Genomic DNA, 143,819 nt, shown 5'->3' with positions numbered 1-143,819 from the left:
TTTTTTTTTGCTTCTACTTTCCTCTCTTGTTTAACATTCAGGACAATTTTAAAAATTATTTTTTATATTATTGCACCATATGCAATATATTATTGCATAAAATAAAGATTCTTTTCGATAGAAGCTGTTAAGTGATCCTATTATTCTTATGTTTTTCAGATCTATTGTTTTTCTTTCTTTTTTTGGATGCTGAGGCAATTGGGGTTAAGTGACTTGCCCAGGGTCACACAGCCAGGAAGTGTTAAGTGTCTGAGGTCACATTTGAACTCAGGTCCTCTTGACTTCAGGGCTGGTGCTCTATGTATTGTGCCACCCCGATGCCCTGATCTGTTGTTTTTCTTATACGATGTTTCACCTTCTCTTCTATTTTTAAATTCTTCATATTTTATTTTAACTATTTCTTCGTCTAACTTCATTGGCTTCCCCTTTCCCAATTCTACTTTTCAAAGAGTCATTTTCTTCCTTAAGAATCTGGGTTTTCTTTTCCAGTTGGCTGAATTTTTTTTCATAGTCTTGTTTTTCTTGGATTGTTTTTATTTTATTTTTTTTAATTGTCAAGCTTTTAAATTCAATTTTTATTCAATTCAATTTTATTTAATATTTCTGAGTTCATAAAACTCATAGAACTTGGGGCGGATAACCATTTAACATTACTCTTTGGGACAGGAGTGGGTTTTTTTTTTTTTGCTTCAATATACTTCTCTGTAGATGAATCTGTTTTCTTTATAATTAAAGTAACTTTCAATGATTGGGTTCCTTCTGCTTTGCCTTCTTGTTGAAGTTTAGAAGGGACCCTAAAAGGTTGGGGGTTACAGATCAGTATCATGAAGTGCCTCAAAAGAATTTGAAGGCTTGAACCCATATCCAAATCAAGGGGCAAAGTTTATTGTAATTGTAATGCCAATTGAAGAGGATAAAATTCCAAAGGAATTTAGCAAAGAAACAATAGTAAAAAAAAATAGATATAGGACAATTAGACCAGAGCTTCATGTTACTTATTTGCTAATTTTATGGCTCTCAGATAGGTCTGAGAGGTGATCTAGTCACTATTGTCTCAGGAACTTGGTTATCCCTGACCAACAAATTATCTCTCTGTCAATTAGTAATGTTTGTAGGACTGTTCTAAGGCTAGAAGACTTTAGAATCATTGACAGACAGATTGTCAGAACACTAACACTCTAAAGTCAGAGGATCTCAGGATCACTAATATATCTTCCCTAAAGTCTAAGGTAAGAAATATTATTATATTCCTAGGCCAGAAGACTTTACAATCATTGATAGATTATTAAAACAATAGCACTCTTAAGGTTGGGGAGACCTCAGAATCACTGATTCTAAAGCCAGAACACTCTAGAGTCATTGACAGATTGTTAGAACAGAAACACTCTAAAGTATGGGGAGGGAGGAAACATCCTTACTACTGTTTCCCTTAGAAGATATGTATAAAAGTCCCATTATTCTTATTTAAAATTATTATTTTTTAAATAGTTTTTATTTACCAGATATATACATGGATAATTTTACAATACTGACTATTGCCAAACCTTTTGTTCTAATTTTTCCCCTCCTTCCCCCCCCCCCCCCGATGGCAAGTTGACCAATACAAGTTAAATATGTTAAAGTATACATTATTATTTAAAATTATTTATAATATCTTGTTATTGTAACCACCTCTAGTTCTGGAGTATGGAGGATGCTCTTTTGTTTTAGGTCCTCCTTCAGTTCTCTCCTCTGGCTTAGAACTGAAACCAAGAACTCTGTCTTTCTGTATGTAAGAAACAAAATATCTTACTAAGAACTCCAGCGGTTCACTGATGAATGCAGGAAAGATTTATTTACAATTTTTGCAAGAACGGGAGCTCAGGTGAGTTGATACAACTTGGAAACTCCAAAGTTTTATTTTATTTCCTATCCTAAAGTACAAGTCCCTTCCGGACTTCCCATTCATTTGATGTTGTAGGCGTTACACATGAATCTCTACCCTTCATCACATAGTCAGTCCCTACTCCAAAGGAGCTTATACTCTAGAAGGGGAAAACTAACAGAGGAGGGCTAGGGGCAAATTACAAATGATTCTTTTCAAATCTCAGGCCATCATACCTGTTTATAAAAGTCAGGCCCTGTCCTCAAGGGGTTTACTTTCTTTTGGGAGATTACATCCACCCTTGATTATTCGTTGATGTTCTTGTGGGTTTCAGTTTTCTAATTTAAGTTTCATTTCTCCAATTTAATTTTCTGTGGAAACTAAATAAATGTCCATCCATTTTCCACATGTAGGTGCTTACATCCAGGAGCATCCCTGCCCCACTGCTTTTGCCCTCACTGGGAGTGTGCTGCTGATGCGGTTAGTGACAGTGCAGAATTGTGGGAGCCCCCTCTGGTTGAACAAAGGTCCAACATGAAAGTTTTCAGGAACCCGAAAAGTTTGAATGGCAAAAGGAAAGTTTATCCTGTTGGCATTGAGAAGCCAGCTTTACTAGGAAGGCAGACTTCTTAATGATAAGGTCCTGGTGGAGAAATAATAAAAGGTTATCACTGAGAAGAAGGTCTCTTCACAGAGGACTTGCAGGAGTCCTGGTAGGCAGTTGTGCCAAAGGGAGAGGTCTCTTGGCAAAGCATCCTGCTTAGGACTTCTGCAAATATATGAGTTTAAAATTGTCCTTTTTATAAGAGACCTAAGATTGGAGTTTCTATTGAATGAGATTCCTTCAATGTTGTCACTGCCCCCAGGCCCAGATCTTCAGCTGAATGAGACCCCTTAAGTTATATCAGGCCCAGATCTCCAGCTGAATGAGACCACTTAAGTTATATCAGGCCCAGATCTCCAGCTGGATGAGACCACTTAAGTTATATCAGGCCCAGATCTCCAGCTGGATGAGACCACTTAAGTTATATCAGGCCCAGATCTCCAGATGAATGAGACCATTTAAGTTATATCAGGCCCAGATCTCCAGCTGAATGAGACCACTTAAGTTATATCAGGCCCAGATCTCCAGCTGGATGAGACCACTTAAGTTATATCAGGCCCAGATCTCCAGCTGAATGAGATCACTTAAGTTATATCAGGCCCAGATCTCCAGATGAATGAGTTCACTTAAGTTATATCAGGCCCAGATCTCCAGCTGAATGAGACCACTTAAGTTATATCAGGCCCAGATCTCCAGCTGAATGAGATCACTTAAGTTATATCAGGCCCAGATCTCCAGCTGAATGAGACCACTTAAGTTATATCAGGCCCAGATCTCCAGCTGAATGAGACCACTTAAGTTATATCAGGCCCAGATCTCCAGCTGAATGAGATCACTTAAGTTATATCAGGCCCAGATCTCCAGCTGAATGATATCACTTAAGTTATATCAGGCCCAGATCTCCAGATGAATGAGACCACTTAAGTTATATCAGGCCCAGATCTCCAGCTGGATGAGACCACTTAAGTTATATCAGGCCCAGATCTCCAGCTGAATGAGATCACTTAAGTTATATCAGGCCCAGATCTCCAGATGAATGAGTTCACTTAAGTTATATCAGGCCCAGATCTCCAGCTGAATGAGACCACTTAAGTTATATCAGGCCCAGATCTCCAGCTGAATGAGACCACTTAAGTTATATCAGGCCCAGATCTCCAGCTGAATGAGATCACTTAAGTTATATCAGGCCCAGATCTCCAGCTGAATGAGACCCCTTAAGTTATATCAGGCCCAGATCTCCAGATGAATGAGACCACTTAAGTTATATCAGGCCCAGATCTCCAGCTGAATGAGACCACTTAAGTTAAATAAGAGTGATCCTGTGACCTGAACCTCCTGGGGGAGAGTTGAGACGCCTTTGTGTCAGGACCCACCCGAACCCGGATCTGTCACTGTGGCAACTGACGTGGTAGGATCTGGGTGGGTGCAGGGGAGGCACAGTAAGGACTGGCTCCACCTTTGGGGAGGAATCGGGGAGGAGTCCAAATTCAAATGGGGAAATTATGCAAAAAAGACAAATGGGCTATAAAAGAGGGAGCACGGAAGGGCTGAGTGAGACACTGCTGACTTGTAACTTCAATAAACATCACTGTGTTCTATCCACCTCGGCTCTCTGTCTGGTGATTCCCTCCTCCCGTCTCAACGAGGAGGGCCGGAGACGTCCGAAGCCCCGTCGGGTCGGGGAAGCTGGAAGAGGCAGTCACCATTGAGGTTTCCTGTGACCGGTCTTGGCCCTTAACAATCCTGGACTAATTTTCAACTGGGATAGAGGGTGCAGCTAGTCCAAGATAATAGAATGAAGCCGCTTACTTTAATTCCCTGAGACGGGTCTCTCCCAGAGGAGAGTTTCTCAGAGTTCACCCCCATGGCTTCTCCCCCAAAGTCAGGGAGGACAGTTTCAGAGTTCCCCCATCACTGCTTCCGTCTTGCCTACTTCTGCATTTCAGCAGTTGTAGCTGAACCTGACATCTATCAGCAGAGATTTCCTCACACTTTCCCCCCAGTGGACACTGGATTGAATTGTAAGAGTATTACCTCTGGGGATTATAAAGAGCACATAAATGCCTGGTCTATGCAAATAACAAGTTCTGTTATATCATTTACAAAAGTAACACAAAGCATTTTACCAAATTAAATTTGACTTTCAAGTTGCTGCCTTAAATTTGCTTCTTTTTCTTTGGGAAAGAAGGAAAACAGTTCTTAAAAATTCAAATTGTAAACTGGCTGAAATTTAGCCCAAACTTACTTCCCTTTCTCTAACATGTGTTTTGTTTTGTTTTGTTTTTTTCTTTCTTTTTTTTTTTTTTCCCCTGAGGCTGGGGTTAAGTGACTTGCCCTGGGTCACACAGCTAGGAAGTGTTAAGTGTCTGAGTCATATTTGAACTCGGGTCCTCCTGAATTCAAGGCTAGTGCTCTATCCACTGCACCACCTAGCTGCCCCTAACATGAGGTTTTGAGATGTAAAACAACGAGAAGAAGACCTCTTAGCAGTATAACTCTGCTGTGAAGTGGGGTGGAAATGGCTTAGATTTTTTTCTTTCCTTTATTCTTTCCCTCATATACATACATAGTGATTCTCCGATTCCCTTTTCGTGCTACCTTGGGCAGAAAACATAGAAATGCCATTTTAAACTGAAAACTTCAAACCTGATTTTTGTTTTTTTTTCCACTTTGGAATTACTAATACCACTTTCAAATTAGCTTCAGTTCCCTATTCTCTAATCAGTAAAATTACCTTGCACTAGAAATCAAACTATCACTTTCTGGAACTAGAGTGATTAAAAAAAAATCTAAGTGTTGTTTCCCTGAAACTTTCACAGTTTTATTCTAATTTATTCTTAAAACATTCTACAGAGAGTTATTTCAAAACTAACTAAAACATTTCAGCCTTTATAAAAACATTCAAACCACATTTTGGTTGGAAAAAGCAGAGAAGTTACATTTAAGTCATAAATTTGGACTCTAATTAGTTTCTGTAAACTGGGGATAAATATTCTTTTTCTTTGTATTTGTGTCTTGTTTGCCTTCTAATTTGGTCAGAGAAAAACTGAATTTATTTTTGAAGACAAAAGTTGTCAGTTGACTAAACTCCAAAGATAATGTGATGCCGGAGAAACTGAGCCAAGATAGAGATTAGAGAGTATTTAATAATTTATTTGAAAGGAGAGATTTATGGGGTCCAAATGGATCCATGGTTTGGTCCCAGGACTGAATGAGACTGTGGTCTCCAAGAATCCAGCAAACAATCTGAGTTCTTAATGACATATATACACATGACTCAGACACAGTGGGTAGACTGAGGCAGAGGCGGAGTCAGGGTGCTGAGAGCTGGAATGGGACTCTGACAGGATGGGGTGAGCCACTAGAGATGGGGATGACCTAATGGGGGGAGGCACCCCACAGATGGGGAGAGGTATCTTGATAAGATGGTATCTGATATTCTGATAGCTTGGGATGGGGAGAGGCATTTTGATATTCTAAAATATAAGATCTTTTATCCTTATCAAATATTCTGATTAAGAGGGAGGGGTGGTTTTGTAGGATTGAGTAGAACAACTATAAACTAAGGCAGAATAATTAGGGAAACTGAGTCAGGATAATACGAGAACAGTGGCACAACATTACAAAACACAGAAAATATGATGAGACAAACATAAGAACACTTAAAAATCAATGTGTACAAATAGAAGTCTCTTTTCAGGCCAAATTTTAAACTTCTGAAATATCTTGAACTAATTTCTGCTCTTTATATTTTGGTTACTCCTTTATATGATTGGGAATGGCTTCATTTACCACTTCTTGAATGGGAAGTCTCTCTCCTAGCTATCTCTGCTTGTGGTATTTGTTTCCCTAGTACTTGGCAAATAATAATTGTTTGGTTAATATTTCTTCATTTAATTATAATCTTATGGTTTCTATACATACCCAATTAGAAGTCAGCTCTTGATCCCTAGATGGCTCAGTGGATAGAATATTGAGCTTGAAGTCGGGAAAATCTGAGTTCATATCTGGCCTTAGATACTTAATAGTTGTTTGATTCTAGGCAAATCACTTAGCCTTTGTTTGCATTAATCCACTGGAAAAGGAAATGGCAAAACCATTCCAGGAAGAAAACTCCATAGACAGGATGGTCCATGGGATGGGGAAGAGTTGGATATGACTGAATAACTAAACAATGACAACTTGAGTCCCTATCTACTGGCAAAATCCTGCCTCCTTCATTAACTTATTGTTTTCATGAATACACATGAAGACAAGCATGGTTAGATATGGTACACTGCTCTATTTATTCTTAGTAGAGACTCAATAAATAGACGACAGAATAAGAAAAAATCTCAAGAAATAATAAAACATTTCCCAAAGGACTAAGAGCTCACTGGTCTCCTAGATTACAGACTAGGAATGGAATTGATCTAAACACAATTTTGAGAAATATACCTAGTAGATAAAACCTGGGCCCTGGAATCAGGAGGACCTCAGACACTTACTAATTGTGTGATCCTGGCCAAGTCACTTAACTCTGATTGCTTTAAAAAAAAAAAAAGAAAAGAAAAGAAAAAAGAAAAAAAAAAGAATTATGAAATCTAAATACTTTACTAATCTGATCAAGGGATATAAGCAACTGCTTTTCACAGAATATTCCTCTCCTGAGCTGCGGGCTGACCATCAGTATAGGTAATTGGATAGTTGATCTTGGTTTGGTCAGTGGCATAGAACTTCCCCACCAGTATCGACAGGAACTCTTGAGCGTGGTGCTTCCCTTGTTTCCACTATCTGGTACAGCCTTGGAGAGCACAGAGCAAGCTGACTCAGCAGTTAGCCAGTACTTTGTGGGAACTTGTGTGGGACGGGAGAGCATTCCATTGTAGAGTAGTACCACCTGAAGCAAGGGACCTTTTCCCTTACTTCTTGGCTCAGCTCACTTTCTAAGTCACATGGTATTGCCTCCAGACATAAAGAGACAATTGAGGTAGAAAAGCTTGGATCAGGGAGATAAAGGTTACATATACCACTTGCATGCCAACTGTTGCAACTTCCAAGTGCTCAGTTCTACTTCGATTTGACGTGGCCCAGCTCCTTGGGTATCACACACATGCCTTCCTGAGGTTTCACCATTTCTACTCTATATATTTTGGCCTTAGGGGCATAGTATTAATCTTCTTTATTCCTTTTCGTGTGTTGCTAAATGTACCAGGAGAAAGTACTGAAATGGTATTGAATAGATTTAATATAAATTTATGTTATTCACGAATCCTATCTGACTTTGCCCACCACTTCTTTCTTTCTCATTTTCTCATCAGAAGACCTCTTTTCTTATTTTATTGAGACAATACAGGTCCACAAACAATACCTGTGTCAGTAAAGGCTGCTTTGCAACTCTTTCAGAGTGGAAGCTGTGGAGGCTCTCGGAGAATTGATCTGCCCTTTCACTTAGGCATGATCCTTAACAATTCATTGTGAGCTCTTTCTTCCCCCCTTTCCCCAACTTCAAAACTTTTTGCTATCTCCCAACCCCCACCACTCTCTCTTATTTTGCTCCATAATAAGAAATGCTTATTGTTTGAAGAAGACCTTGGTTATCCTATTGAGATCCCATAAACTCAACAATCATCTCCATGAAAGTGACTTCCAAATCTGGTTATCCATTCCTAATCTCTCTCTTGGATTTCATTCTCTGAGTTATGAATTACTTGATCAACATCTCCACTTGGATGTCCCTTTGGAATCTCATAGGGACATCCTTAAGGATGTTAAAAATTCCACAAAGTCTTATTTCAGTTCTTAAATTCAAATTTCTTGGTTCAACATGTCTAAAATAGATGTGATTTCTGTCGAATCCCATCCCGACATCTAACTTCGCTATTTCTGCTGAGGACATCCCCAGGCTTCTAATCATTCAGCCTCCCAGCCTAGGAGAAATTTTTGACTCTTCTCACTTATTCAACACACAGAGATATTCAGTAACCAAATGCTGTTGGTTCAATCCCTATCGTCTTTCTTAAATGTGTCCTTTATTTGCCACTCACGGCAACTTTGTCCTAGTCCAGTGCTTTATCACCTCTTATCTGAACTATTTTTGTTGCCTCCTGGATGGTCTGTCTTCCAATCCCTTTCCCCTTCAGACCACCTGCCTTACAGATGCTAAATAGATATTCCCCCCATCAAATGTGTGGTGATGTTATCTGCCACTCACAACTCTCCAATGACTCTCTTTTGCTTCTAGGATAAAAAACAGATTCTTAGCTTACCAGGTGCCATAATCTGAATCCCGCTTGCTTCCCGGTCTCATTACCTCTTATTGCTTCAGTGAAAATGATCTGCTGAAATAACTGTATGGACATGTATACATATATTGTATTTAATTTATACTTCAACATATGTAACATGTATTGGTCAATTTGCCAAGGAAGGGGGAAGGAGGGGAAAAATTGGAACAAAAGGTTTGGCAATTGTCAATGCTGTAAAATTACCCATGCATATATCTTGTAAATAAAAAGCTATTAAAGAAAAGTAAAGAAAATGATCTGCTGGTAACTGTCTATCTATAACAGCCGTGGCAGGAAGGTACCTCTTCAACTCTACCTCCTTGAAATCCAACCTAGAGGGGCAAAGTCTGGGGAAAGGCTGGGGTGAGATCATGCGTCCATGAGGTGTCCACAGCCTTGGCCGCCCACCTGCCAAATGGCCAGTTGCTCTCTGGAGCAGCTTGCCCTCCACACCTTTCAAAAAGAAAAGTATATGCATTATTTCGCCCAATATATGTATACATGTTCATACAGTTATTTCAGCAGATCATTTTCACTGAAGCAATAAGAGGTAATGAGACCGGGAAGCAAGCGGGATTCGGATTATGACACCTGGTAGGCTAAGAATCTTTTTTTTATGATAAAGGCAAAAGAGAGTCATTGGAGAGTTGTGAGTGGCAGATAGCATCACCACACATCTGATGGGGGGATATCTATTTAGCATCCTGGGCTGAGTTGCTTTTCACCTACTTTAAAGACTTGAGAGAAGAGAAGGTCTCTGGGGATGCAGAGAGACTTCATAGTTGATACACAGAAATGGATGTTTAGGAGGGCTTTGTTCACCTCGTGGACTGATGTTCAAGGAGATCAGGCATTCCATTGGCTCAAACAGAATGTGAAAACCCAGCATGAATTGCTATAAGGACCCGTTTGTGCCTTTCTTTTTTCCTTCCACCCCACCACTAGGACTTCATGGGACTAGGGTATATAGAGAAAATATTGCTCTGACCCAGTCTAGAGAAGTACTGCAGGGCTGAGTTATATTCCTGAGCCAGATATCAAAGAGTGACCATTTCAAGTCTCCCCTGCTTTTGTGTGTCATGGGGGTTACTTGACCCTGAAATCAGGAGTGTGTCACTGCTGGGGTACCCAGAGACTGATCTATCTGAAGGGAAACTAGTATAAAGGAAATTCTGTTCTACCCCAGGACTAAATTTTCTGCTTCCAGGCCCATTGTTCCCTCATGGCCCTATCCTATTTCCAGCCTTTAACTTGTTTTCTGAGTGTGCGGTCCCTGCCATCTATGATAGGAATAGGGGATATGTTCAGTTATGGAGAAAAGTGTCCTTGGGCATCCACTGCAGAGTCGGACAATGGCCCTCTTGCCCCTCCACTACAGTGCTTGATGAGGGCAACAGAGTACTCCTAACTTTGGAAGAAATGCGTACAGGTCAAGTACCTGGAATCATGACTGTGTGGTTTCTCTCCATGGTTCTGAGCACACACGGTCAGCATCTGGGGCAGAAACATGTAGCTACCAGTGTTCCTGAGTTCCTCTTGCCACCTGAAGTGTTGACCCATTGCCTGGCAACAGCAAGCAGCTATATGAAGAACCCAGCAGCTCCAAGGTGGGGGTAATGGGCAGGAACGGAACGGAACACAAGGAGGAAAATAGCAGAACACAAGCAACAGAAACAAACATTCTCCCACAATAATATTGGAGCAAGCTGGCTTTCTGGTCATTGTCTCCTTTCTCTGACGTTCACCTTTCTTCCTCTTCCTCTCTGAGAACAAAGGATGAACTACAACAATGATCAGTATGATCAGGCACCGGAAGGTACCTGGCTGTAAAACCTCCGGTTCCTCTGACGTTTCTCCTAGTGATTCTCATCTGAATTTATACTATGGAACCAAAAATCAATTTTTGCTCATAATATTAAAATATAAAATCTATGACTCTACCCTCATTCCAAATCTGGAATTTCAGCTCTCAGTCCAAATGACTTTTTACATTTATAGAACATGGAGCCTCAATTCACTGTGGACATGAAAATAGAAAGGAAGTAGTCTTGTACTCCTACATAGAACATCTGCCTAGTTTTCTTCAGAAACTTCTTCTTGTCCTACAGCTCATGGAAAGGGGAAATTTTTATGCCTGTGTATCTGGGACCCAGATGTGGGACCCTCTGTTCCCTAGGCCCTTCCCCAAAAGGTAGGCAGAAATTTCCCTTGCAAATGATAAGGAAATAAGGAAACTAGAAATCTGTATGCTGGGTACATACCTGGATGCTTGCCAATGTCTCCAAATTTGTTCCACTTGTGAGGACTCCTGAGACCTCTCTTTGCTTTCTACCGAGTGAAATGTTATTGTAGAAGCATCTGTTATATACTTCCTCTCAGTCGGGGATTTTATTGTCCCTAAAAATTGCATATCATAAACATAACATAAACATAAATTATATTCATTCCATATAACCTGGACCACTAGTCAAAGGTAGGCAGTTAATAAATGGTCTTAATTCACTTATGTTTTTTTATTCACAACCACATGGACAATAATTCAACAAACAATACACTGACAGTGTGTCACTATCTGGGATGCAGGCGAGTTGCCTTAACTCTCAAGTAACTTTATGGATCATCTTTCCATTGGTTCACTTTCATGTGCTCCCTAGACACCAAAGTTTCTCAGCAAGACCCCCATCGTGGTGCATTGTTGACAATGAACTCAATCCATTTGTTTGCATCAGCTTTCTTAATAGTTGGGGCCCATTGGAAATTTTCTTTTAGCCAACCCTTTGGCTGAGAGATGTGTTGATTGTCAGTCTTTATATCTCCTCCATCTCATGAGCCTTCCAAGGATAAATCAGCGGGTTGCCATGGTGCCTGCTCAAACACCAGTAAATGTAAAACCTGGGGCATCAGAATTGTACAACTCACAAGTGGAGTCAAGGTAGTTCCACTCCTAGGAGTAAATTCTTTTGAGTAGTTGTTGTTCGGCATTATTGTTGAGCTAGGAAAAGGGGAGACAGCAGAAGCAATGAGACATTAATGAAGTGTTTAACTAATGGTAAATGTGTGTCTATGACCTGTGATTTGGAATGGGTAGTGTAGGATGGAAAGCTGGCCATGTCCTTGGAGGCCTTTAATTCTGCTAGGTCTGAAGTCACTCAACACTTTGTGAGTTTGAAAAAACTCAAGCTGGGAGTAGGTTTGCTGTATGTCATGACCCTTGTCTTAGAGGTCAGCAGGAAGGAAAGGAAAAGGATGTTCTTTCTTCTTTTTTATAAGTCATGATGTCCGGAACTGGAGCTACTGATCCAAGAATTAGAAAGAATTAGAGTTAGAGAGGATTAAAGTCATTTGGTACAAATTTAGGAGGGAACAGAGGTGTTCACATACTGTCCAGTCAGTCATAGGCATAGAGAAGCAGTCACTAGAGGGAGGAAGCATTTCCATGGAAAGAAAAGGGAATAAAATGTGGATCCAAGAGAGAATTTAGTTGAGCTGTGGAAAGGAGAAGCTGTATGGGAGTCAAGGTGTTGGACACAAGATACCTGTCAGCAGCATCCTACTCACAAATCCGATAGGAATGGCTTAGCTCCAAGCAACAGAGATGGCTAATGGGTCTGGGTCTAATGGCTAATGGGTCTGGGTCTAATGGCTAATGGGTCTGGAAATTCCAGAGGTATCAATTTTCCTGTTGATACCAACATCTTCCTTAGAAAACTTGAGACTTACGCCGATGGGTCCCAAATCTGAAATCCTTTTCATTGAGTCCTTCCCCTTTTATAGACTTTTGGAAGAATCAGAATATTAAAATCTCAATGATGATCAAAATTACTAGTCCTATTGTAATGATGATTGGCTGTGAAACACTTGACTGCTCTGATTAATACAGTGATCCGAGACAATTCCAAAGAACTCATAGTGAAAAATGCTTCCATCTCCAGAGAGAGAATGGATGCAAATTGAAGTGTAATTTTCCAACTTTATTTTTCTTGCTTTTAAAAAATAGGTCTAGTATGGAAATATGTTTTGTATGACTTCATATGTATAATTGATGTCATATTGCTTGCCTTCCCAGAGTATGTAGGAGGAGGGAGAGATTTTTGGAACCTGAAATTTAAAAAACATGTTGAAAATAAAAAATAAATTAAGATGGTAAAAAAAAGGAAAAAATAAGAATATTTTCTTCTAAAGAAAAAAAAAAACTAGGCCTAAAACTTAAGCTATTAGCTGTTAATCAAGACAAATTCCCTATATTTCAGTGCTAGCATTCACTATAAAATGCCAATCATTTTTATAATAATAGCAGTAGTAGCTAATATTTACATAGCACTTTAAGTTTTGTGAAGCACTTAACAAATGTCACCTCATTTTTCTTCATAAACCTGTGAGCTAAGTGCTGCTGACTTGTGAACTAAGTACTTGTTGACTAAATAGCAATCAACAAGTGCTGCTAAAATCCATATTTTACAGATAAAGAAACTGAGGCTGACAGAGGTTTAGTGATTTGCCCAGGTTCATACACCTAAGAAGCATCTAACTTCAAATCTGAACTCAGGTTTTCTTTTTTTTTTATTTTATTAATTTTTATAATTATAAATTTTTTGACAGTATATATGTATGAGTAATTTTTTTAAATAACATTATCCCTTGTATTCATTTTTCCAAATTTTCCCCTCCCTCCCCTAGATGACAGGCAATCCCATACATTTTACATGTGTTACAGTATAACCTAGATACAATATATGTGTGTAAATTCAATTTTCTTGTTGCACATTAAGAATTGGATTCCAAAGGTATAAGTAACCTGGGTAGATAGACAGTAGTGCTAACAGTTTACATTCAATTCCCAGTGTTCATTCTCTGAGTGTAGTTGTTTCTGTCCATCATTGATCAGCTGGAAGTGAGTTGGATCTTCTTTATGTTGAAGATATCCACTTCCATCAGCATACATCCTCATACAGTATCATTGTTGAAGTGTATAGTGATCCCCTAGTTCTGCTCGTTTCACTCAGCATCAGTTGATGTAAGTCTCTCCAGGCCTCTCTGTATTCCTCCTGCTGGTCATTTCTTACAGAACAATAATATTCCATAACCTTCATATACCACAAGTTACTCAGCCATTCTCCAATTGATGGGCATCCATTCATCTTCCAGTTTCTAGCCACTATGAAAAGGGCTGCCACAAACATTTTGGCACAAATAGGTCCCTTTCCCTTCTTTAGTATTTCCTTGGGATATAAGCCCAGGAGTAGCACTGCTGGATCAAAGGGTATGCGCAGTTTGTAACTTTTTGGGCATAATTCCAGATTGCTCTCCAGAATGGCCGGATTCTTTCACAACTCCACCAACAATGTATCAGTGTCCCAGTTTTCCCACATCCCCTCCAACATTCATCATTATTTGTTCCTGTCATCTTAGCCAATCTGACAGGTGTGTAGTGGTATCTCAGAGTTGTCTTAATTTGCATTTCTCTGATCAGTAGTGATTTGGAACACTCTTTCATATGAGTGGAAATAGTGTCAATTTCATCATCTGAAAATTGTCTGTTTATATCCTTTGACCATTTATCAATTGGAGAATGGTTTGATTTTTTTTATAAATTAAGGTCAGTTTTCTATATATTTTGGAAATGAGACCTTTATCAAAACCTTTAACTGTAAAAATATTTTCCCAATTTGTTACTTCCCTTCTAATCTTGTTTGCATTAGTTTTGTTTGTACAGAAACTTTTTAGTTTGATTGAACTCAGGTTTTCTAAATTTCAGGTTCAATCTATCTAGCAGATAAGATTATACATTAGTTTTTTTTTAATTTATTAATTTATTTTTTTATTTACAAAGCATATGCATGGGTAATTTTTCCAACATTGACCCTTATGCATTCATTTTTACAGAATGGTTTATTTTGAATCTTTGTCATTTGCAATGCCCTTATCCTAGAGTCCTTGAAGTACTGAGTTGTCATGATTGTATAATTGAAATGTATCTTTGTTTTGCTTTTCCTTTTTGTGAGACAAACACACTTTGACTTGTTACAAGATTTGTAGCCTGGGATCATTGCTTAGCATTTTCTTGGAGCTTCTAAATAAGGTATATAAGTTCCAGACTTTCTGCGTCACACTGATACATTTGGCTGACAGAAATTTGTATATCAGACAGCCATCCTCCAAAGAACTCCCTAAATATAAGATTTTGATAGAAACCTGATACAATAAATAAATAAGAAATAGAAATATATTTCAAATAGATCTGATCTCTAAATACAGCACTGAATGATTGAGTTTATTTGCTTCAACAGAATGGTATCTTGGATTCTGATCAATTCTAGGAGAGATTGATGCTAACTGAGACTTCCTTATTCAGCTTCCCACAAGTCTGCTGATCAGAAGTAAGAGACCAGATTTAAATCTTTATGAGGTTTTTTTTTTTATTTTTATTGGAAAGATTGCCTATGTCTCACAGAATTTGCTGTTTGTGCCAAGCCAATTAAGAAACCATCAGATTTGTCAGAAGCACTGTTTAGCTAAGAGTTATCTTGATGTACCAAAGCTTTGAAATTGGTGTGATGTTTTAAAGGTCTCTCAGAGTAGCCCTAGTCATGGAAAGAATTGTCAATAAATGTTTCCCTGAGTGTACTGAATTTTGATCTTGTGGGGTAATGCAGAGCCTTTATGGAATCTAGGAATTTCCCTCCTCTGTGTCCTAATTTATTTCTTACCCTGAATGGCAATTCCTGGGTGTTCTCTACCTCCAGACGAATTGCATTTCTCTTGTATGAATTGAGAGATATTGATTCAGATTGTGGAAGATTTTTCTTTTTGCATTGTGGGAGTACATCTCAGCAAGACTCACTGGGATAGTCTTTCTTCTAGCAATATGATTAATTGATCAAGGTATAAGCCATACACAAATGCTAGCCGATATAAGTTTTACCACTATTCTCAGTATAATCAAAGACAAAGAGCATAATCAGTGTCTGGTGAGTCAACAAATGGGGTATCTTTCATTTTCCCTATTGAGAAGAACACCTGTCTAGTTTAGGAATGAATATTTCTGACTTAATTTTAGGTTCCTTTCCAACACTGAACTTTGTGATCTTCCTTAGCCTGGGCACTTTATTCTTGTCTTTTCTGTGTGAACTTAGCACAAGGGTACCAAACGTGCAATATAAAAGGTTTGAGAAACATAATTTCTGGGTAGCTAATCATTTTATTAATCATTGCTAATGGATAATTAATAAAAAGTAGCATTCTTGAATGCCAAAGATAACTTGTGAATTGGTATTCCTGAGGGTAGCAATCAACTCTGATTAATAAGTAATGAGATGAATGACTTATAATAAGAGATGAGCTTATTTTAATGAGGGCCTGGGAAATTAGACCCTGACCATTTAAAGAGACTTATCTATCATCTAGACCAAAGATTCTTTTTCTATTCAATAGTATTTTATTTTTCCATATACAGGTAAAGATAGTTTTCAACATTCATTTTTGTAAGACTTTGTGTTCCAAATTTTTCTCCTTCCCTCCCTTCCCTTCCCCTTCCCAAGACAGCAAGCAATCTGATATGGGTTAAATATGTGCAATCCTTTTAGACATGTTTCCAACATTTGATATGTTTGCAGGAAAAATCAGACCAAAAGTGAAAAAAAAACCCACCATGGGAAAGAAAAAAAAATGAACAAACAAAGAAATTACTATGTTTTGATCTATATTCAGTCTCATTGTTCTTTCTATGTATGTGATTGGATTTTCTAGCGTTGAAACACCTTGAAATACCACATTGTTAAGGAGAACCACGTCGATCACAGTTGATCATCACATAGTCTTGTGATTATTTACAATGTTCTCCTGGTTCTACTCACTTTTCTCAGCATCAATTCACGTAGATCTTTCCAAGCTCTTCTGAAACCAGCTTGCTCATTTCTTATAGAACAATAATATTCCATTACAGTCATGTAATGTCCTTTGAGCTCTCCAGAGCAAATTTGATCATTTCACCTCTCCTCCAACATTTGTCATTATCTTTTTCTGTCATCTTAGCCAATCTTAGAGGTTCTCCTCCCCCCCACACACACCTTTTTTCTTGTCTTCTGGTTATACATGTACATTAATTCCTTTTTTTTAAATACATATTTCTTTATGAATCATGTTGGGGAAGAAAAATCAGAACAAAAGTGAAAAACAATGATAAAGAAAAAAAAACAGAAGAAAAAAGGGAATATAGCATGTGTAGATTTACAGTCAATCTCCATAATTCTCTTTTTGGATGTAGATGGTGTTTTCTATCCAAAGTATATTGTAATTACCTTGCATCATTGAACTGTTGAGAAGGATCAATTCTTTCATAGTTGATCATTGCACAATCTTGCCATTACTGTGTACAATATATTGCATCTATGGCCGTCATGAAATGATGATTTATTACCAATAAATGTTTGATTTTTTAAACTATTTTATATTTTTATATACCCAGGGTTGTGTAAAAATTTCTTGGTCGAATAGCAAAAATTTAAGAAGTCCTAACTTAGAGTACCTGCCTAAGGCAAGCTAGAGAAAAAGGGGGTTCAACACAATGGGCCAGAATTCACTTTCAGTTAAATTCTTTGTAAGGGTTCCCACCCAGGATCAAAAAGCAAGTACCCCTGTAATTTGGCCAATTTCATCCATTAACAATATCTTTCAGAAATCTACAGATTTCTGAAAAAAAATCTAGTTCTAATTCAATGATTAATTATTTATAAAAGAAATTATCATTTGTCTCACAAAGGTTCTAAGATCTTTCCAATCCCTATCCTGACTTCAGTTTGTATACTGTAACCCAAAGACATGCAGCTTTATGATTGAATGGAATAATCTCATTAGCAAAAATCCTTTGAAACAGGGACCACTACGTGGTCATTACAGATCTAGAGAAAATGACTAAGTAAAGTTAAGTTTATGATCAGAATTCTAAAGTTCAATGGAGAGCTTATTTCTCCCAGCATGAGGAAATGTCTAAAAGGCAAGAGTCCTGACTTCATTATTTTGGAGACTCCAGGGATAAATTAAAGATCAGCTATAGGCAAGCAACATAGTCACATAAATTAAGACTCCATCAGTTCCTTCTTTGGAGGTGAAATGCATTTCTCATCATGAGTCCTTTGGAATTGTCTTGAATTATTGTATTGCTGAGGATATCTAAGGTATTCACAGTTGATCAATGTACAATATTGCTATTACTGTCTATAATGTTCTCTTGGTTCTACTTCATTTTGCATCAGTTCATACAAGTCTTTCCAGGTTTTTCTGAAATTGTCCTAATAATCCTTTCTTATACCACAATAGTATTCCATTACAATCATGTAACACAGTTTGATCAACTATTCCTCAATTGATAGACATCCTCTAAATTTCCAATTTTTTGCCATTATAAAAAAAAAAAAAAACCAACAAACTGCTATAAATGTTTTTGGACAAATCGGTCCTTTTTCTTCTTTTTAAAAAAATCTCTTTGGGATACAGACCCAATAGTGAGACTACTATATCAAAAAGGGTATGACCAGTTTTATAGCCCCTTAGGCATAGTTACAAATTGTTCTTCAGAATGGTTGGATCTGTTCACAATTTCACCAATAGTGCATTAATGTCTCAATTTTTCCACATTCTCTCCAATATTTGTCCCTTTCCTTTTCTGTCATTTCAGCAATCTGATAGATGTGAGGTAATATTTTAATTTGCATTTCTCTAATCAATAGTCATGTAGAACACTTTTTCATATGACTAGAGAGAGCTTTGATTTCTTCTTCCAAAAACTGCCTGTTCATATCCTTTGACTATTTATCAATTGGAGAATGACTTGTATTCTTATAAATTTGATTCAGTTCTCCATATGTTTGAGAAATAAGATTTTTATCAGAGACATTTGCAATAAAATTGTTTCCCAGCTTTCTGCTTCCCTTTTAATCTTGGTTGCATTGGGTTTGTTTGTATAAAATATTTTTATTTTAATATAATCAAAATTGTCCATTTTGCATTTTGTAATGTTCCTCTATCTCTTGGACAGAAATTCTTCTGTTCTCCATAGACCTGACAGGTAAACTATTTCTTGCTCTTCTAATTTGTTAATGGTATCACCCTTTATGCCTAAAACATGTACCCATTTTGACCTTTTCTTGGTATACGGTGTAATATGTTGGTCTAAACTTAGTTTCTGCCATACTGTTTCCTGCTTTTTCCAGGGTTTTTTGTCAAATAGTGAGTTTTTGTCCCCAAAGTTTAGACTCACCTAAGATGTATTTTTCATAAATATACACCATGCCAGTGGGAAGAATGTAAGGACATAGAGTTCATTAGCAGAAAGTTGTAGAGGGCCAGAAGATGAGAGTCTATAGGTTTTGAAACTTACAGTAACTTGGCTCATTGAATTCCCTTCCAATAAACAATAGTAGAGACAGACTTATTTGAGAAATTAATAAAGATCTTTTCAACTGAAGCAAAATGCAAACTCAGCTATATAATAGATCAAAGACAAAGCTTTGAACTTAGGACAGGAAAAGCAGCCCAAGATGGAGACTAAAGACATTTGGGGGAAATGTACTTGCACACATTGGTATGATAATTTTGCTCTGATGTGTGTCACTATTATTTACATTTCTTTTGAAGTGGCCAAAATCCCAGTCTAATCATTTGCATCTCAGAGGACTGGGAGGCTATAGGAATATCAAAGAGTGTATTGGCTTTATAAGCATTGGAATCATATATATATATATATACATATATATGTGTGTGTGTGTGTGTGTGTATGTCTTTCTGACTAATAAATTTGAAGATTTCATAAGGAATTCTTTCGCCTAACCCTCTGTTTACACACCCTTTTATCACTACTGGAGCAGGGCTTCAACAGAGAGGCAAACCTAGAGGGAACCTACATGTTCCCTATACCATATTCTGGAGAAGAAACTCACTGAACTTTATTTTGGAGTCTGTTGGAAGTTGCTTCATTGGCTGTCCTTCCTCATCTCTCCACCTTCTGGCTCTGATATGTTGACCTAGGTTACTGCCAAGCCTTTGGAAAGAGCCAGACCCTAGAAGCAACAGGAGTCCCTCTGATTCTTCTCTCTTAAAGTCTCAGCCCTGAGGCTGCCTGTCTACTAAGCAGCACCTTCCCTAGCCCAGATGCCAAGTTCTTTCTTCTCTTATCAGCAACTGGTAACGATGTAGCTTCCTACTTCTTTGCTTTTAAACTTTCATTCTTGCCACTTGGTTACCAGTGAGATTAGAAAAGGCACCAAAGCAAACCTATTGTCCTTGTCAACCCTCATCACTTGATGACCTTTTAATATGTATGAACATAAATGGACCACTCAGGATGGCCACTGAAGATCTGAAAAATTCAGTCTGCAAGAGGCTTTTTACTCATACTCTTATGTCCTCCTGTTAGGATTACTAAGTGAGAACTCGGGTTGTCTGGATAGTGACAAGGTGAGAATTCAGGTTGGACAATTACAAGGTGAGAACTCAGGTTGACTTGATGGAAGGAGCAGGCTCATTGGCTGAGGTGGTTCTTCCCAGAAGCCCTTGCATTATCCCACGCCCATTCTCTGGGAGGATAAAAAGCAACAGTGGGCCTGGAAAGTGAGTCTACATGGAGAAGGATAAGAGCTGGAGGAGATTCAAGGAGGGGACTCTGCATTACATCAGGCCTGACGGGGCTCTCTGCAGGAAGGGAAGTCACTTCTAAGGACAAGAGTTAACAGCAACTGCCTGGAGACAACGGTTCACTACAGGAAGAAGAATCTGTCAGAGAGATTTGAGTTGACACAGCAGATTTCTTCCCAGAGAGTGATCCAGCAGCTTCTAGAGACAACAGCTCGTTACAATTGGCGTCCTCCCATTAGGGAAAAATTTCTAGTCCCTTCAAATCACTTGGAGTAAGGCATTATTGGACATAAATATTCAAAAATCACGTTTCATATAAGTTACAGTGGGAATATAGTTAGCAAAGTTAACACTGGTTCACAGTGATTTCCTAATTGATATACGACATCCACCGAATGTAGACCAAACCAAATGACAAATTTTGTGCAGTGTATAACAACATACATAATAGAAAATCTTTGCCAAGTGCATGGGTCATGTGTAGAAAAAGCACATGCGTAGATAGTAATAATACTCAAGATATACACTACACCAGATTTCATGCCTCTACATCTTCCATACTAGGAAAGTTTTAGGGATTGCCACATCATTAATTCTCCTCTAATCCAATGAGATAAATCTCATCCTTATCTTAATTGTATAGTAAACAGAAAGGAGTCCAAATTTGGAGCTCATATAGGAGCTCACCTTTCTACTTTTAGAAATCAAGAAATTTTCTGGAATTTCCACATCAGCTGAAATTGTAAATGCAATGGGTATTTCAAATCAACTCATTTTGCATTCTATTTCACAACCAGTGACAATTTTAATTTGTTCTATATCAGATCATCATGTTTTTCTACTGAGTGCCTGTGATTCTTCTGATATTATAGGTTGAGTGCAGGTTAACTTGTAGCATTTATTACTCCTTTAATAGAATTCCTTTTTTTTTTTTTTCTTTTTTCTTTTTCTGAGGCTGTGTTAAGTGACTTGCCCAGGGTCACACAGTCAGGAAGTGTTAAGTGTCTGAGACCAGATTTGAACCTCCTGAATTCTATCCACTGTACCACCTGGCTGCCACCTAGCTGCCCCCTCTAATTGGATGTCCCTACTGAAAATGAAAACATGGTCTTTGTAACTCAAAGTCATAACTTTTCTTCCATTACTTTGGCTCAGTTATAAGAAGAGATTATTAAGGGCATATCTGCTGGTCACTAGTCAAAATTTGCAAATGAAGTTCGATAAATAATAATAGAATTATCTGTCAAGATTAAATTGGATCTATATAAAACTGTCTCAAGTTCCTTAGTACCACTTTATTCCCAAAGCTGAGGTAAATCTCTCTGATATTACTGGGCATCTGCTCAGTGATAATTGCTTTAGTGAAACAGTTGTGATCATGCTTCTTTCCTTGAATGTAGGGAAAGTTAATTTATATCCCAGTCCTAACATAGAATCTGCCATATAATAGGGGTTAAATAAATACTTGTTCATAGACTCATTACCAAAAGTCCTTGTATCCCTCCAATTCTTCCTATTAAAAAACCAGAAAAACGACTTTTATTACAATCTTCCCAGCTTGAAATCTGTCATCCTTTGAACATATAAAAATACACCCTTAAGTTTAATCTTTCTCTTGAAGGATTAGCAAATCCTTTAGGTTAACTAAAGATCATCCTTAGGAATATTTAGTGTGCAGTATACTGCTGGGATTATGAAATAGACTCCAAGTTCATAGAAGCCCTTTAACATAGTACTTAGTGGAACTAAAATGATTGAGCAATATTGCTTTCCTAATCATTTGAGACGGGGACAAACACATTTCAAAATTAATAAAGACAAATTGATTGTTTTGCTTCTTCAACTTACCACTTTCTCATTCCTCAGTCCCTTGCAGGATAACTTCCCACCTTCCATGATGCTGCTGAAAGTCCTTCTCTCTGTCAAGTTGTTAATGGCCTCCTTCTAGCTGAATCTAGGAGTCCTTGTCAACCTAATCTTTTGTTTGACATTTTGACATCCATGTCATTGCCTCACACACACACACACACACACTCTCTCTCTCTCTCTCTCTCTCTCTCTCTCTCTCTCTCTCTCTCTCTCTCTCTCTCTCTCTCTCTGTGTCTCTCTGTCTCTCTCTCACTCTCTCTCTGTCTCTTTCTCTCTGTCTGTCTGTCTGTCTGTCTCTCTCTCTCTCTGTCTCTGTCTCTCTGTCTCTGTCTCTCTCTTTCTCTGTCTCTCTGTCTCTCTCTGTCTCTCTGTCTCTCTCTCTCTCTCTGTCTCTCTCTCTCTCTCTCTGTCTCTCTGTCTCTCTCTCTCTCTCTCTCTCTCTCTCTCTCTCTCTCTCTCTCTCTCTCTCTCTATGTATATATGTATGTATGTATATATTCACCCTCCTCCCCCCAGTGGATTCTGGTTCATTTTCTGCCCAATAAATGGAGTTGTCCTTGAAGGTTTTGTCCTCGGCTCTCTTTTCTTTCTCTTTTTGGAAAAAAAATTAGCTTTTAAAATAAGCTTTATTGATGTCTTTTGTCTTGACATTACAACCTATTTCTGAATCCTCCCTTGTAAGCAATAACTGTTCTAAAAATTGAATTTAGAGTTAATGAGCTTTGCTCTGTGTCTTGACTCCAGTATTTATTCCCTGTGTGACTTTGGGCACTTCACCTCTGGGAAGGAGTGGGGTACTCAGTTTTTCCCACTATAAAATTAGAAGATTGGGCTAGATGACTTCTGAGATCCCACCTAGTGCTAAATTTATGCTGCTGCTATTACTGTTGAATTGTTTAAGTTGTGTCTGACTCTTCATGACCCTGTTTGGTTTTTTGGTTTTTTTTTGGGGGGGGGGCAAACATGGAGTGTTTTGTCATTTCTTACTCTAGCTCACATGATGCTACAATCCTAAATTTTGCTGTCATCCTCACTTTTCCTATTGTCCCGAATTAACTATGATCCTGTTTTGAGTCCCATCAGATGTCTGTTTCTTTAATGGTTGTGGATCTATTTTCAATTTCCCCCCCATTTCCATATGCCCAAAAGTAAATTTTTGTTTGCTTTTATCATCAAGAACTGAAATATGTCAGGACTAGATTACCAAAGGAATACATCCAACTTCCTTCTCTTTTTCTCCATATCCTTAAAACAAAATTTGGATGATAGTGAATTTTGAGAGAATTCCACAATTGTCTAATATATGAATCACGTTTCACTTTTCTCTGCTGCTTTAGAAGCTTTTGAAAACTTTAAACAGTTCTGCTTACTTCCCTGTACTATGGAAAAAGACTACAGATTGAAATTTCGTTTGAAGTCAAGAAGATACTTTATTCAGAAAACAACTACATTGTTATTATAAGCCACAGTAGACATGAGACATGAGCTGTCACGGAGCTTCTTCTGTCAGGTAAGTGGGCTATGATTATAAGTGATTTCTCACTAGTATAAAATCCAGAGACAAAATCAATGGCACTGAGGAAAGAATATAAGTTATTAAGTTCAAGAAAGCTATGTTCCATACATGGAGATGTAAGGACAGAGAAGCAGTTCTCAGATATAATTTTGGAATATTTTACAACAGTTAGCACTATTGTCTTTCTACCCAGGTTACTTATACCTTCGGAATCCAATTCTTAATGTGCAACAAGAAAATTGGATTTACACACATATAATATATCTAGGTTATACTGTAACACATGTAAAATGTATGGAATTGCCTGTCATCTAGGGGAGAGAGTAGAGGGAGGGAGGGGACAATTTGGAAAAAATGAATACAAGGGATAATATTATAAAAATTATTCATGCATATGTGCTGTCAAAAAAATTTATAATTATAAAATTAATAATAAAAAATAGAATATTTTACAACAGTCATCCATCAGAGTGAAAAGAGATCTATTAGTGATGACAAGAATATTTAAACAGCTTGGACTGAAGCTTGGATTCCCAGGGGAGCCAAGATGCAATTATTCATAATAATAAGCTTTGTAGTCAATGATTTTTTGTAGAGGCTCCCTACATCTTTGGGGTTCCACATTTCCCCTTTTAATGCTTTCAAGCAAAGTCTGTTAAATTATGAGCTAAAGAAAGATCAGATCTGCTTTCCTTGTCTTAAGAGTAAGAGAGTAAGAAGCAATTAAAGCTATATAGGTATGGGAATAATAAATTAATATAAATATGTTTTTCTACGGACTTTTGGCTTTAACTGGACTGACCATTGTCAAATTAGACTTCTGAGAAATTTGTCCCAGTGAAGGTAGCCATAAGTTCATACAAAAAAACACCGAGGATGAAATCTGTCAATACCCTGAATTTCTCATTTGTCTGAACAAAAATCTAGTATTTCTGAGATTGGACAGGGCCACCACTGACTCTATGGGGAAGCTAAAATAAAGTGGGTTCTAGAAACAGTGCCAGGGTTTGAAGTCTTCCAAGGCAGATCAAATATTGAACTTCATCTGCTGTCTTCCTTTTCTGCACCTGATACCCTCTCCCAGCTTCTTCAAGCTTAGGGGATGATTTATATTTTTTGCATCCAACAATTAGGAAATGAGAAGGTAACATCTCTTTCCTTGTATCATTATCATTGTGGATTCATGGATACATAGTGAAGTTAAAACTATCATAAGACATTTTACTGTAGTAGAAGAAATTGCTTCATGAGGAAAAAATGATATCATAAAAACAAATGAACCTCCTTTGTTAGATCCGGGGCTGAGGGAGCTGAAGAACGTACTTTCATAGTATGTTGAGACAAGACTCCCTCAGTCCTGTTCCTGGGTAATGAGCAGAGATCTTTTTTTGGAATGGTCAGTTTTCGTACCATGAATTTACTTTATCTTAGGGCTTTATAGGTCAGCCTAGAGTATAATAGGTGAGCAACTTTTCTAAGATAAGAAACAGACCAATGAGAAAATGGATTATTTCCTTCCTGTTTTAGTAAGAACTGTTACCTTAAACCCTCCACCCCCTTTTACCTGGAACTGATAAAACATTGGAGGCTGCCAGGAAGTGCCCCTTGTTGTTGTTCTCCTCCTTTTGTGATTGATCGCTAAGGTCAGCACAAAACATCTCTCATGTACAAGTCCCATCACCCGTCATTTTGTTGTTCTTAATTCTAGTTATGTGCGATTCTGTGATTCCCATTCCTTTCATCACTTCACTCTCAGACCAATGCCATGACTTTCTGACTGATCTTTCTGCCTCAAGTTTGCCCAATCCAGTCCATCTTCTGGGCAACCGTCAAGATAATCTTCTTGAAGTGCAGATCAGACCATGTCAACTCCCCCTTCCCAAATGCATTCACTAATAGGCTCCTTTCTTGGGCATTTGGCTTTCCAACTTGGTCTCTTTCAACTTTCCAGTCTTCCTATATTTTAATTCCTGCCAAGCACTCCACAATCCAGATTTACTGCTCTCCTCTTAGTGGTAGGTATGGAGGGAATAGCCAAAAAGTACCAGATATCTTCAAGTACAGGCCTTGCATAAATACATCCCCCTTTTCAATTAAAGCAAAATCAAGTGAGGTGAAGATACATGTACTCAATGCAGCCTCCGAGGCTGAGCTGTACGGCTCTGCCCACTGTGCTAATTTTAACCTAACAATTAACCCCAAGAAAATGGAGATTCTCTCCCAGCCATCACAACACCATCTTTATGTAACCGTTGGTTATTGAAAATGGAGAAATGTTGAATTTTGTAGACGCGTTCATCACCCTGGCAGGGCACTTTCCAGGGATGTACACAGAGATGATGAGGTTGATACACACATTGCTAGAGCTAGCCCAGTATTTGGAAAGTGTGAGAAAAGCGGTATTGGGCTGGTTCCTAAACTGCACTGAGCTACTGTGCTGACCTGTGAGCACCATTCCAGGAAAATGAATCACTTCCATTTGAATTGGCTTTGATTTTTTTTTTTTTTTTTTGGCTGAGGCAATTGGGGTTAAGTGACTTGCCCAGGGTCACACAGCCAGGAAGTGTGAAGTGTCTGAGGCCAGGTTTGAACTTCAGAGCCAGTGCTCTACCCCCTGCACCACCTAGCTGCCCCAAAGATTCTGAAGATCACCCAGCCAGATAAAAATATGGGACACTGAGTTCCTTTCCTTGCTGAACTGCCACGTACTCAAACTTTACTCCAGAGACCCAGTTCTGACGGGCTGGACACATTGTTTGAATACCAAATGTACATTTATCTGAAAATCTATTTTGTGGAGAACTCACTCGGGGCAAGTGCTCACACGGAGGGGGGAAGTGAGACAAGAACATTCTCAACTCTTTCTGAAGTGCTTGTCTCAAAGAAGGTGCTGTGCTCTAGGAACAAAGTGCAACTGCAGTAGCTCCAAAGAACAGGGAGACAGAGATTAAGAGGCATCTCTGCTCCAGATGTTCAGGTAGACTAGTTGTCCTGTGGGAGAGCCCTGAGCTTGTCCTGGTTTGATCAGCAGTGGTCAGATCCCTTGTACCTTAGTCCTGCCATCATGGTATCATTTTGGTCCTTTGATTATGAAGGAAAACAACAAATAAATGAACATAAATAATTTACTTCAATCGACAACAACAAGGGCAGATCAATAATGATTCTATATTATATATACAGATGACACCAAATTGTTAGCTCTAGTTGAATATTCACATGGAATCAATCTGTTTCTGTCACAGTCAGTATAGACACATGATACAGGTTTCTCCCCCCCCCCCCAGGCAATTGGGGTTAAGGGACTTGCCCAGGGTCACACAGCTAGGAAGTGTTAAGTGTCTGAGGCAGGATTTGAACTCAGGTCCTCCTGACTTCAGGGTTGGTGCTCTATCCACTGCACCACCCAGCTGCCCCAGATATAGGGTTTTTTTTTTTTGTTGTTGTTTGTTTGTTTGTTTGTTGTTTTTTTTATCAGCTGCTCGCTGAATTTGAGTTCGAATGTCTAAACTAAAAGCAAAATATTTGTGTGGAAGTTAAAAAATTGCTGTATTGGGGCAGCTAAGTGGTGCAATGAATAGAGCTGACCTGAGTTCAAGTGTGACCTCAGACACTTAATACTTCCTGGCTGGGTGACCCTGGGCAAGTCACTTAACTTCAATTGCCTCAGAAAAAAAAAGGAATGCTCCAGAAATTAGCACAGTGCTTGGCATATGGTGGGCTCTTAATGTTAGTAGACTGTTAATCCTTTTTAAAAGAGACTTTAGATGTCAGCCATCCTGTTTTTGTTTTGTTTTTTTTAAGAGATATTCCCAGAATTCTTCTCAGGGATAGGGACATAAAAAAACAGAGTTTGGGAAAATTATTTCAGAGTTAGACTTCTCTGTGGCTCAGTCTGGAATAATTTGACCTGAGATGGAGATCTTTGTGGGAGCCCTTCCTCCTCCCCATAGGTTACAAGAGACGTACACATTCTCTAGCAAGTAATATCAATTCATTTCATTCCCTGAGGAGGGCTGGCGCCCATGGTTACAGAAATTCTAGGTAGTTCCACTCCTCCTTATTAGGTTTGTGAGGGTCCTGACCCCAGATTCCCACTCCCAAAGATGAATCTCGAGGTTTCACTCTATCAGGGTTCTCATTAAGAAGTTTGAGCTCTCACCATCACGTTCCTCCCCTCAATTCCCAAGATTCAGTTGAAAATCAGCCAGCCATGTCACTTTTAGGATGAGGTATTTCACTAGGTAGTAATAAAGAAAAAATGGGTATAAAGCATCTTTCCTCCCTTCTTTATTTCCCTTGATTTATGGATGACGCTCAGAATGTGGCCAGACAACATCACTTCAGTGTTTGCAGAAATGAACTTATTGCACTTAGTCTGGTGCTTGTGGTTGATTGAGCCCACCCTAAAGCTAAAAAGAGTCAAAGTCCCACCCACCCCAGGACAGGGGGACAGGGATGATCAGAGACTGGAGAAGCTTCATTTGCCAGAGTAAGACAGGGCCTTTAACCCAAGCTCTAATAAGGGTTCAGTGCAAGCCTCTTCACCTGCAGTGTCTCCCTGGAGATTGTGGTATTGCCCCATTAAAGCAAGTTTTTTGTTCACAAGTTTTTCTTTTGAAAACCAGGTGGCCATAGAGAGGAATACCAGCTAAAAGTTGGCTCACAGGGATGTGTTTGTGTGTGTGTGTGTGTGTGTGTGTGTGTGTGTGTGTGTGTGTGTGTGTGTATGTGTGTGTGTGGAGAGAGGCTGGCAGGAAAGATCCCAGAGTTAGATCTAGTTTAAAGTGGAATAGAACTAGAAGAAGGTCAGGAATGGGCCCCAGGGGCTCTACCAGGAAGGGCCAAACCCTTTGCTTGGTTCACCCCAGTTTCAGGAAAGTCTCTTACCAGTCTAGTCTATGTAGGGGTCAGTTCCAACTCCCTCAAGCTTTTCTCCATTTAGAGAAGGCTTTCCAAAGAAGGTCTCCAGTGAGAGACCTATCTGCCCCTATGTTTACCTCTTTCTATACTGAACATATCCCCCCATAAGTCGGTCCTGCTTCCTGCCTGGTGAGCCCTGCCAGCTGATGAGGGGTAGATGACATAGATCTCCCAAATTTCCAACTCCTCTTTTTTTTTTTTTTTTTTTTTTTTAACCTCTGCAGCATTTGTTATTTTATTTATTTGTTTGTTTGTTTATTGCTGAGGCAATTAGGATTAAGTGACTTGCCCAGGGTCACACAGCTAGGAAGTAATAAGTGTGAGTTCCATTTGAACTCAGGTCCTCCTAATTTCAGGGCTGGTGCTCTGTTGCTTCCTAGGCATTTGACATTTTAAACAAGATTGAATGGGCCTTAGAGCTGGGGTTCTGACCTCTTCCCCTTTTCAGCTCACTTTTGTATAATGTTTTTCCCCATTAGTACATAAGCTTCCTATATTTTTGGAAAAAGGCCAAGAAGGTTAATAAGTTTTTGAGACTTCAATACAAATTAATTCAATAAGCATTTAGCAAACATCTATCTACTGTGCGCCAAGCGCATACTAAGTGTGGGCTGTACACAAGCAAAAGAAAGTTACCATGAATTGAAGGGACATAGTAGGGATCATTGACAAGCTGGCAGAAGAGCCTGAGCTGTTGCAGACAAAGAAAGAAAACTGAGGGAGAGAAGGTCGCATGGTGTGTGGGAGGGATGCTCTCAGCAGGAGACGGCTACCAGTTTTGTGTCAGGGTGCCCACCGGCTTGGCTTTATGTCACCAACCCACGCAAAGCTTCTGCTTTTCCTTTTCCCTTCCTCCTAGTAGAAACTTGGCAGCTGGACAACAGGTGTATCCGAAGCAGAGGGAGGGAGGCAGCCCTTTTGCAAAGCTACCCTTCAGGCCTCATCTTGGTTCTGCCATTGGTGCCAGGCAAAGCCCTATGGCACCAGAGTCAGCCAAGGTGAGAAACCTCTACTTGGCAGCTAGTTGGCACAGCGGAGAGAGCTTTATTGGAGCTGGATAGTGATGGAAAAATAGAAGGAAAGAAAGATACAAATATCCCTGAAACACACAGACATAGCCAGAAGAGAGCAGAAGGATGTTCAGAAGGGGACAGAAGATCTGCATTGGCTCTCCACTGTGAAAAAAAAATCACTGACTTAAAATAACCATAGCTAGCATTTAGACAGTGCTAACTCACTATATTCCAGGTGCTTTATACATGTTAAGTCTTTTGATCCTCACAATGATGATTCCCATTTTACAGCTGAGGAATTGAGGCTAAATAAGGCTAGAAACCAGATTGAACTCCAGGTCTGACGATCTATCCACTGTACAACCCAGCAGTCTTATTATTACTCATTGTTGATGTTGTTTTTGTTATTAATGTGGGAAATGGAAGCCCTCAAATGCTCCATTCTGCTCATATTCAAGAGTGTTCAGTTGCAGGCATCGCATTTTATTTTATTTTTCAAAACATATCTATAGATAATTCTGTAACCGTAACCCTTGCAAAACCTTGTGTTCCAATTTCTCCCCCTTTCCCCCACCCTCTCCCCTGGATAGCAAGTATTCCAATATATGTCAAACATGATAGAAATATATGTTAAATCCAACATACACATACATATTTATACAATTCTCTTGCTGTACAAGAAAGATCAAATCAAACAGAAAAGAAAATGATGAAGAAACTAAAATGCAAGCAAACAACAAAAAGAGTGAGGATGCTAGCTTGTGAATCACTCAATTCCCACAGTCCTCTTTCTCTGGGTGTGGATGGCTCTTTTCATCACAAGATCATTGGAACTGCTGACACCACAATTTAGAAAAGATATTAAGCCAGAGAAAATCCTGGGAAAGGGGAAAAGCCTTAAGTAAAAAGGAGGCATTTTTATCTGTCAAGTTCATAATAAAAATATTGTTTTCTAAAAAAGGAAAAAATGGAAAGTATTTAAAAAACACAGGGCAGAGATCAGAAAGCTGTTTGGTGGGAGCTGAAGACAAGCAAGATAAGTTTGTGATTTTATCATGTGATGAAAAACAACCTAAGCTTTTCAAAACAGAAATTCACAATTTTTACAATTCTCTTTTTTTTCTCTCTTATTCTTTGCCCACTGAGATGTTTGTATTTATTGTTGTGTGTTCAGTTCTGAATTTTAAAAAGTTTTTTTTTTGTTTTGTTTTTTTTTAAAGAAAGATTCCAAGTGAAGGAAGAGTCTGTGGTTCTCTGAGTGTTTGGAAGTTGTAAATGGAGTATGAGGAGAAGGGACATCTTCTAGGACAGGAAACTTAGGATATTGCTCATGAACTCGTGGGGCTTCTTAATATGGGTGATGTGGCCAGAATCAGGGATGTTCTGGAACTGGACTTCAGGGAACAGGAGCTTGATCTTGGGGTAATGACTTGGCCTGTCAAAGAGAGGAAAAAAAAATGAAAGCGTTGAAGAGAGGGAAAGAGGAAAGGAGAGGGTGGTAGAGAGGGGGAAAGGGGAAGAGAGAGAGGGAGAGTGGGAGAGGACCAGAAGGAAAAGGAAAGGGACAAAGGGAAAGAGGAGAGACAGAGACATACATACAGACAGAGATAACGAGACACTGAGAAGGCAGAGGGAACAGAGAAGGAAAAAATGAGGGGAAGAGTCAGAAATAGGCAGTCACAAGGAAGGAAGATGAGCAATGGGTATGGGAAGGGATAGGATGAAAAGCAGTTAGACAGATAGAAAGACATGAGAATCGTGAAGAAATCTAGGGGAGATTCTGGCAGAAGCCTCTCCTCCTGAGCCCAAGCACAGTTAAGCCCCCAATTGCCCTCTTCCTTGAGAGTGAAGAGTCCAACTGGGGCTCAAGAAGAAAGATGGAGGACTGGGAGTTTGGAGCCCGCCTTACGGGAGGAAGGGCGAATGGGAGTCTGTGAGGAAGAGTGTGCGGCCGCGATAAACTCCCTGGATCTGAAGAGTGTCCAGAAGTAGCTGTTTTTGCTGCTGCAGGTTTTCACTATTGACGTTCCATACATACTTCCCATTGGTCCGATCCAGGCTGTTGAACAGATACTGCCGAATACTAGAATCCTAGAGGGTACAAGGATCTAGCTGACCCAGCCTCGGGGGCTTCCACCTTCCCCTGAGACCCTTCTCAGCCCAAGCCCAGACCAGAGTCCAACTCCAGATTGTGCCCTTTCTCCCTTCATGTCTACAAACATTTAGGAAATGCCTCTTGGGAGGAAGATAAGATGCTGGGAATACAAAGGAAAGGGAAGATAAGGTCGGCCTTCAAAGAATTTATGCTTGATTCCCCCAGAGGCCTCCTGGGCTGCCCCCTCCAGCCCCTGCCCTCCCCCTCCCTCTCTCCGGAGGACTCCAAACTGCACGGTTTGCTTTGTGGCTTCTGGAGTCCATCTCCACACCCCCAGCCCTAGCAGTCCCGAAAATCACCGTAACGAATGGCTTCAGATACTCATTGAGTAATTCAAAGGCTTGGGAGTCGGAAAGATCTTCAGGGATGTTTAGAGACTCCATGAGAGGTATGATTTTAAAGACATCCGGTAAGTCCGGGATCACCAAGGGGCTGATGTCCACTGAGACCAAGCGTTCCACCAGCTCTGGCTGAAGGAGAAAGCCCATCACATAACGACCTCCGACCCCCTCCCTCCTGTCCCCCGTTCCCAGCAATGGGAGCCCAGATCCCCAGAGGGGAAGGATGCCCATTTCACAGACTGGTACCATCCTTTGCATATTCTGGGTTAACCATGGAGAAGGGGTAACATTTATGAGGAAAGGTTTTAAGAACTTCACTCTGAATCCTGAAATCCCCCAACACTGGGGAGAGGCCCCCTCAACTTCCCTTCAGTCCATTAGGATTTAGAATGTGTGAAGAAAACCTGGTGTTCCTCGGGGAATTCTCTGCTTCTAGCCCCAGTGTTCACTCGCAGCCTCACTCTACCCACAACTCCACAGGTAACTTCTTGGGAGGAACCTTGGGGGGGATTACAAGCTATGGACAAGTTGGGTGTTCTCCCCCTTCAGCCTTGGGGCCCCCTCACCTTCTGTAGGGCTAAGGTCATGGCTGTCTTGCCTCCCATGCTGTGCCCAATGAGGACGCAGGGGCCGAGTCCTAGCTTTTGTAGGAGAGCCTGGAGGTCAGCGCTCATGGCCTCATAACTGCAGTCAGGACAATGGGGACTCTCTCCGTGGTTCCGAGCGTCCACTATCAATACCTGTGGGGCAGACACCGAGAATTATAAATTTCCCAGATTCCTTTCTCTCCCCTCTCCACCCTGGGGGGCTGACTTACAGCAGGAGTCCCTCTGAGGACTACCCGAGTGTCCGGGAAGCAAGAGTGATCCTTGGCAAGAGAAAGAAGGGGGAAAGATGGGACCACAGGAGGACAAGTGCATCAGAAGGAAAAATATCCCTCCCCCTCCCATCTTTGTCCCCCTTCCCCAGCCAGAGCTGGCCCTTCAGCAGCCTGGTTCTTGGGTCCCCATTCCCTCTTTTCCACTTTCTTCCTATTCCTTTTACTTTCTTATATTAGGGAAGAATGTAACTTCATTACCCACAAAGACATTACCTTTATTCACTAGTAGGGATTTCTGCCATTTATTTTATACATTTTATTTATAAAATTTATCATTATAAATAAAATATAAATTGTATTTATAAAATAAATTTCTCCTGGGCCATGGTGAAATCTCTCAAACGATATAGTTTCAGCATTCTAGAATCCCAGGTGTCAGTACCGGAGATATTTAGGGATTCGATGAATCTCGGAGTTGGAATAAACCATCTGGTCCAACCCACTGCTGAGCAAAAATGCCCAGCAAGTCATCGTCTGGCCTGGCACGAAAGCCTCAGGAGGAATGACCACGCTGCATCTGGTGGTTTGTGAGTGGACTTCTGATGCCCTCAAACCTCACCTACTGACTGGAGATGGAGGCCCTCCTGCCAGCCCATCTTGGGCGCCCCATCCCCCTCCATCTTCTCTTTCCCCCCTTGCTCCCTCCGGACAGACTGTTCCCTCTCCCAGCTCATCTGCCATTCAGGAGTATTACCTTCCTGCCTGTCTGCTGTGCCAGGGTTTTGGCTTCAGTCTGGAAGATCTTTTTGTTGCTAAACATCCCGTGCAAGAAGACGACAGGGGGGAGGGCGTCCTGACCATCCAGCAGCTTGTAGGAGAGGGGCACTGGCCTGGCCAGGGAGGGAGAGAGGAAGAGGAGGGATGGAGCACATTAGAGGCATGGAGGATCATGGGATGCTAAGGGAGGGCAGGGTCTCCTCTCCCCTATGCAGGGGGCTCTGATGGAGAAGTGGGTATGTCCATCCATGGGGGGGAACATGTGGGGTAAAACGTCCAGAGAGAAGCAGCCCCAGGGGCAAGCGGATGTGGGGGGAAGCAAAGGGAGGAGGGAGCCAGCCACAAGAAGGGGGACAGGAGGGAGGGGAGGAGCAAACACAGGAGAAGGGACAGAAAAAGGAGAGCTGGGATTGTACCTGTAGGAGGAGGGGAAAGGAAAGAAGAAAGGCAAGGAAGGGTAAAGGGGAGAGAGATGAAATGAAGGGGTGTGGGGAGGAGGAAGTGGAGGGAGGGAAGGAGAGAAGGTAGGGGAAAGAAAAGCCCGATAAGGAGGAGAGTGTAAAGATGAAGGGCTAAGAGAGGACCCCAGGGAGAAGTTTGGAGAAAGAGGGGGCAGTGGGGAAAGAAAAGGTATTAGTGCAGGCAGAGGGAAGGGAGAAGGACTTGGAGGACGGGAGGATAGGGGAGCAGGAGAAGGTTCAGGGAGCAGGAGAGGGCAGAGCTGGCCCCGGAGACTCTGGACTGACCTGGGTCCACTGCTCCCCATGGTGGCCAGGGAGCGCCTCACGCCTTGGATGGGTGAGATCCAGAGGCGCGAGGATCCCCAGAGGAGGGATCTCCAGTTTCTAGCCCACATGCTGAATGAGCACAGCTGCCTTCTGCTCCCACACTTTGTACTCCACCTCTGCTGCTCGGGCCGGCCCCGGCCCCGGTTTTGTCCCACCCCTTGGCTGTTGGGCCGCCTTAAAATCCTCCCCCTCCTTCCAATCAGCTAATCCACTGTTCCTTCCATTGAACCACATTGTCCCAGGTGCTGGAGCCTGATAGTGGGTTTAGCTGACACCTTGCTCCAGACTTTCCCCTTCTGCCTTTTGTGGGATCAGAGTGTGGTAGAAATGGGGGGACCCTTGGAAATCATCTGGGGCACTGTTCTAGGATGAGCTGTGTGACTTTGGACAATGGAAAACATTCTGGAAAATGAGGAGGATCTCTTTATCTTCATAGGAGAAGTGAGGGACTATGGATGTGGAACATCCCTATCCTTTCAGACTTGGTTGATGTTTTGATTCATGTTTTACAGAATGGACCCCCCCTCCCTTCTTTGTTATTCTTGGAGTAATTCTTTGGGGAAGAAAGGGAGAATAAATTTGGAAATGAAAAAAATTTGTAAGAAGTGATGCAAAAATCCCAGGATGCCATGGCTGCCCCAGGGAGCCTGAGGTGCTCTCTTCCATTAAGGGACCCCCAACTTTGGCATTTCCTGGCCCTGGTTCAGTCCTAAGAAACCTAGCCTCTCAAGGGAAGAGATAGGCTCCCTCCCCCGCTCCATTGTCTCTGGCCTTCCTGCCTTCACCCCAAATCTGGTGTGATTCATATACCATGAAAGTCCCTTTCAGAAAGGCACTCACTTTACAGAGTTAATCAGGTATAGGACAGCTATTTATGTCTTTTGTCACAAAAGGATTATTTTTTTAAAATAGTTTTTATTTACCAGATCTATGCATGGGTAATTTTACAACGTTGACAATTGCCAAACCTTTTGTTCTAATTTTTCCCCTCCTTCCCTGCCCCCCCCCCCAGATGGCAGGTCAACCAATAGATGTTAAATATGTTAGAGTATAAATTAAATACAATATATGTATACATGACCAAACAGTTGTTTTGCTGAACAAAAAGAATCGGACTTTGAAATCGTGTACAATTAGCCTGTGAAGGAAATCCAAAATCCAGGTGGACAAAAACAGAGGAATTGGGAATTCTATGTAGTGGTCCATAGTCATCTCCCATAATTCTTTCGCTGGGTGTAGCTGGTTCAGTAGCTGGTTCAGTTCATTACTGCTCTATTGGAGCTGATTTGGTTCATCTCATTGTTGGAGAGGGCCGGGTCCATCAGAATTGGTCATCATACACAAAAGGATTATTAAAACAAAAGTGTTTTGACAGAGTCTTAAACCATCAACCAGAAACCAGAGGCTCCTAGCAGGAGGTTGATACTTAAAAGGTTAAAAACTTTTTGTGAGGGTCCTGAACATCCCTTTCTCTTTCACCTTGGCTCTGAGCTGTCTAAGCAGCTTCCTCCAAGTCCCGATTTTCCTGACTATCCAGAGCATGGCATAGGCTGTGAGTGAGAAGCCAGGAGGCAAACCTGCTGCTTGGTCCCAGGAGCTCTCACTGGCTCTAGATCTCTCAATTTCACAGGGCAGCTATCAAGGTTAGTGACAATCAGAACCATAGAGATGGAGAAGTGAAGGGGGTCTGCAGGGCCATCTAATTCATCCTGTTCAGTGAGGAAATCTTTACTGTGCATCCCTGACAAGTGATTATCCAGCTTATGCTTTGAGCAGATCCCAGCATTCAGCAGGCAGCTCATTCTACCTTGGACAGATCTATTAGCAAAATTTTCTTTTTTAATGCAAAAAAGAGATTTGATTCCTTGGTTAGTTAAGAACTCTAGTTCTTGGTCATTGCTATGACCAAGATTTCCCTAAGATTTCCCTTGGATGCTCTAGCTATTTAAATTGTTTTTTTATTTTTGTTTAAATGTTTTTTTACATCCTGTGAAAATGGAATGGCTAATGACTTTACTGATCACCTCAATTTGCCCAAGCTCCTTTTCTATCCAGAAGAGGCCAGACTGACCCATCCAGTAAGAGAAAAAACTGAGCATTCCTTCAGCTGCGTGTATCAGAACTCCTTGCAGTACTTTCAAATTGGTAGTTTTGTGGTATTGACATATTGACCCAAGAACTCTCCCAGCTAAAGCAGATAATCAACTAGAGTGAAAAAAAAAAGATCCCTGGATTAATTATAGGGCGAGAGCCTGAATTATTGTAAACAGTCAGGTAGCCCAGCCATTCCCTGAGGCAAGCATTGATAATCCTTAAATGAGTAGGCTTTTTGTTGTCCTTAAGTGAGCCTTTAAGAGTGAGCCCTGGTTTAATTCCTTATGAACTCCTTGCCTGGATGAAATTATCTTACTGTGTTACTGTGTCCAGTCTGTAGGCCAATTTATGATACCAACCCCTGAGGTTATTTTGGTCCTATAAAAGAATCTGCCTGTACCCCACTTCCTTGCTAACTTCTTTAGGAATTTAGCCGGGCTCATTAGGAACTGCCTGCCTTATGACAGCAAGTTCTCTAGGATCTTTGCCTTCCTTCTGCCATCATTTCCAGATTCATTCCAGTCCAAGAGGACTTGTTCCTGGTTCCTAATTCAAGAGGAACTTACCCCACTTTAGGGCTTGAATCTTCCCCCTTATTAATGACTAAACTCCCATTTGGAAATCAGTCTGCTGCCAGCAGCATACTAAGATCTTGTTTTGGAGGTGGTCAAAGCCTTCTGAGACCCCTCAACACCAGCTCAAAACCTCAATATATTTTTGGGGTTTAACTCCTGTACCCCAAGAAATTCATGTCAACCCCCAGTTTTAAAAACAGCCCAATCCAGAAGTGACTTGATAAGACCACTATTGGATTGCATTCTTTCTCCCACCCATTTTTGTCTTTATTAACTCTGCTGCCTATGGCTGCCTTGAGCTCATTTCTAATGACATAAGCTGAGATCTTTTGGGGGATTCCCAGAAGCCTGCAAACTCCCAGTTAAGGTTCAAATGCCCACTTAAGTGATTTTATTCAATTGGAGATCTTTGTATGATGGTCTTCTATTGAGTAGCCCAGACAGCTCCCAGCCCCAGGCCAAGATTTATCCCATATAACCCAGATTTTGTTAATCCATCTCTGCCAAATTCCTAACCAGGAGTTATGCAGGCTAAGAAAGCTTTCTTCTTAGTGAACAATAAAAATCCCTTTTGCCACACAGATTTCGTGTTTTCGAATTCTTTCACATAGGACCTATGCCTCCGACTAGAGGGCATCTCTCCCTCCTATTCCCACACCTCATCAGTAATTTACTCCCATATATACATATCTGCCTACTTAGGAAGAATAAATCCATGGATAACTGTTTTGTCTTTCTTAGATTGAACTCTGGGGAAAAAAAGGTTGACAATCACCTATGTTTCCATCTGTATCTTTCTCCTCTCCCATCGCCCTTTCTAATACAGAATTTTTTAAGAATCAGGTTTACATTTCTGGTTTCCACACTAAGTCTGTTATTTCTATAAAATTCTATAATTTATAATTTCCATATTCTATATATTTCTATAACTTTCTATAATTTATAATTTAAAATTCTATAAATTTCTATAAAATTTTCTATTAAAAAATTGCTTTCTATGGTTCATTTCCAATTCAAATGAAAATTGGTCATACCATGTCTGACTCTCACTCCCCCCTCTATCCCTGTCTCCATGCTTGTATAGTCTTCTCTTCATTATTTCCCCCTTATTATATTTCATTTCCTCTCATCTCCTAATAGCCAACAAAACAAGAACAAGTATCAAACAACAGCATAAATTCTCAGTGCCAATTCCTCTTGGCCCCTGGTTTTGTCTTTCTTTTCTGTGACCCTTGAAGGTGTTAGGATCCTGAAAGGTCATTCTCTCTTTTTTTTTTTTTTTTCAATGGGAATGTAGGCTTTTCATTTCCATTTAGTTACTTCAATTGTTCAAGTGTATTTACCTTTCTAGGTTTGTCTTGACTCCTGACACCTTCTATTCTATTAACGATTGACGTCTTCCCTTATAGAATAATCTTGTTTTTTGGAATAAGTTACCTGTAATTATAAATTTTTATCTTTTGGAATATCATAGTTCAATACTTAAAGTAGCTTAGTTTCTTGTGATACTTGCATCTGTTATACAGATTTGAACAGCTTTCTTTTATGATTTCTTGAAATATAATTTCCAGGATCTTTAGTCATGGTCTTCAGTTAACTGGACAATTTTTAAATTCTCTCATTTTGACCTATTTTTCAGGTCAGTTTTCATATTCATTTCTGTCCCTTTCCCCTTTTCCCCCATTTTGGACTTTGTTTTAGCATATCTTGCCATTGAATTTTCCTCCATTGTTTTGTTGGGACTCTCCCACTTCAATTATTCTTTCCATTTCTTGTTAATAAGTGAAATTCCTTTCCATGTACTTGTCTGAGTTATCCTTATCTCTTATTGTGGCTTCCAATGTTTTGAGGTGTACACTGCAAGTCACTTTTCCTGTACAATAATGGATATCTGTTTTGATATGTAAGGTTCATATACTGCTAGCTTCAGGTCTCCAATTATTAGAGGTCCCAAAATGGCCTACTCTTCCTCTGGTATGTCTTCACAAAGGACATATACAGGCTCCAGGCACTGACACAGAAGGTCATGTTGATTCCCTTGGTCAACTTCTCTTTCTAATGTTCTAGCCACATTTTCGTAGAGGTATAACCAAGAAGGATAACATTGCAACTATTTCTCAATCATTTTCTCAACTGATTTTTCTCAATCATTCCATCTGGTGCCATTTAAAAATCACTGCTGCAATATAAGTAGGAGAGCTAGATTCTTTTGCTATCTTTTACATGATCATCTTAAGATTTTGTCCCCTAGAGTTCAATCTAACAAAGACAAAGAGGTTATATCTGTGGATTTATTTCTCCTAAGTAGCTATGAAGAGGGTGAATGAAGAGGGTAATAAACTAAGGCAGAGATGGGTCAGTGGTTCTTTTCTGGCTGTCTGTTTCTCTCTCTCTCTTCTCCCTCCAAAGTACCAAGACTGGATTCTTAGCAAATGAATTCGCCTACTCAATTGCTGTGTTAAAACAAAATTTTTTGATTAGAAAAGGGGTAGGCAGGAAATTGGCCTCCAGGGAGAAAAGCCAAATTGCCAAGAAAGAGATGCTGTAGAGTCAGGCAAAAGGTTTCAAGGTAGAAAGCTTATTTGCAAAGAATAGGATTTTGGAGCTTCATTTTATACACAAACAGGATCATAAAACAGAGTTTGTATTTGCAAAGGACTTTTCTGCTTCCTTTGGATATAGAGAAGTGTGTATATCAAAGAAGTTCCTCAGGAGGTTGTAAATTCTTTGAAGTTTATATAAGACAAGAATTTCTCTTGAGGATGTAAGATTCTGTTAATCATTTGCATGTTGGGCTATCTACCTCTTCAGGTAGGCATGTATAAATGGAAGCATAGTTGTTGGGATATGTAGGTTGAAGCCCAAAAATATAATGGGATTGTGGGCTGGTGTCATGAGATATCTATCTCAAAAGAATTTGTAGGGTTAGATCATTTCCAGAGATTTTTATTATTACACCAATTTTCTTGTGAGATGCTTTTCTTTTTTATCCTGAGGCAATTGGGATTAAATGACTTGTCTAGGGTCTCATGGCTAGGATGTGTTAAGTATCTGAGGCTGGATTTGAATTCAGGTCCTCCTGACTTCAGGGCCAGTGCTCTATCCATTGTGCCATCAACTACTACTTAAAGGGAGTTAATAATTAACAAAGGAAAAGGCACAGACTAAAGTTCCCTAGTGGAACTCACTATTAACAAGGGGGAAGATACCATTAAAGCAGGCTAAATTCCCAATGAATTAGTCTCTGTGATGCTTAATAAGTGGGCTAGTTTCTAAAGTTACTAAGCATTGTGATGCTTAGTAAGTGGGAATTAGTTATGACCAGAGAACTTGCTGCCATAAGATGGACAGTTCCTACTGAACATGCTAGCTTTATGCCATGATATGGAGGCGAGTAGATAATTACTAATTTAAATGGAGAATTTATTGAAGCTAATCACATAGGGTTCTTATCCAAAGCACGTGGTGCTGAACAAGAGTCATTGGGCCTTTTATGGGCTTCAGGGTGGACAGAAACTAAACAAGCAATTGGTCTGCTTCCTTATCTAAACTTTTTGCAGTTGTTATTATCTTTAAGGAAATACTTCAAAGACAAGGGCAGGGAGACAGGGGTCTTGCATGAGGTTTCCATCTCTATTCTTTTGCCAAGGAGGGTTTTGACAGAGAAGGAGACAAGGATCTGCAAAAAGGGTTGGGATGCTGGGTCATCTTAAGTTTAGGATTTTTTCAAATCCAGTTTCCCAAACCCAGTTTTTCTGGGGGATTGGGGCTATGGAATATAATTCAGGTTTTAACATTTCTTACTTCTTTTTAGGAGAATTCAAATCCTTGAATCACCATTTTCCAAATAATTAAAAGATTACAATACCATAATTTTCATTAACTCACCCTAAGACCGGATAAATGGAACTAGACTAGAAAAGATGCAGAGCTCTATGTGTGAGGATGAGGAGGAGTAACATTGGTCCCACAATGGGTGAAAAAAGAGTGTTTAAGCATGGGGAAGAATTAAACAGGGCCCGGAACCAGTTCTTCCTATGACACTGCTCCATTCACCTTGACTCAAAGTTCTTAGAGTGTCCCTGATAACCCCAGAGTTGTTAGCATGAAAACAACAGGCCTCTTCACAGAGCAGAACAGAGGCCATCCTGTTTAAGGAACAATAGGTCCAGGCCCAAGGGAGTTTTACCTGCCTCTTAAGCTCAAGAAAGTAGAGTGTTTTGGCTCATAACCTAACTTATTCTACTGATCAACTAATCTATTTCTTAGCCAATACCAAATGGTTTTGGTGACTGCTGCTTTATAAGAAAGTTTTAGATCAGGTACAGCTAGGCTACCTTCATTTGATTTTTTTTTTTTTATTAATTCCCTTGAAATTCTCGACCTTTTGTTCTTTCGTATGAATTTGGTTGTTATTTTTTTTTCTAGGTCATTAAAATAGTTTCTTGGGAGTCTGATTGATATAGCACTAAATAAATAGATTAGTTTAGGGAGTATTGTCATCTTTATTATATTCCCTCAGTCTACTCAAGAACACTTAATATTTTTCCAATTATTTAAATCTGACTTTATTTTTGTGGAAAAGTGTTTTGTAATTTTGCTCATATAATTCCTGACTTTCCTTTGGTAGATAGATTCCCAACTATTTTATGCTATTGACAGTTATTTTGAATAGAATTTCTCTTTGTATCTCTTGCTGTTGGATTTTGTTGGTCATGTGTAAAAATGCTGAGGATTTATGTGGATTTATTTTGTATCCTGCAACTTTGCTAAAGTTATGAATTATTTCTAATAGCTTTTTAGTAGAATCTCTGGCATTCTCTAAGTATACCATTATATCATCTGCAAAGAGTGATGATTTGTTTTCCTCATTACCTACTGTAATTCCTTTAATCTCTTTCTCGGCTCTTATTGCTGAGGCTAGCATTTCTAATACAATATTGAATAATAATGGTGATAGTGGGCAACCTTGTTGCACTCCTGATTTTACTGGGAAAGGTTCCAGTTTATCCCCATTACATATGATGCTTACTGATAGTTTTAAATATATGCTCCTGACTATTTTAAGGAAAAGTCCATTTATTCCTATTTTTTATTAGGAATGGATGTTGGATTTTATCAAATGCTTTTTCTGCATTTGTATAGCATAGTAGATTCTACTCCAACCTTTTACCTTTACTCTGTATATATTGCCCTGCTTCAAGTGTGTTTCCTGTAAGCAACATATTGTAGGATTCTGGCTTTTAATCCAGTTTGCTAACCGCTTCCTCTTTATGGGGGAGTTTACCCCATTCACATTTATGGTTAAAATGACCAATTCTGTATTACTTGCCATCTTTAGACAAGGACTTTCAGGATGAAACCAATATTTTGGATCACAAAACTTCCAAGAAAATGTTTAAGAGAAGAGGCTTAATGTTTTCAAGTCGTAAAAGTTCCAGTGTTTTCTAATGCTTTATTAGTTTATTATCATTTGTATGTAGAATATTTTGTTTTTAATCAACAGCAGATTTAAAATACAAAAACAGTTTAAATTTAATTTAAATCATATGCAGCACTTAATTTCAGTATTTATAATGTAAGGCTACTGTTTTGCTTTTAAAGTTGGCTTTGTTCAATTTGCAATGAATACATTTGATGATGTTTCATCAAATCTGTAATAAAACAAACTGAGGTGGGATATCTAAGACATGGATGGCAGAATCAGGAACCACAAAGGCCTTGCAAGGATAGAACATTTAGGTTATATTTCCTAAAATGTGATTAAAACAAAGTAAATGTTAAGTCTTATATTTAGATTAAAAAAAACTATTTCTCAAAATAAAATGGAGAAGGCGTGGTTAAAGAGAAGTTTATTTTAAAAAGGGCTTGGAAATTTGAATAAACTATAAGCTCAAAATGATTAAGTAGTGTTATTTAGAAGTTGTAAAGGCTGATCTTGAATCTCTTTAAGAGAAACAGCTCAGAGAAATAAGAGATTAGTAGTCTTGTACTCAAGTCCCAGTTAAGCCACATGGGGAATATTCAGTTCAGATCTCAGTGCCATAGCTTCAAAAGGGCACCCAGAGGAGATAAAATTATGAAGGTGAAGAAACTTTAGCCAATATTAATGCAGAAGGCTTGAAACAATTTAGGATTATCATCTCGATGAAGATTCTGGATTGGCCTACTGTTTCTGCTAAAGTATTTGAAGTTTGTATTGTGGATACAAGTTGATTACTTGTTCTGCCCTGCAAAGACTGATTCAGGGACAATGGGCTAATTTTATAGAAATGCCTTATTCCAGGAAAGGTCGATTTTACAACAATCCAAAAGTGGAATGGTAAACCACTACAGGTCACTAACATGCTCTATAACTGGAAGTTACCAAGGAAACCAAACAACCATTTGTCAGGAATGTCACGGGGAGAGTTCTTTTAGATAACTGGATGAAATCCCTTACAAATGCAAAATTTTATAACTCTGAATTCTGACTTATTTAACCTTCTTATGCCTTAACTTAATAAATTTTTTCTCCAACATGAATTTTCTGATGTAATATAAGTTGAATTTTCTTATTAAAGCCAGACCTTCACATGTTTATTACATTTCTAATATTTTCTTCCAGTAAGATTTTATAATTCTGAAAAAGGATTATACTTTGGTCAAAAGCCTTGCCATATTCATCGCACCTACAAGGTTTTTCTCTAGCATTAATTCTCTGATGTTCTAACTTAAGAACTTCATATATTCATTAGATTCATAAGACTTTTCTCCCTGATATGAATTTTCTGATGTTAACTCCTGATTTCTGATAGATCTTCCCATCTTCATTGCATTCATAAGGTTTTTCGTTAGTATGAATTCTCTGATACTGAGTAAGTAGTCTTTTGTAACAGAAGGCATTGGGACATTCACTGAATTCAAAAGGTCTTTCTCCAGTATGAATTCTCTGATGTTCTGTCAGGTATATGCTCTGTAGAATCTTCCACATTCATTACATTCATATGAATTATCTGATGTTGAGCAAGTTATACTCCATAGGGAAAGGATTTCCCACATTCGTTACATTCAAAAGGTTTTCCTCCAGTATGAATTACCAGATGTCAAGTGTAAGAACAACTTAGATGTCAAGTAAGTTGTTCTCCTTTGCAAAAGACCTTCCCCCATTCATTACATTCATAAAGTTTCTTTCCTGTATGAAATCTTTGATGTGGAACAAAGTGTATTTTTTATTGAGCTTCTCATATTTATCATATTCATAAGGTTTTTCTTCAGTATGAATTTTCCAATGTTGAGTAAAGAGAATTCTTTGGTTGATAACCTTCCTATAGTCATTGTGTTCATGAGATTTTTCTCCAATATGATTCATTGATGTAAAGCAAGTCTGAATTCCAAGTGGGGATCTTCCCACATTCAATACATTCATAAAATGTCTCTTCAGAATGAGTACTCTGATTTTGTGTATGTTCTGTTCCCTAGTGGAAGGCTTTCTCATATTTTTTACATTCATGAGTTTTCGTTCCAAAATGAGTCTTCTAATGTTCATTAAGTCCTGAAACATATTCATTATGTTTATGAATTTTTTCTCTCATAAATTGTCTGAGGCATAGAAAGAGATGAGCTCTGGTGGAAAGCTCATTCACATTTCTTGTATGCATAAGATTTCTCATTAGTATGCTTTCTATTGATCTCATTAAGGCCAGACTCATTTTCTCACATTTATTAGGCTTTCAAAATGTCTTCCTTGAGTAAATTTTATTACACTTATTTGAGTCTGAACATACTCTGAAGATTTTTCTTTGAGTTTCACATTGATGAGAATACTCTCCCAGTGAAACTCATTGTTATTGAAAAATGATGGATGACAGACTTAAGCTTCTGTCACATTTGTAACATTCAGAATGACTCACAGTACTAGAAGTTTTGCTCTTACAGATTTTTTATTGGCTTGACATATTTGTCCTTGTTGTTCTCTTGTTTCCTTAATTAGAAAGAACATCATCAAACTCCTCTGAACTTGGAGACAAAGGAAGAATGCTTTGTGATTCCTTCCAGGGATGATTCTCTTAGAAAATACCCAGTTTTATGGTTGATTCCTTGTTTTCAGTCCCAGTTTCTTAATCTGGTCATGTGCCTGCTTCCATGTCCCTTCTTGTCACCCAAGGGGGCTTCCCTTTGCTTCAAATGGGACATCAGGTCTGGTCTGGAGGCTGCAAATCCCAAACACATAAGATTACTACAGTTCTTGAGCATCACCTCCCTATCACCTCTGGGAAGAGTCCAGGTGTTCCCACTCCCTTTGAGTAAAGTCTGTGGCCATATACTTGAAGGTCACTGACTCCTGGTAGACCTTCACTGTCAGAAGAATCGGGACCATTCCGAGCTCTTCTAATCTCCTTCTTGATGAAGAGATAAGCCCTTAAAATATAGACTCCAGGGATGTAGGGCTTGAACAATTGGTGGCGGCAGCTGAGGGCAAATTGTGTCCCAAGAGTCACCTATAGAACACATAAGATGCTCACAAATGATGCCTAAGATTTTAACAATTTAAACCTCCCTCCCTCCCCAATCTCATTTTTACATGTTATTCTTTCCTCTAGTTCCAAACAGAGCAAATGCAATACTTCTCTACTTAATAGCATGATACTTGAACACAATTTTCACACTTCTGAGTTTATTCTCTCCTCTCCAGGAGCCCTATTTAATCACCTGTGCTCAAGAAAAGAAATTCAAAGCAGAAGAGACAGTGAAAGCTTTGAACTTCTCAGCCTCAGGCTCACCTGGATGGCCACATGTTCTAGCAGCCATGAGCTGCTGAAGAGAGGAAAGGAACAGCACTTTTCCTCACCACCTTTCTCCCACCCTCACCTCCTCCCAAAACTCCAAGAGACATTGTTTTCAAGCCGAACATTTAGAAAAGAGACATGAGAGGGCGAGAAAGAAGGTTGTTTCTCCCCTCAAAGTCATTCTTAATGTGAGCTCTTTGTCCAGTGAGCAACAAATTTGTGTGTTACTGGAGAAACTGGATTGTAACAGTCTTGATATTCCCTAAATCTTGATCATGTCTATAAATGAAGCCAGAAGGAAGTTGTGGATCCAAATGGAATGATTACTCACAGATTCTTCTTGGTGAAGGAAAATAAGAGTTTTATTCTGTGCCCAACCAAAGGCAAACAAGAAACTTGTATTGAAGAGTTCATGATAAGGATTTTCAAGAAGACCACCATGAAAACAATTAATTGCAGTTTATTTGACAAGCAGCCAAAGGCAATACCAGTTTAGAAGCAACCTCATGGAGAAGTATGGAAGGAAATGATGAATGCAATCATTTCACAAAGCAGAGAGAAGCAGTGGATGGCCAAGCCAGTTTAAGGAAAGCCTGGGAAAAGTAAAAGCAAACAAATAATCCCAAGGTCCTTTTAGGTGAAATGGGAATGAAAACAACAAAAAGAAGAAATATGGAAAAGCTCTGCAAAGAATTGCAACAAGCTCTTTCTCTCAAAAAAGACAAATGAAGACTCTAACATTGGATTTGCATATCTGAGATGTGTTTATAGATGAGACAGAAATAGTGATAAAGAGAAAAAAGTCAGGCAAAGTGGCTGGATTGGACCAAATGAATACAGAAGAAATGCATTCTGGAGATTACCCAATTATGAAGGCTGAAGGATCATTTCCCAAAGTATATTAGATATCAAACACATGGAAAAGGCTTAGTGATAATAGCTAGCACTTATGTAATCTGTACTATGAAGCAGACTCTGTGCTAACTGCTTTATAAATACTATTTCATGGGATCTTCACAACAACCCTGGGAGGTAAGTACTATTATGATGTCCATATTACAGATGAGGAAACTGAGGCAAATAGAAAGTAAGTGATATGTCCAAGTAGGTATGTAAAGCTATATTCCAACTTAGGTCTTCCTTTCTGTGTATCCAGCTCTCTACCACCTACCTACCTCTGAATCTCCTATGAATAAAACGTCCAGTAGAAATCTTAAACTCAATATATACAAAAGGGAACTCATTTTGTTTCCCTCTCATCCTCCTCCAACCCTTCCTCTTCTATTATTATAGAGGGGCACACCATTCTCCCAGTTCCTAGGTCTGAAGTTTTGGGGTTACCCTTAACTCCTCAGTATCTCTCATTCCCTCCTTCCTTCTCATATTCAATATATTGCCAAGGCCCATCAATTTCACCCTTATAACATCTCTCCTCTAATATTCCCTTTTCTCTTCTAATATTCCCCCCACTTTGACTTAGGCCATCATCACTTAGGCGAGGACTAGGGCAATAACTACTGGGGGCTCTGCCTGACTCAAGCTTCTCCCCATTTCATTCTATTCTCCATTTACCCACCAAAGTGATTTTCCTAAAGCTCAGGTTCAACCATGTCATCCCCCTTCAAAACAAATTCCAGTGGCTCCCAGTTGCCTCTAGGATCAAATATAAAATGCTCTCTTTGACATTGAAAGATCATTCTAACTTGGCCCTTCTTACTTTTCTAATCTTCTTACCTCTTATTCTCTTAGGTGTACTCTTCAATCCAGTGTCAACTGGCCTCCGGACTGTTCCACAAACAAAACTCTCCATCTCTGTGCTCCAGACAAGTTTTCCTGTTTCCCATGCCTTGAATACTCTCTCTTCTCAATTCTGCCTGCTGATTTCCCTGGTTTTGAGTCTCAACTAAAATCCCATATTTTACAGCAAATCTTTCTTGAATCCTTGACATTCTCGTGCCTTTCTTCTGTTATTTCCTATTTATCTTGTATATAGCTTGTTTGGTATATATTTGCTTGCATGTTATTTTCCCATGAGATTGTGAGTCCCTTGAGAGTAGGAACTATCTTTTACCCTTTTTCCCCCCCTCAATAATATTTTATTTTCCCAAATACATCTAAAGATAGTTTTTAACATTCATTTCTTTTTTTTCTTCTCAGCAGAATCTTATTTTTACAAATACATGTAAAGATAGTTTTAATATTAATTTTGTAAGACTTTTTCTCCTCCCCTCCATTACTTTTCTCCTCTTCAGAAAGCGAGCAATATGATATAGGTTAAATATATTTAATTCTCTTAAATATATTTCCATATTTGTCATGTTGTACAAGAAAAATCAGACCAAAAAGATAAAAAAGACCATGAGAAAGAAACAAACAAAAATGAAAATACTATGCGTCGATTCATATTCGGTCTCCATAGTTCTCTGGATATGATTAGAATTTTCCATCCCAAGTCTACCGAACTTACCTTGAATCACCTAATAAGGTGATTCATAGTTGATCATAGGTGATTGCATAGTTGATCATCACATAATCTGGTCATTTGAATATGATAGTCTCCTGATTTTATTCACTTCCTTCAGCATCGGTTTATGTAAGTCTTTCCAGGCTTTCCTGAAATCAGCCTGCTCATTATTCCTTATAAAACAACATATTCCTTTTACACTCATATACCGTAACTTATTTGGCCATTTCCCAATTGATGGGCATTCACTCCCTTTCCAGTTCCTTGCTGCTGCTACAAACATTTGTGAACATGTAGGTCCTTTTCCTTCTTTTATGACTTCTTTTATCTTTGTTTAGTTATTTTTTGGGTATTTCTAACATTTAGCACAGTATCTGGTTCATAGTAGGCACTTAATAAATGTTTATTGACTGATTTATTGATAGGAAAAAAACAAGTAGAGAATGAAGCAAGTCTATTGTCCAGATTATGGTGTGTAATTAGATGGACACTGTCTATGTGTAAGTGTGCACACATATATACAGTTATATATGCGTTATATACACATATATGTGTTATATATACAGTATATATGTTATATATCTGTTATATACAATCATGTATGTGTTATATATACATTATATGTGTTATATACAGATATACATGTTATATACATATATTATATATGTTATATATACATATACAGTATGTATGTGTTATGTACAGTTATATATGTGTTATATATACAGTATATATATGCTGTATATATTGTATATATATACAGTATATATGTTATATACATTTTTTATATATACAGTATATGTGTTATATATAGAGTATATATACAGTTATATATGTGTTATGTACAATTATATATGTGTGTAATATATACAGTATCTATGTGTTATATATGCTGTATATATAGCTATATATACAGCATAAATGTGTTATATACAATTATATATGTGTGTAATATATACAGTATATATGTTATATACAGTCATATATATGCTATATATATATACGCAGTATATGTGTTATATAGAGAGTATATATACAGTTATATATGTGTTATATATACAGTTATATATCTGTTATATACAATCATGTGTGTTATATATACAGTATATAAGTGTTATATACAAATATACATGTTATATACATACATTATATGTTATATATGCATATATAGTATGTATGTGTTATGTACAGTTATATATGTGTTATACATACAGTATATATATTATATACAGTTATATATATGTTTTATATACAGAGTATATATAGTTATATACAATTATATATGTGTGTAATATATACAGTATATATATGTTATATATATAGTTATATATACAGCATAAATGTGTTATATACAGATATATATGTGTTATATACAATTATATATGTGTGTAATATATGCAGTATATATGTTATATACAGTTATATATGTTATATATACAGTATATGTGTTATATACAGAGTATATATAGTTATATACAATTATATATGTGTGTAATATATACAGTATATATGTTATATACAGAGTATATATAGTTATATATATGTTATATACAATTATATATGTGTGTAATATATACAGTATATATGTTATATATGCTGTATATATATACAGTTATATATACAGCATAAATGTGTTATATATAGTTATATATGTGTTAGATGTACTATATATATATACAGTTATATATGTTATATATACAGTATATGTGTTATATACAGAGTATATATAGTTATATATATGTTATATACAATTATATATGTGTGTAATATATACAGTATATATGTTATATATGCTGTATATATATATACAGTTATATATACAGCATAAATGTGTTATATACAGTTATATATGTGTTAGATGTACTATATATATACAGTATATATGTTATATATACAGTATATATGTACTATATATAGTTATATGTGTGCACACATATATACAATTATCATGGACACATACATTTGTGTATCTTAGCCAGAAACAGCCTCTGGCCAGTAGTTCTGACTAGATTTAAGCAAGAGGAGGGGAAGAGGCTGGATTTCCTTTGGGAAATTTCATGGTTCCTTTAATGATTTCTAATTTCTTAGAACAAAGGACCATCCGTAGAGGACGCAGTTCAAGCATTTGTAGTCTCGAGTTCCCCCCAGTGGCCAATGGGAAGATTACTGCCTGCTAAAAAGTGGTTAACCTGTTGTGGAGGATGCTGAGCGCCTCTAAGAATTCTGGGTTTATAACTTAAGCAGAGTGCTCTTGAATTCTTGAATTCCGAATTTAATTCTCTTGGATTTTTTCTCAAAGGACAGCTTACCTAAGCTGAGCATTACATCACTGGTTAAAAAAAAACATCCAAAATTGCACAAATTTGTGAACGGAGGACAGTTAAATGGCAAGAGTGAGATGGACAGCCAGGTGTTCCACCTGCATTCTTACCACATCAAGAGAAATGTACCAAGGCCTTCTGCATGGAACTCAGTCATCTCGGTGCTGACACTTCCTCCAGAAACCGTTCTGCACCTTGAGAAGGTGGGATGACCCAGAGTCGGGGATGGGGAAGGATAAGGGGAGAAGGCAATCTAAAGCCCTGACATAAAGAAAGGCAAACTGTCCGAGGTAAGAGAGGACACAGAACTCATTTAGCCTAATCCAGAGCCAACAAAATTCTGCCCATAACATAGAGCCTCTGCTCCAGGACTTCTAGTTTGGAGTTGCCAACTAACTCCTTTGGAAGTGGCTTTCCATTTATTATCCATCTCAAAATCAAAGACTAAAAAAAAGAGGGAAACTGAGGAAGATGCTTCCACCACCCAACTCAGACTCCCAAAGTAACTTTATCAGCTCACCAGTTTGGTGGGTCCTGAGAGCCTTGCAGTCTCAGAACCTCTGCTTTTTTCTCTTTGAGACTATACTGGCTTCTCCTAGTTGTTCATCTTCAAGTTCTTTTACTGTGTCTTTTGGGCATGTATATATATACAGTTATCATGTACTTGACTTTTTTACCTTTTTATGAAGTCACCAGTTATCAACCAGTGGTTAGCTGGACAACTGCCCAGCAGAGGCAAGAGCTGATACTTGCCCTTGAGGTTTCCCCTGGGATTATTAGACTCCAGGTGTTTTCTCTTAGGGGAATTAGGGATCCCAGGGCTTCATTCCCCTCCCATTTCAGACTCTTGAGCAACAAATTCCACTTTGGCTCTAGTCTAGTACTCTTTCCGCCCTCCTCCCCAGTCCCCCAAAAAGTAAAAAAAGTATCCAGTATGTAACATAAAGCTGGTAGGTGCTGGAAGTTTATTCCCACATAGAAAAGGGAAAGCTGAGCAAGAATCAGAGTGCTTAGGAAAAAAAATCCAATGACTTATCATTACTGGTGTAATTCAAGTGTTTCTGCCTCTCAAATCTATCACTTCTCTGTCAGGAGGAGATGATATTGTTCACCCTTGGTCCTTTGGAATTATAGCAAGTCACTACAAAAGTCTTTTAAAATTGTTTGTTTGTAGCACATTGTTATTGTATAATTGTTTTCCTGGGTCTGCCCATTTCACTCTGCATCAATTCAGAAATATTCCTAGGTTTCTCTGAAATCATTCCCTTCATCTTTTATTAGAGCACAATGATAGTCCGTCCCGTGTGTATGGCTTAATTTGTTCAGCCATTTCCCCAGGTGAAGACTACAGTTGAGTTTCCAGTTCTTTGGCAACCCCAAAAAAGAGCTGCCATAAATATCGTTGTATACATGAGTCCTTTTCTCCTTCTTTTTAAAAATTTCTTCAGGGCACAAGCCTTGTAGTGGTATCTCTAGGTCCAAAGGATGTGGAAAGAATCCTTGAACAATTTAATAACTTTTGGGGAATAGTTCCAAAGTGTTTTCCAGAATGGTTCACCGCTCCACAGCATACTGGTGTCCAGCCTTGCTCTGTGTTACATTATATATCCTGCACCTTTGCTGAAATTGTTGATTGTTTCAATAAATATTTTAGCTGATTCTCTGGGGTTCTTTAAGGGGGTGGGGGTGGGCTGGATGAGCGGTGAGGTAGCTACTGCAGGTGGATGACAGTGGGTGGAGGGGATCGATGGCTGGTTGAGGTTCGGTGAAGGTGGATAGAGTCCATCTTCCAATTTACTGATCTTCCCTCCATGGATCTCCCAGATTGACACTTTCTTTGGAGCTGGAGAGCCCATCTCAAACACTTAGTCCTCTTGTCTTATTGCTGTTGGGGACCCAGCTCTTCAGTGGGAGGGGAAGTTGGGGTAGGGATTCCCAGAACTCACCTGGGCTCCCATGCTTCTTCTACCCTATCATCTGCAAAAAGGACAAGTTTTGTGGGTTTTTTTTTTTTTTTTTGTCTGTTCTTAGTCTCTCAATGTTGTTGTGGGTGCTTCTAGCCTTCTATCTGCTCCATACCTCTCATGTCACTTCATTTCTTACTCTGGCAACTTCAGGGGGATAATTAAAGAAACTCACGTGCATGTTCCTTCCTTCCCCTTTTGGCAAGAAAATCTTTCCAACAGGTGGACAATTTCCTTCCCAGAGCTGCCCTGGAGGATCTTTCCATCAAGACAGAGGACACTGGATGTGGAGTTGAAGGGATTGGGTTGCAATTTCAATGTTAGTAAACATTATTTGGTAGAAAGTCAAGAACCTGCTTCTGGATTTAGGGGACCCGAGTTCAATCTGGCTTTTGAAGCTTCCTGCCTCTGGGAGAAAAGGCAGAAAGCCGCTTCCAGGAGTTCTGTCCTTCTTCGCTGCTTTTCCATGGAGAGACAGAAAACTGCCCTTGACTTTGCTTGATTTCACTAGTGATTTAATGTTCTATCAATACATAGTTTGAATCCTTAATTAGTGAACAGGGGTCAGTTCTTTCTCCCAGAATGCCAAGTATAAAGGTGAACGTCCTGCCCCGAGAGCCCTCCGTGCCTCTGGAGACTTCCTCACAGTTATCGGGCTGCTTTTGGAAGGGCCCATGGAACAATAGAGCCTTCCATTCTGCACAAGCCAAGGCAACAATCTCTCCCGGGCAGGCCGCAGCCTCTCTGGACCTCTTGCATCAGCCTTGTGGCCCTTGAAGGCTCTATAGGTGGGACCTTGGGCAAGCCATCCCTCTCTGAGATAACCAGGAACGAAAAGGGTCTGTCTTTTATCTGTGTAATACAGAGCCTAAGTTAGAGTCATCCTATGTTATGGGGGTTAGTTTTGACCCCCCATCTGGAAAATCTGTGCAAAATATTTTGGTTCCCCCCTGCTCGTACCGGAGAAATCTGAATTTGTTCTCTTTCATGGAATGTTTACAGGCCCTTATTGTAAAATGTGGATGATGATACAGCTCTACTAAACTTAGCTGGCCAACAGGTGGATTTCAGTTCCCAGCCCAAATGGAGCCCAGGAAGGCTGGATTCTTACTCTTCCTGGGTCTGTCAGGGAGGAGGTGGGCTGGATGAGGGGTGAGGTAGCTACTGTAGCGGCTACAGGGGTGGATGACAGTGGGTGGAGGGGGTCGATGGCTGGTTGAGGTTCGGTGAAGGTGGATAGAGTCCATCTTCCAATTTACTGATCTTCCCTCCATGGATCTCCCAGATTGACACTTTCTTTGGAGCTGGAGAGCCCATCTCAAACACTTTGTCCTCTTGTCTTATTGCTGTTGGGGACCCAGCTCTTCAGTGGGAGGGGAAGTTGGGGTAGGGATTCCCAGAACTCACCTGGGCTCCCATGCTCTTCCCCAATCCTCCCTCCCCCTTCATTCCTGTACCTGAGCTAGGTCCACTAAAATTCGGAGTTATCTAATCTCAGGTGAGCCTTCCCATACACCAGACAATCCTCCTCCCTAAACAATCCGCTCTCTACTCTTTAAGGCAGAAGCTTCTCTAGTCTGCAACTTCCCATGGTTCCCTCCAGGGTTGTCAGGGGAAGACTTCTAGCCAAGGGCTTCCTCTCACTTGCACCATTCGGCATCTCCCCCCACTTCCACCTGGCAGAGGGGGCCCTATTCCCGGGCTTGCTTCTGAGCCATTCCCTCCCGACACCTCCGGCAGATTTCCGCCCCACGCTCCCGTCTGTTTACCAGGGCTACAAATACACTCGGGTCTCCTCCAACCTTGCATCAGGTCCTCCGTGGCTCTTCCACTGAACTCCTGCTGTCTCCCCTCTTCCTCCCCGGGGTACCAAAAGCTCTCTTGAACCCCCCCCTCTGGAGGTTTCTCTCCCCACTCACCCTTCTCAGCCTCTGCAGCACTTGGGACTCCCATTCCCTCTTCCTCCCGGGGGAGGAAGGAATTTCTTCCTAGGTTTTGGGGGATCTCCCCTGCTTCTTCCTCCACATCACATGCACGCTTGTGTGTTCTCCAGATTCTGTCCTGAGGCTTCTGCTCTTCCCTGGCTCTACCTCGTATAATGATCTCATCGTTCCCATGGGCTCAGTCCCGGCTGGATTACATGGAATTCCCAGATCCTGCAAATCTGGCCCCACCTCTGACCCTACTGACCCCCATCACCCCCTGCTAACCAGATAGCCTGCAAGCAATCCAAACTCTATGTCCAAAGAGTCCCCCAAACCTCAACCATTTCCCAATTACTGTGAGGGCCTCGAGGTTAATCAAAAACCTGGACTTCCAGCCGTGTCTTGTGGCGGGCCATATTCTCCGGGGAGGGTTTCAGGGGCCACTAATTCTGTATGATAAAATATGACTACCCCCCAACTCTGTGTGGGCACATAAAGTGGGAAACCCCCCTCTGCCTTAGAAATAGGGTCACAGCGGTCCCGGGCAGGCCCAACGTCAGATGCAGAGAAGGGTCTCTCGACCACCCGCTTGTCCAGTAGCGCTGAGAATAAGAGAGGGGAGACTGCTCGAACAGCTTTATTGGTTAAACTCTGAAACACGGGTTGGGGGGCCACTGGGGATGGGCGGGAGTCGGGGTACAGGGCTTCCTTCTCCGCTGGTGGGAGGCACTGCCCGGTCTCCCAGGCCCTCGTGGTGCTTGGGAGCCGGTGCAGATGGGGGGGGGGGGGAGGGCTTCTAGCACAGGAAGCGTTTAATACTGCTCATGAAGTCTTGGGGCTGGTCGGCGTGGATCCAGTGGCCGGCGCCCGGGACGGAGAGGATCTTGGCTTGAGGGAACAGACGCTTGATCTCGGGGTGGTGGCTGGGCCTGCGGGGACAGAGGCAGAGGTTGAGAAGCGGAAGGCGAGGCGTAAAGGGAGCCCCCCCACCCCCTCCCCCGCCCCGCCCCCCAGCGGCCTTACTGGATGAATTCCGAGTTGGCGCCACTGAGGAAGAGGGTGGGGCCAGAGTAGCATTTCTGGAGCCGGGGGAAGTCCATGATCTTGTCCAGCTGCTGGGCCAGGGCTTCAATGTTGACCCTCCACTTGAAGTGCCCATCGCTGGCTTTCACGAGGTTGGTGAGGATGAACTGCCGGACGCTGAGGTCCTGGGGGCAAGCGGGCTGGGTGGGCGGCCTCCCCTGGACCCGCCTTCCTGCCTCCCTGTGCCCCCAGCCCCGTGGGGAGGTCCGGGGCGATCTGGACGGAAGCGGGAGGGCGTTCCCCTGCAGCCCCTGCCTCTCCGGGGGTCCTCACCCCCAGCTTGGCGGCCGTGCCCCACGGACGGGCGGGATTACCTGGATAACGGGACTGAGCTGCTCTTCCGCCACTTTGCGGGCCTGAGAGAGGGGCAGCTCCGGGGGGACGCGCACGTTCTTCATGGCCGCCAGGTAGGAAGGGAAATCGGAGACGGCCGTGGTCGGCGTGGGGCTGATGTCCACCAGGACCAGTCGTTCCACCAGCTCCGGCTGCGGGGAGAAGGAGGGTGGCCCGCGGTGCCCCCCAGGCCGTCAGAGCCAGAGCGGAGGAAGGGGAGTCACCAGCGGCGCCCCTCCCTCCACTGAGCCAAGCTTACAACTGGGACCTGGAGCCCGCCCCTCCCGGGCCGGAAGCACCCCCTCCTCCCGCCGGAAGCACCCCCTCCTCCTTCGGGGAGCAGCAGGGAGCAACCCCGCCCCGCCCCCGCCCCGCTCTGACTGCGCCACCTTTTATCTCCACCAGAGCGGACCCTCCTCACGCAGGGACCGCAGGACCCTGGAGCTCTAATGCTCCGTCTCTGGCCCTGGGTCCTCCGGGTCCTGACTTGTGGCTGCTCCAGCCATGAAATAAGCACTGATGGAGCGCCACTGTATACCCGGCCCAGGCCTCGGCCCTGGCTGCCTCTGCTTCCTCCCCATGTCCGCAAGTGAAGGACCGTCCCTGGTCGGGCACCGCCGCCATCCCTGTCGTCCCTGGTCGGGCACCGCCGCCATCCCTGTCGTCCCTGGTCGGGCACCGCCGCCATCTCTGTGCCCTCCCTGGGCGCTGCCCCTCCCATGCCCTAAAATTGGGGCGGGCCGTTTTGGCGCAAAGCGAGCGCCCGGCAGCCCCTCCCCCCGCTCTCCTACCCTCTGCAGCGCCAATAACATGGCGGTCTTGCCCCCCATGCTGTGGCCGATGAGGACGCAGGGGACCAGGCCCAGCTGCGGGAGCAGGGCCTGCAGATCGGCGCTCATGGCCTCGTAGCTGGCATCGGCATTGTGCGGGCTCTCCCCGTGGTTCCGGGCATCCACGATCAGCACCTGCCGCAGAGGCCGCGTCAGCGCCCCCGCCCTTCCCCCCCACTGCGCACTGCCCCCCACTCTCCCCTCGCCCCCCGGGGCTTTACCTTCCTGCCCGTTTGCTGCCCCAGGATCTTGGCGATGGACTGGAAGTTAGTTTTGCTGCCAAACAAACCGTGCAGGAAGACCAGGGGCGGGCGGGAGTCCGAGGAGCCCAGCAGCTTGTAGGAGAGGGGCACCGGCCTGGGGGGGGACACGGATTAGGGGCCGCAGGGATGGAGGGGCAGGTGACAGACACGGGGGAGGAGGGTGCTGATGCGGGAGGAGCATTTAGGAGTATAAAGGCAGGGGGTGCAGAATGGGAGGGGGGGAGAGCCCGGGAGGGAGAGACCTGGGGGAGGTGAGGAGGAGGGAGAGGAGGATGGGGAGGAAGAAGAGAGCCTGGAAAGGAGAGGTCCACTCGGGCCGTGGGAGGGGGCGTGATGGCGAGGAGGGGCCGTGACCCAGGGGGGCGCCCCTCCCCCTCCCCGTGTCCTCCGCTGACCTGGGGCCGCTGCTCCCGAGAGCGGCAGGGGCCGTAGAGAAGCCAGGCCCCAGGGAAGGCAGTGAAGGCTTCAGGGCCGACCCCCCGAAACTCCAGGACCGGACCCAGTGCCCCATGCTCCCAGCTGCCACAGGTCCTGCCTCTCCACAGCAAAGCGTCCCGGCGCAGCCACAGAGACGGCCCTCGCGCGTGCGCCCTGCAGTCCCTCCTTCGGACCCGCCCACTTCCTCCCCCACGCCGGGCCCGCCCCTTGTCACTTTCTTTTCTTTCTTCCAATCCGCGCCCTAGTTCTGCGGGAGCCCCGCCCTCCGCCCCGCCTTCCTCTCCCTCACTTCTGTCACCCTAATCCCTTAAGGCTGGGCCTGCCTCGAGCTGTCTGGGCCTACCTCCAGCAGGCCTGGGCCTACAGCGAGTCCCCCCAAGCCTCCCCTCTGCTCCTCCTCCCCCTCCTTTTCTTCCTCCTCCTGCCCTTTCTCCTTTCCCTCTCCTCCTTTCTCTTTCTCATCCCCTCTCTTCCTTTTCCTCTTTCTGCCCCTCTTTCCCTCTCCTCCTCTTCCTCCCTTTTCTCCTTCCCTCTCCCCCTCCTCCCCTGTCCTCTTCTCTTTTCTCGTCCTCCTTCTGTCCTTCCTCTTTGTCCTCCCCTCCCCCTTCCTCCCCCCACTTTGTATGGGGCTGCAGAGTGCAGGCCTGGGTCAGAAAGCCAGGAGTTAAATCTGGCTGTGGATGCCTCCCAAAAGACAAATTTTTGTGCCCAAAAGACAAATCTTTTCATATCCTCCTTATCTAGAGGGGTAGAACTTAGCTGAGCTTATAAAAGATATGAATGGACAGTTTTGCCACAAGGAATGAAAAACAGCCCTACTATGTGTCAAATGTATGTTGCTGCTGCTCTTACTCCAGTAAGAAAAGCATTTCCAAAAGTAATGTTATTACATTACATGGATGTTATGTTGGGATGTGCACCTGAGGAGCAAATGTTAAAAGCATGTGTATAAAAGACCATGGAAACTCTAAGGAATTGTAAATTGCACATAGCTCCAGAAAAAATTCAAAGACATGCTCCTTTTCAATATTTGGCATATGAAGTATATCCTAAGACACTCACAGTACAAAAACTTTCCTTAAGAACAGAGAAGTTAAACACCTTAAATGATTTCCAGAAATTGATAGGAGATATCCAATGGATGTGTCCAGTGTTATTAGGCTTGGCTACCTATCAGTTGCAACCATTATATGACATTTTAAGAGGAGACAGTGCTTTAAATTCACCACGCCAGCTTACAAAAGAAGCTCAAGGGGCTTTGAGAGAAGTTGAACTGGCTTTATCCAATGTGGTTAAAAGAGTCACTCAAAAACCTTTGGAAATATAAGTTTTTGCTACACAAGAGGTACCTACAGCAGTCCTTCATCAAGGAGACAGTGTGATAGTGGGTGAATCTCCCAGTACAACCAGGACAAAGCCTTACTCCTTACCCAATACTTGTGGCTAGAATTTTATTAAAGGCCATTAAGCAAGCAGTACAATTATCTGGGATAAGACCTGACAAGATATACACCTTTTATACTAATGCACAAATTAATGTATGCTGTGAAACCATACCAGAGTGACAAATTTTATTGGCCACAACTCCAAATTTTACACATGGGTCTCCGTTAAAGATAATCAGACTATTACATAATTGGCGATGGATTCTTGAAGAAAGGGTTTCTAAAGTTCCTCTTAAAGGACGAACTATCTTTACAGATGCATCCAAACATAATATTTGCACTATATACTATTGTGACTTAACTATAAAGAGAATAGTCAGAACTCCTTTCCAGTCCACTCAGCAGAATGAATTGTCCAGGAGATATGAATATAATATCTGATTTGGCCTATTCAGTAGGTGTGGTACAAAGAATTGCCACAGCCCAAATAAAATTTGTAGCCTCCAATATATATCAGCTCTTTAAGGAACTTCAAAAGCAAGTGAGAAAGCATCCAGGTAAGATTTATATCTTGCATGTCCACTCTCATAGCAGACTTCCAGGTCCTATTTTTGATGGTAATTCAAAGGCAGATAGCTTTCTAACCATGTTGGCCAATACTCCTTTATTTCAAGAAGCCCAAGAATCTCATTTTAAATATCATCAGGCTGTTTGAGCTTTACATTTACAATTTGGAATAATAAGAGAGGAAGCTAGGAGCATAGTAAAAGCCTGTCCAGCTTGCCTTCCTTTCCATGCGCCTACACTCCCTCCAAGGAAGAACCCTCGTGGTTTGAGACGTAATGAAATTTGGCAAGTGGATATGATCCATTATAAATCTTTTGGTCATCTGTCTTTTATCCATTTTGTGGTAGACACCTTTTCAGGATTCACTTTTGCAATACCAGCAGCAAAACAGACAGCTTGAGTGGTCACTGAATTCCTTATACAAGCTTTTGCAATTATAGGTGTGCCACAAACAATAAAAACAGACAATGGACCTGCGTATACTTGTGAACATTTTGCACACTTTTGTGCACAGTATAAGATTTTACACACTACTGGCATACCCTTTAATCCTCAAGGACAGGCAATAGTAGAGAGGAGAAACAGAGACATTAAGACGCTCCTCCAAAAACAAAAGAAAGGGGGAGCCATAGGTAACCCTAGAGAACTTCTAAATCTAGCCCTTTATATTATTAACTTCTTGATCTTTGACAAAGATGCACTGGCTCCAGCAGACAGGTTTTATAACCCACTGGAAGGGCAGTGTTCAGTGTGAGCAGCTCCATTCTCTTTAGATAATCACCAGTTAATGTGGAGAGACCCAGAAAGTGATGAATGGAAGGGACCAGATAGGTTAACTGCTTGGGGGAGAAGGTTTGCTTGTATCTCTACAGATGGAGAAGGAATCAGATGAGTGCCAATGAGCCCTATTTGCCTTGTCCATCAGAGAGAGACAGAGAAGACCCTTGAAATGAAGGAGAAGACCCAAGAAACATCGGGTGGTTCCATCATTGATTGTGCCCACCACTGAAAGAGCCTGGTAGATATGGCATTTGACTCATGGACATAAAAAATTATTGGACTTCAAAATCCTCAGGAATCATTGGAATCCCTGAGACATGAAAAGATTTTTGTAAGACTTGAAAACCCTCAGGAATCATTGGATTCTCTGAGACTTGATAAGACTGTTGTTGAAATTCAAAATCCTCAGGAATCACTAGATTCTCTGAGTCATGATAAGACTATTATAGGACTTCTAAACCCTCAGGAATCATTGGATTTTCTGAGAAATGACAAAATTGTTGCAGGACTTCACAATCTGCAGGAATCCTTGGATTCCTTAACACATAAAAAAGACTGTTGCAGGACTTCAAAAACTTGCAGGGATCATTGGATTCCCTGACATGTGAAGCAATGGACAATAGATTGGTTTTGGACTATCTCTTGGTTGCTGAAGAAGGCATATGTGTGACTGTTGTTTACATACCCTCCTTCTAGGACTTCTGGAAATCTTTTACAAGACCGTGTTGATTTATATTGTTTGATATATCACTACTTGCATGTACAATTCATGTTTGTTACACCACATCGAGCCTGCACTGACTATGGGGAGAGTCATCACTAATAGCCTTTGCGTTATTGCTACCTGTGTGTGTAATACCTCCCATGCTGATGGGTTTATGCATACCTGTTTCTAAAAAGACCCTTCAGCCTAGAAACCCTCCAGCAATCCCCACTTCCTTTTGGTACTTTTCATCTCCCTTCCGAGATGTCAGGGAGGGAGTGATCACCTCCTTTTTGGGGTTCTCACCTCCCTGAGAAGTCAGGGATGTTGTAACCACCTGTGTTCTAAAACAAAAGAAAGCAGGAGATGTAAAGGGCTGAAACTCCTGAGTTAATGCACTGAGGTTAGACAATCGAGCACTTAAAGCTAATTACCAATTAGACAATACTCTATAAGAATATGCTCAGAAAATGGCCCTTCCCACTATCCTGTGCTGGTCCAATCATTTGGTGTATACAGAGAATTGTGGGAGGGACTACGAGGTGGAGTGAGTCTAGCCAGGGTCACTTCTGAGAGGGAGACTAAGAGGTGACATCGTGGAGATCCTATGCATCCATTCCCTTGACTTCTACTACTAAAGACCAGGAACAATGACTTTTGCTTATCCTGACTCCGGCTGATTCTAAGGTATCCAGGGTGCTAACACGGTCATCAAATTTTACAGTTAAGGAAACTGAGGCAAACAGGTTAAGTGACTTGCCCAGGGACACATAGCTGAGAGGCATCTAAAACTAGATTTTGAGCTTGTATATTCTTGGCTCTAGGCCCTGCAGAGACAGGATAAACTTTTGATGCAGAAGATGGGATTTTATCTGAGATTAAAAGAAGTTAGGGCTTCCTCTCACTCTGAGGAAGCCTGGAGAACCTAGAGTTAATTAAATCCTTCCTGAAGTATGGAACAGAGGACTTCTAGTTTTGGAAGAACTTTGTTGGAGAGAAAGATTCTTGAGCCCAAGAAGTGATCGGGGCTTCCTTTGTAACAAATCTGCCCTGCTCACCAGCATCAGCCCCATTTACTTAAGCCAGAACCATATGTAGGATTAGGGCCATCATTGGGGGAGAGATGAGACCTCAGCCAGCCAGGGCAACCCCTCATTTTCAGATTGCTTCAGGGAAATTCAGGGGACTGGCTCCAGATCACACCAGAAATCAGGGACCCAAGACCTTATGGGCAATCTGGTTCTCTCTACATGACCTTTGTGTTTGGGGAACTTCTTAAGTTTCTGATATTGTTAGTTTATTCTTTGACCAAACATATAGCTTGGGGCTCAGAGTTAGTCTTGAATTGGGCTTGGAGATCTCAGACCAGGGTAGAATGCTAAGGATGCAGTCTGTGGTCTGGGCCTAGGGGTGTAGTCTGGACTACAGTGAGGCTATGTTCTGAGGCTTGGGGTTAGGGGTGTAGCCACTGGCCCCTCAGTGGAACAGAATTCTCTCTCAAGTCCAGTGGTTAGCATTCAGAGGAAACCCTGCACCTTGATTAGCACTGGGCCTCAGAACGCTAATACAGCAGGACCTTTGATCTGGGGCAGAATGCTTCCTGACTCCATCTCCATACCTGTAAAACCTGGCTTGCTTTCTGTGGAGAAGCCATCAGGAATTTTGTTTTTAATCTTGGGAGGGCTTTGAGGTCCCTGGAGAGAGACTCTCTTTAAACACGCCAGGTAGTGTTTTAATGAATCTTTGTTAACCTCATTAGGAAAGGAGATCTGCACATCTGAGCCCAAACCCTGGGAGCAAGGGGACTGGGGGTGAAAAGGTCAAACTAAATGGTTTATTGTAGCTTGGGAGATGAAGGAAAATGAATTGTCATGTAGGCAGATGATCCCTGGTAGGCTGGGACAGCCAACCTCTCCCTCCTCATCCTCAGACTTTTAAAAACCCGACCTGCCTTCCAAATTCTAGCCTTACAACTGAATGGAATCTGCTTATAAGGTGATTGATTCTCTGACCTTTAACTTTCATGGGTTACACCTGGGGGGAAGTGGAAAAAAGGCTGGCTGTGGAATCAGTGACTCTGAACCCCAAAAAAAGCCTCTGATATGTATCATCTGTGGGACCCTGAGAGCTCAATCAAAATACTTTAAATATTTCATTTTATCCTCATAACAGGCCCGGGAAGTGTTTACAGATGAGGAAACTGAGGCATTCAGAGATTAAGTGACTTGCTAGTAAGTGACTTTTGGGGGATTTGAAATCAAGTGTTCCCAAGCTCATGTTCAGGGCTCTATCCCCCTAGAGTAGCTAGGGACAGCAAGATTTGACAGCTGATCGACTATGTTAGGTGAGGGAGAAGTTGAAGATAACTAACCCCCAGGTTATGAGTCTGGGTGACAGAAAATTCTGGTACTCTCAATAACAATTACTTTTAAATTTAGGAAGAAGGGAAAGTTTGGTGAGAAAGATAATGAACTCCATTTTGGACAAATTGAATTTTGAGAGACTGCTCTGAGCCTCAGTTTCTCCACCTGTAAGATGAAGAGGTTGGACTAGACGGCCTCCGAGGTCCCCTCTACTTGTCCCATGGCTTCATGAAGTGGGATCTAATCCGAGGCTATCCCTTGTAGTTGCTCTAGAGTAGGGCTTCATTGTACCCCAGGATGTGTGATATGGGAACAGCCCGGTCACTGTTGGTCTACCTTAGCAAGGAATTTGTATGGCAACTGGCATCAGACTTTCCTGCTCAGGATTTTCTTTTTCTTTTTTGCAGAAATATATGTGTGGGTTTGAGAGTGAGGTAATCGTGGGTAACTGAACCAAATCAAGGCCTAGAAAGACACACAAAACTGAGTGTTAATAACCTATTGTTATAACAAAAGTCAACAGCCAAGCTGATGGTAAGGAAACCAAGAGCCAAGGGCAGAGCTGAGCTGGAGTGTGCCACGCTCCATACACAAAGCAAACACAAGGAGGGCAACAGCTGCCTCCGCTCTTATGTTGACCTTGTGTGATCCTGGGAGTGGGGAGGACTCGGGTTATGTCACCAACTTTTCAAAGAAGAGGTTCTTAGCTCTGGAAGAATTTCAAGGACATAGAACAAACACGGGGAGTTCTGAAATCAACCCTTGGATTCTTTAAGGGGAATGGGATGAAGAGGAATAATCTACTGGCTAGCCTGGCACCTGTAAGAAGGAGTAAAAGCATCATAGCAACAGGGCCTCCATAGACAGGGCCATTGGCCTTCTTCTCCTGACTTCTCCTGGACCCACATCAAGACAGGCCTGTACGTCACATCAAGAAAGGTTTTACATCCTGAAGTTTATCAGAGACCAGAGAGGGTGATCAGGCACAGGGCACAGCCTTGTGTTGCCCGAAGTTTATTGGGAGAGGTGAGGTTTCTGTTTACTCTGGCCCTGGTTGAGAGACAGATGGACCTTGGAATTTTCTTGCAAGGCAGATCATCTCCAAGCATGTGCCTCCAATATTAACAGGCCTATTGCTCTGTTTGGTAAACAAACCCTAAAACAAAACCCTAAACCTCTGTTTAATGTTGCTAAGGGAAAAATGTATGACCTTTGCTTGGGAATTCTAGTTGCCAGAGGAAGTTCTCTGTCTCTGTCTCCCCTGAACATATTCTGCCTGTCTCTCTGTCTCCGTATCTCTTTTTCTCTCTGTCTCTGTCTGTCTTCTCTTGCCCTATCCCTTCTCCCCCTCCATTTCTCTCTCTTATTCTGTGTTTCTTCTCTTCCCTCGTTCTCCCTCCCCATCTCTATTTCTCTCTCTCCTTTCCCTCTCCTCTCCATTTTTGTCTCCCCACTTTTTTCTCCCTCTACTTCTTTCTCTCTTCTCTCCCTTTCCTCTCTCCTCTTTCTCTCTCTTCTCTGCCATCTCTCTTTATCTCTCCCTTCTTCCCTGAGCCTATCAGTCTATCTCCCTCTCTCCCTCTTTCTCTGGGTCTATCTACCTCTCTCTTTCCCTTCCTCTCTCCCTGCCTCCCAATGGGAATGTTTCTTGCTTCTTGTCTCTGACAAACTGGCTAAACACAGAGTGCAGCATTTTCCTTTCATGTAAGTGATATAGTGGGCCTGGGTTCCAGTCCCACTTTTGACTTTTGACCTACTGGCAAACTTGATAACTTACCAGTATTTCAGGAAACTCTTTAAGGCTCTAGAAATTATAGAGAAAATACTGATTGGCATTAAGAGAGGGAACTGATGTGAGGGCAATGGAAGGTTCAGTCCCTATTTCTATAGAAACATGAAAATGAAAATCATGGCCTATCATTTCATCACTGTTGATGAGAATTAAATACCAGGGCCTCCACTAAGTTGGGGATAGATAGAAATACAAGAGTAACATGTTCTCTATTCAAGAAATTTCATTTTAACTAGGAGAGATACCATTTATTAATTTTATGCAAAATAAATACATATTTGTGGGGCTTAGGGTGAGGATCAGGAAAGGCTTTACATGGGAATTGTGCCCTTAAGTAGAGGTTTGGAGGAATTTGGGTATCCTAAGGAATGGAGGATGGACTGTATTCTACATATAGGGGATAACCTGGGCAAAGGTTCGGAGAAGGAGATGGATTATACTTGGTTAGGTGGAAGAAGGGATGAGAAGGGGAGAATGAGTCCTCACCACTAGAGGGCATTCCTACATAGAAAAGAAAATGGATCTTATTGAAGTGTTCCAAGTGTTTCTAGCTAACCAGCATCTCCATGATCTTGGCTCCTTTGCCAACCAAGCTCTTCTGGCTCCATGGTCCCCCTCAAGGCACAATTACTGAATCTGTATAATGTTGGGCCAGTCACTTAATGCATTTTGCCTCAGTTTCCTCCTCTGTAAAATGAGTTGAGGAAGGAAATGGCCAACCATTCCAGTACCTTTGCCAAGATGGGAGGGAGCTCAGTGGCCATCTAGTCCAAGCCACACTTGAACAGTCAGTCAATAAACATTTATTACATACTTACTGTGTTCTAGGAACTATACTGAGGGTGGACTAATGCCTTTTCTCTCTTGATTACTGCCAAAACATATGACATTTGAACTATGACTTCACCCTCTGGAGTAAGTCTTTTTCCCCCCTCTATTCTGTGCCCTGTGATCTGCATGGGCAGAGGGGGAGTAGCGAAGCACAACAATTCCTTGAAGTATTAAGCTGGTAAAACACTTCTTTTAAATTGAGAGAAAAACATGCTGGCTAAAACGCTAGATTTGAAGTTTAGAAGATCTCTGTTACAATTTCACCTTAACTTCTTACTATCTGTGTGAGCCTGCAAGGTTGGTTAGCACTTACCTTGTACTAAAGCTTTGGATAAAAAGCAAAAAAACGTATTCTCGGCCCTCAAGAAGCCCACATTTTAATGGCAGAGACACCATGTAAACAATTATATACCTCCAAGGTCAATGCAGAATAAATAGAAGATACACTCAGAAGGGATTAAGAGTTCTGGAAAGGCCTTTGGCAGCAAGTGGGATGTATCCAGTTAGGTCTGACTCTCTGGGCCTCTTTGGGGGTTTTCTTGGCAAAGGTGTGGCGTGGTTGGCCATTTCTCTCTTCAACTCATTATACAGATGAGAAATCCAAGGCAAAATGCGTTAAGTGACTTGCTTAAGGTCACACAGCTAGGAAGTGTCTGAGGCTTTCAAAGTTAGGTCTTCCTGATTCCAGGCCCTTCCTACTACATCGTAAAATGTAAACTGAGTCTCACAAAGGACAGAAGGAGGGCAGAGATGAGGAGGGGGAGTACCGGGGAGTACAAAGGAACATCGTGTGAGAGAACCAGCAAGTCGCCTGGTATTTCCGGATCCTAGAGTATGGGAAGAAAACTAGAAACTAGGAAGAGCTTCAGTCTGTTTTCTCATCTGTAAAACAACAACAACAAAAAGGCAGATTCATAACCCTACTTCCCAAGGTTATTGTGACGATCAAGAAAGACAATCCCATCTCCTCCCATTTCTGTAGCTACGCATTTGAAAGCGTGGAAAGGGTTCTGTTGATCCTCACAATAACTCCCATTTTACACGTTTTCACAAAGCCTTTACCCCCAGTTGTATGATATCTTTTTGAAATGAACATAATCAGATCTGAACTGAATTAACTTGTTGGAAAATTTTCTTTGGTGCTTCATGGATTTTGCGCATTGACACATGGTGCTATTCTATTTTATTTTATTTATTTATTTATTTATTTAACTATTTATTTATTTATTTATTTATCTATTAAAATTAAGATGAGACCGGAAACGGGAGGCAGCACGGCAAAGATTGGGGGATGGGGGGTTGTTTTAGTGGCTTTGCAGAGGGGGGTCCTACAGTACACACACGCACGTACGTGTGGTCTGGGTGGGGATCTGCTATTGCTACTGTCCCTTCAGGTGACTTGGAAGGCGGGCTCAGTTGCCCTGGTAACAGACTCTGTGCTGTGACTGGCTGGCCCGGGATCAGGAAGGCGGGCAAAGGGGGGGAGGGAGCCGAGAGGAGGTAAGTGTCAAGTATCTTGCACCTGTCCCAGTATCGGTCACGTGGGCCTGGGTTTCACCTGCCCGGCTGAGCCGGGACAATCGGCCTGCTTGTTCTGCCGCAGACAGACTGGCCCCTGGGGCTCTGGGGCCCTGGTTGCCACGGAGACAGCCCGGGGAGGTCACTTGGGTAAATTCCTAGGGGAGGGGGAGGTTGGTGGCTGAGGGAGGCCTCTCCCCTCCCCCATCTCTCCCCTCCCCCTCCTGGGGTGACAGTGGGCATTCAGCATGGCCCGGTGGTTAGGGGCCAGGAGGTGCGACCCCCCTGGGCCGGACTGCAGGGGGCACTGCTGGACAGTGGGGAGATCTCCCTGCCCCCAGGCTCTGCCCGGCCAGCCCGGCTTAGTTTAGGCAAATTGTGGGTTGATCCAGTGCCCTCTGGGCAGCTTTTCACTAAGATTTAATCGCCTAGACCTGGGAAGAGGTTGGCAAGATTGCCGCCGTGCCCGCTGCCGGGAACCCCCCTGATTCTCCTAAATGGGTACATGCCCTTCTCGCACAGAGTCAGGCTGTCTATTCTCTGCTCGCAACAGGAGGCCGCCCCTTTTCTTTCTGAAGTCCCCGAGCGTTGTCTGGGGGCGCCTGGGGAGGAAAGCGGCCAAAGGAAGCCACAAAATAGTAACTAACACTGAAATGAGCCCCGCTTTTACAGACCTCTTATTGTCACATCTTTTCCATTTTACAGATGAGGAAACTGAGGCCCAGAGAAGGTGACAGAGGGCTGGATTCGGAGTCAAAATCCTGTCTTTGACATCTGGGTCACTCCCGGCTTTGGGCAAGCCCTGGAACCACTCTTGGCCTCAGTTTCCCTCTTTGTAAAGTGGTTTGGACTGAAGCTCTGAAGTCTTTCCTGATCTAGGTGTCGCCACAAGTTTTGGAGGTCGTTTTTGTGAAAGAAAGTCGCCTTCTGACTCTAAAGTCAGCTTTTCTGAGGAATGGACACTCCCTCCTTCCATCTTTCCTTCCTCCCTCCCTCTCTTTCCCCTCTCTTTCCTTCCTTCCTTCCTTCCTTCCTTCCTTCCTTCCTTCCTTCCTTCCTTCCTTCCTTCCTTCCTTCCTTCCTTCCTTCCTTCCTTTCTTCCTTTCTTCCTTCTTCCTTCCTTCCTTCCTTCTTTCCTCCTTCCCTCCCTCCCTCTCTCTCTCCCTTCCCTCCCTTCCTTCCTTCCTTCCTTCCTTCCTTCCTTCCTTCCTTCCTTCCTTCCTTCCTTCCTTCCTTCCTTCCTTCCTTCCTTCCTCCCTCCCTCCCTCCCTCCCTCCCTTCCTTCCTTCCTTCCTTCCTTCCTTCCTTCCTTCCTTCCTTCCTTCCTTCCTTCCTTCCTTCCTTCCTTCCTTCCTTCCTTCCTTCCTTCCTTCCTTCCTTCCTTCCTTCCTTCCTTCCTTCCTCCTCCTCATTCTTCTTCTTCTTATTGGATAGGGAAGGAAGGAGAGATAGATTTGGAAATGATGTGATATAAAAACATGTTTTTTTCACACACGTGTGAAGGTTTTACAAGAGTGAATGTTGAAAACTTTGTATGTGTTTTGGAGATAAGAAGCTATTATTAAAATAGCGTGTATATTCACAAGTGTTTTTAGTCTGGACCTGTGATCTCCCTGATGCAGGCTGCTTCCATTGAGGAAAATCTCTTTCCTAATCCAAGTCAGCCACTATTGCACAAGGAATCATCTCTGAGAGCTGCCAGAGCCTTGCGAGGTCACCGGAGACTGGACTTGAAGGCAGGTCTTCCGAGCTCGCTCTCTGCTACATCAGACACACTCCTAATAGCATTTAACTTCTGTGTGCCGGTTGGTTTCTCTATAAAACTGATGGTTGAATTGATGACACGAGGGCCCTTCTGACTCTCCTCAAGGACCTCCTCATGGCATCCCCTGCAGGTTCTCTGGCTTGGGGAACCTTTGCCAGCCACATCATTGCACAGCGCACTATCGGCCCCCATTCTGGCTTAGGTGGTTTGGAGGGGTAGAGGAAGCCCTAATTCTCCAAGATTGAGCACAAACTGCCACATCCTGGGAAGTGCTAGAAAGCCTCTCTAGTCCAGGGTTACAGGATTTCTAGCTGAAAAGGATCTCTGGTGCCAGCTTAGGTGGCTAATAAGAATGGTCATTTTACAGATGAGGAAACTGAGGCCCAGAAATGTTAATCCACTTGCCCAGAGTCAGGTTGAGAATCTAGGTTCTCTGACTCCAAATCCTAGGCTCTTCTCCATGGCGCACCTGTCTTCCCAGACCTGGTCATGCTCAGCAGGAGCTAGCAGTGTCAAGTGGTGATTTTTTTTCCCCCCACACACCATTGTCACAGGCACCCACTGAGGCATGGAGGGGTTTCGGTCTGTAGGAACAATGGAGGAAGGAGCAGGCATGCCTGCTGGATCCACCCAGAGAGTCTTGAGGGAGGTGTGGACGTCACACTGACCAGCTCTCCTGTCCTCAGCTCTTGTTGATACCAGCAAGAACAAGGCTTTGACCAGCCATCCCCAGCTTGCTCTCCCGGCCCGCCCCCTTTCCCTGAGCCCACAGTCTCTGTCCAGCTCCCCCTCCCTATGTTTCTTAAGCAGTTTCTGTTCCTGGCTTTTGGTGCTTGTATTTGAAACCTCCCCACCCCCTTCCTGTTCTAAAAGCTCCCCATGCTTTCTGACTCATAGTTTCTCCAAGGCAGCTGGGATTTTCCTTCTTACCATTAATACCCCCTCCCCAGCTTTTTATCATCTTTCCCTTGAAGAGATTTCCCCTCCTTCTCCTACCTCCCAATTCCCTTCTCAAGACATCCATCCCCATTTGTATTATATCTTTTTGAAAGGAACATCAGATTTAAACCGAAAACTTATCACAAAACTTTATTTGGTGTTTAATCAACTTTGCAATGACAAAACATCACTCCAAATGCTTGGGCATAAAACAACATCTCAGCAAATATATGTCAGAAAACATTTTAAAAATATATACAAATATATTAAATAAAACAAAACATTTTAGCTGCAAATACATTACATGTAATGTAATAACACATACAAATGCATTATGTAAAACAATAAAATATAGTTCATTTATAAACATACCATATCAAATATTTTATATAAATAATGTAAATATTTTAAATATAAATGTCCTGTAAAATAAGATATAAAATAATTTCTAAAATATCGTTTATCTGTATATTTACAGATAAATATAAACATTTTGCATATAGATAATATATAAATTTTATGGAAACATGTACAGTTTTGTGTTCAGTATATTATATAAAATATGAATAAAATATAAAGTAATATACCCAATTTTAATATGCAAGTATGTGAATAAAATAAATACAAATATTTTATTTGTAAATATATCATGTAAACTATATTACACAAAATATGAACTATAATAAATATATTGTATAAATTTTTGTACAGAAATTATATTTGAATATATATATACAAATAAATATAAACTGTTTTAATGTAATGATATCTAAAATAGTATATATGTATATATATACACTAAAAATAGTATATATACACATAAGATTGTATTAAAATGACAAATATCTTTATCTACAAAAACTGAAATTGACACATCAGAATACTGAGCTCTATAGTAAAGTCAGAAGCAAACAAGAGAGACACAGTTCAGGCTACTTTGTAATTCAGTTCATTTCTGCAGATACCACATACTTGGTGCTGGTGATACAAAGATAAAAATGCCGTAGCCCCGGCCCTTCAGGATGGGGGGTGCTGTGTGTCCATCAATATGTACAAGTCTGAGAGTGAGGGAGGAGCCTGCACTGTTAGGGGAAGGAGTGGATCAGAAAAGGCTTCTTAAAAAATAGCATCTGATGGAAGTGGATATCTTCAACATAAAGAAGATCCAACTCACTTCCAGTTGATCAATGATGGACAGAAACAACTACCCCAGAGAAGGAACACTAGGAAGTGAATGTAAATTGTTAGCACTACTGTCTATCTACCCAGGTTACTTATACCTTCGGAATCTAATACTTAATGTGCAACAAGAAAATGGGATTTACACACATATATTGTATCTGGGTTATACTGTAACACATGTAAAATGTATGAGATTGCTGTCATCAAGGGGAGGGAGTAGAGGGAGGGAGAGGATAATTTGGAAAAATGAATACAAGGGATAATATTATTAAAAAATTACTCATGCATATATACTGTGAAAAAATTATAAATAAATAAAATTTAAAAAAAGAAAAAAGAAAAAATAGCATCTGAGTTAAATCTTGAAGGAAATCAAGGGTTCTAGGACATGAAGATGAGGAAAAGCATTCTAGGGGACACAGGCAAGCCCAGTTTGGCAGGAGTATAGAATGTAAAAGACGGGGGAAGAGGAAAGGAAGGAGATTAGACTGTAATTTCATGTCACAGAACTTCTGGTAAGGATAGTCCCACTGCCAAAGCAGGTTGGCATCTTCTCTGAAGCACTATAATATTAGAAAGTGTCTCAGAACACTGAGAGGTTCAGTGACTTGTCCAGGGTCACATAACCAAGAGGGGAGGTTTGAACCTGGATACTTCTTACCCCAAGGCTATCTCTCTACATGTTATACTATCCTGTTTTTTATGAAGAGGATTAATAAAGACAAATAAGTCTAAAAAGATGGGCTGTAGCTGGAATGGGCCCCAGCAGGGCCTTTGTTAATTTCTGCATGAGCAATTGATTACGGAAGATGCTGTTGCTCACAGCCAGGTGTAGGAAGTTTGGGTCTGAGCTCCAGCAGGAAAGATAAAGGGTTATCTCTCTTCAGAGGAGACGATCATTGTTTTAGAAATATCCAGCAAGCTTGTTAGACCAAAGGGTAGGAAGCAGAGGGAGGCAGAGGGAGACCGAAGACAGAGTCAGTGACAGAGATGCTGCTGGGTTATTTTTAATAAAGCCCTCTTTTCTCATATTCATCTGGGAAGTAATTGGGAGTCCCTGAAGGTGGTTGAGCAGAGGAGTGATGTAATTGGATCCTTGTCTTAGAGAGATGATGTTGGCAACTGAGTTGATGAAAAGTTTGAAAAAGGGAGGAAATAGAATCAACTCACTAAGGAGGTTTAAATTTGTGGTGGCCAAGTGAGTAGAGAGAAGCCCAGAGGGGTCTTGGCATTCAGCAATACTCAACACTGACCAATTCAATGGAAATATATAAATATGGAAATAAGAGTCCTGGAAAAATGTAGCAAAAGACAACTTTGGCCTCTCAAGATAGACATAAAAAAGGGAAAGCTGTTCACAGTCACATTCAGTGTCTATGGCAGAGGAAGGGGAATTTCTTTACCTTAACAGATATTTCTTTTTATAAATGGCATTCTACTGACTGCATCAAGATCCAAAACATTATGGAACCTCTTATATAAAATCCATACTCAAAAATTTCAGTTTAAATATACAACCACAAAAACCAAGTATATTAATATTTTTAAAAATGCACATTGTCCATTTCAAAAATCCCAGTTCTGCTTCATTCTGTTTGTGACCTTGGGCTAGTCACTTCTCTCGGCCTCAGTTAATTAGGAGAGCTGGATTAGAGGGCCTCTGTGGCATTTTTTTTTAACTCAGTCTAGAATCTTTTGGTCCCTGTGATTAGAAGTAGAGAGTGAGAAGGCAAGATTAAAGATGAGTCTGAGGTTATGAAGGTGTGAGAAGGAGGATATGGGGACTTTATTAGAAACATAGGATTCAGGGGAAAGCAGATGAATTTAATTTGGGACTTTTGGGCTTTGAGATGCTGATGGGACATCTCAGGGGAGCTGTCCAACTGTTGGTGTCTGGCATTTGGCAGAGGGCTGGTGTTCAGAGTTGGGAGTCGTGGGTGTGGAGATAATTGAACCCATGAGAGCTGACGAAAATGTAAAAACAATCTCTAAATAACAGCTGAGCCAGGGAGAACATCTGCACCATCCTTATCTGAGTAGTGGAAACCCAACCAAAATATTAACATCATATTTCAAAGGATTTGAGGCTTGTCTTCAGAAGAAAATGAAGAGAAAGAGAAACAGAGACTTGTGAGTTCAGGCTGGAGTTCAGGCTGTAGAATATGAACCAATGACTTTCTCCAAGAGGAGGCGGGAAGGGAAAATCCAGAGAAGCAGAAGGAAATGAAATGGAAAAAGAAAATTACACTTGAAGTCATAAAGGGAACTAAGCTAGTTTCTCTCTCCCTCCCTCCCTCTTTCTCCCTCTCTGGATCTCTTCTCTCTCTCTCTCTCTCTCTCTCTCTCTCTCTCTCTCTCTCTCTCTCTCTCTCTCTCTCTCTCTCTCTCTCTCTCTCTTTCTTTCTCCTCCCTCTCCTTTTCTCTTTCCCCCTTTATCCCCTTCTTTCTTCACCCCCTTTTCCCTATTTCTGTTTCCCCCCCTTCCATTTTGAACTTAGATAACTCCAAATAACATTTCTATGCCCAAAGCAGAGTAGAAAAAGAGAATTTAGGATCATGAATCTGTCTCATGGATGGCTTCCCTTTTCTCTTCAGAAGCATAATAAAATTGGCACACCACTGTAAAGCTGTCTTGCTTGTCTGTTTGCTTCCACCGATCTTTGTTTTGTTCTGTTCTCTGCTTTTTAAAACAATTAATTCTCTGACTCTTTCCTTTTGTTTTGTTTTCAGTGTGGTAATCTGATTCTGTCACTTCTTAACAGTGTGATTTGAGCAAATCCCTTTATTTTTTCAGGAGCCCTCAATTTCTTCGACCTTAAATGGGATGGAACTGTTAGTCTCGTGAGGTCACTTCCTGGGATTTGACCTACAATTCCCCTGATTAATCTGGAAATCTCTTTCCTGAAACTCACCTGTGAAAAATCAAGCTGGGAGGCTTATGTTTGCCTGCTGATTTCATCACTGGACAAGTCATTCTTTCTCTGTTTTCTCCTCTGTAAAGTGAGAGAATTGGATTGGCTCTTTATTATGACCTCCATATTTCTCCTGTACATAATAACATCATGGCTCATTTCCTCCATTGTATTTTATAATGGTAATAAATGTTTAATGCTTTAAGATGTGCAAAGCACTTTAATACATAATCTTATTTGTGTTGTGACATAGATACTATATTTGTCCCCATTTTACAGATGGGATAACTGAGGCTGAGAGCGGTTAAATAACCTGCCTTGGGTCAGAGATGGAATTTCAACTCGGGTCTTCCTGATTCTTGGTACAACATCCTATCCTTTGTGCCACCTACTTATGAAGGCAAGGACCCACAAATAATCAAGGAGGAAAATGAGAAAAACTAAAGATTCCAAATATGAAAATTCATCAGAGAATTCAGCGCATCCAGATGTTGGCTCAAAGACAACGGTGAAATAATGTCTGCAGTAATCACCTCCTGATGTGTAGAGTCGGGAAACGGTTACGATTGAAGAGAGAAGTGAAGGGATGACTTGAAACAGCTTTGGCGGCTTAAGAGTACAGTGGGCTTGTTCCTTCTGGAAGGAAGTTAAAATGGAAAATGGATCAGATATGAAATGAAGCCCATTTTCCATATATGTACACTTAATTCTCCATGGAAGCTGGCTTCAGAAACTTTAGAGGTAATTGCAACTTCTTTTTCTCATTCTCCAAAATGACCAAGGCATCAGGGAAGTGACACCTTGACATGCAAGTCAATTGGATTAAAGTGAGGGAAGGCTGGGTAAGGTCACCTGTCTCACCCTCTCCTCTGGAGCCATCTGGGTCCAGTGGCAAGATATAAATTAAGGATAATGTTAAAATGTGTTTAAATAGCTCTACCTTTTATCTCTTAATACCCTTGCTAGCCATTTTCTTGTGTTTACTTATTCATCATCTCCATTCCTCTTTCCACTCTTTGTATGTATCCTTTTAAAACGTGAGCTCCATTTACAGCCATAACTATGTGGTTTTCTTGCCTCTCAGTCTTTTCTTTCATCCGTCTTCTTTGCAATTAGATTGCCAGTATTTTGTTTTTGAAAGCCTTCCATCCTTCTCAGGCCATTTTCCTTATTCACAGTCACAGAAACTTAGAGAAGAAGGATGTTCAAAGTCTTTTGGTTCAAGCTGTACCTGGTCTGTCATCCATCAGCCTTCCTCCCATCCCAATGCATCATTGGTCATATATTTGGGGCTGGAAGGAAACTCTGAGGCAATTTGAGTCTGACCCTTTCATTATACAGATGAGGAAACCGAGGAAAACTTATAGCTACAGAAGTTAGTGGCAGGGCCTGCAGCTTGACCTCAGATACTTGAAAACAGTTATCCTATTTCCCATCTGAGTTTTATATCTTCTAGGCTCAAAACCGTCTGTTAGTTAATCAATGATAATAATGTGCATTCTGGGAACTGTGCTAAGCACTTTACAAATATTGTCTCATTGGACATAACAATAATCCTGGGAGGTGGGAATTTTTATCATCCCCATTTTACAGATGAAGAAACTGAGATCCAGGGAGACCAAAAGACTTTCTTATAGTCATACAAGAAGTTAGGATATAATAAAGATTAGGATATAGGTCTATCATTATCTCCAATTTATAGATGAAGAAGCTTAGTTTCAGTGACTTGACCAGGGCTTCTGAAGTCAGATTTGAATTTAGGAAGATGAGACTCTAATCCAGGTACTCTATGCACTGTGCCATCTTGCTGCCTCAAGTATGTCTAAAGGAGTCAAACTGGCTACTTTGGCTGCTTCCATTCCTCTTCTCTTCCCTCCCATGTTCAATTCAGCCTTCTACCCCTTTGGTCCCCAACATTCCTTTCCACTTCTCCCTTTTGACCCTTCCCTCTACATATAATGAAAAGGCCACTAGTTTCAGAGTCAGAACATCCGAGTTGGAATCTCAGCTCTTTGTTATAATTGTGCAACCCTAGGCAAGGACTCAGTTTCCTCATCTTTAAAATAAAGGGTTTGCCTAGATGATTTCCCGGGGGGGGGGGGGGCCTTTCTACCACTGAATCTGATCTCTTTCTCCTCTATTCTTTCCAACTTCTTGTGATCATTGAACCCAACTCGCTAAAGATATCACATCCCTTCCAAAGCTGGCTGTTCCTCTCACAACACTGGATGCCCAGTGCCAGGGGGAGAGTCAGACAATACCTTGCTTCCTGGATCCACTTCCAGACCTTGATCTCCGTCATTCTGCAAACATCCCTTTTCCCTTAAAGTTTGTTCCCTTTGGGCCAGATCTTTGTTGCCGTCCCCTGTACACCTTCAGGTCCTTCCTCATCTCGAATTCATTCAGTAACTGACTCATAATCTTCATCCTTATCCCATTAGGAGACTCTAATCTCTTTCTCAATCTCTTCAATTCAATCTCATCCGTCTCCAGTCTATCTAGACAATGACCCAGAGTTGGCAACCTTAGAACCTCCTACCCGCCCCCCCAGTTGTCTGAATTCCTAACTGGGTCTCTGCCATCTCTGTGCATATCTTTCATGACCTGAAGCTTTTGAGCCTGGTTAGACTGAAGAATGATCTTTCCATTGGATTGAATAAAAAACTACTCTGGTATCTATCAATGGATTCTCCCACTTAACCCAATAATGGGTGCTAGGGAGTTAATAGTAATTTTCTGTTGAGACTTGTCACTTTGCAGTAGGGATCAGATGAAATTATTTCCACCAGTTGTTTAAGGAATTATTCTGAGTATTGGTATGCCCTTGGAGAAACTGTGGTACTGTGGAAAGAATACAAGTTAGGCTTTCAAAGCCCTAGGTTCAAATCCCCTCTCTGATGCTTGCTAAAGGTAAACTCATTTAATGAATCTGTGTCACTTTTTTCAGCTGACAAAGGAGAGCGTTGGATTCAATGAATTCTGAGGTCTTCTTCAGCTCTAAGCATATGATGCTTTCCAGGCCTCAGTTTTTCTCATCTGTAAAATGAATAGGTTGGATGAAATACCTTCTGAAATTCCTTCTAGCCTAGATCCAATAATAACTATAATTTTATATAGGACTTGAAGGTTTACAGAGCACTCTATGAATATGCTCTGGTTTATCCTTAGAGTGACCCATTATCCAGATAAGGAAACTGAGACTGAGATTAAATACCTCGCCCAAGGTCACACAGTAAGCATCTGAGGTAGGATTTAAATTCAGATCTTTTTAACTTCAGGTTTAGCATGTTGTTTGATATACCACCTAGATGCCTCCGATAGCAGAATCTGGAATCTTTTCACCATTTCTTTCTTTCTCCACACCATTCAGTACTTTTCTGGGCATGTCTTGCTTTGAACTTTTGCTGATTTCCCCAATCTGGGGACTCGGAGGTAGTTAGGTACTCTCCATCACCTCTGTTATGCTTGGATCTGTCCTTCCTCTTCCTGTCGGCCTCTCTAAACTCCATCTATTGCCCAAGATTCATCTCATATATAGGAAGGATTTTCTGATCACTTCAAGTGAATTGATTCTTCCTTTATTTTTATTTATTTTTATTGGATTGGCTTTATTGGAATCTTATGGTATTTAACAGCCATAATTTGCTCTATTTGGAATCTTTTGCTATTCTTTATTTCCTGCCCCTCCCTCCCCGAACTCTCCAGGGTAACAAAAAAGAGCAGCTTAAAAAACCCCCGAAAGAACCACAATGGCCACATCAGACAAGAAATGACTCATTCTTCTCCCATAGCCGGTCACCCTTTCTGTAAAAAGGTGAAAGCTTCACTTCATTTCCAGCCTGGCTAAAGTCATGGTTACTCACTGCATTCACTGGTCAGGTTCTTGTCCCTCCGAGTTGTTTTCTTGATATTACCCTATTTATCATGCTAATTGTTCTCCCAGTTCTTTGCTGCAGCCCCTATTAATGGATCCAGATCTTTCCCAGTTTCTCCACTGCTTGGGAAAAACTGAGCTTGGGCATTTCCTGGAGAAAGCAGGAGTCTGAATGAGGAAGAAACTGGATGGTTAATTGTTAGGATTACTAAGTGAGAACTGAGGTTGTCTGGACAGTGACAAGGTGAGAATTCAGGTTTTCTGGACAATTACAAGGTGAGAACTCAGGTTGACTTGATAGAGGGGGCAAGCTCATTGGCTGGGGTGGTTCTTCCCAGAAGCCCTTGCATTATCCCACGCCCATTCCTGGGAGAATAAAAGAGAGGACTCTCAGAGAAAGAAGAAGACTCTCTGCATTACATCAGGCCTGACGGGGCTCTCTGCAGGAAGGGAAGTCACTTCTAAGGACAAGAGTTAACAGCAACTGCCTGGAGACAACAGTTCACTACAGGAAGAAGAATCTGTCTTAAAGATTTGAGTAGACACAGCAGATCTCTTCCCAGAGAGCGATCCGGCAGCTTCTAGAGACGACAGCTCGCTACAGTTAATTTCCCTTGTGTGAATGTCAATGAAATTAATACTGTAGAATAAGCAAGAAAATTTATCCATATATCATAGATATATTTTAAATATAATAATATATTAAAATTATAATATACATACATTTTACATGTACACGTATATTTTTCATCAGAATTTAATGTGTTGGATTTTTTTTTTTTTTTTTTTTGGAGATGGACGGTATTGAGATAGGATGGGAATGAAAGATTAAATTATTTAGGGGACAAAATTCCAAGGACAGATAATGAACTTACAAGAAATTTAAAATATCTAAGGAAATTGAAGTCATCTAAAAAGCCAGTGTTCTTGATAAACAATTCTGAGAAAAGGAGTCATAAAATGCTAGTAATATTTAATAAGAAAACTTGATGACAGGTGGATACAGAGATATTGAAAGGAATTTTTATTATGTGAGAGTAAAAGTATGGGCAATGACTCAGAAATCAGTCTGTTGTGTCTGCCTTATTGGCCCTTGGGCTCTCAAGGTGACCACTTAACCAAGATGAACACAGGTTGACAATTGAAGATGATGATACAGTAAATACACGGAATGTTGACTCATTCAGGGCCTACTATCATTGTAGGTGTAGAGAGACAGCATCCTGGCTGTCAGGAAGGCCATATTCCACTTGGCTGGGGCCTAGTCATGGTTTCTCAGTCCCTCCCATCCCTCTAATCTCTCTCAAACTCTAAGTCTATTAGTTACAGAGAAATTTTTCATTTGTCTTGCTAGAGGAAGTGTGAGATCTCTTAATACTGACAATCACGGGACTGGTCAGAGTGACTTGAATATGTTCGAGCTCCCCTTATCTAAATCCTTCATCTTAATTTCTGAATCTCATGTGCTCCTTAATCTCACTTCCTTCTATTGTTGCTTTCACTTGTACCTGTCATACCTCCCTAGCTCCCTGATGTAAAATGTAAATCTATTCAAAACCAGCCCTGAGAGCAGAATTCGAGATGGGATAAATGCTGAGATTTCAGTGAGAAGAGGCTCTGCTGAAAGATGAGACATGGAGAGCATCCTGCACAGGGAAAAAAATCAAACAAATAAAGTTTATGGGACTTGGTCATTGAAGAGCGCCAGATCATAAATCAGCTTCCCCTACTGGATCAGAAAACATGAACCCAGATATGAAATTAGTTATGGACAGTTAAATTCACTGAGAGTGATCATAGAAATCAATAATCTAATTTAAAATTCGAGTTAAAAGATAGTTGGGACCCATTTTTTTTACTAAAACATTTTTAATTGATCAAAATATTGCTTGGAGAGTTTTTGTAATCATGTGTATGATAGATTGAGCCACTACGAGAGCATGATAGTATACAGAGCTCTGGGGCTTCATTTTCCTGAATTCAAATCTGGTTTCAGACACTTACAAGCTATATGACCTTAAGTCACTTTATCCTACTTGTTTCATTTTCCTTATCTATAAGATGAGTCGGAGAAGGAAATGGCTAACTACTCAGTATCTCTGCCACGAAAACCTCAAATAGGTTTTTGGGTCACAAACAGTCAAACATTGACTGGGATAAGCAAACAACAATAATCACATAATAGATTAGATTAGTTCAGCCAGGGTGCTAGAGCAATTCTGTGATATTTATCAGATTGTTTTAGGACACAAACATTTTTATGAACAATAAATTGAAAATCAGCTTTGAGATGTTTGTTGGAGATTTTTATTTATTTTTATTTTTATGGGTTTTTTTTTTTTTTTTTTTTTTTGGAACTTTTGATGATGAGCAAGTTTGATATTTTAAAAACTTGAGATGTTTTATTAAAAAAAAAAAAAAAACTAATTGAGAAGTAATGTAGTATAGTGGATAGAGAACTGGCCTTACAGTCAGGAAGTTCTGGGTTTGGAGGTGACCACTGTCATGTACTGACTCTGCAAGCCTGGGCAGATCACTTAATCTTTCAGTGTTTTAGGCAATTCTCTAAAGTTATCAGCTGCAGAGAGTATGCTGACCTGCATTGCTGGATGGAATTTCTTCTCTAGGAACACTTCATATAGACCTGTAACTTGTGTTCTCTTGGAGTGAAATAGAAGTTGTGGTTGTGGTCCTTGGAGGATGTAGCTTACTTCTTCTCATAAGGTTTTAGAGGTAATTCTAAGGGGCTGAGATTTATGGTACTATTATAATACTATATTTCTCATGAGCCCCTGTTAGGATTACCAGGTGAGAACTCAGGTTGTCTGGACAGTGACTAGGTGAGAATTCAGGTTGACTTGACAGTTCTCTGGCTCAGACCTTTGGTTCAGGCCTTTAAAGGGAGTTTACACCTTAGGAATTCTAGGAGGAGCAAGCTCATTGGTTGAAGTAATGTTTCCCAGAAGCCCTTGCATTATCCCACGCCCATTCTCTGGGAGGATAAAAGAAGGGCAGCATTGGGTCTGAGAGGATGGACTCTGGGATAAAGTCTTGACGCCAGGCAGGCTGAAAGGAGACCAGTCTGATTTGAGAAAGGACAAGAGTTGGAGAAGATTCAGAGTTCCCAAGAAACCTGCGCACAGAGGAAAAGATTTTACAGATCTTCTCCCAGAGAAGGATTATAATTGAGCAGACGACCAGATCCTCACAATTCAAGAACATTACAAGCCCCCATCAGTGTGCTCCCCATTCTCAATCAACCTGTTGAACTTTATTAAAGGAAAGCAAAAATAATTGGCTAAAAACATCCCCTCACCCCAAATTGGGAGACACACATATTGTAGGAGCTAAATCTTTGGTAAATTATTTAGAAAGCTTAAGGATAATTCTTCTACCTTTCTCACTTTATTGTTAGTATTGAATCCCATTAAATTTCAGAGATTTGGGAATCATTGTTTAGTTCTGTTAGAACCAGAAGAGAATGGGTATCCTCTAGTTTATTCCTCATTTTACAGATGAGAAAAAACCAACAAACAACTGAGTCCGATATTGCAAAAGAGACTTTCTCAAGGTCACATAAGCAGGAAGAGGCTGAACTGTATACAATTCAAAATCAAATCCTATGATCTCAACTTCCTTTCCACTTTTTACTTCAATGAATGATGGTTATTTTATTTCTCAGAGTGTACATTTGGTCTCTAGAGATAGCCAGCTTGTCAATAACAATTTGGAGATGGAAGGAAAAAATAACAACACAACAACTTCGACCAATTATGTTGTGTCTTTGTCTATTTATTATTTACATGAAAAAGCATTCAGGAATGTGCAGTTACAGACTCTTGGCCACATAAGGTCATGATTTGTTTGTAGTCCTCAGGAAGCATTTATATTTAAATGTCTGTTCCTTTGGGCAGGGATTCATGCTCTGTGGCACAAGGATGAGCTAATAGTCATTAGTTACTGGTTGTGTGGGAGATGATGAGGTACCTAGTAAAATCACCGCAATTTCCATTTCATCTGGTATATCTGTGGAATGAACTTTCAAATGAATTATCCCAATGACCACTGATTTAAAACATGTGGTATGAATCTTGTTGCTAAGTGGAAAGAGCCCTGGCGCTGGGGTCAGAAGCACTGGGTTCAAAACCAACCGGTGATTCTCACATGATACCAATGGGACCTTGGCTAGCTCACTTTGGTGCTGTTCTAGTGGCAGTGCAGAGAGCTGTGGGAATCCCCTTTAGTTGGAGGTGCAGGTCCAATGTGAAAGAATTCACGAACCCAAAATATTAGTGACAAAAAAGGAAGTTTTATTGGCACTGAGAAGGCACTAGGAAGACAGACTTCTGAGTGGCAAAGTCCTGTTAGGGAAATGGAGGTTAGCACTTGGAAAAGAAAGTCTCTTCACAGTGGGCAGGAGTCCTGGCAGGCAGCTGTGCCAAGGGGCAAAGCATACTACTTCGGACTGCTGCAAAAACATGGAGTTTAGAATTGTCCTTTATAGAAGTCGGAGAGTAAAACTTCCATTTAAAAAGAAAAATCAATGCCCCCAGGCCTAGATACTCATCTTGGAGCCACTCAGTATCAGGCCCAGATCTCTAACTGAATGAAATTCACTTTGAAGGCTTGAAAGAATTTAGAATTTCTTGAAAAGGGTCGGTACCCCCAAAAGATCAAAGGGGGGGGGGGTGATTTGCCTCAGAAAAATCCAAGCTGGAAAATATGCTCTCTCTCAGACTTTATGGAATCTGGGAAGCCAGGAATCAAAGGGTCAGAGGGATTATTTTAAAGATTAGAGGGGACACAGTTTTGCCCCCGTCAACTTCACAACTCTTGGAGCCTCAGTTTCTTTATTTGTAAAATGAAGAGGTTGGATATAGATAGCCTCTGAAGTCCCTCAGTTCTAAATCCATGATTCTTGTTGTTCAGTTGTGTCTCTTTGTGACCCCATTTGGGATTTTTTTGGCAAAAGATACCCAAGTGGTATTGTCATTTTCTTTTCCAGTGTTTCCCCCTTTTACAGATGAGGACACTGAGGCAAACAGAGATAAGTTTCTTGTCTTGGGTCACACAGCACTAAATGTCTGTGGCCAGATTTGATTCATGGCCCATAGTTCTATCCTGGGGTCCCATAGAATCAGATCCAACTCAACAACAACACCACAATAAGGCTTGCAAAGATCTTTACACCTACTAAGCCATTTGATCCTCACAACAACAGACCACAAAAGGTGCAGTTATCATCTCTGTTTACAGATAAAGAAAATGGAGATGTTGAAAGATATGCTCAGGATCAGGTAACTACAGGTGTTGGAGGCAGGATTCTAATTAAAGTCCTCCTGGCCCCAAGGTCCTCTCTCTATCCACTGTACTGTAAGGGGCCTTTAAATGGGTGCCACAGCGCATCAGGAGATTGAGGCCCGGAAGTAATTTCTGTGGATATTAGGACTGCCCTTGGGCGGGATCCTGGCCATCTTGAGATAGCTTCGTAATGGGTGACTCTCTCGCTGATTGGCTGTGTGTGACCTCACAGGCCCTATGTAAGCCCAATGCAGACAGCAATCGCTCTCTTTAACCTGGCGCTCTTCACCCTGGCTCCCCAGCCTGGATGGCCAAGCCAAGATGGGTAGCCAAAAGAGGTAAGGGTTTTGGTAGTGAACACATGGGTCTTCTGACCAGGTGTTCACTAGGGAACCAACAAGTCAAGGCATCAGTCAGGGCATTATGTGAGTAGGTATAATAAAGGCTTTTAAGATTACACGTGGTTGTTCTTGAGTGCGCTACCGGTTATTAAGCTATAGATTCAAGAGATCGTGGCCAGAGACCTTTGAAGGCCTCAAAGGAGGCGAGCCGGGTAGAGTTCACACTGCAGAGGACAGTGGTCTAAGGTACTCTGGTGGGTCTAGGACAGACTAGTAATTGTAACTGCCAGGAGAGCACGTTACACTGTACCATCTAGATTTCTCCAATAAGGAAATATCCTTTTTATTTGTAAGCAGGAATTTCTAAGGAATTCCTGTGCTTGAAAATTCTAGACTAGAGCAAAGTTCCTCCTCTTCCTGCTCATTTTTTTCTGGAGATAATTCCAGCTGCTAAAGGAACCATTGTTGTATTTAAATTCAACTTCAGTTTAAGATGGAAGTAAAAAGAAAATAGCATTTAGTTCATATTTCATGATTGCAAAAAAAAAAAAAAAAAAAAATCTCCTCAGAACACCAAAACCTCCCAAACAATCAATTAGTAGATAAATTTGTTAGGAAAGGATAGACATGTAGTTCTGTATAGAAACATCCTTTGTAGTTAGAATCTTTCTTTTAGTCTCTGCTGTGTCTAGCATATGAAAGATATTCAGGAAATATGAAGAAGGGGATGGGGGAGTGGCGATTAAAAACACAAACAAACAGAACTGTCAAAGAAAGATATACTCACTAGAAATGAGAAGTCCCTGGAAAATAAGGAAAATTGTTGAAAGGGCTCTTGATGTCAAACTGGTTTGAACCCCCAAGCTGTGGATATTTTCAACGAAACACTTCCAGTTCTGAAGAGAACTCTTAATGGAAAACATATTAGGACATTCAACTAATCCACGTAGCAAAAAAAGTAGGCCCAGAGTGTTGTAGGCTAAGACAACATTTCTGTCCTTTCACAAGGTGAAGTTAAAGCTTACAAAGCATAATAATTGGGGAGAGAATTTAGGGAAGTCTTCAAGAAAACCCAATTTTGTTTAATAGTAATTTTAGTCATGTCACATTGGCTGTAGAGTTTAGTTACTTAACTCTGAAGAGTTGGTACTAATTGGATTGTTGAGTTCTTGGCAGACAGATTCATGTTAATTAAATTCATGGAAACTTAGTTTATGTTGCCATACAACAAATAATTATTTTATATTGCTAGTTATACCTAGTTAAAGAATCATTTATAGTAGATATCTTATCTCCCTTCTCAGATTTTTGACAGATTAAATTAATATGACATATTAATACATAGACTCTATATGATTTTTTTTTCTTTTTTTCTTTTTTGCTGAAGCAATTGGGGTTATGTGACTTGCCCAGAGTCACACAGCTAGGAAGTGTTAAGTGATTGAGATCACATTTGAACTCAAATCCTCCTGACTTTAAGGCTGGTGCTCTATTGACTGTGCCACCTAATTGCCCCTTGGTATATAGAATCTACAAAAATCTTGGGTTTCATCTATCTCAACTTTTCAACAATTCAGTAGTCCTGAACCAATGGCCATATTATTTCTGTTTGGCTATCTCGGTGACAGGGAAGCTCACTACATCAAGATGCAGACTGTCCATTGTGGAAAGCTCCAGTTGGTGTTTTCTTAGATTGACTTGAACTCTCTCTTCTCCCTACTTGTCCTAACTCTGCTCCCAGGAGCAACATCAAAATTGACTCCCTTTTAAAATTAAAGTTCTTTTGAGAATCTGAAGACAGCCACAACCCCTCCCTTTATTCATTTTCATTTCTCTAAAAGGCATCGGTATTCCACAGATTTTCCCAAATCCACTTTCAAGCCCCTCTGAGAAAAAATGTAATGTTTACCTCTCTCCTGTTTTCTTGCATTCCTTCTTTGCTGCTTCAGAATAGTGGCCAGCTAGGGGAGATCAGTCAGTATTGCCTGGTTTTTTCTACCTGAGGGCTTCCAGCATTTTTTCTTTCTTAGTTTCCCTCTCTAGTTTTCTTGCATTCTTTCTATGCTGCTTAAAAATAGTGGCCAGTCGGGAAAAATCAATCAGGGCTATGACAATCTCCACCCGGAGGCTTAAACCATTTCTTCTTCCTCATTACTTTGAAAGCCACCAAGAAAAACAAAAGAATAAGTCTAATCAATTTTTTGTGTGTGTGTGCACACTCAATGATGACTTAGAAATCCCTCAACCAACCAGCACTGGTTAACCGCTTTTTATGTTCTAGGCACTGTGCTAAAAGCTGGAGAGACAAAAAGCAAAAACAGTCCCTGTCCATTAGGATTTCACATTTTAGTGAGGGAGCCATCAGCAGACAACCATATACATGTAAGGGTAACAGCAAGTGTCTTAAAAGAGAAGGCACTGGTGTGTGGAAAACAGGTAAAGCGGAACTGGAGGAAGGTAGAGCAGCCAGGAGTGAGAGAAATCCAGGCAAGGAGACAGTCAATGAAATTGTGGAGCTGGAAGATGAAATGTCTTGAAAGAGGAACATCAAGGATGCTGATGTCACTGAATTGTAGATTACACAGAGAGAGGTAAGGTGGAAAAAGACTGGAAGGTAGGATGAGGACAGGTTACAAAGAACTTTTAAAGTTCACAGTGGATTCTGTGTTTAGTTCTGGAGGTAATAGGGAGCTATTGGAGTTTGTTGAGTAAGGGAAGATAGTGATATGATCAATTTGACAGCTGAATGGAGCATGGGGGAGAGACTTGAAACTGGGAGACCAACCATAAGGCTATTTCTGAGTCCAAGTGTGAGGTGACAAAGGGTGGTAGCAGTGGCAAAGGTAAGGAGAAGGCAGAAGGTTAGATCCAGGGGATAAAAGAGAGAGAAAAGTCAAGAATGACAATGTATGTTGGGAGCCTGGATGCCTGGATACCTGGGAGGATGATGGTTTACTGGACAGTAATAATAGAGAAGTTTTAAGGAAAGAAGGTTCAGAGAAATTATGAGATTTGTGTGGTGTCACTGAGCTAGTCACTGTTCAGTACTGGGTTTGAATGCTAGCTCCAAATCCCAGAATCTTTCTTCTGTTGCCTCTGACATTCCTAGATCTAAATTCAGTTTCCATTATAATATTCTCCTTTGGATGACAATTATTTCCATGAAGTTTGCTATAACTCAGAAAGATTTTAGAATTCCTTTTTTGGATACATCTTTATACTGGGATGCTTTGTTTTGTATCAAATCTTTACTCTATAATAGTAGTTTTTTTTTTTTTTTTGAAAGAGCCAGAAGTTTTTAAAAGTACTATCAAGTAGGGAATTAATATCTGGTTTTGGCCTTCAGGAAAGGAAAAATAAGTGAGATCCTAAAGGATAGTCAGTCAATAAAAATTTATGTGGCACAATAAACTCTTCCTGAGTTCAGATTCAGCCTCAATAAGACACTTACTAGTTGTGTGACTCTGGACAAGTCACTTACCCCTGTCTTGTCTCAGTTTCCTCCTCTGTAAAATGAGCTGGAGAAGGAAACGACAAACCCCCAAGAAAACCCCAAATTCGGTCAGGAAGAGTCTGACTTAACTAAAAACAACTGAACAGCAGCCATTTATAAAACGCCTACTATGTGCCAAGCACTGTGCTAAACACCAGTCTAATCAGATGGTATTTCTCAGATGGCTTATAATAGATCCCTGAAGACATCTCAAGAAATGCTCCAAAGCTGGTTGGAGCTATTCCCTCACCTTTGGTGGCTTCCTATCACCTTTAGGAATAATTAAAAACTCCTTAAACTTAATTATAAAACTCCTTTAAACTAAGCATTTTAAACTACTCACAATCCAGCTTCAAGTCTACCTTTCCAGCCTTATTTTCAATCATTCCTTTCCAAGAATTTTCATTTGATATTTTAGTACTCCTGCACTTTGTACTCCATCGCTTGTTCCTGTGTCCTGTGCCCCTTCCCCCACTTCCTCTCCCTCATTCCCTCTACCTCTTAGCATCCCTCACTCCTTTCCAAAGCTCATGATTCATCTCCTCTAGGAAGTCTTTACTGACACTCCCAATTAGTGTCTCTCCCTCTTCCAACTATGATGTCAATTCTTAGGATCGTAAATACTGAGCTGGAAAGTGCTCAAATGCCATCTATTCAGCCTTTCTGATTTTACAGTAGAGGAAACACTCATTTAAGTATTTTTATGTTGTTTTGTTGCTCTAAAAATTAAATTTCATTGCTCTAGAGTTATTTCCCTTTCTTCTGACACAACTTTTATTTCACATAAATTGATTATATGGTGTTTTTTGTTTGTTTGTTTGTTTTTTGTCTTTTTTTGGTGAGCAATCTATAGATTTGTATTCATATGGGGACAAAGACTCAGAGAAAGATCATGTCAGCTGATTGAGTTAGTTGTATAAAACAAGATATTGAGCCACTGAACTGAGAAAAATCACCCCCAAAGAAGAAATTGGTGAAAGGTGCACTGAGTGCACATGCTTGATGAGCTAATTACTTTTAACTTTTCCTCCTAAAAGGAGGAATTTTCTGCCATTTTTGAACATGGGTTGTATGATGAGAAGGGGGAACATATCAAGGAGGAACATGCAATGGAAGGACCAAGAAGTCTACTAACTTTGTCATCCCCAGTCAATTTTTTTTTTTTGGAGGGGGATGAGGGAAAGACTTTGCATTTCAGGATAGCAAATAAAAGGTTCATTCCTGCAACTATATGTGCAGAATCATATACAATGAAGAACCTACAAGTGGTAAGAACCATAAATAAACCAACTTACCTCATATACTCCTAAGTCCTTTTTTAAAATCTTTGTAGCATATTTCTAACACTTTTGAAAAGCAGGCAGCTTGGGAAGAATGGGCAATCTTGGCCTTTGACTTGTAAACACTGAAAGGATCGGGAATATGTATTCAGATCCTTCCTATTTACTTACTAGCTGTGGGATTCTGCCAAGTCACTGAATGTCTCAGAATCTCTAAGTCACACATCCTGTTGTGACCTGTTTTAGTGAAGTGTTTGAGTGAAATCTCAGATCATCTGAATAGTAAAACAAAAAACCTTAGTTGGTGAGGGCTTTTTTTAAACCAATGGCCTGTGGCCTCTATGAAGGGTAGATAGATCTCCTAGGCAAGATTTATGATAAGAATGGCATGGACGAAAATTGCTCAGGGTGAGAAGGATCACAGGGTGAAAGGATTCTGGAAAGCCAGAATCTGAGAATTGGAAGGAGATCCAGGAACCATCTTGTTATTCAGTTATGTCAGTCTCCATGATCCCATTCGGGGTTTTCTTGGCAAAGATACTAAAGTTGTTTGTTCTCTCTTCCTCCGGCTCATTTTACTAATGAGGAAACTGAGGCGAACAAGGGTGAAGTGACACGCCCAGTATCTAAGGCTGGATTTGAACTCAGAAAGATGAGTTTTTCTGACTCTAGGTCCAAAGCTCTATCCATGGTGCTACTTAGCTGTCCCCCATCTCCTAATCTCTGTTTGACAAAGAATTCCTCATGTGACATGCTGGTTTTGATTAAGTAATCTTTTGTTCTTTTTAGTGCAGATTTCTAGTTTGTCTAGGATTTCTAGGATTTTTTTTTCAGATTCCAAACATTCTCTTTATTATGTGTAACTGATCCAGAGAAGAAACTAAAATGTGGAAAGGGAACTGGGAGGGCAGGGTATATATATATATATATGAGAGAGGCCTGATGTTCTGGAACCTAGGTCCAGAGGTGTTTCCTTCCTGAATCCTATTGATCACTCTGGGGCACTACAAAGGAGGAGGGATTGAATGGGGGCAGGGGAAGTAGGACCCTTTGTCTGGAGCCAGAGATCTCTTGGGGGCATCTCTCCTGGACTTACAGGCAGCCCATTTCACATTTAACCAAAATTTCCCTTATTGTAACTCTCACCCACCGTTGCTATTCTGCCCTTTGGACTAAATAGAATAAGTTGAATGCTTCACTTAATTTCTGTTTGCCTCAGTTTCCCCAAGTATAAAATGGATATAAGAACAGTTCCCAGACATTGATGTGAAGGTCAAATGAGATAATAGCTGTAAAGGACCTAGCACAGCACTTGCCACATAGTAGTTCTTGTCCTTTGTTCTCAAAGCCGACCAAAATGACATCACTATGTCGGGTCAAGTGTGTCTGCTGTGGTTGTCAGATCAACATGAGCTCTGAAGGTTCTATCACAGGTTGGGCCCAAATTATCCACGGGAACATTTAAGGGGGACTTTCTCTAAACTGGCGCATCTTGCATTTCTTTTGAGCTACTACAATTGCTTTGTTTATAAAGCACAGCACCTTCATTGATTCTGCCCCCAATGGTGGATGGTCCTTTGCTGATGTCTTCCATGTCACTCAGCCAATTCCAGAGTTCTTTAGAGAGATCTTGGAAATGTTCTTATATAATGTTCGGGCTAGCTTTCTGGAGGACCTCAGGATCAGCCTTGGTCTTAAGTGCAAGAGGCAGGAGAGCCACCAGGACTTATTGTAATTACATCATTACAGCATACTGAATATGTGTGAACTAGAGAACCATTACCTCACCATACTAAGTATTAAATATATATGTGAACTAGAGAACCATCATCTCATCAATTCCACTGAGTTAACACCTTGTTTCAAGTACACTTCTCCAGAGTTCCAGCCCTTTACATCCTTATATCATTTCTTCTTTTTCTTCTTCTTCAGTTTATTTTGAATACATATTGTTTTATGGATTTTGTTGAGAGAGAAAAATCAGAGCAAACAGAAAAAAAAAACCATGGGAGAGATAAAAAACAAAACAAAACAGAAAAAAAAGAAGTGAACATAGCATGTATTGATTTACATTCAGTCTCCTTAGTTCTTTCTCTGGTTGCAGATGGCATTTTCTGTCCAAAGCCTATTGGATTACATTGGATCACTGAACCACTGAGAAGAATTGACTCTTCCATAGTTAATCACTGTACTTTCTTGCTGTTTTTGGTACAGTGCATTCCTGGTTCTTCTTGTTTCGCTTGGCATCAGTTTGTAGAAATCTTTCCAAGCCTTTCTATAATCAGCTTGTCCTATATGAGTTCTCGGTAAAATAATCTTTTAGGCAAGCAATCAAACAATGTGTCCAACCTATTGGAGTTGTGCTTTTGGCAGTAGACTTTGAAACTTGGCAGTTTAGCTCAAGAAAGGCCCTCAGTGACTTACAGGAACTGATGCTGAGTGAAACGAGTAGAACCAGGAGATCATTATACACGGCAATAGCAAGATTATACAATGATCAATTCTGATGGACATGGCTCTTTGCAACAATGAGATGATTCTCTGTACCCAGAAAGGACTGTGGGGAATGAGTGTGGATTACAACAGAACATTTTCACTTCTTTTGTTGTTGTTTGCCTGAATTTTATTTTCTTTCTTATTTTTCTTCCTTTTTGATCAGAATTTTCTTGTGCAGCAAGATAATTGTATAAAAATGTATGCATACATTGGATTTAAAAATAAAAAGAAAGTACTTCAGTGTCTTGTATCTTATCCTGCCAGATGATCTTCAGAATCTTCTGAAGACAAATCACATGGAGGTGATTCAGTTTCCTGGCATGGAGTTAGTATACTGTTCAAGTTTCAAAGGCATATAGCCATACAACCAGTCCAATGGCTTTGTAGATCTTCAGCCTGTTAGGCAGTTTAATACCTCTTCTCTCCAATGCTTTCCTTCAGAGCATCCCAAATATTGAGATAGCTCTGACAATGCATATATTCACCTCATATTTTATGTGTATATTCTTGGAAAGTATACTGCCAAGGTAAGTAAACTTATCCACAGAATTCAAATTTTCTCCCCCCTTTTTTTTCTTGTTTCTTTTTCTTTTCTTTTCTTCTTTCTTTCTTTCTTTCTTTCTTTCTTTCTTTCTTTCTTTCTTTTCTTTTCTTTTCTTTTTTTTTTTTTTTTTACAATTAATGGTTCCATGTGCTGGTTACTGGAGAACCTCTGTTTTCTTGGTGTTAATTGTCAGACCAAATTAGCACAAGTAACAAACTTTCTCTGTGGAAACTCAATATTATAAGTTGCCTTCAGTGAACAATTACCTTTGGACAGAAGATTCATACCAATTCTCCCTCCACTTTAATATTGGCTTGTAACCTTTTCAAGTTAAATAATTTACCATCACTGTGGTAGCTGACCTTGATGCAGTGTTCATTCCTATTGAAGTCATCTGACAATATGGCAGAAAACACCATGCTAAAAATTGTGGAAGCAAATATATAGCCTTCTTTTACTCTGTTGTTGACCGGGAAAGCATTAAGAGTATTGTCCATTATTGAGAACTGAAGAATGACATCATGAAACTAATGTGCAATACTGATAAATTTCTCTGAGTAATCAAATTTTTCCATGATCTTCCATAATGATTGATAATATAAAAAAATTTGGTCAGATTGATAAATGTTATTTACAGACTTTTGTTCTGCTCCTGGCATTTCTTCTGGAGCCATTGAGCAGCAAAAACTGTGTCAACCATTCCACATCCCATTCTGAAGCCATTCTGGCTCTCAGGTGGATGACTGTTCCAGGTGAAGGATGAGCTTATTAAATAAAACTCTGGCAAGAATCTGTTTGGCAATGACTAAGAGAGGATCCTCCCCACCCCACCACAGTGATTGTCAGAGAACAACCTGTTTCCTATCTTTTATAGAGTCGACTAAACTGCTGGTACACTCTATGGAATTCTCATTTTGTTTTTTAGCAGCTTCTGAATTTCCTCATCATTTTCATCAGGTAAATGGAAGACAGTGTTGGTGATGAGAAAGTCATAAGATGTACAAGTTTTCACTAGTAAGTAATCATTGTTGTTAATGTTCCTGATTCCATCCTCCCAAGGACTCCCTGCTATGACTGGTTGACAGACTATAATAGCACTAAAGTCACATAGAATCACATAAGCTTGTCCCCTTTCAGCACATTGATGATGAGGGTCTCTGGGTCTTCACAGAATTTTTCTTTGACTTCAGCATGATTCATTATGGTGAGAGCATATTCATTGATGATGGTGTCATGGCACTTTCCTGTAAATGGCAATCACATTGACATGAGTCTGTTGCTCACAACAAGTTTGTTGACTAGATTACTTTTGATTGCAAAATTTATGTCAACTTCATTGTGTTTTGTATCACTGTGACTACTCTAAAAAATGTATATCCAACCACTATATACCTCTCAGATTAGCTAAGATGACAGGAAAAGATAATGATGAATGTTGTGGAGGATTTGGGAAAACTGAGACACTGATACATTGTTGGTGGAACTGAGAATGGATCCAACCATTCTGGAGAGCAATTTGGAACTATGCTCAAAAAGTTATCAAAATGTGCATACCCTTTGATCCAACAATATTACTACTGAACTTATATCCCAAAGAGATCATAAAGGAGGGAAAGGGACCCACATGTGCAAAAATGTTTGTGGCAGCCTTTTTTTATAGTGGCTAGAAACTGGAAATTGAATGGATGCCCATCAATTGGAGAATGGCTAAATAAATTGTGGTATATTGCATGTCATAGAATATTATTGTTCGGTAAGAAATGAGCAGCAGAGAAATGATTTCAGAAAGGCTTGGAGAGACCTTCATGAACTGATGTTGAATGAAATGAGCAGAACTAGGAGATCATTAACAACAATACTATATGATGATCAAATCTTATGGAAGTGGCTATCTTCAATAATGAGATGATCCAAATCAATTCCAATTGTTCAGGAATGAAGAGAACCAGCTACATCTAGTGAAAGAACTATGGAAAATGAGTGTGGACCACAACATAGCATTTCCATTCTATCTGTTATTGTTTGCTTGCAGTTTTATTTTCCTTCTCAGGTTATTTTTTTACATTCTTTCTAAATCCAATTTTGGGACGTGATGGGAGGTAATGGGGAGCATCAAACGTGGAACTGAATCAATTCAGGGAATTTGGCCAGCTTCTCTGGATTCTGATTCTGCATAATTCTGTGAACTTGGAGACTTTATAAATTTGCTGCTAAATTAAGTTGAAATGAGAAGCTTCAACCCTCTAATTTTGATGCTCTTCAGAAATTATTGACTATCTTTACAAAGACTAATTAGTTATTTGTTGTCCAAAATAAAAAAAAAACACCAGAAAACTTCATGAGGGACTGAAAAGAGAAGGCCCAACTGCCTAGGAAGCTGCAGGAGCAAGGAAAGTGGAAAGAATTTTTGTTTTACGACAACACGGCAGAAGATTTAGAAGGAAGAAGGTAAACTGTTTTTACCCACAAGCCCTTGTTTTCAAAGTTTTTGCTGATTAAGCCATTTGCAGTTTCCTAATTCTGCCCAGTCATTTTTTTTCCTTCAGAATTGTCATGCACTAAATAATGCTGGGAATCAGAACCCAGGCTGGGGCTACAGGTTCTTGGGTCAATGCCCTCTTTTGCACAGAGGTGCCAGTGAGTGACTTCTTCTTGGACTGCCTGACCCTTTTGTGAAATGTTGGCAAGTTAGGCACAGGAGAAGGTACTGACTGTTCTCAAGAGGCCTAGCCCACTGTCCTTGAGGCACCACAATAAATGCTCTGTTTGCTTAATAGAAAACTTGGCATTTGGTCTCCGAGGAGGAAAGGCTGGAACAGGTGTGGTAACAGAAATTGTCCTCGGGCTGAACGACCAAGAGAGGGAGGAAGGTGCCACAGCAACCCCAGGCTCCTGGGGATTGGTGGTCTTGGGAGAAAACTCATGCCTTTCTCTGAACCCTGTTGCTTCACTCCAGTTACAGCCGTTGGGCTTGGTTTTGATTCCCAGGGATGGGGGTGGAGGGTGGAATGGAAAAATCATGGAACCGTGGAATGGAAAAATCATGAAACCGTGGCCTGTGTGATAGAAGAGGGTCCTAGCTCATGAATTACCTCCTCCTCCCTTGGAATTCTCAGCTTCCTTCCAAGGTCAGATCAGCTGTCTCTTCCTACATGAGGCCTTTCCCAACCCCCACGCCCAATCCCAGTAGCTTCTACCGGAAATCACTGCGTACTTCTGTTGTAGGTACACTAGCCTCCCTCACAGAGTATAAACTCTCTGAAGGCAAAAACTGTTTTGTTTTTATTTTGGTATTTGTATTTTATCTTTGTATTATGTGACATAGTTTCTGGTATACAGTAGGTACTTAAATGATTGTTGGTTAAAGATTTTCCCAGTCTCTTACTCTCCCAGATACTAATGATGCTCCCATATTCACTTTACACTAATCCTATATAGATTTATATATGCACGTGCTGTTTACTGTTAGAATATAAGTTTTTTGAGGGCAGAAACTACTTAATTTTTTTGTCTGTTTTGATATCTCCAGCAAGTAGCATATTACCAGGTATATAGTTGGCAGTTAATAAATGCTTGGTGATTCATTGATTAATGGTTATAAGATTCCAGAGTTGGAAAGGGCTTCAGTGGCCATCTAGTCCAACCCATAGTGAAAGGGATCTCCATATGACACAGCCAACAAGTGGTCTGACCTCGTCATTTAATGGAAGACTGAATTGAGGTCTAAGAAATCAGAGGTAATGGCAGAAACTAGGCATGGACCCACATTTAACACCACATACTAAGATTAGATCAAAATGGGTTCAAGATTTAGACATAAAGAATGAGATCATAAATAAATTAGAGGAACATAGGATAGTTTACCTCTCAGACTTGTGGAGGAGGAAGGAATTTGTGTCCAAAGGAGAACTAGAGATCATCATTGATCACAGAATAGAAAATTTTGATTACATCAAATTAAAAACTTTTTGCACAAACAAAACTAATGCAAACAAGATTAGAAGGGAAGTAACAAATTGGGAAAACATTTTTACAGTTAAAGGTTCTGATAAAGGCCTCATCTCCAAAATATACAGAGAATTGACTTTAACTTATAAGAAATCAAGCCATTCTCCAATTGATAAATGGCCAAAGGATATGAACAGACAATTTTCAGATGATGAAATTAAAACTATTTCCACTCATATGAAAGAGTGTTCCAAATCACCATTGATCAGAGAAATGCAAATTAAGACTCTGAGATACCACTACACACCTGTCAGATTGGCTAAGATGACAGGAACAAATAATGATGAATGTTGGAGGAGCTGTGGGAAAACTGGGACACTGATGCATTGTTGGTGGAGTTGTGAAAGAATCTGGCCATTCTGGAGAGCAATTTGGAACTATGCCCAAAAAGCTATCAAACTGTGCATACCCTTTGACCCAGCAGTGCTACTACTGGGCTTATATCCCAAGTGTAACATGCCCTCCTGGCAGTTACTATTACCAGTCTGTCCTAGGCCCAACAGAGTACCTTTGACCACTGACCTTTGCAGTGTCAACTCTACCCGGCTCGCCTCCTCTGAGGCCTTCAAAGGTCTCTGGCCACAATCTCTTGAATCTATAGCTTAATAACCGGTAGTGCGCTCAAGAACAGCCACTTGTAATCTTAAAAGCCTTTATTGTACCTACTCACATAATGCCCTGACTGATGCCCTGACTTGTTGGTTCCCAAGTGAACACCTGGTCAGAAGACCCACGTGTTCACTACCAAAATTCTTACCTCTTTTGGCTACCCATCTTGGCTTGGCCACCCAGGCTAGGGAGCCAGGGTAAAGAGCGCCAGGTTAAAGAGAACGACTGCTGCCTGTAGTGGATTTATAAAGGGCCTGTGAGGTCACACACACAGCCAACCAGCATGAGAGTCACCCATTACAAAGCTATCTCAATGTGGCCAAGATCCCACCTACAAGGCAATCTTAATATCCACAGAAATTACTTCTTGGGGGACTTAAATCTCCCGTTGCACTGTGTCTACCCATTTAAAGGGCCCTTACACCAAGGAAATACTAAAGAGGGGAAAGGGACCTGTATGTGTCAAAATGTTTGTGGCAGCTCTTTTTGTGGTGGCTAGAAACTGGAAAATGAACGGATGCCCATCAACTGGAGAATGGTTGGGTAAATTATAGTATATGAATGTTATGGAATATTATTATTCTGTTAGAAATGACCAACAGGATGAATACAAAGAGGCTTGGAGAGACTTACATCAACTGATGCTGAGTGAAACGAGAAGAACCAGAGGATCATTATACACTTCAACAATGATATTGTATGAGGATGTATTCTGATGGAAGTGGATATCTTCAACATAGAGAAGAGCTAATCCAATTCCAATTGATCAATGATGGACAGAATCAGCTACACCCAGAAAAGGAACACTGGGAAAGGAGTGTAAACTGTGAGCATTTTTGTTTTTTTTGTTTTTCTTCCCAGATTATTTTTACCTTCTGAATACAATTCTTCCTTTGCAACAACAACAACAAAATTCGGTTCTGCACATATATATTGTACCTATGATATACTATAATATATTTAATATGTATGGGAATGCCTGCCATCTAGGGGAGGGGGTGGAGGGAAGGAGGGGAAAAATTCAGAACAGAAGGGAGTACAAGGGATAATGTAAAAAAAATTACCTATGCATATATGTACTGTCAAAAAATGTTATAATTATAAAATTAATAAAAAAAAGAAATTAAAAAAAAAAGAAATCAGAGGTAGATTGAGAACTGGAGCCCAGGTCTTCCAATCCCCAGTCCATTGACTTTTGTCTAGTGCCAGGCTAACTTTTCTCACTTGGAATGAAATATCTGTAACTAGATGGTTTGGTGGATAGAGAGCTGAGTCTGGAGTCAGGAAGAGCTGAATTTAAATATGAACTCAAACACTCATTGGCTGTGTGACTCTGGGCAAGTCATTTACACTGATTGCCTCGATCCAATGGAAAGAAAATGGCAAACCACTTCAGTATCTTTGCCAAGAAAACCCCATAGACAGTTTTGGTCTGTTTGGACTCAACAGTAACAATCACAAAAAACCAACAAGAAGCTTCTCTCCCTTTAACGAATTACAATCCTTCTCTGTCTTGGTAGATAATTTTGGTGGCCAAAAAATTCAACCTCTCTCCCAGCAGCCAACTTGGCAATGAGTCTCTTCAAAGTGAACTAGACCGGTCCTGGACAACACATTTGTTGACATTGTCTTTCTTTCTTTCTTTTTTTTTTTCTCTTTAAAATTTCTTTCTTTAAAAATTTATCAAATATTTTTTTCTTTTATTTTTTTCTAGTTTCTTTTTTTAAACAATTATCTACTTTATTTATTTATTTTTTTGACATTGTTTTTCAAAACCTTTTCAGCTTATGAGGACCTACCCAATCTCATGCATAGTCAGCTTATCCTTTGGGAAATTCTAGTCCCCAACAGAATCAGAGCTCTAGAGTTAGAAGCGTTCTTTGAGAATCTGGTCCTCAGTTTCCTCATCTTTCAAATGAAGAAGTTAGAGTAGAGAGCCTCTGGGGTCACTTTCAGCTCTAGAGGTATGAGCTAGAAAGCCAGTGCACACCCTTCCACCATCCTCCCCTTACTCCTTCAACTGTACTAGAGGTATCTAGTTGGTTAGAGTATAACCTGGAGCTGGGAAGACCTGAGCTAAAGTGAGGTCTCAGACACTTGTTAGTTCTGTAACCTTGGGGGAGTTATTTAATTTCTGTGTTTACCTCAGGTTCCTCATCTGTAAAATGGAGATAATAATAGCATGTACCTCTCAGGATCAAATGAACTAATAATTGTAAAGCACTCAGCATAGTACCCGGCACATAGTAGGTGCTTTATTTTATTTTATTTTTTAAATTAATTTTATAATTATAAATTTTTTTGACTGTACATGTGCATGGGTAATTTTTTTTTTACAACATTATCCTTTGTATTCATTTTTCCAAATTTTCCCCTCCCTCCCTCCCTCCACTTCCTCCCCCAGATGACAGGCAATCCCATACATACTCAGTGCGTTACATTATAACCCAGATACAATATATGTGTGTAAAACCAAAGTAGGTGCTTTATGAATGCTAGCTATGATTTGCTGCTTAGGACAAGCACGGCTTTTTATGAGCTCTGAGAGATGTTGGCCACACTAAAAGTTGCATGGCAAGATTTGTGGCTCTTGGAAGTGATGGTGAAATTGTTATTATTGTGAAATATGAGGAAAGGATTGTTTTTATTTTGAATGGACTTAGGAAATACCCTTTGTGTGTGCAAATGAGTGCCTCTTCTGTAATTTGGGATTTTACAGTATTGCCCTGGGGGCTCTGGGATTTTGAGTGAATGGCTTTGAAAGCTGGATCCTGAGGGTCACTCCAATCATTGACATACTGCACCAAGGAAGCAGGTTCTTTGGAAAGCTGAAGTGATTCACCTCTGCCATTTAGCAAGGACACTTGAATTGAACATCAGGGGGCTTTAGAAGGGGTTTTAGAAACTATGTTGCCCAACTCTTTAAATCCACAGACCCCAGAATACACGGAGCAATTGTTTGATTTGAGCAAATTGAAAGATTTGTTTAGGGTCACCCAGACACCCAAAGGACTTCATAGTGCATGAAGTCAGGAAACCTCGGGCACTTATTAGCTTGTGATCCCATTTGCTTCAATTTTCTTATCTGTAAAATGAATCGGAGAAATAAATGGCAAACCACTGCAGTATCTCTAAGAAAACCCCAAAATGGAATCACAAAAAGTTAGATATGAGAGAAAATGACTGACCCAAATGAAAAATCAGGGTCATACAGAAATTAAGGGGAGAAAAGATAATACAGGTCCTTTAATCCTAAATCTAGCACTTATTCACTAACTTCTCCCATCAGAATTGTCTTCCATGAAAGTCATCTGATTTCAAGACTTTCTATTACTTTCATACTTGATTTCATCAAGGCCAGTCTTACCCAATGGTTTTACTCAGATAATATGATTATAGGAGTATTAGGAATTGCCATTGCCCTTCTCCAATTAGTTTCCTTGCTAGTCACCCAGGGGAAATTTCACCATTAGACATTTATTCCTTTGTGTCTTGACCTGAGTTAAAATACAAAATTATAGGGAAAGCTTTATTGTCACAGATACATTCATATGTAGTAGCTTTAGCTGATCTTTTGCACTTGAAGCAGATTTTTGAGGGAGAAGTAAGAGAGTAAGATGAGGACTAAGAAAGGACAAATGTTCAGCTTTATTATGGTTGACTTTGGACTCTGTCCCGTGGATGTTTATGGGTCTTAATGGGTCCAGTGGTCTTAATGCTGAAGCATAATGACTATATGGGAATAGATGTTCCTGGAGCTGCCTGTTCCTGGTCACAACCTGGTGCCATAAGTTGTTTCTCTTCTGTGGCAGTTCCCTGGGGCTGAGTGCCCACTACCAGGCTGCACTTCCCCAAGCGGGGCATGGGCAGGAAGGTGTGTGTGAAAGCTTGAACAGAAGGCATGGCCTCTGCCGTCTGAAATCCTTCAGATAAAACCCTCACCTGTGCTCCGATATCTCCTAATCTGAAGGGAAAAATACACTACTTTCCTTTGGGAAGCCCTGCTCTGATAGGAAGCCCCTCAGGGAGCCCCTGGTCTGTGTGTGTGGTGGGGAGGTACAGGGACACAGTCTTAGCCCTCAAGAATCTTGGATCAAAACAGGAGGACCTACTTGGAGTCAAAAAAAATTAGATCTCAAAGTCACTACAAAATTCATCTGATCCAACTCAGGAATTTGATAGATGAAGAAACAGTGGTCCAGGTGGGACTTTGAATTAAGATCCTTTAAGTCCAATATTCCTGCCACAGACAACAATATTTCTATAGCACTTATGATAGTGCCGGCCATTATGTTGAGCACTTTACACATCTCATTTGATCCTCACACTCACTTTGGGAGGTAAATATTATTATCCCCATTTTGCAGATGAGGAAACTGAGGTAAACAGAGATTAACTGACTTGCCCAGAGTGACACAGCTAAAAAGTATCCGAGCCTGGATTCTAGGCCTAGTGCACTGGGCCACCTAGCTATGCACTACAACATGAATATTTAGTATTTCAGGGAGCTCCTGGCCTGTAGACCCAGCTCCTACTCTTGGGATCTCCCCGTTCTGGGCCTCCCTAGTGGCAGTGGAAATCAGGCAGGTGGCAGAGAGCCAGGACCAAGAGCTGGCCGTATGGCTGCGTTCCACTCAGTAGGTGTGGGACGGAGGAGGGACAGAGGGAGAAGGTGTCGGCACCCATGGCTGAGAGAGGAAGAAAGAAGACACTGGCCCTAATGGGGAAGGAGGCAGGGTGGGGAATGGGTGTCCTTAGCCCTTTATTCTCCCCTAAGCCAGCTGGCTGGAGAACAAAGGGAGGCCATGGCAGTGGTGGAGCCTGGGATTGGTGGAGCCTGGTCACCGGGACACCCAGGCGCTGGCTCGGGCTCCCAGATGGCACGGGGCTTCTCAGATTTCACCTTTCCTCTCGTGTCCCAAGCTGCTGGGTTTGGGCTATGCTTCCCGGCCTCCCCAGAATCTTCCCAGGGGGTTCAGGGCTTCCTCCAGCCCTGACGGAGGATGTGGAAGGAGACTCGCTGGTCCTCCCAGACTTTTTGCACTTTACCACCAGTCCACCTTCCCGGGCCCGAAGGTCCCTTGTGGCACTTGGCCCTCCATTCTCGGCCTTGAGTTTCCCTCTGGTCTTGCCCCGCCTCCATTTGGGATGTGGAGCTCTCCTCTCCTCTGGCGTTTCGTGCCCACAATTGGCACTGGCTTTGATAAGCAGCTCTGCCCTCCCAACTTTTGCTGGTGTTCCGCCCGTAGCCCCGGCCCAGGGGCTCTCCTGGCGTTTAACCCCGTCCTCGACAGGTCATCCGATCTCCCCCTAGTCCCCGGCCCTCGGCCGACTACTCTCCCTTCCCCCATTCCAAACCCAGAGGGCATCGGCTCAAACTGTCCCCAACACAACACTGCCTCCCTCACCTGGCGCTCGGGCCCTCCCGGGGCCACACCCTGCGCACGGCGGGGGCTCGGGCTCCACTAGGTGGGAGAAGGCAAGAAGCGAAACCCAGGGAGAAGGCGGGGAGCCAGCCGGGGCCCTCGGGGCGTCCTCGGCCCGGTACCTGAAGAAGCGGGAACTTACGCAGAGCAAAAGAGGACGCGGAATGGGAGGGGAGGGGGCGAGAGCTCCCCTGTTACTAACTATGGCACTCGCCGTTTAGCCTCGTCCCCATCACTGAAGCTCAGCCGCCCGCCAATACAGCGTCTGTGCACCTGATAATGACCTCTCCCCTCTCTCCCCTCCTCCCCCCGCCCCCGCGGCTGAGCCCTGAAGTCTTGTCCCACAGTCCTAGCCCAACACTGAGTCCCTTTCCCAGGGCTGAGTCCCGGCCCACACCGCTCCGTCCCGGCCCGAGTTCCGGCCCACACCGCTCCGTCCCGGTTCTCATCACTCAGTCCCGAGGCTGAGCCCCACAGAGGTCGCGCGCCTTCCCCAACATCAAACCGAGTTCTAGCAAACGTGAGCGCGGACCGGGAATCTCTGCGCGAAGAGGGCCGCTGTGTGTGTTGGGGGGATCCCAGGAATCCAAAGGGGGAGAGAGCTGAGATTCCGATCTAAGCGTGAAGGCTCAGGGGGCCGCGCGCGCGGGCTCCGGAGCTGGTCAGGACAAAGGGAGCCAGCGGGTGCGAAAAGAAACTTTTTATTGAAAAACCCCTTCCCTTTCCTGCCCCCTCCCCCCTCCCATAGCAAGCGGGCGCGGGTCCTCCTCACCCCTGGCCCAGCGTCTGAGGGCTGCGGCCCGACGTGGGGACCCGGATCCGGCAGTCCCCAAGGTCAGGCGCCCAGTGCACTCCATAGCACCATGAGCTCGAGGTGGGGCGCAGAAGTCTAGTCCCGAGCTGCCGCGGACCGCACTTTCCGCTTCGCCGTCGGGCTGTCGGCTGGCCCGGGACTCCGTAAGCGAGGGGCAGGTTCGGGGGTGGGAGCGTTGCGGGGGGGGGGTGTCTGTTCATTGGGCCGGTTCCCTCCGTAGGATCCGCGGCCGCTGCTTCTTCGGGGGTTGCCGGGGACTCCCGGAGGGCAGAGCCGGCCGCGGCCCGGGCGCGCCGTCGGGGCCGTCCCTCCGCCAGCGGGGCGGCGCGGAGACCTGCGGGCGCCCCCTCCAGTCTGTCTCTCGGTGCGTCCGTCCGGCGGCTAAGCTCCAGCTCGCCCGTCCGGGTCCGCGGCGCGGCGCGGCCTCACACGTAGTCCTTGCGGTCGTAGCTGGGCCCCAGGCCCGCGGCCGTGGTGGTGGTGGAGCGCGGGGCCGAGTAGAGGATCTTGGCGGGCGTGTACTTCTTCTCCTTGGGCGGGCAGGAGCAGCAGAGCAGCGCCCCGCCCAGCAGCTGCAGCGCCGAGGCCGCCCAGCCCACGTACAGCCCCGCGCCCATCTCCCGCTTCTGCGGCTCGGCCACCAACGGGTTGTAGAAGTCCCGGATGATGGTGTTGGCGGACCAGGACACGGGGATGAGCGTGAGCACGCCGGCCAGCAGGAAGACGACGCCCGCCACGATGGTGATCTTGGCCTTGGCCGTGTCGTCCTGCACGCAGTTGGTGCACTGGGCGCCCACCAGGGACACCAGCAGCCCGAGCGCGGCCAGCAGGATGGCCACGACGAGCAGCGCGCGAGCCGCCTGCAGGTCCTGGGGCAGCGCGAGCAGCGAGTCATAGACCTTGCACTGCATCTGGCCCGTGCTCTGCACCACGCAGTTCATCCACAGGCCCTCCCAGATGATCTGCGCCGTCACGATGCTGGTGCCGATGAAGGCCGTCACGCGCCACATGGGCAGCGCGCAGCACACTATGGTGCCCAGCCAGCCCAGCACGGCCAGGGACACGCCGGTGATCTCCAAGCCCATAGACATGGCTGCGGCGGCGGCGGCGGCGGCCCGGGGGCGCGGGGAGGGGCGCGAGGGCTGGCCGGGGCCCCCGGAGCAGCCCTGGCAGAGACGCAGAGGGCCGCGGGGCCGGCACACCCGGGCTGGCTCTCCTCACTCTAACGGCTCAGCTCCGCCGCACCTGTCTCCACCTGCCCACAGCCTGCTGGCGACTGGGCTCCCCGGCTCCGGCTGCTGCCCTTCCTTCAGTGCCCGGGGCTGGAGTGGGGGCGGGCGGGGGCGGGCCACAGCTTTCCTAGGTCGGTGACGTGTCCCTGCCACGCCCACACCCCCTCCCCTGGACTGGGAAAGGGAAGAGGCCGCGGGGTAGGGGGTGGGGGAGGGAGCAGTTGGATCCACCTGCTTGCGTTCTCTAGTGTTGGCGAGAACACCTCCGGCTGGCTAGCAGCCAGGACAGTGGTGGGGGGTTTCGGGAGCCCCAGAATCCCGGCTCACTTCTCTAGTCCCTAGAAACTCTCAGGTGAGGGAGGGCCTGGCTGAAGAGCAGGGAACGGAAGGGGGGGGGGTGCGGAGAGACAATATACGTCTCCAGTCGCAGCCTCCAGTTATTGGTCTCCCTTTTCCGGGCCCCCCCGCAGTGTTTCGCACACAGTAGGTGCTTAATAAATGCTTTTGACTGACTGAGTGGCCTTTAACTTTAGAAACGAACCGTTCCTTCTTCCAATTTCTAGTGCCAAACGTATGCTCAGCGCAGCCCAGGCCTGAGAGAGTCCAGTCCGGAATACCTGGGCGTTCATGATAGAGGGGCAATTGTGGCTTGGGGAGATGCTTTAAATCAGGAGTGGGGACCATCCCGCCCCCAAGTTGTAGGAGGCTGGCAACATCATTTGCTAAGAGAAGCACAGGCCTTGATGGGCTGAAAGCTAGGTACAACTTCCCATTGTCTGATAGCATAAATATCCAAATGATCCTTGGCAGAAAAAAAAAAAAAAAGCTTCCTCACCCCTGCTCTAAATGGTCAGTTGGCTCCAGCTCTGGATGCATGACTTCTGTTTTAGTGTAGAACAGAAGGGATCTTCAGGAGGTGGGGTCAAAGTTCAGGGAGACAGCAGGCAGGATCCACCCAGATATCCCAGGCAGGGCCTATAGCAAAATCATGAAATTTGCCTCTGCCTTTTTTTCCTTCTTCTCTTCCCCCTTGCATAACTCCTTCCTATTTTCTAGACTCCCAAATACTCCTGTTCTTTTTCCTTCAACCTATCTAGTCTGTTAGGAAAGGACTGGTTTTCATGGAGCAATGAATTTGAAGAGAGAGGACTTGGGCCACTTAACTTTGGGCCCTTCCTCTTTCTGGGCCTCAGGTCCCTCCTCTGTAACAGACAGGGTTGGATTAATTCTGAGATCCTTTCCAGTTAGAAATCTATGACTATGGATCGCTGGGATGTCAGATATAATTTAGTTGGTGGAGGGTTTTTTGTTTGTTTATAAGGAGAGGACTTCCAGGGGTTTCAGACACTTTCGAAAGTTCAGATACAGAATCACACACACACACACACACACACACACACCCCTTTACCTATGGGTAAGTTTACCCCACCCATAGTTTACCTGCACAGTGGACTCCAATGTTCTTCCTCCATAAAATTTCCCAGGTGTCCAAGAAGATAACCAAGGCAAGGTAAACAAACACTCAAGGTGCATAGACCAGGACCCTGACTTTGGAAGGAGAAAAGTTCTGGTCAGTGTTTTGTTGGGAGTTTCATAGAGGAGGGTCCAAAACCTATGATATGGGGAAAGGGGAAAGGGGATCATGGTGGGAGACAGAGATGGAGGCTGATAATGTCAAGCCTGCATAGTCCTATTTGAGGCATTTAGAAGTGGGATTGGGGTCAGACCAATGTAGTCAGGAGTGGGAAGAGGGTGAGGGAAGAATGGGCAAGGTGATGATTTTAGATTTATTGTGGGGAGGCTCAGATGAACTGGGTTATAAAAATGTGTTCTGAATTTAATAAAAAAGAATACATTTCCCTATACAAAGTACAACATGGATTATAAGAGAAAATTTAAACCTCTTTTATGTTCAGTTTGCTTTTTTAAAATGTAAAAAATCTCTAGCATGATTTTTTTAGAACTGGCCCATTTGTGGGTTTCCTTTTAAATTTCTCTTCTGTACATTTTTTTTTCAAGTCAGTTGGGGTAAAGTGACTTGCCCAACGTCACAAAACTAGTAAGTAAATACTAGTAAGGATTTGAGGTCAGGTTTAAACTCATGTCCTCTTGATGTCTGGACTGGTGCTCTGTCCACTATGCCATCTTGCTACCCCTCCTCTATACATTAGAAAACATGTTTCAATAATCCTTCCTTTTTTTTCTTTCTGTCATAATTAATTCTATTCTTCCCCAAGGGTCTCCTCAATTGTAAAAATAAATAAATAAATAAATAAATAAATAAATAAATTTAAATAAAAGGAAGAAAAATACAATCTCTAACAAGTATAGTCAAGCAAAACTAAATCCATAACTTTGCTCTCTCTCTCTCTCGCTCTCTCTCTCTGTCTCTGTCTCTGTCTCTGTCTCTCTCTCTCTCTCTGTCTCTCTCTCTCTCTGTCTCTCTCTCTCTCTCTCTCTCTCTCTCTCTCTCTCTCTCTCTCTCTCGCGCGTGCTCTCGCTCTCTCTCTGTCTGTCTCTCTGTGTCTCTGTCTCTCTGTCTCTGTCTCTGTCTCTCTCTCTGTCCTCTCTCTCTCTCTCTCTCTCTCTCTCTCTCTCGCGCTCTCGCTCTCTCTCTCTCTCTCTCTCTCTCGCGCTCTCGCTCTCTCTGTCTCTCTGTCTCTGTCTCTCTGTCTCTCTCTGTCTCTCTCTCTCTGTCTCTGTCTCTCTGTCTCTGTCTCTTTGTCTCTGTCTCTGTCTCTGTCTCTGTCTCTCTCTGTCTCTCTCTGTCTCTCTGTCTCTCTCTCTGTCTCTCTCTGTCTCTCTGTCTCTCTCTCTGTCTCTCTCTGTCTCTCTCTGTGTGTGTGTGTGTGTGTGTGTGTGTGTGTGTATGTGTGTGTGTGATTCTGTATCTTGAATCTTGAAAGAAGGTAGATAACATTGGTCTGGAGTCAGAATTGGTCATTTCATTCATTCAGTGGAGCTCTTAAGTTTTTCAAAGGTGTTTGTCTTTACAATGTTATTGCCACTCTCGAAATCTTGTTTTTCTACATTACTGTCTTTATACATTACTTTCCTGGTTCTGCTCACTTCATACATCAATCCATACATGTCTTCCCAGGCTTATTTGAAACTGTCCTGGGTACAATGTTATTTCATCACATTCACATGCCATAAATTGTTCACAGTTCCTTAATTGTTGACCAACATCCTGATTTACAATTTTTTGACTCCAAAGAGTTGCTGTAAACCTTTTGTATGTTTGGCCCTTTTCCCTTCTTTGGGGTCCCCTTACTTTTGCTTTTACATATGAGGAAATTGAGTCCCAGAGAGAGTCACATAGGGAGTAAGCAACTGAGCCCAAATTTGGACCTACGAATTCTGTGGCATCTATCCCACTCAAAAAGTATCAGGTTTTTGGACTGAGAAGTTCCTTTTTCTTCCCCAAATATATTCTCTGTGTCTCTGTCTCACTGTCTATCTCTGTTTTTGTCTGTCTCTGTCTTTGTCTCTGTCTCTGTCTCTGTCTTTGTCTCTCTCCTTGCCTGGTGTGGAGCTGCTACTAGAATGAAGGTAGTTCTGAAGCTGTGAAATAAACAACACATTTGAAGTCAGAAGACCTGGGTTCTATTGTCAGCCTTTCTATTCCTGTCAGTGGCCTAGTTTGCCTCTGGGTCTTAGTTTTCTTATCGGGAAAATTAGGGGTTTGGATCAGTCGATCCTTAATGCCTTTCAGCCTGAACTTTCTGTCATTCTGTGAAGCTGGCCTGGGGGGAAAATAAGAACAGGTCTTGCTAGAATTCTGCCTGGAATGTAGGATGGGTCGACAACAGGGACTACTAACTGCAGTTTGGGATCCTTCACCCAAGCTTGGTTCTGAGGAAACATGGAATTTTGGTCCTGTAATCAGTTTTTTCCAGATCTACATACTTCATTTTTTTATTAGTTTCTCTAAGCCTGTCTATGCTTCTCTGAATGTGTCATGTTTGTTTCTTACCATACAGTGATATTCCATTGGATTCATGCTCAACAATGTTTGTTCCCCACAAAATGGGAATTTTGTTTCCAATTTCTTGCGTTGCCCAAAAGTACTGCTATAAATATGTTGGTTTATATAGAACCTTTCTTTTTCTTTTTGGCCAATGACTTCCTTGGGATTTAGAGTTAGCAGTGGAATCTCTGGGCTAAAGAGTATGGTTGTTTAAATACTTCACTTGTGTAGTTTCAAATTGCTTTCCAGAATGGTTATGACAATAGCTAACATTTGCATAGCATGCTTTACATATATTGGCTGCCTTATTTGATTCTCACAACTCTAGGAGAAAAGAGAAGGGAGAGAGAGAGAGAAAGAAGGAGGAGGAGGAGGAGAAGAAGAAAGAGAAGAAGAAGAAGAAAGGAGAAGAAGGAGAAGGAGAAGAAGGAGAAGGAGAAGAAGAAGAAGAAGAAGAAGAAGAAGAAGAAGAAGAAGAAGAAGAAGAAGAAGGAGGAGGAGGAGGAGGAGGAGGAGGAGGAGGAGGAGGAGGAGGAGGAGGAGGAGGAGGAGGAGGAGGAGGAGGAGGAGGAGGAGGAGGAGGAGGAGGAGGAGGAGGAGGAGGAGGAGGAGGAGGAGGAGGAGGAGGAGGAGGAGGAGGAGGAGGAGGAGGAGGAGGAGGAGGAGGAGGAGGAGAAGAAGGAGAAGGAGAAGGAGAAGAAGAAGAAGAAGAAGAAGAAGAAGAAGAAGAAGAAGAAGAAGAAGAAGAAGAAGAAGAAGAAAGGAGGGAGGAGGGAGGAGGGAGGAGGGAGGAGAAAGGAAGGGAGTCAAAGGTGAGATCAAGAACAGAGGAATTTCCCATTTTACCATTGAGAAATCAGCCCGGCAACGAAGTGTCTAAAGCAAATCCTGACTCTCCTTTTAGTCTTTATCCACTTAGTTCCATAACTTGACAGCTCCACCAGCAATGCATTAGTGTATGTCTACAACTGTCTAATAGTGATGATTCCCATACTTTGTCATTTTTGCAAATTTGCTGGGTATGGGATAAAGTCTTAGAGTTGTTTTGATCCCTGATTAATGATTTGGATTAATCTTTCATATGGAGGCTAACAGTTCACAATTTTTTTGGAAAATTGCTCCTTCGTAGACATTTGTCTATTTGGTAAATAGTCTTGCTTTCTCATTTACACGATTCATTCATTGATCGTGATCTAGATGAGACTCTAGGCTCTGGCACTTTGTTGCTTCCCTGACTCCTGTTTCCTCATCTGTAAGATGGGTATAATACTACTTGCTCTCTCCCACATGATGGTGAAGAAAAAATCAGAAACTTGTAAGTGGGTCTGGGGAAGTGATAGCAGGCGGATAATGAGGGGCACAGAGAATTAGAAAAGATTAGAGAGGTAGCTACGGGGTGCAGGGGATGGATAACTGACTGGAAGATAAGAAGATCAGAGTTCAAATCCTGCCTTAGAAACTGTGTGATCCTGCACAAGTCACTTTCTCAGTCTGGCTCAGTTTCTTCATCTGTAAAAAATAATAATATATTTCCTAAGGTCATTGTGAAGTTCAAATGAAACAATATTTGTAAAGTCCTTTTGAAATTTTAAAGTGCTATGTCTGTAGTAGGTAGCTATTACTAGAGTGCCTTTTTACATATCCAAGTGCTGGGGAGTGGCAGCGTGGATATGTTTGTGTTCATGTTTATGTAACTATTTGCCACAGAAGGCTAGAATGGGAAGGACCTCAGAGACATTGTGATATATTGGAGGCAACTGTTGGTGCTTCACAGCTAGGAAAGAAAGACTTGGCTTTGAGCCCTGAGTCCCACACATCCCTGCTGGTGTTACCTTGGACAAATAATCTCTTTGTGCCCCAGGTAACTCTGAGGACTCTAAGTTAAAGAGAAGATAGTGACCTGCAATAGGATGGGGGGATTTCCTCATTTAGGGAGTTTCCAATAGTGTGGAACTCTTAAAACCCAGTCCCTATCTCCATCCCTATGTGCTGGGGGCTTAGCTGGGATACAAAAATACAAGTAAAATATTTTCTGCTTTCAAGGAGCTTTATCCCTGACAGGAGGGGATTCTTCTTCTGCTTGAGGACCTCTAATCAGGGAAAAGCTACATAAAATCCCCAGAATTCAGAACTGCAGAGCAAGCATGGCTATCCAGCCCACAACTTCTCAGGTTAACAGATGCGAATACCGAGACCAAGGAAATAAAATCACGAGCCCCAGATCAAATTATTAGTGGTGGGATTTGAACTTAGTTCTGATTCCAGAAAAAGGGTTCTTTCCACCATACTATGTCGCCCTATTTTTTTTTTTTTTTTAAGTTTCAGTGATACTTAAATTTTTTTCTTTACGACCCAGTCACAACCCAATAAAACACATTCCTCAGGACCCTTCCTCCCACGGAAACATGTTTAAGCAAAACCAGAGCACGTGTGTCTGTATATGCTTTCATAGCTGTATCCCACTCCACTCTCCTGAAAGGAGGGAAGGAATCAATGGTCCTCCAGAGCCAAGACTTCCCATTGAATGAAATCTGAATTGTCTTTTATAATTTTTGTCTTAGTGTCATAGAATTTTAGAATATAAATACCCTATAATATATTAGAAAGTTAGAATAGAATATTAATATGTCTATTAAGGACTAAAATCCCACTCCATAATCTCCTCATAGGAATAGAATGATCCTGAATTCTGAAATTGATCCCAAGGGATCCCACAGCCTGACATTCTGTCAAAGGGAAAAGGTTTCAAGGGTGGGCCAAGGACCTCTTCTTTGTCCATTGCCTTAGCTAAATCAATATTGCCTGCCTAAGTTCAGTAAGGCTCATCCCCAGGTTGACTGGGAGGGGGGAAGGATCTTAAGTACACAGCATCCCCTAAAGACTACAGAAAGGACAGGGCAGTTAGGTGGCACAGTGGATAGAGCACCAGCCCTGAATTCAGGAGGACCGGAGTTCAAATCTGGTCTCAGACACTTGTGTGACCCTGGGCAAGTCACTTAACCCCAGTCTCAGGGGAAAAAAAAAAGAGAGAGAGAGAGAGAGAGAATTCACACTGATGAAATTACGGATCTTGGAACTATTAAAAGAATTACTGGTATAATAATTTGTCGCTTAGGGAGAATTGAATTCAATTAAACAAGTTTTTTTTTTTTTTTTTTTTTTTAATTAAAGATCTGTTATGTGTTGGATATAGGAGATAGAGGATCAGTCTCAGAGCCAGGAAGACTTGAGTTCAAGTGTGATAATCCTGGCAGTGTCACCCTGGACAAGTCACAGTCATTTCTCAGTGTCCAAGGCAACTCTGACAATAAGTAGCAGAGCAGGTGTTTATCTGCCTTTCTGGAGTTTCCTTTACCTGAACTCTCCAAACCAATGAAATCTCACTAGTAGATCCTTCCAGCCCCAGGTGTTCCCGGAACTGTGCAAGATATTATAGAACCAAAGATAAAAAGGGAAGGTTCCTGCCCTCAAGGAGGTTACACCCTACCCAGAGGATACAACCAGAAAGAGGAAGGGGTGGGGGAAGAAATGCAAAAAATCTAGAGAAAGTGATCTCCTGAGGGAGGAAGATGTAGCTTTTGGCAAAGTTAGTGTCTGAAATGAGCTTTGTTGAAATGCTACAGATTTAGAATTGAAAGAGACCTTATGGATTATAGTGTCAAACTCTGAGGCACAGAAAGGTTGTGATTGACCCGGATGACACAACTAGCAACTGGATTTGAATCCAGATCACCCTACCTCATGGCACAGAGAGGGTGAATTCCAGAAGGGGCTAATACCTGTGCAAAGCAGGAAGTTAGGGAGAGGGAACGTCTTGCATGGGGAGTAGCTAGTGGGCCTTCTTGGCAAGAACAAAATGTGTGTGGAAATTTAATTTACCATCGAGACTTGGAAGGACACCATCAGTCAGCACATATGCCGTATCCCTCCTGCTGTTTCACAGCCTCCCAGGAGGAATTCAATTCAGTTGAATTCAACAAATATTTGTCGTGTGCCAACTGAGAAAGGGCAGATTAGATTTGAACCCTGTACTTGGCTGGTCGCCAACCAACATAGTTCCCTGCAGCTATCATTGACTCACTGATCATTTGGAAGGGACCTTATGGAGTCCAATCCCTTGGTTTGAAAAAGGTGGGACTGAGGGCCAGAAAGTCGGGCATGTGGCCAGGGCCGCAACTGCAGGGGTTAAGGTCTGTGCTAGTGACAAAGATAAGCCAGAATTACACAATTCTTGTTCCTCTCTTGTCTTTCCAAAGGAATGATCTTCAGACTGGAAATAGGAGGGTACAGAAATCCAAGATAAGAATGGAGCTAGCTGGAAGGAGCTCTGGATGCGAGGCAATCCAACAAACGATGATTAAGCAATGGATCAAACAGCAAACATTTTTTAAGTGATTAGCATTTGCCAGGAGCAGTTTGCTAAGCACTTGGGGGTTCCAAGAGAAGGTTTTAGTCTCTGCTTCCTGAAAATTTGCATTCTAGCCCTTTGGAAGGTGGATAGTGGAACCTATGGGCACTGGCCAATTATGGAAGGCCTCCTGCACAAGCCAGTGATTCTAATAAGTGCTGTTTTCTGAATCCTCCTTAGATCATCAAAGTTATTTTTTGTCATGTCCAACTCTCTGTGACGCCATTGGGATTTTCTTGGTACTGGAGTGGTTTGCCATTTTTTCTCCTGCTCATTTTACAGATGAGGAAACTGAGGCAAACAGATTAAGCGACTAGCTCATGGTCACACAGCTAACAGGTGTCTCAAGTGGGATTTGATCCAAGTTTTTCTGCCGTTAGGGCCAGTGCCCTATCCTACACAAGTCTACAAAGAGATTGCCTAGCTCTTCCAGCTCAAGGCAATGCAAATATTAGGGAGCTTGAAGTTAAAAGAGGAATGGGCTTATGGGAGTGCTCTATCTTTCCTTCTCCCTTTGGTCTCGCTTCCACAAGACACCTCCCCCTTTCCCCCCAAGTGGTTAGCTCCCTATTGTTGAAATGATTCTCTATTGACTTATTGATGTAACTGTTGTATTCCCCCCCCTGAACAGTGTGCACTTCTTGGCAGCTAGCAATGATTCATTTTTGTTATTGTACCTCCAGCATCTAGCACAATGGTTGGCACATAGAAGGCCTCAATCAACAAGTATTTATTAAGTATCTGCTACATTCCAGGCACTGGAAATACAAAGACAAATATGAAACTATTTCTGCCATTCAAGAGGTTGCGTTCCATCAAAGGACTTGGTACATGTTTGTGGAAAATGAATTGATGATGAAATGCGCTGAAAGATGCGGATTGTGATTAAGAAGTGAAAGAAAGCAGTGAAAGAAGTGAGTGATCTCTGAGGAATCAGGGGTGGGGGTGGATTGGGGCCAGCGTTTCCTCTACACCGAGGTTCTGTTTGAGTGAATGGCCAAGCACACCCTCGTCCAGCAGTAACTCAAGGAAGAATACACAGCCTCTATTTGTCTGACAACCAGAGAAGGTAAACAGAGCCAGCCCAGGTGAAACTTGGAATAACGAAACTCTCAGAGGTGGAACGTGGCTCAGGTCAGTCCTTTTGCCCTATGAGCTGCTCCCCTGGGAGTGGGCTAAAACAATTCAGTGCTGGGCTACCAGAACAAGTTGGTGCAATTCTGATAGAGGACAATACTGGAAAGAAAACACAGAGTGAAAGCAGAGACTCCCAGTCCCAGGGCTCTGAAAGTCTTTTTCGAGAGCCACCAGATCTAATCGGGGCTAGGGCCTTATTATTATTATTATTATTATTATTATTATTATTATTATTATTCTTTTGCTGAGGCAATTGGGGTTAAGTGACTTGCCCAGGGCCACACAGCCAGGAAGTGTTAAGTGTCTGAGACCAGATTTGAACCTCAGGAATCAGGAGGACTTCAGGGCTGGTGCTCTATCCACTGCACCAACTAGCTGACCCTGCTAGGGTCCAATTATGAAGGCCAATCCATTCATTTTCTCTTCATTGTATCTTGCACACATTTCTCCTCTTCTAGCTCTACCCAAGGGAAAGACAGATGGACTTGCAGTAAGAACAATCTGAGCTTGAATCCTACCTCAGACCCTTACTAGCTGTGTGATCCTAGTCAAGTCATTTAATCTCTCTAAATCTCAGTCTTTTCATATGTAAAATAGGGATAACAATAGAGTCTACCCGACAGGGTTAGAATGAGAATCAAATGAGATAATATGTGCAAAAAGCAAACCCAAAAAGGTTAAGTAAACTGAAACTTTTGTTTTTGTTTTTGTTTTTAAGCTTGGGCTTGTGGTTTCATTGGTATAGGGAATTTTCAGGGAGGAAACTTTTTCCACAGAACCATATTGACACATTCTACACTTTATAGTCTTAGAAAATTGCCTGGCGCATTGACCCATCTGATGTCGTTTAAAGCCAGGTTCCAATCCCAAGTCTTGGTCTAATGTTTGGCACACAGTAAGAGCTTAATAAATACTATTAACTATCTCAGGGGTTCTCAAACTACGGCCCGCGTGCCAGATGCGCCCACTGAGGACGTTTATGCGCCCGCCGGGTTATGACAAATGGGCTGAGAGTCGGAGACAGTGTGAGCTTTTGTTTTTACTATAGTCCGGCCCTCCCACAGTCTGAGGGACAGGGAACTGGTCCCCTATTTACAAAGTTTGAGGAACACTCTAGCTGTTTATCATCAACATATTTTCCTCCTTCTCTTCCTTCCCTCCTTCCTTCCCTCCTTCCTTCCCTTCCTTCCTTCCCTTCCTTCCTTCCTTCCTTCCTTCCTTCCTTCCTTCCTTCCTTCCTTCCTTCCTTCCTTCCTTCCTTCCTTCCTTCCCTTCCTTCCTTCCTTCCTTCCTTCCTTCCTTCCTTCCTTCCTTCCTTCCTTCCTTCCTTCCTTCCTTCCTTCCTTCCTTCCTTCCTCCCTCTCTTCTTTCCTTCCTTCCTTCCTCCCTCTCTTCTTTCCTTCCTTCCTTCCTTCCTTCCTTCCTTCCTTCCTTCCTTCCTTCCTTCCTTCCTTCCTTCCTTCCTTCCTTCCTTCCTTCCTTCCTTCCTTCCTTCCTTCCTTCCTTCCTTCCTTTCCTTCCTTTCCTTCCTTCCTTCTTTCCTTCTTTCCTTCCTTCCTCTGAGATAAGATTTATTATATCACATTGCTTCTCTATTATCCTCTTTTCTTAGGAATGAGCTAACCTGAGAAATTACCCATGTATATATCTTGCAAATAAAAAGCTGTAATAAAAAAAAAGAAAAAAGAAAAAAAAAAAGAAAAAAGAAATGAGCTAACCTCTTACCTTCTTGAGATCTCTCATCTCTCTCTTACTTTGGACCTTAAATCCTCCCCCAGCTGCAGCCAGTTTTTCTTTTTTCCTCCTGCCAAGACTAAGTTTTCTCTTTGTCCCCTCGATTTCAAATCCAGCCATCTCTTGTAGGATCCCCTTTTAGAATTTCTCCATCCCACCCCATCAGTCCTTATTTGTGTCCTCGGCAACCCCAGGTGTAGAATGCACTCTGAAGTAGATGGATGGTGATAAAGAAGCTTTCTCTGAGGTGCAGGTGGGGAATAAGACAGGTAACCCAGGACAGGAGAGGGGAGATGAGACTCTGAAAGGGAAGGAGCATCTGGTGGGATGAGAAGCTCTCACCAAGGATATTTAGACAAAACGACTGACATCAATATCTCCCTGCCTCTAGACTTTCTCTTCTCTCTAATCCATCACCCATAAAATTACCAAACTGCTATTTTCTGTTTCCTTCTCTGTAAGATGATAAGGTTAATTCTGGAGAAAATTTGGAACTATGTCCAAAGGGCTATCAAATTGTACATACCCTTTGATCCAGCAATGTCTCTACCTGGCCAAGGAGATCATAAAAAAGGGAAAAGGACCCACATGTGCAAAACTATTTGTGGTAGCCCTTTTTGAAGTGGCAAGGAACTGGAAATGGAGTGGATGCTCCTCAGTTGGGGAATGAATAAGTTATGGTATATGAACGTAATGGAATATTATTGTTCTATAAGAAATGATGAGCAGGCTGATTTCATAAAAGCCTGAAAGACTTACATGAATTGAGGCTAAGCGAAGTGAGCAGAACCAAGAGAATGTTGTATACAGTATCCATAAGATACATGCGATGATCAACTGACTTGGCTCTTTTCAGTTGTGAGATGATTGAAGGTAATTCTAATAGACTTGTGATGGAAAGAGTCATCCACTTCCAGAGAGAGAACTGTGGAGACTGAATGTGGATCAAAGGGTAGCATTTTCACTTTTTTTGTGGTGGTTCTTTATTTGCTCCCCCCCTTTTTATCTTTTTGATCTCATTTTTCTTATGCAGCATGATGAATATGGAAATACGTTTAGAAGAATTGCATGTTTAACCTATATTGGACTGCTTGCTGTCTATGGGAGGGTTGGGGGTAGGCAGGGAGAAAAAAATGAACACAAGTTTTTGCAAGGAAGAATATTGAAAGCCATCTTTGGAAAAATTTGGAAAAATTCCAAAATATTTGGAAAAATTTCCAAAAAGTATTTGGAAAAATAAACAGTTTTTTAAAAAATAAAGTTCGAGTCTCAACCTCAGGGAAGCTGCTAAAACACAGTGCCCTCAGGGCACAGCAGTGCTGGTCATCTCTGAGGCACTTCCAGGGAGGGGGTGAGGAACTCTCTCCCAGAGCTCTCTCTTAGCTCAGGCGCAGGGGCCGCTGCATCCATCCGGCCTGGGAGGAAGCTGGTAAAGAAATAAATAAATAATTTCCTACCCCAGGGACAGACCCCCAAAAGATTTTTTAAGTATGAGCAAGAAGCCCAAAAAAACCATAGATTCCTTCTACACAGAGAAAGAGCGGGTATCCAACCCCGAGGAAGTTAACAGCAGAGAGTCAGCAGATAACAACCTAAAGGGGAACGATTCCTGCCCCCCATCACATAACTCTCTCCATGAAGAGACTATTAAAAAGTTAAGAGAGTTTGAAGAAAAATGGGGAAAGGACAGGGAAGCTATGATAGAGAATAACAACGTTCTGAAATTGGAGTTGGAAAAAATAAAGAATTCACAGGAGATGCAGGGAAACAAAATTAGTGAATTAGAAAAGGTAAAAAAATCACAGGAAAATAGGATTTCTGAATTGGAGAAGATAAAAAAGTCCCAAGAAAACAGGATTTCTGAATTGGAAAAAGAAAATAATTCTCAAAAAAAAATTAGGGAAATGGAAAAAAATTCAAAAGAGCAAAATAATTCATTTAAAAACGAAATTGGGCATTTACAAAAAGAACTAAAAACTGTGAAAGAAGAAAATAACTCCTTAAAAGTCAGGATGGAACAAATAGAAATGAATGATTCACAGAGAACCCAAGAATCAGTCAAACAAAACAAAAAAAAAATGAGAAGTTGGAGAACAACGTCAAATACTTACTGGGAAAATCTATAGACCTGGAAAATAGATCTAGGAGAGATAATTTGCAGATCATTGGACTTCCCAAAAACTATGACCAAAAAAAGAGCCTAGATTCTATTTTACAGGAAATTATCAAAGAGAACTGTCCAGAGATAATAGAAACAGAGGGGAAAGTAGATGTTGAAAGAATTCATAGAACTCCTTCTGAAATAGACCCTAAAAAAAGAACACCACGGAATATTGTGGCTAAGCTGCAGAATTACCACACAAAGGAGAAAATCCTGCAAGCAGCTAGAAAAAAACAATTTAAATACCAAGGTGCCACAATAAGGGTCACACAAGATCTGGCTGCCTCCACATTAAAAGATAGAAGGGCCTGGAACCTGATATTCCGAAAGGCAAAAGATCAAGGATTGCAACCAAAAATAAACTACCCAGCTAAGTTTAGCATCTTTTTCCATGGAAGAAGATGGTCATTCAATGAAATAGAGGAATTCCATATGTTTCTAAGAAAAAAACCAGACTTAAACAAAAAATTTGATCTACATCCACAAGACTGAAGAGAAACAGAAAAAGGTACACAGAACCCTTGAGAACTGTAACTCTGTTGTGGGTATATAGAAAGTACGCATGGATAATTTGATTTTACTGATATAAAAGAAAAAAAAGGAGGGGGTGTAGTAAAGGGAAGGGGGTAGTATCAGAAAAAGGGGAGGGTATGATAAAAAGAGGGAAACTACATCCCAGGAAGAGGCATAGAAAATACACCATATCTGAGGGAATTTAGAGAGGGGGAGAATCATTGTGTAAATCTTACTCTCATCAGAAGAGGCTCAAAGAGTAAATAATTGTCATATTTGTTTTTCAGAGAATTCTCTCTCACCTCATTAAAAGGGGGGAGAGGAAAAGGGAAAAGGAAAAGGAGAATAAGGGAAGGGACGTGGAGGGAGGGGGGAGGGATACTAAAAAAAAGGGAGGGCTGTGCGTCACAAGGGGGGTCTATAAATTAAATATTGGGGAAGGGGTTCAGGGGGGTCAAGGGAAAAAGCATAATCTGGGGATAATATGATGGCAGGAAATACAGAATTAGTAATTTTAACTGTAAATGTGAATGGGATGAATGCTCTCATCAAACGGAGACGGATAGCAGACTGGATCAAAAATCAGAACCCTACAATATGTTGTTTACAGGAAACACACTTAAAGCAGGGAGATACATATAGAGTAAAGGTAAAAGGTTGGAGCAGAATCTATTATGCTTCAGGTAAAGCCAAAAAAGCAGGGGTAGCTATCCTTATCTCAGATCAAGCAAAAGCAGAAGTTGATCTAATTAAAAGAGATAAGGAAGGAAACTATATCCTGCTGAAAGGTAGCATAAATAATGAAGCCATATCGATACTAAACATATATGCACCAAGTGGTATAGCATCTAACTTCCTAAAGGAAAAGTTAAGAGAGTTGCAAGAAGAAATAGACAGTAAAACTATAATAGTGGGAGATCTCAATCTTGCACTCTCAGATTTAGACAAATCAAACCACAAAACAAACAAGAAAGAAATTTAAAAAGTAAATAGAACATTAGAAAAACTAGGTATGATAGACCTTTGGAGAAAACTGAATGGCAATAGAAAGGAATATACTTTCTTCTCAGCAGTTCATGGATCCTATACAAAAATTGACCATATATTAGGACATAAAGATCTCAAAATTAAATGTATGAAGGCAGAAATAATAAATGCCTTCTTCTCAGACCACAATGCAATAAAAGCTACATTCAGTAAAAAGTTAGGGATAAATAGACCAAAAAGTAATTGGAAACTGAATAATCTCATCTTAAAGAATGAATGGGTGAAAGAGCAAATTATAGAAACAATTAATAATTTCACCCAAGATAATGACAATGATGAGACATCATACCAAAATCTGTGGGATGCAGCTAAAGCAGTAATAAGGGGAAATTTTATATCTTTAGAGGCTTATTTGAAGAAAATAGAGAAAGAGAAGATTAACGAATTGGGCTTGCAACTTAAAAGGCTAGAAAAAGACCAAATTAAAAACCCCCAACCAAAAATTAAACTTGAAATACAAAAATTAAAAGGAGAAATCAATAATATTGAAAGTAAAAAAAAAGTATTGAATTAATAAATAAAACCAAGAGTTGGTTTTATGAAAAAGCCAATAAAATAGATAAACCTTTGGTAAATCTGATCAGAAAAAAGAAAGAGGAAAATCAAATAGTCTTACAAATGAAAAAGGGGATCTTTCCACCAATGAAGAGGAAATTAGAGAAATAATAAGGAGTTACTTTGCCCAATTTTATGCCAATAAATTTGATAACTTAAGTGAAATGGATGACTTCCTCCAAAAATATAGGCTTCCTAGATTAACAGAGGAGGAAATAAATTGCTTAAATAGTCCCATTTCAGAAAAAGAAACAGAACAAGCTATTAATCAACTCCCCAGGAAAAAATCCCCTGGACCAGATGGATTTACATGTGAATTCTACCAAACATTTAAAGAACAATTAGCCCCAATGCTATATAAAGTATTTGAAAAAATAGAGAATGAAGGAGTCCTACCAAACTCCTTTTATGACACAGACATGGTACTGATACCTAAACCAGGTCGATCGAAAACTGAGAAAGAAAATTATAGACCAATTTCCTTAATGAATATTGATGCTAAAATCTTAAATAAGATATTAGCAAAAAGACTTCAGAAAATCATCCCCAGGATAATACACTATGATCAAGTAGGATTCATACCAGGAATGCAGGGCTGGTTTAATATTAGGAAAACTATTAGTATAATTGACCATATTAATAATCAAATTAATAAAAACCATATGATCATCTCAATAGATGCAGAAAAGGCATTTGATAAAATCCAACATCCATTCCTACTAAAAACTCTTGAGAGTATAGGAATAAATGGATTATTCCTTAGAATAATCAGGAGCATATATTTAAGACCGTCAGTAAGCATAATATGCAATAGAAATAAACTGCAACCTTTCCCAGTAAGATCAGGAGTGAAACAAGGTTGCCCACTATCACCATTACTATTCAATATAGTACTAGAAACGCTAGCCTCGGCAATAAGAGCCGAGAAAGAGATTCAAGGAATTAGAGTAGGAAATGAGGAAATCAAACTATCACTCTTTGCAGATGACATGATGGTATACTTAGAGAACCCCAAAGACTCTGCTAAAAAGCTATTAGAAATAATTCAGAATTTTAGCAAAGTGGCAGGATACAAAATAAATCCACATAAATCCTCAGCATTCTTAAATATCACCAACAAAATGCAACAGCAAGAGATACAAAGAGAAATTCCATTCCAAACAAATGTTGAGAATATAAAGTATTTGGGAATCCATCTACCAAAGAATAGTCAGGAATTATATGAGAAAAATTACAAAACACTTGCCACAAAAATAAAGTCAGATTTAAATAATTGGAAAGACATTCAATGCTCTTGGATAGGCCAAGCGAATATAATAAAGATGACAATACTCCCCAAACTAATCTATTTATTTAGTGCTATACCAATCAGACTCCCAAGAAACTATTTTAATGACCTAGAAAAAATAACAACAAAATTCATATGGAAGAATAAAAGGTCGAGAATTGCAAGGGAACTAATGAAAAAAAAAGTCAGAGGAAGGTGGTCTAAGTGTACCTGATCTAAAGCTATATTATATAGCAGCAGTCACCAAAACCATTTGGCACTGGCTAAGAAATAGAATGGTAGATCAGGGGAACAGATTAGATACAAAGGACAAAAAAGGGTACATCTATAGCAATCTAATCTTTGACAAACCCAAAGATACCAACATTAGGGACAAGAAATTCATTATTCGGAAGAAACTGTTGGGAAAACTGGAAATTAGTATGGCAGAAATTAGATATGGACCCACACTTAACACCATATACCAAGATAAGATCAAAATGGGTCCATGATTTAGGCATAAAGAATGAGATCATAAATAGATTAGAGGAATATAGGATAGTTTACCTCTCAGACCTGTGGAGGAGGAAGGAATTTATGACCAGAGGAGAACTAGAGATCATTATTGATCACAAAATAGAAGATTTTGATTACATCAAACTAAAAAGTTTCTGTACAAACAATACTAATGCAAACAAGATTAGAAGGGAAGTAACAAATTGGGAAAATATTTTTAAAAGTAAAGGTTCTGACAAAGGTCTCATTTCCAAAATATATAGAGAACTGACCCTGATTTATAGGAAACCAAGCCATTCTCCAATTGATAAATGGTGAAGGGATATGAACAGACAATTCTCAGATGATGAAATTGAAACTATATCCACTCATATGAAAGAGTGTTCCAAATCACTACTGATCAGAGAAATGCAAATTAAGACAACTCTGAGATACCAGTACACACCTGTCAGATTGGCTAAGATGACAGGAACAAATAATGATGAATGTTGGAGGGGATGTGGGAAAACTGGGACACTAATACATTGCTAGTGGAGTTGTGAAAGAATCCAGCCATTCTGGAGAGCAATTTGGAACTATGCCCAAAAAGTTGTCAAACTGTGCATACCCTTTGACCCAGCATTGCTGTTATTGGGATTATATCCCAAAGAAATACTAAAGAGTGGAAAGGGACCTGTATGTGCCAAAATGTTTGTGGCAGCTCTTTCTGTTGTGGCTAGAAACTGGAAGTTGAATGGATGTCCATCAATTGGAGAATGGTTGGTTAAGTTATGGTATATGAATGTTATGGAATATTAGTGTTCTGTAAGAAATGACCAGCAGGAGGAATACAGAGAGGCCTGGAGAGACTTACATCAACTGATGCTGAGTGAAATGAGCAGAACCAGAAGATCACTGTACACTTCAACAACAATACTGTATGAGGATGTATTCTGATGGAAGTGGAAATCTTCAACATAAAGAAGATCCAACTCACTTCCAGTTGATCAATGATGGACAGAAATAACTATACCCAGAGAAGGAACACTGGGAAGCGAATATAAATTGTTAGCATTACTGTCTGTCTACCCAGGTTACTTATACCTTCGGAAGCTAATAATTAATGTGTAACAAGAAAATGGTATTTACACCCATATATTGTATCTAGGTTATATTGTAACACATGTAAAATGTATGGGATTACCTGCCATCGGGGGGAGAGAGTGGATAATTTGGAAAAATGAAAAAAAAAAATAAAAAATAAATAAATAAATAAATAAAGTTCATGAGCAAGAGGGGGAAAAAGAAATGATGAATTTAGACTAGATGGCTTCTAAGGTCCCTCTGTGCTCTCAGCTTATGATTTTATCTTTCTAAATTGATCACACATCACTCCCGGTCACACATTCCTTGTTCTAGCCAAACTTGCTTTTTTGTTCCTCATACGTGATGCTTCAGCTCCTGCCTGGAGGGTTTGCGTTCTTTACTTCGTACATTTGCTGGCCTCCTTCAAAGCCCAGCTCAAGTATCAATTCTTCCAAGAGTTCTTTCTCAAACCCTGATTTCCCCTTAGTTGTTAATGCTTTTTATTTATCAACAAAATTATTTTATTCTTTATATGATTACTCTCTATTTTGTAGATACAGGAAGACCTGAGTTCAAATAATCCTTCTGACATATGTGATGCTGAACACGTCTCCTGGAAGCTCAGTGCCCCAGGTGGTCATGAAGATTATAAATGTCAAGAGCTGATCTGTCTTGGATAAGGGAGTTTCCTTATCTGGAATTCTCTGGACCAATGAAATCACAGATCCTGTATAAAACAACAACAACAACAACAACAACACACACATTATATATGTCCTTCTCTCTTCCTCCTTCTTCCCTTTCCCCTTCCCCCCTCTCATTTCCCTTTCCCTCCCCAATATAAACTCCTCTAGGACAGTTTTTATATTCACAGCACTTTGCACAGTGCCTGGAGCATTGTTGTTTTAAGTCTGACTCTTCACAATCCCACTGGTTTTTGTTTGTTTCTTTGTTTGTTTTTTGGCTGAGACCAGTTTGGAGTGGTTTGCCATTTCCTTCTCCAGTTAATTTGACAGATGAGGAAACCTAGGCAAATTGAGTCAGGTGACTTGCCTAATGTCACACCATTAATGTCTGAGGACAGGACCTTCTTATTGCTGTTATTTGTCCTTCATTTTCCAAGAAGACCATGGCTTCAGGGGCTTGGACATACGAGTGAGTTGGATTTAAGTGAGGGAGGGTTGAGTGGGACCTTAATAAATGCTTGCTGAATGAGGAGTAAAGTTAGGGTGCAGCAAATACTGTCTTGTCTGTCACAATCAGAGGGGTTCCCCAGAGGATGGAAAAAGGAGACACTCAGGGTGGTCTTGTTCGATTGCCTTCATTGTCCTGTGATTTATAAAAGGTTGAGCAAGGGAATAGAATCCAAGATGAATACAGATTTTAGGCAGATTAAAGTTTAGAACCAGCTGAGATTTGAGAAGGAGGCTGGGCACTATCAGCTCTACTGGGACCCCACTATTCCAGGTCAGGAAGCTGGGATATTAATAGATCACCAGAATGGAACATAATGATTTCTCTCCATTTTTCCAACAAGGAGAACAATTTTTACACTGGGAAGGATGGAACAAAGGGATTAGGAAAAGATCAAGATCCGGTTAAGGGAGGAGATCTCAGTGGGATTGACCTTGACATTTATTAACTGCCTAACACAGAGCAGTGCTAGGCAACAAGCCGCACCAAATCTCCTGAGCTGGGTGAATTCCCAGGGGGCAGGAGAATGAGACACTCAGGGCAGGAAGTGAGAGCCTGAGACACAGGTGCTGTGGGGGCATGGGAAGGTTACCTTTTCACCTCTCATCCATTGTGGGGTGGGGGTGCTGTCTGGCAGAAGGAGTGATTGATTGCCACTGGGCAGCGCCATCAGGAAGTGGGCAGGTGACTGTTGATGTCATAAGAAGTGGTAAGAGGCTGGTCTGGCTGCTGGGAGAGCTAGGGCATGGGAAGAGAGGCCGGGGACCAGTGGGTGGGGGCTTCAGAGTGAGTAAGAGTGAGGATGAGAAAGAGAGGGTTTTGGAGGCCGAGTGGGGGTTGTCTGTGGCCTCCTGGTTGCTCAGCCTGGTACGTTGGGGAGCATGGCTAGGGTTTGCCAGGTTAGACTGGAGCACCCTTGTAATCAGTACCTCTCTCCTTCCACCTACCAGCTTCCAACAAACCCCAGGCCTTGGCTCACTTCCCTTTAAAAAATATATTTATTTTTTAGTATTTTAAATTTTCACCATCATAGATTCAGACTGTTAGGGAATTTAGAGCCTATTATGTCTGACCCCTCCTTTTATGGTTCAGCAAAGTAAGCCTCAGAGAGCTTAAGCCATTCACTTGGGGTGGTACCAGCCAGTAATTGAGGTAGGATTCTCAGTATTCCTGACTCTAAGTCTTGCAGTCCATCCACTATTCCACAGGACTCCTTCTCCTTTCCCTTCTCCTTCCTTCCTTCTTTACTTCCTTCCTTCCTCTCTCCTCCTTCTGCTCTTCTTCTTCTTCTTCTTCTTCTTCTTCTTCTTCTTCTTCTTTTTCTTCTTCTTCTTCTTCTTCTTCTTCTTCTTCTTCTTCTTCTTCCTTCTTTCTTCTTCTTCTTCTTCTTCTTCCTTCTTTCTTCTTCTTCTTCTTCTTCTTCTTCTTCTTCCTTCTTTCTTCTTCTTCTTCTTCTTCTTCTTCTTCTTCCTTCTTTCTTCTTCTTCTTCTTCTTCTTCTTCTTCTTCTTCTTCTTCTTCTTCTTCTTCTTCTTCTTCTTCTTCTTCTTCTTCTTCTTCTTCTTCTTCTTCTTCTTCTTCTTCTTCTTCTTCTTCTTCTTCTTTCTTTCTTTCTTTCTTTTTCCCCCCTCCTTCTCCTTTCTTCTTTTTAATAAAATGCACCACTGAGAGTTGGGTTATCTTATATATTGATAAATAGAACTTTCAGTAATATACTGCTGGGCTCTGTTCAATTCAGTCTGCAACATCTGTTAATTAAGCACCTACTTTGTGCAAAGTAATCTAGAAACTGGAACTACAAAGGCAAACATGAAGCTGACTCTGCCCAGGAGAAGATCTTCCATTACTGGGAGACATAACATATGCAAAGATAAGTGAATGCTATACACACACACATATACACACATATACACACATATGTATTTATTAATATATCAATGTGTGTATATGCACATGTATAAACCCATACATATATGATAGTTATGTTTCTATCTACATATCTAATAATATATATTAATTATGCTATATATTACACTAATATATATACATGTGTATATATATCTATACATACTATATATGTGCATATAGCTGGGTATGTATGTATATGCACATGTAAACAGTTATATGAATATATGTAATAGTAATAATATATTAACCATATTTAAATTACATTAATATCTTAATAACATATTTTATAGTAATTTTAAGAGGAAGAGAGAATTAGATGGAGGGGAGGACCACATATAAGGCAGGCTAGACAAAGCCATGGAGAGGAGAAATTGAATGTTATGTATGGGACGTAGCATAGGCCAGTTGTGAGCACAGCGTACATGAGTGGGAGTATTATGAAATCAATCTGTAGACTAGAGCTAGACTAAGTAGGGTTTCAAATGACAAGATCAAGAGGTTGTATTTTATTCTAGAGGAAACAAGAGATTCTTGAAAAGGAAAGCACCATGATCAGTCCTGTGCTCTATGAGGAGTATTTTTTCCAGCTGTATGGAGAATGGATTGAAGGAAGTTGGGGTAGAGAGGACCTGAATGGGGCTGGTGACTGTGTGAGTCAAGCTCAGAGATGGATTACAAAGGTAAAATGGACAAGTCTTGGCAATCTGTCCAATGTGGGGGATGAGAGACAGCAAAAAGTCCAGGATGACCTCAAGCTTGCAAGCCTGTGAAGGGAAGGATGGTGGTCCCCTTCATAGACATAGGTTTATACTGCTGAATTTGAGATGACTATGGGACATAAATGTCCAACTGGAGGGAGAAAGAGGAAGTCTGACTATGGGGATTGGTTAATCTTCTACACGGAAATGACAGTTTCACTCAGAAGCTAATAAATGCATGAGAGAGATATCTAGAAATAGATCATATGCTCACTGACTTCATTCCCCAACGTGGACTGGACCTGGTAGTTTGAGTCTGCTAATACTCTCAGGACTCAAGAGATAACCTTATGAATATTTATGTTCCTAACTTATAGCTTAGAGGCACCTAACAATCCTCTTTAGCAATTTAACAATCCTCTTCAGATTCAAATCTTTAGTAAAGACATTTACTCAAAATCCTGGTCACACAATCATCATCATCATCATCATCATCATCATCATCATCATCACCACCACCACCACTAGATATTGGACAGTAAGGTGGCACAGTAGTGCTGAACCTGGAACCAAGAAAACTCATCTTTCTGAGTTCAAATCTGGCCTCGGATACTTGTTAGCTGCGTGCTCTTGAGCAAGTCACTTAACTCTGTTCACTCTAGTTCTCATCTGTAAAATGGGCTGGAGAAGAAAATGGCACCCATTCCATTATCTTTTCCAAGAAAACCTCAAATGGAGTCACAAAGAGTAGGACTTGAGTGAAGAAAGACTGAAAAACCAGGGACGAAGGCATATATAAAGAACATACCCCAGGACAAATTAACTGGCTTCTTGGTCTCCTTCATATGCAGTTGAGCAGTTCAGGTTTCAGAATCTTTCTAAGGCACAGAATGCTTCTTTTAATTCTGAAACACTTTTCCATTTCCATTTCAGTGTCTCTTTTATCACTTTCAACCGGTAATTTCACTTAGCCTCCATGATATTGCTCCAGGAGAAGAGGGCCCTGGAATATTCCCAAGCTTAAGGGGTGGGGACATTGAATGAGAAATCAGATAGTGGCAATGGAACCAGGAAAGAATAGTGCCATAAAAACTCAGGAAGGAGAGTGCCAATTTGTGCAGAGGAAGTGTTCAGGGTGTCATGTCATGGACTTCAGAAGGGCAAGGGTGAAGACTAAGAAAACACCATTGGGTTTAGCAATGAAAAGTTTATGGGTAACATTGGAGGGGATGATTTTCTCTCTTACTTGAATGGTGGAGTCAGAAAAGAGATTCCAAAGAGCTGAGAGGTGAGTGTGAAGTGAAGAAATGGAAGCAACAGGGCTTTTTTTTTTTTTTTTCCTCCTAAGAATGCCGAGGGAGACAGATGGCATGATAGCTTGAGGAAATGACACAGTAAAAGGTTTTTTTTTTTTTTTTTTTTTTTTTTTTTTTTGTATGTTGCTTGATTTTCTAGGATGGAAGATATTTGGGCAAGTATGTATGTAGCAGAAGAATCAGTAGAAAGTAGGAGGTGGGGACAAAAAGGGAGGAAGAATGGAAGGAAAGAGGGAGTGAGGGGAAGGGAAAAAGGGGGGGTGTAAGACACACAGAAAGAGACAGAGAGAAACACATACATACACAGAGAGACAAAAAGGAGTGAAAGAGAGAGAGACAGAGAGAAAGAAAGTGATTGAGAGAAGAGAAAGAGAAAGAGAGAAAGAGAGAGAGAAAGAGAGAGAGAAGAGAGAGAGAGAGAGAGAGAAAGTGATTGAGAGAAGAGAAAGAGAAAGAGAGAAAGAGAGAAAGAGAGAGAGAGAGAGAGATAGAGAGAGAGAGAGAGAGAGAGAGAGAGAGAGAGAGAGAGAGAGAGAGAGAGAGAAAGGGGGTGTGTGAGACACACAGAAAGAGACAGAAACACATACATATACAAAGATAGAAACACAGAGAGACAAAAAGGAGTGAGAGAGAAAGAGAGAGAGACAGAGAGAAAGAAAGTGATTGAGATGAGAGAAAGAGAAAGAGAAAGAGAAAGAGAAAGAGAGAGAGCGAAAGAGAGAGAGAGAGAATAAATGAAGGGGAAGAAAATGAGGGGCTGGTTTTAGGAGAGGCTGGACCTAATGAGGAAAAGTCATGAACTGAAAGAAAAGAGCTTGAGAAATGGGGGTTAATGTAAAGGCGTTGAGATGTAGAATAGAGAAGAAAGAGCTCATGGCGAATGGTCTCTTAATTTCTCAGAAGGGAAGGGGTCAAGGTTCTCTGCTGAGAGGAAATGGTGAGATCTTCTATGGGACACTTGAGGGGAAGAGAAGATTTCGGTTAGTCCCTTATCAGAATTGCTCTGTCCATCATGTTTTTATCAGTTATTTCAATGAAAGCATGGGTCATGAGCTTAGTTCATTTAGGGGTAGCCGGATGCTCCCAAATTGAGAATTGTAATCCCAAAAGATCTTGGTGGATTGGGATGGTGAAATTGAATAATAAGAAATATCAAGTTTGCTCTCTGGTTAAAAAAACAACAAAACCCAATCAGTTTGATAGAGGATCAGAAATGTGGGCAGGAGGCATTTCCCTGAAAAAATCTTTGGTTTGTTCGCTGATTGAAAACTATGAGTCAATAGTGTATTGTGGCAGCACAGAAAGGCTAACACTTGTTGGGCTTCCTCTCTGGAAGTATGTTTAAAAAGAGGGAGGTGACGGTCCCAGTGCTCTGCCCTCATTCTGAGATTGTGTACAGTTCTGGGAGTTGCATTTGAAGTGGGCCATTGACAAGCTGGAATGTGCCCCGAGGAAGGCTTCCAGGTGGGTGAAAGACTTTAAAGCCATTTGTTGTTCAGTCTTTTTTTTTTCAGTCATGTCCAACTCTTGGTGACCTCATTTGGGGTTTTCTTGACAAAGATATTGGACTGGTTTGCTATTTCCTTCTCCGGCTCATTTTTCAGATAAAGAAACTGAAGCAAACCGGGTTAAGTGAGTGGTTTAGAGTCACACAGCTAGTGACTACCTGAAGCTGAGTTTGAATTCAGGTTTTTACGACTTCAGGACTGCTGCTCTATCCACTGTGCCACCCAGCTTCCCTATGTTGAAGCCATTCCATGTAAGTAATGGTCTGGGCAACTAGAACCAAGCCTAGAGAAGACTTTTAGGGAGGGGGATGATCACTGCCATAAACCATCAGAAGACTTGCTCTTTGGACAAAAGAATAGACATTCGAAATGGTTCTGGAGGTCACTGGACAGAAAGTTTGGGATATGACTCTGTATCCTACAGAAAGAGCAGAGTGGAGAGAAAACTGGTCTTATAGTCAAGATGACCTGAGTTCAAGTCCCATCTTTGACATATACTGGCTGTATGACCCTGGGCAAGTCACTTAACTTTCCAGTATCATAGTCAATTCTTTTAAGACTATAAATTACAGAGAAAGTGCCAACTTGCATTAGCAAAAAGTATTTTTTCACTGGGAGCTCCCCCCACTGGTGAAATCTTAGGTCCTATAAAAAAACAACTGTTTGCATATTATGAGTGTGTGTGTGTGTGTGTGTGTGTGTGTGTGTGTACAGGGGCTCATAGATCTAGATCTGGAAAAGACTTCAGAGATATTTGAGCCCAACTTTTCCATTTCACAAATGGGAAAATTGAGGCACAGAGAGGTTTGCCCAGGGTCACACTACTATTAAGTGGTTGATGTGGGCTTTGAAAGTAGGTGCTCCTAACTCTAAATCCAGGGTATTATTCATTACCCCATGTTTCAGCCCTCTAACTTTAGGGTGAGCAAATGCCCCAAGGTGTAGCTTGTTTAAATTTTATTCATGGGATTGAAATTCAGGCCAAGGACCAATATTCTTTCCAGTGTTTTTCATTGCTCTATATTATCCTTCCAGGCAGAAAGTAAGTTTCTTATGGTCTTATAGGGGAGTGTATCTTTGTATCCCCAATGCCTGGTATGTAGTAGGTGCTTAATAAATGTTTGTTGCCTGGCTATGAAATCTTTAGTGCCAGTTACAGATGGAATGGGTACCTTATGACTGGATGAGTTCGTGCAGATTGAGATTTTGAAGGAAAGTTGGATGAATGATGCCCATTTGTCGGGGGTCCTGTGAGGAGGTTCCATGCATCAGTTGGGAAGGGAGCCATTTGGCTCACATGACCTCCAGATCCTTCCCAATCTTGAGATTCAGCCATTAACCTGGCCTCTCCTCTCTAACTTACTCCTGTGCTCAGCCATTGGACTGACTAAGGTACAACATTTTTCCTGGCTTTCTCAGGTTTCCCAGAGTTCCTAGAAATTATCGAATACTTGGAGAGGTTTTAGGGGGAAACCGGCCAATGTGGTGGAAAGTGGTGGACTCGGCATCAGGAAAACCTGAATTCCAGTCCTTGACTTTGACCTCATAGCTTCTCTCAGTCTCAGTCCTTATCTGTAGTATGGGCATAATTATAGCACTCACTTCACATAGTTGTTATGAGGATCAAATATGATAACATGTATATGTAGATGTGTAAAACAGTTAGTCAATCTTCAAACCTACAGATATGTTAACTATCAACATTATTATTACCTTTGCTTTTAGCCTCTGGCCTTTCACCTTTCACCCATTAAAAAAAAATCCCCTAATCCTCCAACTGATAAAAGGTGAAAAGATATGAGCAGGCAGTTTTCCATGGAAGAAATTGTAGCAATCCCTAGCCATATGAAAAAGTGCAGTAATATTGAGACAAATGCAAATTAAAACAAATCTGAGTTGTTTTACCTCACATCTCCATCACATTGGCAAAGCGGACAAGAAAGGGAAACAATAAATGCTGAGCGGCTGAGGAGAACATTAATGATGCCCTCTTGGTGCAACTTAGACTCGGTTCTATCATTCAGGTAATGGAAATACGGGCAGCTAGGTGGCACAGCGGATAGAGTACCAGCCCTGAAGTCAAGAGGACCTGAGTTCAAATTTGACACTTTTTTTTGACAAATTTTGACACTTGTGACCCTGGTCGTCATGTAACCCCAATTGCCTCAGCAAAAAGTAAAAAAAAAATTGAAAATATGCCCTCTGCCCCCCAATTATTAAACTGTGCATACTGTTTGACTTAGCAATACTACCAGTAGGTTTCAAAGAAATCAAAGGAAAAGGAAATTAGCACAGACATATTTATAGCAGCTTTTTTAGGTAGTGACAAAAACCTGAAAATTGGGGACTAGATAATCCAATAATAATCAAGTAAATGGAATGGAATACCATTGTGGTGAAAGAAATGAAGAGAATAGTTTCAAAGAAACCTGGTAAGAGTGGGTATATGAACTGATCCACAATGAAAATAGAAGAACCAGAAGAACAATTTTTATATGATTTTATTTTATTTTTTGAAAATATGTTTGATCCTTGATTTCTTCCAATTATACATAAAAACAATTTTTAACACTTTAAAAATTTTGAATTTGAAATTCTCTCCCTTCTCACTGAGAAGGCAAGCACTTTTGATGTAAGTTATATATAGATGGATTCATGAAAACCATATTTCCAAATGAGTCACGTTGTGAAACAAAACATAGACGAAAAGCCCTAAGAAAAATAAAGTCTAAAAAAAGCATGCTTTGAAACGCAGTCAAACTCTACCAGTTCTTTACAATTTCTACAATAACAAAATTTACTTTGAAAGGCTTAAAAACTCCCAACGGCACAACGACCAATCTCAATTCCAGAGGACTCTTGATGCTCACCTCCAGATAGAAGGGATGGACTCAAGATGCTGCTCCAGAATAAGACACGACTTTGGATATGGCCAATGAAGGGATTTATTTTATATGATTGTATATATTCATTACAAGTGTTTTTTTTCTCTTTTTCTTTTTTTTCTTGGTAGGAGATTGGGAGGATAAGAGAGAGAGAAAATAAATATCTGTTAATTGTGTAAAAACCAAAATCAAACCCCTCTACAACTCTTTACTATCAGGAAGCACTAAGTCTCTAGGATATTCTTTGACTTCCTCATTATGAAGCTCTATGCATTTAGGTAATTAGTTCCATTTAATTAAATGATCATTCATTAATATCTTACCTGGTACCAGGCAATAGGGATAGGATGAGGTATAAGGACAGGAATAGGATCTGTGATTTCATTGCTATAAGGAACTCTCAGGAGAGAAAGTCCCTCTCCCACTCAGGTCTCCATCTTCTCTGCAAATTCTAGCTTTAGAGAGTTGCTTTCATCACTCCGAAGTGAAATAAGTTGTCCAGGGTCATGGCAGGAGCAAGGCTAGAACTCTCATTTTTTTTTTTTAAATTAAAGCTTTTTCTTTACAAAGCATATGTATGGGTAATTTTTCCATCACTCACCCTTGCAAATCCTTTTGTAGAACTCTCATTTTGCTAGATCCAAAGCTGGCTCTCTGTCCACTGTACCTTATATGAGGTAAAGACAAATTGATTTTGTGTGTGTGTGAGGGACTCTTGTTAGGATGTATAAACTCCTTGAGAGCAGGGACTGGGTCACTTTTGACTATTCAGCCCTAGGCCTTGGTATACAGTAGGCACTTAATACTTGCTGACTGATTCGAAGTGGATCTGGACTGAGTGAAGCTAATGATTCTGACAGACAGAGGTAAGTAGGGCTACATTCTCGGCAAGGGGCACAAATTGTGCAAAAATAAAATGATGAGTGAGCAGCATGTGGGGCATTTTGTCTGGAAACATGGTGCACAAAAGGCAATACATTTGTTGAATTGTGAAAGACTTTAAACTCTAGAGAAAGGAGTGTGGCTTGGATCCTGCAGTTCATAGGGAGCCACTTTTATTCTCAGAGGAGGAACTCTGAGACCTGGGATGTAGGACTCACGATTTAGTGACTGGGTGGAAGATATATGGGAGGGGGAAGATGCTGAGCGTAATTACCTTCTAGACAAGGCAGTATTCAGCATGTGCAATACCCAGTAAACTGCCATGATTCTTTTAAGGCCCGGAATGTCCTTTTCTTCCTAACCTCCTAAATGGAGATGGCGTCCTCCTTTCCTAGACATTCCCTGCCATATCAGCATTGGTCTGCCTGCAATCTCTCTCTTGAACTCACTGGTCTAATCTCTAATATCAGGTTTGTTTTCAACCAATCAATAATGTTTTCAATGACATGGTGGGTTTTTCATGGTTCATTTATATTCCTAGATGGACTGACCTAATTTTCCTTTCCCCCAAACTATGGGAAAGATAAAGTTCTCCAAGAAAGGGCTTGTTATAGTTCACATGCTCCAATAAAGTTCACAGAAAACATTATGTTTGAATGCCAGCCCCCTCCCAACAGAGACTTGGGTTACTGTTACTATACCTTTAAGAGAGAGGGATAGAATTTGGGGGAATGATAGTTAACTGTCTTCCAGAAAGTCTGTGAAGGAAGATGGTAGATTAGAGGGAGCAACTCAGCTGATTTCTCCCAACATTTCTCTCCAAACAGCTTTGAAATAACGCCTCAAGTCAAATTTTGGAGTGGCAGAGCCAACTAAAGATCAGCATGAGACAGTTTTCCAGCCTACAGAAACAGAGGAGGTCTGCAGAAGTTTATGACACTGGGGCTAAGGTCTGTACAGAGCCCACAAATATGGCAGCAGCAGTAGCGGTCACAGGAGCACCTCAAGAGTTCTCCAATCAGAGACAGTGAAGAGGTCAGACAGCTGGTCAGAAAGAGATGACAGGACTTACCTGGCAACGCTGTTGTCCATAAGCAGTTCAAGTTTACAGTCCCTGGAGCATTTGTGGCTCCTCACGGGGAAACAGGGGACCTGGTCTCACGCCAGGGTTAAGAAGAGTCTGGCATTTTCAGCTGGAACAGGGGTCTTCCTGGATTAAAGCAGACCTATAGAATTAGCTCTGAAAACAGTAGCTCAAAAAAGCCTTAAGTCTGGGTCATACCTCCAGGTGAGCAGAGTTCAACTTTAATATAAAGTTCAAAGTCAAGAAATAGACTGGACAAATGAGTAAGTAGCAAAAAAAAAAAAATTAGCACTTAATCATAAAACTCTGCTATAATTGCAGGGAAGACCAAGACACAGCTTAGAAGAAGACACTGTGAAAACAGCTTGGATCCAAGCTCAGTGAGAATTCCTAGAAGAGTTAAAGAGGGGAGTGAGAGAGGGAAAATGGTAAAAAAAAAAAAACGAGAATGAGGCAAGAAAATTATGAAAAGAGAATTAGCAGCTTGCTAAAAGAGGCACCAAAAATATTAAAGTAAATAACATCTTAAGAACGACATTATTTGTATTCACTGAAGAAAATAACTCCTTAACCATTAAAATTGGGTGAGTGGAAGTTATGACTTCATGAGACATCAAGAAACAAACAAAAAAACAAAAGTTAAAAAGAGTTAACTGTCATTGAGAAAGTCTCTTAAGTAACTTGGAGAATAAATCGTCAGTTTTGAGAAAGTCCGAAGACATATTTTGAGAGAATTAAGTTTAATTCTTATTCCTTGGAGAAGACGTCCTGGGGAAAATTCCTGCGAGACTTTAACTGCCATTCTAAGAGAATGCAATTGTTAGTTTGTGGTTCCAGAGGTTTTGGGGAGTCAGCAGAAGTAACTCTGCTTTGTTACCTTTCTCATAGCTGATACATTGTTGAAATATTTATCTATAGTTCTTAATTATTAGTTACTGTTAATAAATTATATGACTAGGAACACGGATGTTGGTCTAAGACTATAAGTTTGTAGTGTGAGGCAGAAAGGAGAGAAAGTTTTTATAGCAAACAAAATTCTCCTGTTTTTATAAGCTGGGGTTGCAGCTTGGAGCTAATTAGTTGGTTGAGAGATTTTTAATTTATAGCAATTTATGGGGAAATAGAAGAATATAACCCTTTATATGTATTTTGAATCCAATAAGAAAATAAGGAAAAAATGCTAGTAGTAGGTTAAAAGGATGTAGTTAGATGTGTCTGTCCTTGAGAATATCGGACAGTTATTATTGAGAATTATTATTACATTATATTATTATTATTATTAATAGAATTATTATTGAGAATATTGGACAGATGCACAACTTGCATCTTACACCTGCAAAGCTTTAGCTGGTTTAGTAAAAGCCATGTGGCCCTTATAGCCCCATCCCTATTACAAGTAGAGTCTAATACCAAGTCTGTTATTCATATATTTGGAATCTTACACCTTGCATTGTGAACTTTTTTTTTTCCCCTGAGGCTGGGGTTAAGTGACTTGCCTAGGGTCACACAGCTAGGAAGTGTTAAGTGTCTGAGACCAGATTTGAACTTGGGTCCTCCTGAATTCAAGGCTGGTGCTCTATCCACTGCATCACCCAGCTGCCCCGTATTGTGAACTCTTGATGGTCCAACCCTGAATCATGTGTCCTGGACTCTGTATTTAAATTTGCATATGGTCTGACCATAACTCCATAGCCCAGAATTCCTGCTGACTTGAGCCCTTGGGGTATCAACACATCTGAAGTTGGCTTTTCTGGAGCCAGGATGGGTTGTGAAATGTTTAGGAAGGGGTGCCCGGGAAGTAGGGAGCCATAATTAATTTTCATTGTTGATATTGAGGGTAAATCCCAAGAAACTCCAGGGACTAAAATTAATGACAAAAATTTTAAAAATGGATATATTTTGTGTCACCTTAATTTCCAGATAAATTCCTTCCAGGAACCTCTCTTCTTTTCCTCTCCTTTTTGTTTAAAAAAAAAATCCCTCCCCCCTCAAAGAAGGCAAATTCATTTTCTTCCCCTCCCATCTTTCACACCTTCCATCCCTCCCCCATCACTGAAAAACAAAACCCAAAAAATCCAGAATACATACATTCATGCTAAATAAATTCTGGCACTGGCCATGTCCAAAAAAACACATGTCTCAATCTGTATTCTGAGCCCATCTAGTCTATGTCAGGAGATACTCCATCATGAGCCCTTTGGGATTGTGGTTGATTATTGTATTGTTTTTTGTTCTTACGTTTTTTAAAGCTGTTTATCCTTACAATATTATTTTTATTATAGAGATTCTTCTTGTTTCTTCTCACTTCCCTCTGAATTTAGTCATGCATCTTCTGAGATTTCTCTGAAAAGGTTTCCTTCATTGTGTCTTTCAGCACAACAGTATTTCATTACATTTATATAATGTAATTTGTTTAGACATCCCCCACTTGTATACTCCTTGAGTTTCCAATTCATTGCCACCATCACACACACACACACATACACACAAAGCTGCTATAAATATTTGTAACTCTGGGTCCTTTTGATCTTTTTGTGATACAAATCTAGTAGTGGAATTGCTGGATCAAAGAGTATTATGTGTAGTTTAATACCTTTTTTGGGCAGAGTTCCAAATTGCTTTCTAGAATGACTGTATCAATTCTCAGCTCCATCAGCAGGGCATTAACGTTCCTGTTTTCTCACAGTCTGGCCTTTGTCATTTTCCTTTTAATCTGTGAGGTGGAATCTTAGAGTTGCTTTAATATGCATTTCTCTAATTATTACTGAGTTGAAGCATTTTTTTTTAATATGACTATTGCTTGCTTGGAGTTTTTTTTTGTCTAAAAACTGCCTGTTTGTATCCTTTGACCATTTCCCAACTGGGGGATGGGAAGCATCCTTTGACTTAAAAAGGAAGGGAGAAAAAGGCAATCCATCAAAGCTAAGCAATATATCAACAGAGTATGGCAGGATAAACCATATTCTATACCCACAATCTCCTTCCTCTCATCCCATTTTTGGGCACAAGCTAGGGCTTGATATCAATGATAGCTAGGTGGTGACATATGCACAGTGTGTCCATCTTGGAGTCAAGAAGACTAATTTTCCTGAGTTCAAATCTAGCCTGGGGCTCTTAAGAGCTGTGTGACACTTTACTCTGTTCCTTGGTTTTTTTCATCTGTCAAATAAACAGGAGAAGGAAATGGAAAAACGACTCCAATATCTTTGTTGAGAAAACCCCCCAAAAGAGCCACAGAGAGTCAAACATGACTAAAACAATTGAATAATAAACATATATTCAATTGCACAAGGTATCAGGGAATTTCCCTGGTTGTGATTAACCACACTGATGTGGTTAAATAATTATTAGAATCTAAAGTTGGAAGGCATCCCAGAAGTCAGCTAGTCCAACCTATAACTCTATAGAACTTGCTTCTATAGAGACAGAATGGCCATCGAGCCTTTGCTCATGAAGCTTTAGGGAGGGGAGCTCACTGGTCTTAGGGATAAGCCATTTATTGTTCCCAAGCTCTATCTTGTATCGAGCCTAAAGCTGCCTCCCCGCACCTTCTGGCCATTGTTCTGGATCTGCCATCTTTGGACAATCTTTCCAATAATGGAAGATGGTAATCACATCCCTCTTGGTTTCTCCCACTTCTTTTAGCCTGCCCCCATATAAGTGAACTCAAGGACTTCCCCATTCTGGTCACTCTCCTTTGGGTACTCTCTTGTTCAGTTTCTTCCTCTCAGAGGAGCAATATATCTTGAGTCCATGGAGGGTTGGGTTTAGAGTCGGGAAGGACTGGGTCACATCCCGTTTCTGAGGCTTTGGGGAAGGGCTTTAAAGGACATCTAATCCTATGACCATTATTGATTTTATAGATGAGAAGCCTAGAACCCAGAGAGATGAAATGATTGCCCAAGGTCATAACAACAACAGAGCTGAGATTGAAGCTGAGCTGCCATAACTGAGTTTGGAACTCTAGCTTTGTGCTTTCTAAGTGATTGTGGACAAGTCTTTAGGAAATGGGGAGAATTCCTATAGTACCTCTCTCAGAATGTAGTTGTCTTCAAGCATTTCAAATAACATGTGTAAAGCGTTTTGAATATCTTATAGTATATGAATTCTTCTCCTTAACTCTTCCTCTTTTCCTTCCCTCCTCTTTCCCTTCTTCCTACTTCCTTTTTTTGCCTACTTCTTTCACCTTCTTCTTTTCCCTTTCCCCTTTCTCTTCTTTCCCTCCTTTCCCCCTCCTCTCCCTCCTGTTTTCCTATTTTTTCTTTTCCTCCTCTCCCTCCTACCCTTCTCATCTTCCCCTCCTCCTCCACTTTTCCTTCTTTTCCCCCTTTCTTTCTCCTCATCTTCTCACCTTTCCTCTGCTCCCTTCTCCCTTCCCATACTATTTCTTCCCTTCTCCCCTTTCAGCTTCTTTCCTTTTTCCTTTCCATTTCCTTCCCATCTCTACTCTCTCCATTTCCTCCTTTTCTCCTCCCTCTGCTCCTCTCTTCACTTCTTTACTCCTCTCCTTTGCCTGTCTCCCCTCCCTTCCCCTCCCTTCCCTCTCTTTCCCTTTTTCTTCTCTTATTCAAATGTATCACTTAGAAATGTATATATATATATATATATATACACATATATATACATATATATTTATACTTCTTTAATTATTTTATTTGTTCCTTATTAAAAGGAGGCCAGGAACAAGTATCAACTGCAGCAACTCTGTGGCAGGTGAACTTTGTTGTCAGGTTCATCTGATTTTAATACTGGACCAGGTTCATGTGTGTGTAGCCTTCCCAGGCTGTGACTCCCATTTATACTAAAGGCTTGTCTTGACAATTCGAAAGCATCCGGGGGGAATGTTAACTGGTATTAAGTGGAGGGCTGGGGGTAAAGTAGAGCTGGGGAAGTACTCCAGAGTAGGGACCGTTCTGGGAGCTCTGTCCTTCAAGCCAGATGCAAGGCCACCCTCTGTGACTAAATTCTCCCACTCTGGTGTGAAAGAAAACTGGCTCTCTACTCCCTCCCAAGTTTATTTAAACTTTTAAGGCTTTATCAAATGTGCTGTTTAACAAGTCAAACAACCAATAGTTCTTGACCAAAGAGAGTTTATTTAAGATTAGGTCCCTATCGGTGGTTGTTTAACCATAAAAAAGGGTCAGGGCTTTTCTTCTACAGGCCTTATCCCTGTGTCTGGGGCACTGGTGGCACCCTGGTCTCTTGGGACAGCTCCCTCCCTGGCATTAGGCCACTGTCCCTAGCACTGAGTCCCTACTCTTGGCACTGTGTCTATTGTCAGCACTGCAATCTCATCTTCAGAACCAGGGTCACTCCCCATCTTTGGCAGGAGCCCTATATCTTATGCTGAGCCACCAGCTGTGACTCTGGGGACCCCATCCATGACACTGAACCCCCCTCCTTGGCACTGAGCCCATTTCTGACTTTGGGTTATCATTGCTGACACAGCATCTGCAGGGAGGCAGTCTGGTGGTGGGTTTGTAGCTAGGAGGACCCGAGTTCCAGTCCTGCCTCACTACTTACCAGCTGTGTGACTGTGGACAGATTACTTAACGCCATTCAGTCTTAATTTTCTCATTTGTAAAATCAAGAAAATAGGCCTGCCTCATACGGACTTTGATTTTTATGAGGATCACATAAAATATATAGAAAGAAGGGCTTTGCAAACCTTAATTAGCTATCCAAATGCTAACTCCTATTCTTCCTTTCCCCTCTCTTCTCCCTTTCCTCCTCTTCCTCCCCCTGTTCCCCTCTCTCTTCTTCCTCTGCTTTTCCTTTTCTTCCTTATTCTTTTCCTCTCTTTTTCTTCTCCCCTTTCCTCCTCTTCCTTATTCTTTTCCTCTCCTTTTCTTCCTCTCTCTCCTCCTCTGCTTGATGCTTCTCCCTTTCTTCCTCTTCCTTTTCCTCCTCCTCCTCTGCTTGCTTCTTTCCTCCTGCCCCTAACTGCCATGCTCTCATCGGCTCTCATGAAGGCCCCACTGGGATTGGTCCTGGGTTTCTGTCCTGGTTCTTGCCTCCAAGAAGTTCTTGCTTCTTGTGAGCTCTCCCAGCTCTCATGCTCCAGAACCCCAGGACCATGAGAGTGAAGGGAAGCTGTACTACCCTGAAGGTCTTATAAGAAACAAGGAGCCTGGGAGCAAGTAAGTCCCTTGGCTGAGTTTTCTGCTTTGTAAAATGAAGAGCTTCAAAATGAAATGAGCTCCAAGGTCCTTTTATGCTCATGGTCTCTGAAAGGCCCCGGATGGGGATTGGGTGGGTGCTGAGGGACTCGGTGTCTGACGGATGGCCCTGAGTCTGATGGGGAAGACCTGGCATTTCCCCTCCCCCTTTCCACCCCTCGCTAAATCCCTTCCCTCCCATCACCCACTCCAAGGTACGGACATCTTTATCAGAATGGAGTTTTTTAGCCGGGGGCCGTGGGAGAAAACAGGCTTTGTTCCTTATGGCAGTGAATTTCCTGGTGCTAAATGAGGCTTCCAGGTTCAGGCCCTGAAGGGTAAATTTCAGAATTCTGCATTTCTGGCTTAAATCCCTTAGGTGGGGCAAGGGGAGGTGTGTCTGCTCCTTTCCTGGGCCTGAATCTGGCTGGGAAGCCTTCGCACTAGAGGAAACCTCTTAAAACCTCCTTTCAGGGAGGGGAGCTGGGCGTTCCCCCAGGCCTGGGTCCCAGAAATGAGAAATGGCAAAGCGAAGGAAAATCTCTCCTAACCCTCCCCCAATCGTCTCCTGGCCCTGCCCTGCCCAGATCTCCCTGAAGAGCCCTATGGGGGAAGTCTCAGCTCTGGGAAACTGGTTCTCCCACACGGAGACTGCTGGGTGTGTGCTTGGGAGGAGGGGCCGTGTTTGTTTGTGGGTGTGCCATTCTCGAGCACGTGTTTGTGTAGGCGTGTGTGGGGGGTGTATTCGTGCGTGTGCCCCTTTTGTCAGTATGTGTGTGTATGTGTGTGTGCATTTGTTCGTGTGCCCCATTTATGTCTGTGTGTGCGTGTGCCCCATCTGCCTGGGTGTGTATCAGTTGGTGTGTGCGTGTGCAAACATCAGTGTGTGTCCGTTGACTGGCCTCTTAGCTCTCGAGCTGGAAGAGATGGCAGGCGTCTACCGCCCCTCCCTGTCAGGGCGGGGAAGTGTCCAAGGTGCTAGGCCTGGCTCGTGTGTGGGTCTGGGGGCCAGCCTGTGTAGTTGGGCCTGAGGATGAGTCGGGGGGGGGGGGGGAAACCTGGGCCTGAGTTAGGGTGAACCCCGATGTGGGAGCGTGGGGGGGACCAGACCGTGCATCCCCAAGTGAGGCGCCGGGGTCCGGCTCCCTCCACCCCCAACTCCAGACCCTCCTTTCCTGCTCCCCTCCCCCCTCCCCCCCAGTCGGGCTTAGAACTCACAGAAAGGCAGCGACAACCTTTCTTGGACTCCTCCCTCCGCCACCCTCCCCTCGGAGAAAGTCCCTCCCTGTCAGAAGGCGGTGGTATCTCGGGGAGCCATAAAGAGGCCCCGGAGTCTTTTGCTTTTTGTAGCTTAGCTTTTCTCCGGGCTGGCCCCGCGGAAACCGGGCGAATGCTGCCACATCCTGGCAGTTTCCGGCTTCTGCCCCATCCGCTCGGCCAGGGCAAGGCTGGGAGCAGCTGGCGGTCGGGATCCCAATTCCCGAGGTCCTCCTCTTTTCGCTCTACAGGAACCATCCCTGGTTAGTCAGCATCCTCCCATCCCCCGCACTGAGGACCAGCCCATCGCTGAGCCTCTATCTCGAGATGAGCCCCCATCCCCCGCTCTGAACTCTTCATCCTTGGCACTAAGGACCACCCTAACACTGAGCTCCCATCACTAAGCTCCCTCCCTGGCACTGAGCCTTAAACCCTGATTATGAGTCTCCATCCTTGGCACTAAGGACCCCCTAACACTGAGCTCCCTCCCTGGCACTGAGCCTTAAACCCTGATTATGAGCCTCCATCTTTGACATTGAGGAACCCCCTAACACTAAGCTTCCTTCCCTGGCACTGAGCCCTAATCCCTAATATTGAGCCTTCATCCTTGGCACCTAGGACCACCCTAACACTGAGCTCCCATCCCTGGCACTGAGTCTCCATCCTTAGCACTGAAGACAACACCAACACTAAGCTCCCATCCCTGATACTGAGCCTTAAACCCTAATTATGAGTTTCCATCCTTGGCACTAAGGATCCCCCTTAACACTGAGCTCCCATCCCTGGCACTGAGCCCTAAACCCTGATTATGAGCCTCCATCCTTGGCACTAAGGATCCCCCTAACACTAAGCTTCCCTCCCTGGCACTGAGCCCTAATCCTTAACATTGAGTCTCCATCCTTGGCAGTAAAGACCACCCTAAACCTGAATTCCCATCCCTGGCACTGAGTCTCCATACTTAGTACTGAAGACAACTTTAACACTGAACTTCCTTCCCTGGCACTGAGCCCTAATATGGAGCTCCATCTTTGACATTGAGGACCACCCTAACATTGGGCTCCCATCGTTGGCACTGAGCCCTAATCCCTAATATTGAGCCTCCATCTTGGCACTAAGGACCATCCTAACACTGAGCTCCCATCCCTGGCACTGAGACCCCCTCCTTGGAAATGAGCCCCCATCCCCAGCACTCTAGCATTGAACCCACATCTCTGGAACTGAGCCCTCTACTCCCAGCTCCCAACCCCTGCACCACCTGGAGCTCAATCCCATCCCTAACACTTAGCCTTCAACCATGGGACAGGCAAGTATTTTAAATTACAATTGAAATGGGAATATAGAATAATTATGAGAGGCAGGCAGTTAAATTCCTGTGTGTGTGTGTGTGTGTGTGTGTGTGTGTGTGTGTGTGAATGTTTAGCATGAGAATTTAGAAATCCAGTTCAACTCGAGGCCCTTTTCTCCTTCCCCATCCCTCAGTCCCCCCTTTCTTCTGGGTTCCAGGGTGTACTTCCCTATAGACCCTGCTTTGTCCAGAAACTGGCCTTTGCCCCTCCATGGTCCACCATGTTTCTGGTGAGTGACTGTCTGATGTGTACCAGGGCAGTGGGTAGGGATGGTCAGGCTTGATCATTGATATGACTTTCATTGAGTCAGTTCCTTTCTCTAGATTTACTGAGATTAAATTTGATGACTTAGAGTAGAAAGAGCCCTGACTGACATCAAGTTCAAATCCCGGTACCTGTGTGCAGATAGTAAGCAAATCATGTAAATCTTCTGAACCTCAGTTTCCCCTTTTGTCAAATGAGTGGTTTGGTTTAAATGGCTTCAGAGGACTCTTCCCCAATCTGAACCTATGATTCCTTCTGAGGTCCTAGAACAGGATAGGAGTGTGGATGAGAGAAAGACCAAAGGGTCTTATTTAGGAAGTCTGAGGAATTAGGACCAAATTCAGATGTACCTGTGCTGCTCGTGCTAGGGATGGATGGGTCCACAAAAAGCCTGAAATTTAAGAAGGAGGAAGAGAGGGAGGGACAAAGAAAAATGGCCAAGTGTCCCCTCCCTGACTTTGGAGTCTAGGAATAGCTGAGCATTTCGAGACATCTCTTGCCCTTGTCCCTGTGTATATAACCAGATAGCTTGGGGGAGGAGTGTGTAATATTTTTAACTTGCTTTCTAGAAGTTGTGGTAGGTTCAGGAAAACCTTTCACCCAAAGATGAATTGATTCATCTTGAATTGTAATTTTTTTTCATTGCTATCATTTGTTTCAAAATCTCCATTTCAAAAGACATCCTTTTCCCCTGCCCTATGCAGAGAAACATCCATTGAAGCAAAGAATAAAAGAGAAAAGAAAAATTGAGTGGAGTCTTTGCAAAACTAGTCTGATAATATATGGAGTTCCACATCCATAACCTCCCATGCCCGTATATGGAGGGGATTTTTGGTTATCTCTTCTTGGTCATTAGAAATCAACAAATTTTCCCTCTTAGTTTCTGGTGTTTAAAAAATAGATTTTTATGACATTCTTTTATTTTTCTCCCTTTATCTTCATTCCCCATCTCAGAGTCATTTCTTATAATAAATCATTAAATAAATAAATAAAAATAAGAGAAGGAAAAACAACAAACAAAATAATCAATATGCCAAAAGACAACAATAAAAACGAAAGAATCAAACCCAAACCTGGTTGTGTATGTGACACTGCTTACCAACTTCATCCATATTTCCAAAGCCAATACTTCCTCCTCTCCGCCCTTCCGCCCCCAAATTGGCCCAGGCA

General features: G+C 41.6%; 3 protein-coding genes, 3 long non-coding RNA genes and 1 pseudogene across 12 annotated transcripts; 3 read left to right on the top strand and 4 right to left on the bottom strand.

Annotated features, from left to right (window-relative positions):
* Positions 1 to 1,954, top strand: part of LOC141541460 (ADP-ribosylation factor-like protein 6-interacting protein 1 pseudogene) — an 11,489-nt pseudogene extending 9,535 nt beyond the window's left edge.
* A 28,191-nt stretch (positions 1,955 to 30,145) lies between these two features.
* Positions 30,146 to 34,667, bottom strand: LOC141540264 (sn-1-specific diacylglycerol lipase ABHD11-like). Its single transcript, XM_074264072.1, has 6 exons — positions 34,523 to 34,667; positions 33,754 to 33,889; positions 32,746 to 32,919; positions 32,138 to 32,308; positions 31,593 to 31,774; positions 30,146 to 31,118 (listed from the first exon to the last, which is right to left on the bottom strand). Exons 1-6 carry the CDS (start codon positions 34,630 to 34,632, stop codon positions 30,986 to 30,988), a joined length of 906 nt encoding a protein of 301 aa, XP_074120173.1. The 5' UTR covers positions 34,633 to 34,667; the 3' UTR covers positions 30,146 to 30,985.
* A 20,629-nt stretch (positions 34,668 to 55,296) lies between these two features.
* ABHD11 (abhydrolase domain containing 11) lies at positions 55,297 to 57,798 on the bottom strand. Its single transcript, XM_074264071.1, has 6 exons — positions 57,580 to 57,798; positions 57,143 to 57,278; positions 56,883 to 57,056; positions 56,073 to 56,243; positions 55,699 to 55,883; positions 55,297 to 55,604 (listed from the first exon to the last, which is right to left on the bottom strand). Exons 1-6 carry the CDS (start codon positions 57,693 to 57,695, stop codon positions 55,472 to 55,474), a joined length of 915 nt encoding a protein of 304 aa, XP_074120172.1. The 5' UTR covers positions 57,696 to 57,798; the 3' UTR covers positions 55,297 to 55,471.
* Positions 57,799 to 61,598: 3,800 nt separating this feature from the next.
* On the top strand, positions 61,599 to 97,939 carry LOC141540260 (uncharacterized). 3 transcript variants are annotated; one of them, XR_012481503.1, is made up of 3 exons: positions 61,599 to 61,744; positions 74,639 to 75,100; positions 90,753 to 91,705. It is a non-coding gene; the product is annotated as an uncharacterized LOC141540260 (long non-coding RNA). The 3 variants fall into 3 exon arrangements; XR_012481502.1 differs by lacking the exon at positions 90,753 to 91,705 and adding an exon at positions 92,617 to 97,939 and having other exon boundaries at positions 61,600 to 61,744; XR_012481504.1 differs by lacking the exon at positions 90,753 to 91,705 and adding an exon at positions 78,303 to 78,410 and having other exon boundaries at positions 61,600 to 61,744.
* Positions 71,118 to 86,100, bottom strand: LOC141540261 (uncharacterized). Of its 4 annotated transcripts, XR_012481506.1 has the most exons (5): positions 85,785 to 86,100; positions 78,223 to 78,401; positions 74,893 to 74,995; positions 74,360 to 74,440; positions 71,118 to 71,347 (listed from the first exon to the last, which is right to left on the bottom strand). It is a non-coding gene; the product is annotated as an uncharacterized LOC141540261 (long non-coding RNA). The 4 variants fall into 4 exon arrangements; XR_012481507.1 differs by lacking the exon at positions 74,893 to 74,995; XR_012481505.1 differs by lacking the exons at positions 71,118 to 71,347; positions 74,360 to 74,440 and having other exon boundaries at positions 74,871 to 74,995.
* Positions 97,940 to 102,416: 4,477 nt separating the features above from the next.
* CLDN3 (claudin 3) lies at positions 102,417 to 103,883 on the bottom strand. The gene has a single exon (XM_074264070.1). The coding sequence runs from the start codon at positions 103,634 to 103,636 to the stop codon at positions 102,971 to 102,973; it is 666 nt and encodes a 221-aa protein (XP_074120171.1). The 5' UTR covers positions 103,637 to 103,883; the 3' UTR covers positions 102,417 to 102,970.
* Positions 103,884 to 126,475: 22,592 nt separating this feature from the next.
* LOC141540258 (uncharacterized) lies at positions 126,476 to 135,907 on the top strand. Of its 2 annotated transcripts, XR_012481500.1 has the most exons (4): positions 126,476 to 127,237; positions 128,602 to 128,729; positions 128,870 to 129,024; positions 133,368 to 135,907. It is a non-coding gene; the product is annotated as an uncharacterized LOC141540258 (long non-coding RNA). The 2 variants fall into 2 exon arrangements; XR_012481501.1 differs by lacking the exon at positions 128,602 to 128,729 and having other exon boundaries at positions 126,485 to 127,237.
* The last annotated feature ends 7,912 nt before the right edge of the window (positions 135,908 to 143,819 follow it).

This window comes from Sminthopsis crassicaudata, chromosome 4 (assembly GCF_048593235.1).
Source record: "Sminthopsis crassicaudata isolate SCR6 chromosome 4, ASM4859323v1, whole genome shotgun sequence".
In the NCBI taxonomy this organism is placed as follows: Eukaryota; Metazoa; Chordata; class Mammalia; order Dasyuromorphia; family Dasyuridae; genus Sminthopsis; species Sminthopsis crassicaudata.
This window is presented reverse-complemented; position numbering and strand designations above follow the sequence as displayed.

Excerpts from the sequence above, each read along its gene's own strand:
- ABHD11 (XM_074264071.1), bottom strand. The coding sequence starts at position 57,695 with ATGGGGCACTGGGTCCGGTCCTGGAGTTTCGGGGGGTCGGCCCTGAAG. Across the intron at positions 55,884-56,072 it reads AGCTCAGTCCCGTTATCCAG|GACCTCAGCGTCCGGCAGTT; the intron begins GTAATCCCGCCC and ends GCTTGCCCCCAG. Across the intron at positions 55,605-55,698 it reads GCCAACTCGGAATTCATCCA|GCCCAGCCACCACCCCGAGA; the intron begins GTAAGGCCGCTG and ends CTGTCCCCGCAG.
- LOC141540264 (XM_074264072.1), bottom strand. The coding sequence starts at position 34,632 with ATGTGGGCTAGAAACTGGAGATCCCTCCTCTGGGGATCCTCGCGCCTC. Across the intron at positions 33,890-34,522 it reads ATGGGGAGCAGTGGACCCAG|GCCAGTGCCCCTCTCCTACA; the intron begins GTCAGTCCAGAG and ends CTCCCTGGCCAG. Across the intron at positions 31,119-31,592 it reads TCCCATTCGCCCTTCCTCCC|GCCAAGTCATTACCCCAAGA; the intron begins GTAAGGCGGGCT and ends TCTCTTTGACAG.
- CLDN3 (XM_074264070.1), bottom strand. The coding sequence starts at position 103,636 with ATGTCTATGGGCTTGGAGATCACCGGCGTGTCCCTGGCCGTGCTGGGC.